The sequence below is a fragment of the Triturus cristatus genome, chromosome 9, assembly GCF_964204655.1.
Source record: "Triturus cristatus chromosome 9, aTriCri1.1, whole genome shotgun sequence".
In the NCBI taxonomy this organism is placed as follows: domain Eukaryota; kingdom Metazoa; phylum Chordata; class Amphibia; order Caudata; family Salamandridae; genus Triturus; species Triturus cristatus.
This window is the reverse complement of record NC_140592.1, coordinates 377869168-378013346: the sequence shown is the minus strand read 5'-3', so window position 1 is coordinate 378013346 and position 144179 is coordinate 377869168. Positions and strand designations below refer to the sequence as shown.

At 46.8% G+C, this 144179-nt stretch overlaps 1 protein-coding gene across 1 annotated transcript; it reads left to right on the top strand.

Annotated features, from left to right (window-relative positions):
• The first annotated feature begins 42432 nt into the window (after positions 1 to 42432).
• Positions 42433 to 142530, top strand: EIF3K (eukaryotic translation initiation factor 3 subunit K). Its single transcript, XM_085625218.1, has 8 exons — positions 42433 to 42588; positions 76476 to 76574; positions 80296 to 80416; positions 81055 to 81129; positions 98032 to 98098; positions 124230 to 124307; positions 132634 to 132759; positions 142408 to 142530. The coding sequence occupies exons 1-8, from the start codon at positions 42530 to 42532 to the stop codon at positions 142437 to 142439; spliced, it is 657 nt and encodes a 218-aa protein (XP_085481344.1). The 5' UTR covers positions 42433 to 42529; the 3' UTR covers positions 142440 to 142530.
• Positions 142531 to 144179: the final 1649 nt, after the last annotated feature.

The following is a 144179-nucleotide window of genomic DNA, read 5'->3' as shown; positions in this document are numbered from 1 at the left end:
TGAACTTGCCATCAGAACCCGGCTGACCTCGTCGCGGCTCGACCGAAGCGGACCTACCCCCGGAGCCCTGCTGACTGTGTCGCGGCTCGACCCAAGCGGAACTACCACCCGAGCCCTGCAGACACCGTCGCGGCTCTCCACGTCCGAGCTGCTTTGAGACCAGCACCTGCCGCTCCGATCCCCGGAGCCAACTTCGGCCTAACGCAAGGTCTGGCGCAGAGCTTCCCTGTACCAGGCTGGTACTAAGACTGTCCCGCTACCCTGTCCCTACAAAGACTTTGAGACTCTTTCTGGATCTCTCGATCCCCCTGTAAATATTTCGAATGTGCTACTATTGATAAAGTACCTAGATAAGCAACTGATACGGAGTCCTGTGTGGTGGTGTTACTGGGTCTAGTACGATCATAGGAGAAAGACCTCTCCTAGGAGGCTTCTCAGCGGCGCTCGGCTATAACTTTGCGGTAGGAAGGTGCCCCGGAGTGGGCCCCCTGACTCCCCGGTGGTCCTCCCTCCAACATTTGGTGGCCAGCGACGGGATCCGAGCCAGACGCAATCGTACAGGCAAGTAACGCACCCGCTGCCTAACCAGACGGAAAAAGAAAGAGAACCATGAGCAGCCAAGAAACAACCGTGGCCGCAACCTTCCAGCAAGAAAGGTTGGAAGAATACACCCACAAAGAATTGAAACAATTCTGCAAGGACAAAGGGATCCCAACCACAGGATTGGGCACCAAGGAAGAAATGCAGAAAGCCCTGAAAGCCTGGGCAGAATCCGAGGCCACTCCACCCCAAGGCGAAGGGACCTCGGCCCGGGACGAAAACCTGCCGCCGACCATGACCCCGGCAGATGGGGGACGAAGCATCCCGGAAGCCGGCCTATCCCACGAAGAAATGCGAGAACGGGAGAGGGTCCGGACACACGAATTGGAACTCGCACGACTCCGGCTGGACGGTGAACTCCTGCTGGCGGAGAAAAAGTTGGCCTTGGAGCAACTACGGCTGCAGGAGGAAATCGAAGAAAAGAAACGGCATCTAGAAGAGAAACGGCTAACCCTCGAGCACGAGAGGGGCCTCAAGGAACTCGAACTGAAATCCAAAACGGGGGAGACCAGCACCCCCGGATCCCGGGACGCTCTGCCACTGACCGAGCCAAAGGTTCATATCCCCAAGGATGTCGTCAAGGAGTACTATAAAAACGACGACATCCAGCAATGGTTCAGAGCATACGAGGTAGCCATGACCTCCCATCGGGTACCCCGGAAGGATTGGGGTGCCGGCCTATGGGGGAGGTTCCTCAGCGAGGGCCGGGATACCCTGCTGCAACTCCCTGATGCGGTGATGACCTCGTACGACCACATGAAAGAGGCCCTACTCACCCGCTACGGACTATCAGCCGAGATGTACCGGCAGCGCTTCCGGGACTGCAAGAAGCTCCCCGGTACCACATGGGTCGAATACGTGGACTTTTTCAGCAGAGCCTTTGAAGGGTGGATAAGAGGGAGCAAGGTCACCTCGTACAACGAACTGTTCGACCTCATTGTCTGGGAGCACCTCGCCAACAACTGCTTTGTCGAACTAAGGCAACACCTCCTTGACAGCAAACTGACCGAGCCCCGGAAGCTCGCCGACCGATGGGTCAACACCCGGGTCCCCCGGAACGCCGTGGGGGACTACCAACGGAGTACCACGGGACCTCCTCGCCAGCGGGGCGGAGGAGGAGGGTCCCACCGCAGTCGAGAATTCCCGGCCGGGCCGCCCCGAAGCCCGCCACGAGGCCAAGCCGCCAACCACACGTCCCCGACCCTGGTCCGTAGGGGGACCCCCATCGCCAGGCCTGGACCCCGACCAACAGTGACCTGCTTCGGCTGCCAACAGACAGGCCACTATGCGAGCGACCCGGCCTGCCCCGTGAACCGACGAAACGGGACCGCTGGGCCCCCTCCCCGACAAATAGCCGCCGCAGCCCTGGGGGAAGGAGAAGAAGAGGAGGAAAACCGCGACGTCGGGTCCCCCGAGTGGGAATCGGCTGCCATGTCACTCGTATGCCTGGGCACCCGAGAAATGGTGCCCCGAGCCCCCATCCCGAGCAACACCCAGAAGTACCAGCAGTGGGTCACCATCAATGGGCAACGGGCCGAAGCCCTCCGTGACACTGGGGCCAGTGTGACCGCTGTCCGCTGCCACCTGGTGACCCCCGAACAGATCCTGCCGCATGTCCTATGCCCTGTCCGGACCGCGGACAACACCGAAAGCATGTGCCGGATGGCCCGGATCCCCTTCGAGTGGGGAGGAGTGTCAGGCACCCTGAAAGTAACTGTCTGCGACGACGCTCCAGTGGACTGCCTCCTGGGGAACGACCTGGAGAGCTCCCCCTGGGCCCAGGTGGAGCGCCGAGAGCATCTGGGGATGCTAGGGCTGCCCAAATGGGCCTGCGCCACCACCCGGTCCATGACCGCCCAACCAGCCGCTGCAGCGGCCCCCGTCGAGCCTGCGGGTCCAGAACTGCCACCCACCTCCGGCACGGAGGAGCCTGACGATGAGGCCGGGCCATCCGAAATTTCCCCCGACGAGGCCGCCTCCCTCAGCGAGATCCCCGAGCTGGCCCAGTGGCGCCACGACGGGGGCCCCACCAACAGTTCCAACAAGAACAGAAGGCCTGCCCGTCCCTCGAGGGGGCCCGACAGCAAGCGGCCGCCCAGGCCACGGGGGACCCCACGGGAACCCACTGGATCTATTGGGACAATGACTTGTTATATAGCGATTAGAAAGTCGCCGAACTAGGAGCCGGCCGTGTGTTGGTGGTTCCCCTCCGATTCCGAGAGTTCCTCCTGAACCTGGCGCATGACGTGCCCCTCGCCGGACACCTCGGGTGAGACAAGACCTACAGCCGCTTGGTGACCCATTTTTATTGGCCCCGAATGCGGAGAGACGTGGACCACCACTGCCGGTCCTGCCAGACCTGCCAAGCCAGCGGGAAGACTGGAGGTCGAGTCAAGGCCCCCCTCCAACCATTTCCAGCCGTCCACACCCCGTTCGAACGGGTAGGGATCGACATCGTGGGGCCCCTCGACCCCCGAACCGCCCTGGGCCACCGCTTCATCCTGGTACTGGTCGACCACGCCACCCGATACCCAGAGGCCATCCCCCTCCGAACTGTGACAGCTCCAGTGGTGGGCCGGGCCCTGATGGGCATCTTCTCCAGGGTGGGGTTCCCCCGAGAAGTGGTGAGCGACAGGGGTACGAACTTCATCTCGAAATACATGAGATCCCTCTGGCAACAATGTGGGGTCACCTACAAGTTCACCACCCCTTACCACCCCCAGGGGAACGGACTGGTCGAGCGGTTCAACAGAACCTTGAAAGGAATGATCAAGGGCCTGGAAGAACCCCTGAGGAGGAGATGGGACGTCCTGCTGCCATGCCTCCTGTTCGCCTATCGAGAGGTTCCACAGAAATCCCTGGGCTTCAGCCCCTTCGAACTGTTGTATGGGTACCCCGTCCGAGGGCCCCTCAGCCTGGTCAAAGAGGGCTGGGAGGCGAGCGTCCAAGATGCCCCCCCCCGACGTCTACAGGTACCTCTTGACCCTGCGGAACCAGACTCAGAAGTTCCGGGCCCTGGCAAAAGCCAACCTCGAAGCCAGCCAAGAAGACATGAAACGCTGGTATGACGAAAATGCCTCGACCATCGAGTTCGAGCCGGGCCAGCAAGTCTGGGTCATGTCGCCCGTGGACCCCTGCGCCCTTCAGGACAAATGGACCGGGCCCTTCAAGGTGGTTGAGAAGAAGAGCCCCATCACCTACTTGGTCGACATGGAGTCCCCAAGGAACCCCCTCCGGGTCCTACACGCCAACCGGCTCAAGCCCCACTTTGCCCGAACCGAACTAAGCCTGCTGCTGGCTACCGACGATGGGGGCGAAAGCGACTCCGAGCCCCTACCCGACCCCCTGGGGTCCTCGGACCAAGGCGGCTCCATGGAGGGCGTCAAACTCTCCACCACCCTGACCCCAGAACAGCGCCATGACTGCCGGCAGCTGCTGCAACCCTTCGCTGCCCTCTTCTCTCTCACGCCCGGGTTGACCCCCTGGTGCGTCCACGACGTGGATACCAGGGACAGCCCCCCTGTGCGACACCACACCTACAGAGTGCCCGACCGGGTCCAAGCCTGCATACAAACGGAGGTCTCCAAGATGCTCGCCCTCGGAGTCATCGAGCCATCCGACAGCCCGTGGGCCAGCCCTGTGGTCTTGGTGCCGAAGGCCACCGCCCCCGGCACCCCCCCGGAACTCAGATTTTGTGTGGACTACAGGGGCCTAAACACAGTCACCAAGACCGATGCCCACCCCCTGCCACGGGCAGACGAGCTGATCGACCGCTTAGGGGCCGCCCGCTACCTAAGCACTTTTGATCTCACCGCTGGGTACTGGCAGATCGGGCTCACCCCCGGCGCCCAGGAACAATCCGCATTCTCTACCCCCCAATGGGCACTACCACTTTCGGGGGATGCCCTTCCGTATGAAGAATGCCCCAGCGACCTTCCAGAGACTGGTGAACAAGGTCCTGGCCGGACTAGAAGCCTTCAGCGCGGCCTACTTAGACGACATTGCAGTCTTCAGCAACCACTGGGCCGCGCACCTAGGACACCTCAGAGAAGTCCTGGCCGCTCTCAAAAGGGCCGGGCTCACGATTAAGGCCAGCAAGTGCCAGATCGGTCAAGGATCAGTGACCTATCTGGGCCATCAGGTGGGGAGTGGCCAGGTGGCGCCCCTCCAGTTGAAGGTCGATGCCATCCAGGCGTGGGAGCCCCCCGCCACCCAAACAGCTGTCCGGACCTTCTTAGGCCTCACAGGCTACTACCGGCGATTTATCAAAGACTATGGCAGTATTGTGGGCCCCCTCACGGAGCTCACTTCCAAAAAGCAGCCCAAGACGGTGCACTGGACACCCCGCTGTCAGACCGCTTTTGAAACCCTCAAGGCGGCAATGTGCGCTGCCCCTGTACTACAGGCCCCTGACTACGGCAAGGAATTCGTGGTTCAGACAGATGCCTCGGAGTACGGGGTTGGGGCGGTCCTCTCCCAGATGGACACCGAGGGCCTCGACAAACCTGTGGCCTTCATCAGCCGCCGACTGCTGCCCCGAGAACAGAGGTGGAGCACCATCGAGCGGGAGACCTTCGCCGTGGTATGGGCTCTCAAAAAGCTCCGGCCCTACCTTTTCGGCACCCACTTCCGAGTCTAGACTGACCACCGGCCCCTGCGGTGGCTAATGCAGATGCGGGGCGAGAACCCCAAATTGTTGCGATGGTCCATCTCGCTGCAAGGGATGGACTTCACCGTAGAGCACCGGCCCGGCAACGACCATGCCAATGCCGACGGCCTATCCAGATTCTTCTGCCTCGGCGAGGAGAACCCCCAAGGAGATGGGTGACTCTCCCTGCCTTCAGCTGGGGGGGGACGCTTGTTGGAGCCGGCCTCGTGGCGTGGTCCTGTTCCCCCTCGCCAAGCCGCACGAGGTCCCCTGCACCTCGGTGCTCCTCCATTTTGGATTGTACGTGACTCTGCGCACCAGCCTACGTGACCCCGCTCAACCCGGCCTCGGCCCCAGCAAACCCCGACATCAAGGCACCAACAACTGGCCAGGGGGTATCACGTGAACACTTCCCCACTCCCGGCGGAGGGCAGTATCGATGGGACCCCCAACCGTCCTCCCACACCTAGGTGCGATCGCCCCACAGCTCTCCTGGGCCTGGCGCCTCTCCTGCTGAGCATCTGGCCGCTCCCGACCCGGCCTCTCCACCCCCCCGGGCGCAAGGGTCCGGACATCAAAGGGCTCCAGACCTATATCTGGGGCGACCCTGCAACAGGACAGCAGTTGTATCCCGGAGTCAAGAGCCCTGCTGATCTGATCGCGGCTGACCCTACGGAGAAAGGCTCATCCTGGAACCACGCTCTGAGCCCTGCTGACTACGTCGCGGCTCCACCGTGCTTAAAGACCTTCACGAACCTTTGGGGCCCTGCTGATGCTGTCGCGGCCCGACCTTGCTGAACTTGCCATCAGAGCCCGGCTGACCTCGTCGCGGCTCGACCGAAGCGGACCTACCACCGGAGCCCTGCTGACTGTGTCGCGGCTCGACCCAAGCGGAACTACCACCCGAGCCCTGCAGACACCGTCGCGGCTCTCCACGTCCGAGCTGCTTTGAGACCAGCACCTGCCGCTCCGATCCCCGGAGCCACCTTCGGCCTAACGCAAGGTCTGGCGCAGAGCTTCCCCGTACCAGGCTGGTACTAAGACTGCTCCGCTACCCTGTCCCTACAAATACATTGAGACTCTTTCTGGATCTCTCGATCCCCCTGTAAATATTTCGAATGTGCTACTATTGATAAAGTACCTAGATAAGCAACTGATACGGAGTCCTGTGTGGTGGTGTTACTGGGCCTAGCACGATCATAGGAGAAAGACCTCTCCTAGGAGGCTTCTCAGCGGCGCTCGGCTATAACTTTGCGGTAGGAAGGTGCCCCGGAGTGGGCCCCCTGACTCCCCGGTGGTCCTCCCTCCAACAGTGCAGTGTTAGCATTGACATCACCAACTTTCTTTAGGATCCATCAATCCAGGGCATTTTTTTCCCCCTTTAATCAACGGAATGGTGAGTGGGGAGCAGCAGAAGGGGGTGGGGAGAACAACAAAGGACTGTGAAGGCAGAGGGTTTATACAAGTGGGTGTGTGCAGTAAATAAGAAAAGCACACTGCCTCATGTGCTCATGGAAATTTGGAAGAACAGCATAGTAAAGATTTTTTTTTTTAAACTAACCGCAACGTGGGTGGTTAAATAAAGAAATCTATTGATCACAAGAGTATGGAATCCGAAGCTTCTGAGCAGAATTTACGGGCTTCTGCCTTGTTGGTGATCAACCGTTTCTACATAGAGTGCCACGGGGCCAGCACATATTGCTTTGTGACCATAGACATTTGGGGTGCCTGCCATGCGTGTGGCGATTCTTTAATGCCCGCTTAGTGCTGGTGATTGAAGGATGCAAGTGTACCTGGCCGAGGAACGGCTTAGGAACTGGAACATTTAGACTCTGCACACACAAACAAGAATTAAGATACTTGCAGTGGGATCACAGTTTTTGTACAGCCCCATGCTGATGTAAAGCAAGAAACCCCCCCCCAATAGGGAACCAACCAGATTTTCCGTGATAGGACTGGTAACCTAACAAAGGTTTGGGTAAAAAAGGTAGTTTGCGTTGATCTATAAATCGCCATAGCAGAAGGGGTGGTAAGTTTTGAGTACTTGTTTGCTAGTAGTGCCTGTTAGTCTACTTTCGAATATAGGCAAAAAACATGACGTACAGATAGTCAAACCAGGTGAGAGTTACACAGTTTCCCAAACATGTGAAGACTTTCAACCCTGCAGTGTCAGTGCATCATGCCTTTAGAGACTCCTTGGCAGAATCTGGTACGAGCACATACTAATTCAGTGACTGTATAACAGGATCTCACATTAATGGTGACAAACCCATGAGTATGCCCTTGGACTGGCATGTGCGTGCCTGGGAACTGAGCGCTGTGAAAGCTTGTGTAGAAATGGACATACAACTTCTGCATATTTTTATATTGATTAATGTCCAGCGAGGCCGCATGGTGAGTACTTGTACTGACACACACAGCTTAATACGAAGTACGACTAAATCTTGTTTTGAGAAGATTACCGTGGTCACATTCATATGAGGCACATGGGATCATGACTCTGACAGGCATACACTTTTTACTGACGTTCAGGCTTCGTGGTGGCACTTCAGCATCTTGAGTTGCCTTCAGCCCAGCGACATGGGGTGATAGGACCTTGTATAGCACACACAGGCCAAATAACCGTATGCCCTGAGATCAGCACTATCCTTTTTGGCTGCATATAAACTGTCTTTGATCTGCACGCAAGCCTTGTGGTTTTCTTTTGTGAAATTTGTGTGGAACTTTTTATCACATTTCAGCTGCATGTCCCTGTTTGATCATGCATGTGATTGAGAGCCCATGACTATGTGCGTTAAACAAGGAAGTCGCACAAAAACAACTCTTTGTTCCACAGGCCATACGATCTTCTGTGTTCTTAGATAATGTTGCTACCGAAATGCGGAAGTTTTTTTATCTGACTTGTATTTCATCATTGAAACAGAAGGGGGATGGGAGCACACTGCTACCTCCCAGCACAGTTCGCCCCTTTGCATCCTGGTACATGCAGTTCAATTTAAATGCTTACTTTAAATTTTGCAGTGTCTCACCAAAGTTGGTGCAGGTTAGTGCTGTTAATCTCTAGACACATGTGTTTCTGGATTTCATCCTTCTTCAGTAGAGATAAAACGAAATTCTTCTGGGGTTTGCTGAGAAAGCTGCCACAATCCTCTCAGGTCTCTGTACCTCTCCCTGGCGCACAGGTGCCTCCCATGAGCTCGTCAGCCCAGTGGCTCAAGGGAGCCTTTTTGAAACAGAAGGGGGATGGGAGCACACTGCTACCTCCCAGCACAGTTCTGTTTCAAAAAGGCTCCCTTGAGCCACTGGGCTGACGAGCTCATGGGAGGCACCTGTGCGCCAGGGAGAGGTACAGAGACCTGAGAGGATTGTGGCAGCTTTCTCAGCAAACCCCAGAAGAATTTCGTTTTATCTCTACTGAAGAAGGATGACATCCAGAAACACATGTGTCTAGAGATTAACAGCACTAACCTGCACCAACTTTGGTGAGACACTCTGCAAAATTTCAAGTAAGCATTTAAATTGAACTGCATGTACCAGGATGCAAAGGGGCGAACTGTGCTGGGAGGTAGCAGTGTGCTCCCATCCCCCTTCTGTTTCAAAAAGGCTCCCTTGAGCCACTGGGCTGACGAGCTCATGGGAGGCACCTGTGCGCCAGGGAGAGGTACAGAGACCTGAGAGGATTGTGGCAGCTTTCTCAGCAAACCCCAGAAGAATTTCGTTTTATCTCTACTGAAGAAGGATGACATCCAGAAACACATGTGTCTAGAGATTAACAGCACTAACCTGCACCAACTTTGGTGAGACACTCTGCAAAATTTCAAGTAAGCATTTAAATTGAACTGCATGTACCAGGATGCAAAGGGGCGAACTGTGCTGGGAGGTAGCAGTGTGCTCCCATCCCCCTTCTGTTTCAAAAAGGCTCCCTTGAGCCACTGGGCTGACGACCTCATGGGAGGCACCTGTGCGCCAGGGAGAGGTACAGAGACCTGAGAGGATTGTGGCAGCTTTCTCCGCAAACCCCAGAAGAATTTCGTTTTATCTCTACCGAAGAAGGATGACATCCAGAAACACATGTGTCTAGAGATTAGCAGCACTAACCTGCACCAACTTTGGTGAGAAACTCTGCAAAATTTCAAGTAAGCATTTAAATTGAACTGCATGTACCAGGATGCAAAGGGGCGAACTGTGCTGGGAGGTAGCAGTGTGCTCCCATCCCCCTTTTGTATTTCATCATTATTAAGTACTCATTGAGGCAGACATTAATTTAAAGCTGCATCATTACTGAACAGAGCCCCAGAGTGAGACGCTCTTAACGTATCAGCTGGCACATAGTCTTTTCACTGTATGCTCTTTCAGCAGCATAAACCGAAAGTCCGTGGGGCACTGACAGAGCTGAAGTGGGTGACTAGTGGCCTGCTGGTTCTGTTGAAGCAGTAAAAAAAAAAAGCCATTAATCAAGCAGGATGGCTCTGTCTCCCTTCACGCCCAGGGAGGAGGGAGATGCGAGCAGAGCATCAAAGGGCTGGGTGAGAAGGGAGGGGGGAATGCAAGGGTCAAAGCGGCGAAAGTGAAAGTAATCGAGCAGAGCATCAAAGGGCTGGGTGAGAAGGGAGGGGGGAATGCAATGAGCAGAGGAGCAGCTGTGCACGTGCATGTGATGATCGTGCACTCAAGGTTTAGGCCAGCCAAAAAACTGTGGGTAGCACTTTGAAAATCCCACATATAAAATGTCTCTTCGAGCCTTTGGCTCGCGAGACCTAAAAACAGAGTACGAGTACCAAAAACACCCTACACATAAACAATCAAGGTTGTTACAATGTAATAAAGCCATGGAATATAGAAACAGTAAGGCACTTAACTGGCTGCGAGCAGCAAAGAAGGAGGATGTTGTATTCTCATCTGCAGCTTTTAGACTGGTTACTCTCTATGGTGGTCTACCATGTGATACCCTGTGTGTTCATGAGTATTGTAGTATTTGTTTTTTCTATAATGTTATTGGCTGCTGAAAAGTGTACCAGTAAAGAAATGAGAAGCATAATCTGAGCCTCCGGTCCTGACATAGAATTCATCCATTCTTCAGTAATCTATAATTCCACAGCACCACTCATCCAATCTTCTACAGCCCAGCCCATCACTCTACAGCACCACCACTCAATAATTTTACAGCACCACAGCTTTAACATTATACAGCACCAGCCATACACTCTTCCACAGCACCACCCATCCATTCCTCTACAGCTCAGCGCATCCTTCTACAACAAAAAGTCCTCCATCCTTCTACAGCATCACTACTCAATCCCATTGCAGCAGCAACTATCCGTCCTTCTTCAGCACAATCCATCCATCCATCGCACCCTCAATCCGTCCTTCTACAGCACCTCTCATCCATCCTTCCACATCACAACCATCCATTCTTTCACAGCACAGCCCATCTCTCCACAGCACCATCCACACTTTCTTTTACAGCACAACACATCCACAGCACAAAACACCCCTTCTTCCGCAACTAGTCTTATACATCCCACCTGGGCTGATTGTGGGCCTTTAGAAAGTATTTATGTTGAACTACAACCTTCGGGGAAGTAACAGGGAGACAAGATGGCGGCCGGTCAACCGGTCGAGTGAGCTGACCACCTACTCTCTCCTGCTAGGACCCGCTCTGATAGCGATTCTGGACACCGCATTTGATGAAGTAACTGGATTAATGGAATAGACAGTTCTTAAATATTACTTACCCCATTTATCTCGTGCTGGCCCTATAAATGTATCGTGTGGATGCTCTGGCGGTAGTGGCTTTGGCTGTGGGGGGTCCCGCTCCCCTGTCGATTGGCGTCTCGAGTTCCCTTTCATCCATCGGCTGCTCTGCCTTCCTCGTTTGAACTCACAGAGGTAGTTTCAGCAATGCCGTCGAAAACAGGCAGCAAGGGAGTCAGGGGGCGTGGCATGCAGACAGGATCGGACAGCGCTGGGAAGTCGGCTCCTGTTTGCCCCCCCGGATGGAGGAGGCTCTGCGGCCGCAAGCCGCCGGTCTGGAATGGATGCCTTGGGCTTGGGTGAACAGCAGAAACCGACCAAGAATGGAGCCAAGAACGGAGCTTCCACACGCGGTAAGCTGTCTGTACCCGCGATGTTTAAGGCTCAGTCTGGGGGAGGTAAAGCGTCTGGCAATCCCTCTGGCAGCATCGAGTCATCTCCCATAGGGAAAGCAAAAACTCTTGTTCTTTCTGTGCAGGGGGAAACGGCTGTTCAGGCGATCTTAACTCAGGATGCCAGGGTGGACGGAGCGGGGCTAACAACTGGAGGGGTCCCGATTCAGGAGAGGGCAGAGTCAGAGGCTGAAGGTCTCCCCAAAGTTACCTCTGTGATCACTGCCACTCTAGATACTGTTACAGATAATCTTGCTGAGACTGGTGTTATTGAGATGCCTCACCCATTGCCAATAACAGACTGCCCAATCCAAACACAGCAATCCCAATGCATTGTGGGAAATTGAGTCCACCCATCTGAGGACCCGGAAACTACGGCTGTGAATACAGCTTAACACATTAAAATGGCTATCCAGAGAGAAGGCAACAAATCTATCTGTAGGGAGGAGGATGTCACCGATAAGTTTTTTTTCTCTATCAGATCATTCTAATTCCTCTGAAGATGATTGCCAGGATAACGACTGGGCAGGTGAAGGGATTGATACGAGCAGCCTACATTGGGAGGAAGAGAGTGACAGATCTTTGTTTAATCCCGGAACGGCTAAGAAACTTTCCGTCCTCCCTACTCCAGCTAATAGGGCCGAGGGGATCACCGGCAGCATGATTTGGGATTACTCTTACTCGCCAAACCTGGGTGAGATAGCTAATGAGGGAAAGGGAGAGTCATCGGCAGAGCCTGGTACCATGCCAGTTTGCACTGAAGAAATTACGCTCTCTATGATTTATCAAGGGATTACGGCTCATCGAGAGGAAACGAGGGCAGAGAGTTCCCGGACACAAGGCGCCTGTAGAAAATTGCAAAACTCCATTCGTAGAGTTGCTAAGACTTGTGCTGATTTTGCTACGAGAATCGGGGAGGCAGAAAACCTGGATCTCCCAACTGGAAGATGAGCTAAGATCGCAGAAGAAGATGACCGAATCAATGCAAGCCTTGAAAGATGATACTTTGCTAAAATTGACCGATCTTGAAAATCGCGCTAGGCACACCAATTTGCGAATTTTGGGTATTCCGGAGGGAAAGGAAGGGTCTGATATTCGTCAGTTTGTGATCGACATTTTTGGAGAGGCTTTCCCAGACTTGCCTCAATGGGACTGGAAGACTCAGATTCAGCGGGCCCACCGCTTCCCTTTTAATCAGCGGAGAGCAGGGGGATAATCTGGTAACCGTCCACGTGCTATTCTAATTTCTCTAAACAACTTTTTGGCCAGGCAATCTCTATATTATCTTGCCAAACCAGACCGGAAAAGGGCAGGGAAGGGTTGCGATTTTTTTTGTCCGGCCTGATTTTTGTCAAAAGACAGTGGAAAAGCGCTGGCTTCTTCGTCAACTAATTCCGGAATTCCAAGCAAAAGGGGCACAAGTCTTTCTCTTAAATCCTGCGAAACTGAAGGTGGTCTTTCAAGGGCGTACCAAATACTTTCAATCGGAAATCCAGGCCAAAGAACTTCTATTGTCACTGAACTCGTCTTGATACCTCTTTGGCTAGAGCATTTTTGTTTTGTGCCTAGATGGCATTGTTTTTCCTGAGCCTCGATTTTTAAGGACTCTACTTGTTAGGGTTCTTCCTCTTTCCTCTATATGGTCTATTCTAAAAAAAAAAAAAATGTTTTTTTTCTTTTGGTTGTTCACAATCGCTTTGATGATACAGATTATGGTTAAGGGTCTAGCATCACGGAGGGGTGAGTGTGCTAGCTCAACATCACCAGGGACAGTTGGTCCCCAAGCCTTTTGCGGTGGGGGTTGGGTGGGGCTGGAGGGGAGGGCTCCTTCAGAGGGGGGATCCAGGGTGGGAGGGACGGGGGGGGTGAGGGTGGGGGGCACACAAGTATTCATTAATTTCTATATTTGACAAACATAGCACTTCTGACAATAATCAACTGTTAGTTAAGATTTTTCTTCCTGCAATTCTTTCAGTAAAGCTGATGGTAAAACCCTTATGTTATTTCGGGATGTCAGTAGGAGCCTGTAGGTATGGTGGATAGGAACAAATCTATTAGAGTTTGTTCACTAAATTGTTGTGGCCTGAATGACAGGAAAAAGAGGGGGATACTTGCGAAACTTATTAGATATATGTGGATCGATGTATTATGCCTTCAGGAAACTCACATCTGCTGGAATAATCAAAGGTGGTTAAAAGATCTGGGTCTCGATCTCTTGGCATGTACCCGGCAAGCTACTACTACCCGAGGCGTAGCTATAATGGCAAGGCATGATATTTTAACATGTAATCGGGTTAAGGAAGACAAATTAGGCAGATGGGTAATTTTAGAAGCAGTGATAAGGGGGACATCATACACTGTATGTTCTCTCTATGGGTCTAATTTAGATGATCCTACGAGTTTTGACCTTTTAAATATCGAACTTGCTCTGTGGCCTCCCATGATAGTTTTCTGCGGGGATTTTAATATTCACTTAGACTCCAACTTCAATCTCCCCAGTAATACTCCTTACTCTGGTAGGAAGGTTAAGTCCTTCAAGGCCTTACAGGGGTTGTGTCAGGAACATGGGCTGGTTGACATCTGGCAAAATCAGAGTCAAGCTGGGTTAGGATATACGTACTTTTCTGCCCCCCCACAAAACATTTGTTGGCTTAGATTCTTTTTTTTTGTCCAATTTAATAACAGGAACGATCAAGCGCGAGCTCTTCCCTAGACTGATATCGGATCACAATCCGCTAGTAATCCACCTCCCAACTGGAAACTCGCCTCAAACAGTGGCAACTTGGTCATTTTATGGGAAGTTATTACTCGACCCAGAATACTGTACATATATGGTGAATTGGATTGTGGAGTTTTTTGGGAGGAATAAGGGCACTGCATCCGAGTTAATAGTTTGGGACACCTTTAAGGCTGCAGTGAGGGGGGAGACCCTCAGTTTTTCCCTATATCAACAGAGGAAGATAAAAGAGAAGATTAATGACTGGGTAGACCAGCTTCGGGAGGCGGAGGAAGAATTTATTTGGGTAATTGGGGATCAGCAGAAAAGTGAGGATTGTCAAAGAAAGATTGCCGTGGCAAGAACTAAGATACATCAATATTATGGGGAGGACTTAGCTATTAAATACCAGCAACATCGGGCTGATATTTACAAATTTACCGGCAGATTGCTAGCCAAGCATATACAGCTAAGAGCGGTTTCGAACAGAATCAGTCGAATAAAAGATCAAAGGGGACAGATTCAGGATCTCCCAGTTAAGGCCTTGGAAGTTTTTCAGGAATTCTATCAGGGGCTTTATTCCACTGAAAAAGATGGCCCAGCAACATCAGGAGAGGACTTCCTCTGTGACTATGTAACTTCGCAGAATACTTTAGAACAGAGGGATATGCTGTCTGCCCCGATCTCACAAGAGGAAATTGAATTGGCCATCACTTCCCTGGTGGCAGGCAAGGCTGCAGGCCCTGATGCAATACCCCTGGAATTTTTTCGCACATTCAGACAGACTCTGTACTGCGAACTTGAATCTTTATTTTTAAGAGCGCAGAAGGGCCAGACTCCCGAATCATGGCATAAAACAATTATTGTAGTCTTTAAAAAAAAGAACAAGCCAGAACTCAGTCCTTCATCTTATCGTCCTATCTCTTTAATCTGCGCAGACAGCAAGATTTATTCAAAAATAGTTACAATGAGGCTTGGAAAGGTTATTGCTCCCCTAGTGTCTATCCGTCATCACGGTTTCATCCCGGGTCGGGATACATCTGACCATGTCAGACGGGCAATAGCCTTGTTTGACTGGGCTCAGGCCTCCAAGTCACCCCTGGGGATGATCCTGTTGGATGCAGAGAAAGCATTTGACAGGGTCTCCTGGGGGTTTCCCTGGCTGATGCTGAAGACTAAAGGGTTTCAGCATGATTTCATTACAGCTATACAGGCTCTGTACATCTCACCAGAGGCTAGTGTTCGGATTTCTGGGCAAGAATCCAGTTCATTGTCTATTAGTAGAGGAACCCGACAAGGGTGCCCTTGCTTGCCGTTATTATTTTCAATTTATATTGATCCTTTACTTTGTAAGTTAGATGCCAATCCACGGATCGTGGTGGTGACGGTTAATGGGGTTTCGTACAAAACACTAGCCTATGCTGATGACGTCGCCATCTTTACAACTAACATAAGCTGGGCGCTTCCGGCAGTGTATGACCTTGCGAAACAATTTGGCTCTGTTTCCGGTTACAAATTAAATCCCGATAAAACCCAGGTCATACACTCAGACACTTTAAGACCGCAGGAGATCGCGACTGTATCAGCAGCAACTTATTTGGGTATAAAAATTTCAGCGGCGGTTGAGCAGATACCCAAGATGAATATACAGCCGATTTTAAAAAGTTTGATCAGACACTTGTAAGATTAGATCATTTTCATTTCTCATGCATGGACGTTGTAACGTTATTAAAATGTTTATTTTCCCAAAATTTGTATATTTGTTCAGGACAATTCCCCTAGAATTTCCAGCTTCTTGTATTTCAAGAGCAGAAGGAGTTTGTACTAGATTTTTATGGGGCTACCATAAAGCCAGAAGGGCAGCAAATTGGTTAATCCTTCCGAGATCAAGGAGGGGCAGGGGACTACCTTCCTTAAGGTTGTACCACTGGGTAACATTATTACAGCAAATGGGGACATTGCTGGTCGGGAGCAAGGCGCTAGTCCCTGAACTGGTTAGACCTACTATTTATGAAACGCTATTAGTGGAGGATGCGCAACATTGTTTAACTAGAGTAATCAAACCTAGTTATTATAAGAAAACAAAGTTTAAAGTTATTCAATCTGCGTTCTCTATTTGGAAAAATATGCGGCGTCGGCTTGGGATTTCGAATATAAATGCTTATACCCCTCTGTTTTCATTTGGGCTACTACCGCCAATCTTTCAGGATCAGTTAACCACGAATTGGGGGGCTCTTGGAATCAATGTTTTGGGAGATTTTTTTGTGAGGGTCAAATTATGTCGTTTTCTGGACTACAAGTAAAATACGGTCTCCCTACAAGACATTTTTTAAAGTTCTTACAGATTAGGAGCTTTTTGGTTAAAAACAACTGCACAGTGGAGGGTCAACTTTGGCAAGATACCATTGGTGGGCATCATAGCAGCTAGGTCCAGCATAGGGATGATTTATCAAACCCTGCTGCCTATTCTTCCTGAAGATCTAGCCTCTCAGAATGATAGTTGGGACAGGAAACTCGCACAGGAGGGCACGGACCTGGAGGCTTCCCTGGAATTGGCAAATCAGATCTTAATAACTTGCAGTATGAGAGCGCAAAATTACATGTCTGTCTTCGATTTATATTATACTCCGGGTAAAATTGCTAAGTGGTCTGGGTCACGGGGGAACTCATGCAGCAGGTGCGGGACACTGGCCGCGGACACGATTCCTATATTTTTTGGGTGCCCTAAGCTTGCTAAATATTTGAAAGACATCGAGTCTTTCTTGGGCCAGACCCTAGGTAAGACTATCTCAATAACTCCCGGCTTAGTGATCCTGGGGATCGATCAGTCTCAAGACATGGTGGGATGGACCAGATCAGAAATAGGATTAGTCTTCCTTGAAATGGCCATTTTAGGAGCCAACATTACATCGCAGTGGATTAGTCCGGATCCCCCCACGTTTATAAATTGGAGGGCTAGGTTACTCGCCATATATAGTATGGAGTTAGCAGTGTATAGGTTTAATGGCCATAGGAGACAGGATATGGGCAAAAAGCTGTGGGCAGGATTATTTTTGTGGAAGAAGGCACACCTTCCTGCAGAAAACCAGTCCTTAAAGGCATTTTCCTTTTCCTATGTGAGATGCGGAGTGCATCCCACATAGAAAAAGGAAGTAACAAGGAGAATTAAAGATATTTCTCCTTGTTACTCCTGGTTCTGGGAGGCGTACCATTTTGACACATTTCTAGGTTTACAGCCCTTTGTAAATCTGGGAGTGTGTCAAAATCCATGGGTGGATGCATGAGAATGTCCATACTCCACACATGGAACGCTGCCCGGCCTTGCTTAACTTTGAATCTATGAAAACATTCAGAGTCATGCGAAGTGGCTTTGTGCAGCTTAGTAAATCCAACTAAAGACTTGCGTTAACGTGCGATGACTTGCGTCATACAAGGGCAACGCAAGTCCTTAATAACTCTGTCCCTGGTATTCTACCCACCTATACAGGTAGTCACTACTCCCTTTACAAGACCGCCACCTTTGTAACACCTTCACTTATCCTTCACAGCACCTTTAATCCACTCTTGCCTGTCATCAGTATTCTCTATCTCCAAGGCACCCCTATTCCACCCGCAGTTTTATTCTATTCTCAAGAACGTGTTTATTCAAGAACTAGTTAACAGTTTTATTCAATCCCTCCAGGGCAAACGCTTAACTCCATGGCAACCCTGTGGGAAACATCCGGAACAACGAGGCCAGAGCCACGAGTTTCAGAAAGCCCACAAGCGTAACCATGCTTGCCTGAACAACAACTTTGCCTTGTCAAATGCGTTCTAGTGTTTGGAATGAGTGGGGAAAGAGGAGAGTTGGTAAGAGGATACGGATAGGTAAGTGGGGCTAGGGCCGGGTCTGGGGGGGTTGTGGTAGTTTGCATGGGTGATTCAAGATAGTTTCATGGGGTGGTGTGGGTTTGGGGTATTTTTAAGGGGTGGTGGGGGTTCGGGTAGTTTTCAGGGGTGGTGAGGTCTCGAGGTAGTGTTCAGGGGTGTTGGGGGTTTGGGATAGTGTTCAGGGGTGGTGGGGGGTCGGGTAGTTTTATGGGGTGGTGGGGGTTTGGGGTAGTTTTTAGGGGTGGGGGTTTCAGGGTAGTTTTTAGGGGTCGTTTTCAGGGGTTGTGTGGGCTCAGGTAGTTTTAAGGGGTGGTGGGGGTTCGGAGTAGGTTTTAGGGGTGGGGTTTTCAGGGCAGTTTTTAGGGGTGGGGGGTCAGGGTAGTTTTTTGGGGTGGGGACGTCGGGGTAGTTTTTAGGTGGGGGTTCGGGGTAGTATTCGGGGATGGAGGGTGGTTCGGGGTAGTTTCAGGTGATGGGGGTTCAGGATTGTTTTCAGGGGTGGAGGGGGGTCCGGGGTAGTTTTTAGGGTGGTTTGGGGTAATTTTTAGGGGTTGTTTTTAGGGCTCAGGGAGGAGGATGGGGTAGTCTTTAGGGAATAGGGGTGGGCAGGTCGTTTTTATGGCTCAGGGGGAGGGGGTGGTAACCTTAGCCACACCTGACACTTTACCATGAAAAATCGTGGTAAAGGCATGCGTAGTAAAGCAATGCGTGGTCAAGACGCGGTCGTTATACAGACTGCGTTGTTTAGGTATGCGGGATTGAGGAACTCGTGATTCCGTCGTACAACCCACCCCTATTTTATTTCTCCTGATCACTTTAATTCTTTTTACCGACAGCACCCTTGTCCTCTATAGCACCCATGTTCCATACTTCAGTAGCATTCCTTATCTATCACGCCTCACCCACGTCTCCAGTGTAGCACTGTTCCACCCCTGCACTCCACGCCCACTACTCTGCGTCCTCCCGGACCCAGCATTGATGTTATCTCTCCTCTCACCCAACACACAAGACCACCAATTCATCTGTCTTTCTGTGGCACCCCTTCACCCTGCAGCACTCCTTTATCTGCATCTACAACACCATCAGTCCATGTGCACTTTTGCTTATCTTTCCCTCTACGGTGCATATCAGTATGTCACAGCACCAACTTCCATGCAACGAGGCCCGTGCAATTTAATTACACTGGGACTGGGGTCCACCTGGCTCAGTGGGAATGCTGTCTTTAACTGGTCTTTGAAATAGCAACTGCATTGGGGGGGACTGGGTAGTGCAATGAGGCGCATTGGAATACATTTGCAGAAAATGATGTAGACTTCATTCCAGATCCTCTTGTTGATCCACTGCAATCCTGAGCACTTTATTCAGAGTTCTCATGAACCTTTCCACAGTGCCATTAGCCTGGGGTCAATACAGAGTCCATTTTTTATGCTGGATCCCCAGCCCCTCTAAGTACTTGTGGACTTCTGCCTCCTGAAATGGAGGTGCATTGTCAGTTTTAATGACTTCCGTCAGTCTACACGCTGTCATTGTTTTCTTCTGCACAGGGCACACATGAGAAAATGCGGTAGGCGCCACTAGCTCCACCACTGGGTATTTCAACAGTTCACCCACAATTACCAGGGTGAGCCACCTATTTGGGAAGCTTTCAGAATCCAGATTTACTTTTGTCCAGGGAGTAGTAGGGGAGTCTTCTGTAGCTAGTGGAACTGGGGTCATTGTGCTCTCCAAACCCCAGGGGTGACTCCTCCACCAAGACAGAGGAGTGTCACCCCACAGAGCAGGTCAAAAGGGTAAAAATAAAATGATAATAACTCATTCTGATTATCATTTAATTTTGCCGTCCTTGCTCAGCAGGGTAGAAGCGGGGCAGGGCTGCTCTGCACACAGAACAAGTGCTCCTGATGCTTTGGCCGGCTTTCTCGGGCCGGGCCAAACCGTCATGTGCACTTTGCATGTTCTCCAACCAGGCTGCATTATAGCCTGTGCGGAGAACACGCCCAGGCTCCCATTCCCTGGCTGATCCGAACCACGGTGCTCAGACCAATCACAATGCTGCATTGCAGCGCTGCGATTGGCTATGGAGAGCCTAGGAGCCAGGTGCTTCGTGCTCTGGAGACCTGGAAGCAGGCAAAGAGGACTGAGCAGCGGCACACAGGTAAGTGTTTACATTTTTCTTTCATTACCTCCCCTGCAGCCCTCCTCCCCTCCGTGGCCCTCCTCCCCTCCGTGGCTCTCCACCCCACTGCTGTTAAATACCAGCCGCTACTGCCATGAGCTGGCAGGTCATGAAGTACAATGGCGTGCACTCTGTATCCCTACCAATTACGATTGTTACTTATTGTAATTGATGGATGTTATGTGAGACATACCTTTTGATTATTCTGCTGTTATTTCAAAAATAATAAAAACATTTATTAAAAAAAGAATAAGCAGCAATCAAATGTGACAGAAGAAAAACAATGTTTAAAGGCATCTTTGATGCGGATTCACCTTCTGAACTCCAGCATGATTATTTGGGGGGTAGTGTAGCACCTCCTGCACCTCTACTTCGAGTCCTGAGTAGAGTTTATACAGAACACACCCTGAACTGCCAAATGCCAAGGTGCTCTCATGTGCAATGGTGCAAAAAAAGGAGGCAATGTGAAATATAATATTTACCTAGGATCACACAGTTTAATTAAGAAGTAAAGCCCAGGCATCAGATTTCAGATTGGGCAATTCAGCTACTGGATGGGTTTCTCTTTCCTGCTTTCCATCAACGATTCATGATTTGTCTTTAATGCTCGGCACATGAAGTTTAAGCGAGGGTGGCAGGCAGCAGCTACATGAACGCTCGAGGGTCCAAGAGGACCTCAAGCTGAGCCAGAGTCAGTTATCAGGCTTGAGCCATTAGAGGCTCTACCGTTTGCCAGTACCACCTATCATCCCACATACAGGTCACTAGCAAAGCAAGCATTACCACAGGCTCGCTCACAAAATCTCACGGCAAGTGCATGAAGGAAATTCATGGCCTCATTTATCTGTTTTTGCTGAGAGCAGCGCCACAGGCCCTCCTGCTACGCTGCCCTACGGCAAAAGAAAAGGGCAGGAATGTGCGGTATCTATCAGATACGGCGCATAACTGTCCTTTTCCTCTGCGCCGGCGAACAATGGGCTGCCGTGTGCCAACGCAGGGACTTTTGCACCATGGTGCAAGGGTGCCTGAGTTGAGGGGATGATTGTTTTTGTGCAGGAAGGGAAACCTTCCTGCACAAAAACAATCACAAGAGGCTTTCTCCTCTTTCTATGTGTGCTGCAGTAAAACAAGGAGACATAAAGATATTTCTCCTCGTTGTGCCTCCCCTGGGGAGGTGTACGTTTTTGGCACTGCCTCAGATTTACGATTACTCATAAATCTGGGGCAGTGTCAAATAGCCATGGATGTTGCTGGGAACGCCCCCAGCAACATCCATTGCACACCCATTTAACATAGAAAACTGTGTTAAAGGGAACAATATTTATCAGGCAGCATTAAGCCCAAAAAAGTGGCTTAGTGCTGCCTGGTAAATATCGTGCATGGCTCCTGCGTCACAGAACGTCACAAAAAGTGACATTCCGGCGGTGCAAGGAGCCTCATAAATGAGGCCCTCAGTATGCACTGCTTTCCTTTTGCTCCACAATTTCCCTTTTGTTCATTTCTTATTCGTCACCCAGGTGCGTATCTTCAGGAGGGGTGTTTGGGGTGGAACACCTCTCTATTGTTTATGGTTGGTCGGACAACATGATACAGCTGAGTCGACATGTGTTTCGCCCTCTGGTCAGTACGACCTGGGCTTTCTCAAGGCTTTCATAGTTGTACTTAGATTCAAAACAGGTCTTGTATCATGCAGCATATCATTCTGCATCCAGCACATTTGAAAACTTTTTCGTAAGGGATTGACCCGGGACTTTTTCGCTGCCTGAAAAATGACATTTACCTGCATTAATGCTCTGAAGAATTATATGCTGCATGATACAAGACCTTTTTTGAATCTAAGTACAACTATGAAAGCCTTGAGAAAGCCCAGGTCATACTGACCAGAGGGCGAAACACGTGTCAGCTGTTGGACTGTCTCACCTTCAGAGCACCAATAGAAAAATTACATATGAAGATCATACTATGTAATCAATAAAGACTTTATGAAAGACAAACACCGGACAATTGCCTTCTTCGGATAATACTAACTCAAAGAAACATTAGTTTCATTGTTGCTCAAAACTTCTATACTATGCAAAGAGGAGCAAACGCTCATTACCCCCCAAAAAAATTATGAATACGAGGCTGGAAAGGTCCAGTGCCTCGAGCAAAAGCTCCTCCAAAGAAGCACTTATTGAATAAAGGCAAACATATCCAGTCCTAGAATCCCAGGACCTTTGCTCAATCCTCTTAACATGGTACATCTGAGTGGCTGGTCGACGGCTCATCTGCTGACAGTTCCCCTGGTAGGTGTACTCAGCCTTTCATCCTTCTGAGGTTGATTAAATGAGTACCATTAAGCTGGGTAACGGTAAATATGTTACCCAGCTCTACGATACAAACAGGGGTTATTAGGCATGTTCACAAACGCATATATATTATGTTATGTGCACATGCGGGTGTGTGTGAACAAGAGTTTGTGCCTGTATGTGAGCACACAAGTGTGTGTGTCTATGTGTGTCGTTATGGCTGAAGCAGCGGTGCTAAAATTATAATTTTATCAGTCTCACGTAGCTAAATTAACGTATTCTGTAGTTTGTCAATGAGGAATAGAATAGTAGAGGGAGATGCATATGAGGAGGCAGTTGGCAAAGCTCCTTGGGAATCATGGACATGTGGATAGCAGTGGTAACAATTGTGTGTGTGCGTGTGTAGACCAATTACATTAGAAGCAACACTGGAACACTCCAGATTACTACCTGCAGTGCACGTCATTACTGAAAAGCACTAGAGGAGCAGTCCTTCCATCAGGTGTGCTATAGCAGGGTCTGCTGGTTGTCAAGGATGAGTGCATCAGCTGGTGGGGGGGTTATATGTGTGTGTGCGTGCGTGTGTGCGTGCGTGTGTGCGTGCGTGCATTTGCGTGTGTGTGTGTGTGCGTGCGTGTGTGTGTATATATATAGAGAAACCGAGTTGAGCATGCCGTGGATAGGGAGTGAATGTGAGTGTAACATCAGAGCAGTGTACTTTACACTCAGACCTGAAGTGATATGGAATGCTGCAGTCCAGGACTTGGTTGCACTAATAGAAATGTGTACTACTTGACTGAGTAGTGCGAGGTGCTGAAAGTGAGGGGGTTTCCGCAGCTGTTTGTATCATTTAGGAGAGTAAGTACATGTTTGTGTGTGTGTGAAGTGTGTGACAGAGAGAGATCTGTGGCTGATGGAGATCAGCGGTAGTACAGAGGTGGATTGTCAGAGATGTGTGGTTGACTCAGGAAAAGAATAATTGTGAACAGTGAAGCGTGCTGCTGGTCAGGGCTAAAGTGTGTTGGCAGAGTTGTGTGTGATGGTGTGGGGTAGAGGGTCACAGCTCTGAGAAATGAGGGGGATCTCGATGTTGGAATGATGCAATGGAATCCTATCAGCCCCCACCGGCCAGCAGGAGTTGCTTTGCTGCCCCCATCGTAAGAGTAATAGCTTTGCCCCTGGGGGATTTCAGTGGGTAAGTGAGTGGATTAGGAAGGCCTAACAATATAAAAGTGGGGAGTCTGGATAGGTCCGTACTAAACATAGTGTCAACGGCATCTAATACTTCCGACCAGTATGGGCCAATCTTGGGGCACTGCCACAGGAGATGGGTAAGCGTATCCTGTTGTCTGCACTTTCGCCAGCACATCCCATCCCCCCTAGGGTCGCAAGTGGTTACTCTTGCTGGTGTGAGGTACTAATAATGTGCTATTTTGAGGAGCATTTCTTACTGGTAGTGTTGAGGGCGGATGTACATGCTCGGTGGAGGATGTCACTCCATTCCTTGTCAGAGAAGGAGTATTTGCATTCTTTTTCACATCTGGCCCTGGCAGGGGAATGTTAGGGGTGCGCAGGTTGTGTCAAGAATGCATAGACGTCAGACAGCAGTTTCTTTTCGGAACTCCGCGTGACAAGCCACTTCTCAAAAGGTAGCAGTAGTCTGCCTGTGTGTGATTGAATCCACTGTCTAGTGACCCAGTGCGTTACAGCCAGGTATTGCCATTTTGCCGAGTTCGGAAGCGGATAGTAGATCTGTAGTGTAGCAAAATCCATAAGACCCTCAGAATCGAATATGTCCCCCACCCGTTTACAGTTAGCTTCCTCCTACGCTTTGTAACCCGCACCATCCATCGCCGGAGGAAAGTCTGGGTTACCTATTAAGGGGGTCTGCAGGGATATCTGAGTGGAGAGATTATGTTTCCGCTGCACCTTGTCCCAAACCCCCACTGTCGATCTTGTGACTGGTGAGGCGTATATGCTCAGAGGCCTATGTGGTTTAGGCAACCACAGCACCTTTCAAGTGTGTATCCTGGCTATAGAAATATCACCGAGCTCCTTCCTTTTAGGAAACAACTAAAAACCTGGCTTTTTATATAATCTTCTTTTTTAGCATAATGGCTGGCTGATCTCAGGAGGGTAATTGCATAGCGCCAGGACACCTCCGGGTAACAGAGCGCTTTAGAAATATTTTTAACATAACATAACATAGACTTGTCTATAAAGCACAAGTGCTTTTCGGTAAGTGTGCAGGACCATTCCACCATGTAGCGCAGTTGGGCTGCCTGGTAATACTTGCATATGTTCGGCACCCCCAAACCGCCCTCTACTATCGCAAGGTAAGCCCGTGATCTGGACATTCTCGCTTTTTTACCCTCCCATATGAAATCCCAAATTAGAGCCTGTAACTTATTCAGAACCCGTGGCAAGGGTTGTAGTGGTTGGGTTTGCAGCACATAAAGCAATTTAGGAAGTAGCGTCATTTTGACCGCAGCCAGGCGCCCCAGCCAGGAGAGGTTCTGCAGTTTCCATGTAGATTGCCATAGTTGTAGTCCGCAGTGGCATTAATTGTGGGGAAGATCTGGAGGCCCAGGCACGGAACCCCGTTTTCTGCCCACTGAAATGGGAACTGTTCGCGTGAGTGTGTGCTCTCGGGCTTCTGCAGCATCAGATCCAGGACCATGGATTTTTGCGGATTAATTTTAAAACCTGACGCAGGCCCGAAGTCTGAGATTTCTGCCATGGCCGCCGTCAGAAAGGCGGATGGATTTGTGAGGGTCAAGAGGAAGTCGTCAGCATATAGCATGATCTTATGCTCCCTCTGTCCCATCTGGATTCTGGCCACCCCCACGTTGCCCCTTATGCATTCGGCCAGCGGATCTATGTATAGCGCAAAGAGGAGGGGGGACAGGGGGCAACCCTGCCTGGTTCCACACTCAATAGGGAAGGTGGGGGACTGAATGCCATTGACACAAATATTAGCCTGGGGGGCTGCATAGCAGGCTCGTACCCACCCGCAAAGTCGGGTACCAAAACCCACTCGCTCAAGCACCCGGTATAGGTATGGCCAATGTACTCGGTCGAACGCTTTCTCAGCGTCTATCAAGAGCCGGTATCTGGGAGCGCTGAGTTTTATCTAGGAGGTGACATAGATCTTTTCGTATTATCGCTGCACCCGCACTCCGGGATAAACCCCGCTTGGTCTCGATCAACAATTCCCTGAACATATGGCGCCAATCTCTGGCCAACACACAAGTGAAAATGTTTGCGTCCTCATTCAATAGGGATATTGGAAGGTAAGAGGCACAACTTTTGGGGTCTTTACCAGGTTTGGGAATTACTGTGATAGTGGCATTGCGCATGGAGTCCAGGAGTGTTCCCTGTGTGTTTATGGAGTTATATAGGCAAGTAAGTATCGGGGCCAGATGGGATGCAAATGCTTTATAAAACTCCCTGCCAGAGCCATCAGGGCCGGCTACCTTGTGCGGCTGCAACCTATGAATAGCAGTAAGGACCTCCTGTACCGTAATGTCTTTCTCTAGAGTGCTGTATACAGGTACCTCCACCTCGGGCAGATACACCTGTTACAGGTAAGCCTCAACATCCATTTCTTGTAACGGCCCAGCTGAGTAGAGCGCTCTATAAAATGCCCCAATACCATCATCCGTGTCCGAAACAGAGCCATCAGCTCCTCGGATCTCGGGTACCCGCCGGTCAACTACCTGTGCTCTAAGGCAATGCCCAGCATGCGTCCCGCCTTGTTACCTCCAGCATTGTATTTCTGGCGCAGTCAGAGTAAGGCATACTCCGCTCTCCTCGTATCTGTTTACGTGCCGTCTTCAGTTGTCGTCTAACCATAACGGCGCCCGAACGAGCATGTGCTGCTCCTAATTCTTTGATCTGGCCCTCCAGTTGGGTTCGCTTGTCCCGCAGCTCCCTATCGTATTTCGCCGCGACACCTATAAGGTGACCCCGTAAGACCACCTTTAGGGTCTCCCAAAGTGTAGCTATAGGCGTCTCAGCAGTGCCGTTGTGTTCCAGGAAGGTGGACAGTGCCATTAGAGTGGACAGGGGAACCTTCTCTTATGTGATGAGTTTTGCGTTGAGGCTCCAGCGCTGGGAAACTGGTGTTTGCGGTGTAGGGCGGAATTGAAGGATAATGGGGGAATGATCTGAGAGGGCGGTGGCTCCAATATCTGCGGTTGTTGTGGCCCTAGTTATCCCTGGTGTGGTGAGAAAATGGTCGATTTGTGTGTATGTCTGATGCGACGCGGACAAAAATGTGTACTCAACCTCTGTAGCATGCATTTGACGCCAAATGTCGGTGAGCCCTGCTCTGGTCAGCCAACCTTTGGTGCCTGGGGTGAGTCCCCCAGCTTGGCCCTCCTAGGGATGAGATCTGTCGCGTTGCACGTCCATTGTGTCGTTAAAATCGCTCCCCACCACCAGCTCCCTGTCCGGCGTAGAGATCAGACGACCCAGGGTGTCCTTGATAAACAATTCCTGCTTGTCATTGGGGCATAGATAGTGGCTACTGTGTACCTGGTACCCTGGATCTGTACATGCAGTGCTGACAGAAGGCTCAGGATATCCGCAAAGACACCCTCCACCCTCCCTGCAAAATGGGTGGCGAGCAGAAAGGTCACCCCTGCCTTCTTGCCAGGTCCAGAAGAAAAATATTGCTGATCAAACCAGCGGGAGCGCATCCTCGCCAGTCCTGCTGGACCAAATGGGTCTCCTGCAACATACATATGTCACACTTAGCATCTTTAAGGAATGACAGTACCACCAACCACTTTGCTGGGGAATTGAGACCCTGAACATTAAAGCTAATTATAGACACCATTTCTCACGTCATCACCTCCTGTTTCCTGCCACTCCGGGTACCCCACCGCCAGCACCCCCCACGGGGGAAACCAGGGGTAAACATCATAGAGAGAGAGAGGGGAAGGAAAAACTAAAATTAAAATACAGAACAGGATACAACATAAACTGTGGGTCCAACAATAGCTCCCACCCAGGAGCCAAACTGGACACAAATTTGGGGTCCATGTTGCTGCTGGGTAAGCACAATGGATTGGGAAAGGTCATCTCAGAAGACTCCGCCAGCAAGCTATATTGTTGGGACGTTGGGCACCAGCCCCAGCCAGGCCTAACGCCTCGCAGGCCGAGGAGCAACAGCCATCTAATGGAGAGTGAAAACTGGTTGACTTGGTCTGTCAATGGTCACTGGTTGTAGAGCTGGCTGCGCCTTCATGCTGTAACTGCTGGAGAAGTTGTGTGCGTTCCTCTCGGCTATCGGCTTCAGTCGGCTTATTCAGCTTCTTCTTCCCCCGTCTGGATGAGTGCCGCACTCAACGCCCCTCATCGGATGGCACGCAGGTCAGCGACCCGGAGGGGGAGGTCTGCCGCAGGTCCGGCATATCCAGTGTAGCGCGTACAGCTGTTAGAGTGCGGACCAACCAGACTTCTTCTTTCCATGTGAACTGCAGGTGAAAAGGGTGGCCCCACTTATAGCGGATCTCCTGGGCTCGAAGGAAGTCGTTTAGTGGCTTGAGAGCCTTGCGGCATTGCAACATTGTTGGAGATAGGTCCTGATAGAGCCCGATCTTATATCCTTCAAAGTTGATGGTTCTCAGGTCTCTGGTCGCGGATGTTATTGTTTCCTTCTGGTTATAGTAGTGTAGACAGGTGAGTATTTCCTGAGGTTGGCCCGGGACGGTCGTCGGCCTCCCTGTGCGATGAGTCTGGTCCAGCAATATTACTTGATCCTGCAGTGAGGGTTCTACGTGTTTATATAGCCGGATCACAAAGTCCTCCAGGTCTCCCGATATGGCCCGGGCCGGCACACCCTTAATTCAGTCATTAGAGCATTGACAACAGTTCTCTAAGTCCTCGATTAGGTACCACAGTTCTGTGTTCTGGTCATGTAGCTTCAGGAGTTCCCAACAGTGACCCTCCAACTCCTCCTCACAGGCGTTGTGGTTCTGCTCCACCGAGTCCAGCCCCTGGTCGAGGGCAGCAACTTCTTATCTATGTTCCTTGATGTCTGTGGCGATGTTGCACTTAAGTTCTGCGAAGTCCTCACGAAGGATGCTGAACAAGCGCTCCATGAAAGCCTGCATCAGTGAGGACCCCTCCCCACCCCCATCCCCGCCACTGGGCCTGCCAGGGTGGTTCCCTTGATCCTCTGTGTCCCGTGAGGCATCGGTCTTTTTCGTGCTGGAACGGCTAACATGTCCTCCACTGAGTGGTCTTTTTTTCTGTTGACGGTGTGTGGACATCTCTACGCTGATACGGTACCCCCTCTGTGAGTCAACTGGCCCACTCTATGTGTAGTCGCCTCCCACAGGCTCCTCCAAGCGGTCTGTCACGGGACGGGTCAGCCACCGAGGCCGCAGGGCTACTCAGCCCAGGGACACCGCCTCCCTCCCCAGGGCACCAGCAGGAGAGGTAGGCCTGCCCAACTTATGTGAGCCGTAAAAGGCCGCAACCCAGGGCCTTCGCCTCCAGCCCCAACAGTATAGCCCCTGGAGAAGTGGTGGGTCTATCTAACAGTCGCCTGCAGGGCAATGGCTGAAGCCTGGTGACTCGCAAATGTGATCCTCCGCACGTTGTAACGTGGTGGCACCACTCACCCCGCGTAGTCCTCTCTTGGCTCTGCCCAGTGTCCCTTCAAGGTCCAGGGCCCCCTGCCCCCACGCGGTGACAATACTTCTCCCCCTACGGGAAACAACAAAGGGGGGGAACCGGTCAGGGAAACTGCACCGGATGCTGCAACAAGTCTTAGCAAGGGAAGGGGGCCGGGCGCCACGCGTGTTGAGATCTGCACACTTGTGTCCTCTCTCAGACACCATACCGCTGCATACTTGTTGCCAGCTGTCAGTTTGGAATGATGACAGTTGACGGCTGGTGACTGACGGAGCGGCTGTCTACGTTGCCCTCCGCACTTCGCGGAGCCCGTGTTGGTGAAGTAAATAAACAAGTTACTTACAACTCTACTACTTGTCCAAGAAGAGTTCTTTACAGAATTTGGCAACGAGCACCAACATGTGAACCCACGTGGAAATCAAGATACTGCGCAGAAGACATGAAAATACCTTAAACAACTTTAAGTAAGGAGCATCACGAAATAGATCTTGCTATTGAAGATTTTGCCATCATCAGAAAAACATTACGCAGAAGATTAAAAAGAAAAATGGAACTTGTTTCAAGGTCAGTCTGCGGTAATTACTATGAACTGAATAATTAAAGAAACATGAAGTGCACGGCAGAATGAACAAAAAAACAGAACTAGATTAATGAAAACATTTGGTTTTGGCTACGAACCAGCTTATAAGAAAGAAAGTGCGTGGTGTCTTCAAGAAAAAAATGTCGACTGTTAACTCTGCCTAAATCGACAATTTGGATTTTGTCATGAACGTCTACTGAAACTTTAGAGGACAACAATCTATGAACAATCTTGAAGGATTTACAGAGTAGCCTGAGGTAAATCCTGCCACACTTCAATTTTAACGGACTTTCCTCACCGTTTAAGGCAAGTGGCACTTCAATGGATCTTCAACGATTACAGCCAACGGACAGCTGAAACTTCAGAGCTTATGTCACTACCCAGTTGAAGCGCACGTCAGAAGCTGAATCAGACGCACGCACGGTCACGTAATAACTTCCGAATGAATGTGAAGCAACGCTGATGCTTCGGAACAGCTGAAAGAATTGACAAGCAAGGGTACAAAGCTATTAGAAGAACAGTCCAAATGAAAAATACAGGTACGGTTTCAAGACTTATCGTGCCCATTAACAAACGGTGCACTCTTCATCAACCGAAAAACTAAGGCATTTGGAACAGTGTTAATTTCTGTCATATCTACCCTGATGGGCACAATACAACAGTTTCTACAACAGTGCATATTTCCATCAAAGAAGAACATTTGCATATACTAAGAATAATGTTTAGCTCAGTGCACTAGGACACTTAGGGGCTCAGCTTAAGTGTTACCAATAGGTCGCATTACCATTATTATTCGGACTAATGAACTCACACACGACGAGTACCTTATAAAAGCTTAATTTATTTACTCACTGCTTCATCACATTAAAACTAATCTTTACCCGCATCCCTAAATAATTCATTGGACCATCTCAATGCCCAGCCATGGCATCTGGGTACTTGTGGAACCTTGCTCCACCGCAGGCATTTATACCAGCGAGGGGTTCGATAATTACATATCGACATTTGTCAAGGAGTTTACAGCTAAGAAGTACAAATTGTTGCTACATTGTCTGGGTGCGGGAGGTATTAAGGTATATAATAGCATAAATAAGAAAGTAAGAGTAGAGGGTGAAGGCGATGTATTTCAAAATGCTATTGAGGACCTTAATGCCTACTACAAACCCACCGTCTGTGTGGGAGTGGATAGATACACGTTCTTCCACAGGAAACAGGGCAAGGACGAATCTATTGACGATTAAGTGTCAGCACTAAAAGATTTAGCAATTAGTTGTCGCTTTGGAAATTTACACGACGAGTTTACCAGAGACCAGATCGTCATGCAAGGGTCCCACTCTAATATCCAAGATAGTCTATGGGCCAAAGGCGAATAGCCGCTCCAAAATATAATAGACATTGCCAGGAAAGCAGAACTCACGGGTCGCTGCGCAAAAGCTGTTCTATCTGAGAACAAAGTAAAGAAAGAGGAAGACTCTGTGAGTAAATTAACAGATTCTAAAAGCACTACAAAACAGAGCAAGAATAACGGGAATTTCAAACCAGCCTTTAAAAAAATGGAATACAACAAGAGACGTTGCTACAGAAACTCATCTCATATGGCTGATGACAAGAAGTGCCCTGCTCGAAATGTAAAGTGCTCATTTTGTGGTGTTGTCAGACACTTTCAGAAAGTGTGTCACAGGAAAACTACACGCTCAGTCAAACTGGTTGAAGTGGATGACGCATCTAAGTGTGACACGTCAGATGATGATGATGTCAACATGTTTGTTCTAAACATTGAGGACGAATGTGTATCTAAAGTCAGTGAGGGCGACAACACTAAAACTAAGAAACCAGTCTGTGAAATGAGCATTGGAGGGGTTGAGATCAGTATTGTTGCAGACTCTGGGTCACTGTACACCATAGTCAACAGCAAGGTCTGGGAAGAAAAATGCGTGCCGTAAATAGGAAGACAGCTGGATAAAGTAGATATCACCATCAAATCATTTACAGGTGAGCCTATAGAAGTATGCGCATTCAGGAAACTAAATTTTGCATTCAAGGGGAGGGAATCCTTTGGCAAACTTTATGTGTCCTCTTTAGGCCCCTCAGTTTTGGGATGGATGGATCAAGGTAATTTAGGGATAATACTGGACCCCAGCAAGTCCGACCCTGTCTTAGTCATTCAACAAAATGAGGATTATAGCGAATCCTTGTTGAACAAGTTCCCCAGGGTATTCAGTGGTGAAATCGGTGCATTGAACGGGTACCAGCACAGAATACAAGTCAAGTCTAAAGCCATCCCAGTGGTACACAAAGCAAGAAATGTACCCTTTTCCGTTAAGGATGAGGTAAAAGCTCAGCTAGGCAAGCTTCTCCAAGATGGCATTATTGAACAGGTTGAAGCTTCTGAATCGGTTGCACCATTGGTCGTGGCCAAACGACCTAATAGTAACCTAAGACTGTGTATAGACTTGTGCAACCTCAACAAGCAGATGGCCGCCTTCCTCGAGACGAACGGATCCCTCGACCCCTCACAGTCCGGCTTCCGAGCCAAACACAGCACCGAGACCGCCCTCATCGCCGCCACCGATGACATCCGAGCCCTGATGGACAATGGAGAAACAGCGGCCCTCATCCTCCTAGACCTCTCCGCGGCATTCGACACGGTCTGCCACCGCACCCTAGTACGGCGCCTCAGCAACATCGGAATCCAGGACAAGGCGCTGGAATGGATCATCTCCTTCCTCGACGGAAGAACACAGAGAGTCCGCCTACCACCGTACAAGTCAGAGGCCTCCGAAGTCATCTGCGGCGTCCCCCAAGGATCGTCCCTGAGCCCCACCCTCTTCAACGTCTACATGAGCCCCCTCACGGCCATCGTACGCAAACACCACCTCAGCATAATCTCCTACGCCGACGACACCCAGCTGATCCTCTCCCTGACCAACGACCCCGCCGCCGCCAGAGCCAACCTGCACGAAGGGATGAAAGAGGTAGCCGAGTGGATGACGACCAGCCGCCTGAAACTGAACTCGGACAAGACGGAGGTCCTCATCCTGGGCTCCTCACCCTCCGCCTGGGACGACTCCTGGTGGCCTCCCGTCCTGGGCACCGCACCCAAACCGACAGACCATGCACGAAACCTGGGCTTCATCCTGGACTCCTCCCTCTCCATGACCAGACAAGTCAACAGCGTCTCCTCGACGTGCTTCAACATCCTACGCATGCTACGGAAGATCTTCTGGTGGATCCCCACAGAGACCAGGAAGACCGTCACCCAGGCCCTCGTCACCAGCCGACTGGACTACGGCAACGCCCTCTACGCCGGGACCACCGTCAAGCTCCAGAAGAGACTCCAGCGGATCCAAAACGCCTCAGCCAGACTCATCCTCGACATCCCACGATCCAGCCACATCTCCGGACATCTGAGAGACCTTCACTGGCTCCCCGTCAACAAGAGAATCACCTTCCGCCTCCTCACCCACGCACACAAAGCCCTACACGACCAAGGCCCGAGCTACCTCAACAGCCGAGTCAACTTCTACGCTCCCAAACGCCACCTCCGATCAGCCAACCACGCCCTCGCCGCCGTCCCCCGCATCCGAAGAACGACTACAGGGGGAAGGTCCTTCTCCTACCTGGCCGCCAAGACCTGGAACTCCCTCCCGTCCGACCTGCGCCTGACCCAAGACCACCTCTCCTTCAGGAAGAAGCTGAAGACCTGGCTGTTCGAGCAGTAGCGGCACCCCCCCCCCCCAGCGCCTTGAGACCCTACGGGTATGTAGCGCGCTTTATAAGTGTCACTGATTGATTGATTGAACAGTATCATTGTTATTGAGCAATTTCCTCTTCCAAAAATCAACGAGATGTTGGCAAGCACCAAAGGAGTGAAGTGGTTTTCAACTATCGACTTGAAATCCGCCTACCACCAGGTCCCTCTACATCGTGACAGCAAAAAGCTAACCACGTTCATCAACCCCTTCTGGTGTTACCGGTTCACTATAGTGCCTTTTGGGTTGGCTTCCACTGCCGCAATGTTTCAGAGGTTGATGCAGAACATCTTCAAGGGGGTCACAGGCTTATTAATGTTCCAGGATGACATCCTTGTCATGGGAAGAACAAAGGAGGAACACAACTTGAAAGTCAACCAAGTGCTGGGAATCCTGGATGCCAAGGGTTTAACAGCCGACCACAAGAAATGCACATTTGCGTGCAATAAAGTGAACTACCTGGGTCATGGGATCACTGGTGACGGAATTAGCCCAAAGAAAGAACTATTAGATGCCATTAGAGAAGCTTCCGTGCCTAACAATAAGGACGAGTTACGATCATTTTTAGGTTTGGTCGAATTTTATGCAAAATTCATCAAGAACTTTTTGTGCAAAACATATGTTCTAAGGCAATTACTTAAGTTGAAAAACAAATTTGAGTGAAATGATATGTGTCAACTCACTGTCAGCTCATTGAAAAAAGAAATGTGCTCTGCAGTGCCCTTACAAGGTTTCAACCCCCTACTAGAGAATATTATTACCACAGATGCCAGTAGCAAGGGTTTGGGTGCTGTGCTCACGCAAAAGGACACTAAAGGGGTGGAACATACCATAGCTTTTGCTTCCTGATCCTTGACCCTGACCGAAGAAAACTTCTTGGTCCTTAAGAGAGAAGCTTTAGCATGTGTGTGGGCCCTTGAACATTTCTGACAATTTGTTTGGGGTAACAAGGTCATCTTATGCACTGACCACAAGCCACTCACCAAGGTATTCACCACAAAGGGCCTGTATGCAGCTTCCCCAAGGTTAGCACGGCTATCTGTACGCCTATTTGATTACAATTACATTATACAGTATGTTCCTGGGGTGAAAAATGTAGTGGCGGACTTCTTGAGCAGAATGCCTGTTGAAGTTTTGGACCCGAGGGAACTAGTAGATGATGAAGAGTCCTGCGTTGCAAGTATTCATGAGGAATTACATGTCATATTTTTTTAGGAATGGGTTACAGAACAAGCAAATTACTCAGTTTTAAGCCAAGTGATAAGAATGATCAACGAAGGATGTACATGTACGAGTAAATTGGTTGACTCATTACGTCATTTTTGGGAGGTCAAGGATGAGTTGTCACACAAAAATGGTTTACTGTTGACGGGAGGCAGAGTAGTTCCACCGAGCATTCTAAGGAAGAAGATACTAGATTTATGCCATAAAGCACATCTAGGAATTAGCAAGACAAAAAACAGTAAAAAATTGTTACGGGTGGCCCGGCATCAGCACAGCTGTGGAAAGGGTGGCCAGGGACTGCACATTATGCCTCAATTCAGACAAAACTCAAGTCACCTTCAGACCACCACTGCATCCCATTACCAGCCCCTCCATGCCATGGGAGAGAATAGGGGTGGACATCATGGGTCCCGTTTATGAACACAAAGAGCAGGTGTATGTAATCGTCATTGTTGACCACTTCTCAAAATGGCCCGAGCTGAAGTTTGTCACTAGACCTGATTCAATGGGTGTTGTCAGATTCTTAAATGAAGTGCTCACACGTGAGGGTCTCCCCAAACAGATAATTAGTGATAACGGACCACGTTCAAAACATACATACAGAGAAACCAGATAACTCACAAAACTTCTTCAGTCTACCATCCCCCTGGTAATGGTGCCATTGAGCGCTTTAATAGGGTCATCAAGGGCATTATCCAACTAGCCAACATCAACAAACTGAGTTGGAGACAGGAAATTTTTCAAAGCCTAAGGGTCTATCGCATCACACCATGCGACACCACTGGCCACAACCCATTTGAACTCATGCGTGGCAGAACTCCCTTGTCCAAAGGCAATGTGGGGTGGGTCAAAGCTCCCAATGTGTACACTGGTCAGCAGACCGTGTAAGAAGTAAATTGGTGCAGGCTCGAACCAGCTGTAAGGCCAGGTATGACAGAAGCATGGGTGCAAACCTGTAAAGCTTAGCGTGGGGGACACTGTCAAGGTCAAGAGAAGTGGATACATAAGCAAAGGTAAAGACAGGTTCTGCCAACCCCTATCCGTATGCAAGGTATTTTGCAACTCAGCTCTCCTGACCGATGGCAAGGTGTGGCACTTCTCTGCTCTCTCCTTATGCAAACAAACACTTGGGGAGCAAACCAACACCATTCCCAGCACTCCGTCCCATGGAGACGATATTGCCAACAATCCAAGCACTTCTGCACATAGCAGAAGCATGACAGAGTGGTCTGATGATTAGACTGACTTCGAGCCTCACACTTCAAATGCTGCTGCACACACATCACCGTTGCGGCCCACTACCACTCCCGTGCACGAAAGACCTTTTCTGACTGACACGTGTAGAGTAGGTAGAAGGTTGCCCACCACCCCTATGCAGGATACTTCCACAGCCTTTAGCACAAGCAGAGCAGGTAGGAAGTTGTTACCGACAGTCAACCTCTCAGATAACGTTTGTAAGTAGTTAATTTTGCATATCGCTGCCTTGTTGCCGGAGGCACGAAGATGTTTGCTGAATGTCTGGGAGCCGACTGATTACAATGTGACGCAGACGCAATGGGTGACTCTAGGCTATATGGTAGCGAAGCGTGACATTGCACAATTGTGGGGCTCCCAGAGGCCGCCAACGGTCTCCGAGTGGAAGGAACACATGGACTGGTGTATGTTCAGAGAGAAAACGGTGTATGTGGCGAGAGGCAAGCCTGGGAAGTGGATTAAGGTGTGGGGTCCCTGGAACTCCTATCGTGGAGGTATTTGCGCCCCGCCCCAGACGCGTGAGATGGATGCCGCTCTGTCTCCCTAGCCCGCGCATTCCTGTATGCTCCTGCGACATGCGAATTTGTTTATTCTGCCTTGCCCCCCTCCCCCCCTCTGTCTACCCGGGTTGGTTTACTCCTTCGATACGAGGAGCACATGTTACTGCCATTAACTTCCTCTGCCTTGTGTGTTTGATGTTTTTTGTTTCTCAAAAATATGAAACCTTTCTTGTTTGTTTATGGACTGCGGCTGCGGCCGACTGCGATGATTAGCACTCCAGTAACTTTTTTGTTGCTTCATTGATGTGAATGTTAAGTTGTGCCTAGGTTTACACTGCGTTTAGTGGCGGGCCTGTTGGTTGTAGGCCCATACTTGTATCTCTCCGAAATTGTAATAAAGGTTTTAAAAAAAAAAAAAAAAAAATTTGCATATCGCAGGGTTCTTTACTCATGTAATTTATTGCATCTCTTTCTCTTTCTCTCTCTCTCTCTCTCTCTTACTTTCGCTTTCCCTTCCCTCAGGAGGGAGATGTGTTGTGATCTGCACACTTGTGTCCTCTCTCAGACACCGTACCGTTAGATACTTGTCGCCAGCTGTCCGTTTGGAATGTTGACAGTTGACAGCTGGTGACCTACGGAGCGGCTGTGTACCTTGTGGTCTGCACTTCGCTGAGCCCGTGTTGGTGAAGTAAATAAACAAGTTACTTACAACTCTACTACGTGTCCAAGAAGAGTTCTTAACAATGCGGCCGCGCAATAAATCAAGGAGAGCCAGCCGGCAGTGACAGGTTGCAGTAGGCCCAATGTCTATGCCCTCGGCTCGGGGCCTGGCTCCAGCAGTCAGCGGTCGCTCCCAAGGCCCCTGCAGCCTCAAGCCGTCCTGCTGTGGAGCGGGGTGCCCAATCCAGCAGCACAGCGTCACCCCAGGCCCTCCTCACGCCCCCGGGGACGACACAGCTGCAGTTATCAGGCAAGAGAAAGAGGGGGCCCGGCTCCTCGCATGTCGCTCAGCCCGGCAAGTGGCTTCCCCGCTCCCACACTCCGGCGTCGCACTCACTGCCTGAGATATCCTCAGAGGAGGGGCCGACGCTGTCCCGCCAGGCCACCCAGCCGCGATTACAGTCCCGTGGGTTGAGCCACAGTGCACACCTTCGCGAGTGGCGTCAGCACCGGGCCCACCTCACTCATCAGGCTGCTATGGCTCCGATCACCGGGGCCGCTTTCTTCCCCGCTCTGCCGGTGCCGTGGCCCACTGGTGTCTCCCTGTTCGCCAACCTCCTTCAGGGAGCCTCCTTCGCCGTAGCCGGGCTTACACCTCGGCCATCTTGGACACGCCCCCCTATGTTGGTCTTTTTGAGGTTGAATATATAACCTTTATATTGCAATCTTGCACCAACAATCCACATAAAGGGAGCCAACAGAATCAGTACTCATTGGAGCATCCGTACCAGGCTGAATTCCCTGTGTCACACCAATTGAAGAGAGAACACAGTGGTACGGTCCAAGTTCTTCCTACTTCGACCACCAACAACAGTGTGGACTTGGCTACAGAACTGGGTTCAATGTGTGCTGATCAATTAGCACTGAGGTATGTAAAGAGAATAAGTCATACACTCAAGTGGAGAGATAGTATTAAAAGTGACCCCTCCTTCCCTCACTAGGTAGGATTATTTTGTAATTGTGCCGATTTATCGTATCTCCCTTGTATCTGCCTACAGAAAATGTATTCTGTAGCTGTTTGGCTTGAAAGTTGTCGTCTATATTGGAATCTAGCAAAGACTATTGTCAGTGTGCCAAATTAAGAAATTACAACTGAACAGTTTTCCTCCTGCATAGGCTACTCACGAAGGGAGCAGATTTAAGAAAAAGTGACACAACGGAGGAAGACAACTTGCTGCGTTGTGCTATATGACAGGGAGATAGTAGGAACGCGCCATTTCTTCTAAGATATGACACATTTCTGTGCTCTCCCTGCGTTGGCTTACTCAGTACTGCCTAGCGTTAATGCAGGCACCCAGGCGCTATGGTGCAAGTGTGCCTGAGTTACAGCCGGATTGTTTTTTGCACAGGAAGGAGCACCTTCCTTTAACAAAAACATCTGAGGCCTTTTCCTCTTTCTAGTCATGCATTTATGTGCATCGACAAAAGAAACCTTGTCCTTCCATTCCCTATCAAGATTCCTGTCCTGCGTCACAGCCTTCTCACCTGCCTCCATCATGCTGAGGGGTTGAGAGCTTCCCCTTGGTGGACTCTGATAATGCCTGAAAGTACCTGGGATTTTGTAAAGACATTTGAAGTGTATAAAGTCCAGCACTAGTTGCCCCTTGTGAGCCCTGAACAAGAGATGTCAGATTCTCTTCTGGTTAGTCCAAGTTGTCCTGCCTTGGAAGCTACTGATCCTATTCAGAAGGGTATCCTGAAATCCCCCGGTCTGAGTCAACTGTTACCAACCACTGGCCTCGAGTTCCAAACATTGTATTATAAAGGATGACATTCAGTCTTTTATGTTTCATGCATACAGCCTTCCAAAGAAAACGGCCAGGCTCCCTGCAGAGACTGATCTTCTTTTATGTACTGACCATCAACCTCAGATGAAATAGGACTCTAATAAACTACCAGCCAATGTTCAAATCACAAAAATGTGTCTTCGATGCTGAGGGAGGTCCAGCTGTCTAGTGTCGGCTGCGTGGTGCTGGGACCGGTGGGAGAGGGTTCCTCGTGGAGGTTGTTGTTGTCGAAGTTGTCATATATGGTCTTGATTTTGTGGTGGAAGAAGGCGCAGAGTCTGTTGCAGAGGTCCTGGGAGGGGGGGTTTCTGTAGTCTCGCTGTTGGGTTGGGCGAACTCTTTGATGCCGAAGAGTTCCTTGCTATTGTGTGCATGGGTGGGGATTCTGTCCTACAGTGCTTTCTTCCTTGAGCATCTGATGAGTTTGCGGTGGGCCGTGGTGGCTGTTTTGAAGTTGTTGAGGTCTGCTGGGGTTTTGGAGTTCCTCCATAGCATTTTGAGGCATCTGCAGGTGTGGAGTCCCGGAGTTCGGTGGAGAACCAGCTGGCTTTCTTTGCGTGAGGGTTGTAGGCTTTCTAGAGAGGGGTGACGGTGTTGGCGCAGTCGATGATCCAGTTGTGTAGAGTGTGGGCGGCAGTGGTAGGGTCGTCTGTGGCGGTGGGAGAGGAGCTGCTGAGGGTGACGGCGAACTGGTCATCGGAGATCTTGTTCCAATTCCTGCGCTGGAGCTGGTGTGGACATCTGCATGAGATGTTAGCTTTGACCACGTGAATTTGGCACTGCAATGTGCCACTTTGTAACGCGGCACCATGTCAGGTGCTTGGTTTATTGCATTGTGTGCCATTTGAATATTATTCAACTGGGATTTGTACTATGGTTGTATGTTATTACTTAGGGGTTTGTGAAGTTGTTTTGCCAGAGAAAAGTTCTATCTATTAATGCTACTAAGAATATTCCTTAATTTTCTATGGTCCAAACTAATTTCCCGTACACCACCAATCCCAAACTATGCCCCAGCCCACGTGTCCTTTTTAGCTGGGTACACTGTGTTGCTTGATGGGAAATCTCGGACTCACACCCCACTAATATTATTGACTAAGCTACACTCCTGCCCACCATGAGGCACACTACCTACCATGAAACATCCCACCTGATTTTGAACTATTTAAAGTTGGCCAATTAAAGAATATTTAATACCCAAATAAAGACCGTTGCGGTAATCAAGTCTAGCTCCAATTAAAGCCAAGAAGAGACCTGCATACTTTCAAAGGATAAAAGGGTAGTTCTGGGCGAAGCACCTTATATGAAAAACAGACAAAGTGGTGATTGAGGCAACGTGAAATTCGATCTGAATCATTGTATCAACATTACCAGTCAGGTTTTTCATCACATTAGCTGGTTAGGGGCCGGGGCCAAAGAGTCTGGTTCCCACCAGCCAAATAAGTCTCAAACACACAAAGCATCATAGCGACATAATAATATAAATAGACTGGGTTTGTTTCAATGTTTGTGCACGAGATCTTTACACTGTCACAATATGACTGCTTCTGTGGAGGTTTTACAGGTAAATTAACATTTAATAGCACGGTATAGGCACTGTACATGCACATTTCCTCAACTTACACCACGCTTAGAAGGAAACACATTTTCTTTTTGTTTCATTTTACTACATTCAGGGCTGTAGAATTGATATGAAGCTTCAGCAGCAAAGGTATTCCTTGCACCTTGCTCTTAGTACACTGATTGCTGGATCAGCAGAGCGGCTTATATGACTGCACTCAAATATAGTCGGGGGAGAAAGAGTGTGATCTTCCCTCAACCGACCCTTTAACATCTGCCATGCTCAGTCCCATGAGTAATGATTTGAGGCCCAGTACTACAATAATCATGGGTCCCACTGTGCAACTCTGGGCAATAGCTTGCTTAATCTCCACAACGGCCCCCACAGCGCTAGGATGCCTGGCTTCACCTTGGAGGGTGCCCAGGAGTGGACATCTCACAGGAAAACCAGGAAGGGTTCCACAGCGGTATGAATACAGCGCTACGAGACCCCTGGGTAGAAGTGCGCTATATAAGTACAAATACATTTACATTTGATATAGCTGTCCTGACCCATTTCCACTGAAGCTTGACTTCAACTCAACCGTCCTGTGTCAAGGGACCCTCAAGAATACTCCCAACAGAGCCCTACTTCTTTTGTCTGGGGAGAGGCACTACCCTTTTTATTGTTGCGTCTTCGTGAGAAGAGGCCATACACAGATCTTGAAGTATTGGATTATTTCATGAACTCCTTTTTAGACCTATTTTTGAAAGCAATGGAAAGCTAGGAAATTGTTTGTTTTATGTCATGTAGTTGGCTTGCAATTAAAAAAAACTGTGCACACCAAACCTGATGATGGCGCACAGACAGAAACATAATAAGCGGGAACACTGGTGCACATTTCTTTAAAAGAATTGTGCTTCGGTTCTTGGGCTGGTAGGACCACCATACCTTGTCAACTCTTTTTCTTTCCATTATTTAGTCTTTTTTATTTTATTGAGTGGTCATTGTGTATTTAAGCTATGTCTTCAGGTTAATGCTATTCAAAGCCAACAGTACCCTTTCTTTGTGCCAAAGGGAATTTATTTTCATGTGATGTGCATTAAAGCTAAAATGGGTTTCAATATCTATTCAAACTACACCGGCCTTCTAGTAAGCGCTCATATTGTTCTATTATAATTGTGTTCAAAGTTATTTTTTTTTATTTAAAATTGTTAGTGCAAGCGGTAGTTAGGCAGTGGTTGCATTAATTTTGGTGCAATATGCTTCCAATAAACTAACAAATTATCAAGTTCATCAGGTTGCCATTGCCAACCTATTGGCTTTGCCGGTGCTTATTTTTTAATCCAGCCTGTAAAATGTGTTAAAAATTAAAACAAAAAATGCACCAGATGTCAGCATTAGAGCACTTATTTCAACTGCTCGCGAAAGGATGCCACTCAAATAATCACGCAAGAGACAAAGAATGCATTTGAGGCAAAGAGCAAACCTAGAATTGTTGTCGCATGTATGCACAATGTACACTTGACAGCCAAGCCTTGTCAATATCCATTGCATGCGTGAAATGCTTTCGCAGGTGTACATCGTGTCCCAGAATGCTAAAAGCCAAAGCTGCCGACTTTGGAGCTGCGGATAAAGGTTCGAATCTCCGTATCGGTTCAACATTCAGTGATTCTGGGCAATTCACTTAAATTCCCCGTGCCAAAAAATGAACGTGTAATATGGGACTGGTGCTCCTGTAAGGCGCTCCAGTGCCGATCTTCGGGTCGAGAGTTCGCGTTATATAAAACTGCAACAAAAAAGAGCCTCTTTCTACAACCATCCGAATACTAGTCCGTACACCCTAACGAAGCTGGCGTGCGTAAGCGTAGCTGCCATTTTAGCTCAGGAAACAACGGTTTACTCCTTGCACGCCGGGGACATCTTGGAACTGGAAGTGCATTGCGCACGTTTCTCGTAGTTTCAGCGCCAGAGTATGCCGGAAGTAAGCCGGACATGTAACGATAGGAGGCAGGAAGTGTTTTCTTTTGCTGCGTTCGTCGGCTTCTTTCTTCCGGTGCTGGTCTCCCACGCTGCAATCATGTCTGCGTTCGAACAGCTTCGAGCCAATGTGGGCAAACTTCTAAAAGGCATCGACAGGTAACGCATACATCTACTATGCGAGCTCCTGGTAAAAGAACGAAAGGGAAGCCAATCGGGGAGTAGTGCTGCTATTCTATGAGCTCCTTCAAGGGATGTGATCAGAGCTCTCCCCTTCTTAAGACTGCTATTACCGGCTGTTGATCCCACTCCCTCATTAGCTCCTAGATCATGGTGGGATGAGACCCTCGTTTCAATCTCTATTTTTTTATTCTGGTCTGCCTGTAGTATAATCCGAGAAACTTGTTGTCCCTGTGCAACCACTACATACCGTAACGTCCTGCCTAGTCGCTCTGTAGTTGTTTCGATTTACCTTTATTTTCTCTTTGTTTTGCAATTATCTAGAGCATTATTTTTTATCCTGGTCATTATTTCGCGAGACTTATGCCGGACATAATTCATTGCCTTAACAGTCATTTAACATCTTCTAATTATACACTTAAATGTAAAATGCATATACATTTCAAAAGAAACTTTAGAAAGAAAATGGTCTGGACGAATCCTTGGTTCACTTTATGGCATATCTGCATAGAGATTTGAAGGCCTGCGTCCGGATCGGTCTTGGGGGCGAGGTTTCAGAGTTGGTTAGAGTTAATAGAGGGGTTAGACAGGGGTGTGTCTTAGCCCCTCTTTTATTTATAATCTATATTAACGGCCTACATAAATATCTGACTTCCCTAACTGGTGATGTCCCGACAATAAAAGGTAATTATCTCCCCGCTCTGCTATACGCAGATGATGCGGTCCTCATGGGCCGCACCCCAAATGCACTACGCACTTTAGTGAATGGTTTTGTTGCACATATGGATTCCCTAGACCTGAAGACTAATTTTAAAAAATCTTTCGTAATGTCTTGTGGCCCGAAGAGGCGCCGTATTGGCAGTATTGGTGTGGGGACAGAGAGGCTGGGGTCAACTACCAGTTTCCCGTATTTGGGTGTGGTCTTTGCAGAGAATAACTCCTGGAGTGGGCATATTGCCCACGCCAGGAGTAAGTTCTCAAAGTCCATTAATTCCATTTTGAGCCTTCCCCGCCCAAAATTGACCGGGGCATTGCCTGCTATTCTAAAAATATACAAAACTCAATGCGTCCCGTTTGCCACATATGGTGCCGAGGTCTGGGGTATTGCCAGATGTTCTGATATAATTGCTGAGGAATACAGATTTTGTAGGAAGCTTCTCTGTGTTCCTATTACTTCACCACATTTTATATGTCATAGGGAATTGGGGCTGCATTTTATAGGGGATTTTATTCGTGCTCGTCCAGCCCTCTTTTGGCTGGCGATTTGGAAAAATCCTGCTGCCAAATTGACTAGGGACATCATTGAGGACTGTTTACGCTGCGACAGGGGCACGGCTATCCCCTGGTTATCAGGGGTGCTGAGCGTATTTCGCGGCGTGAACCTTGAAAACATTTTCCTAAAACCTACCAGTAGCGCGCTTTTTTATATGTCATTTAATGCTGAAAGGGAAGCGAGGGAGTCTTCGAAATCTAGCGTTTCCAGATACTTAGCCCGTAATCTTTCAATTTTTCCCACACCCAGTTATCTAACTCTCCCATTGAGTCACTGGGAGCGTGGCCTTTTATTCCGTCTTAGGGCAGGCACTATTAAATATGCACTTAGTTTCCCTTTATGGAACTTTAATGACCAATGTGCTGAGCCATGCCCTTGTGACTTTCAGAGTAGGCAAACAATTTTACATTTTTTATTTTTTTGTAAATTTTATATGAAGTATATTAAATGGTTTTTAATTCCGTATTTTAAAAAATTAAAACCTATTAGCCTGGATGCTGCATTTTTATTGATTTTGTCCCTGGAAGACCATGAACTCGTGTTCCGTGTGAGCTCTTTCTTAAAAACTGTGGTTCATGCCCGGTTAACAATGTGTTAAAATTTACATGGACTACTCATGTATAAAACAGCATTTTATTGTATAATTGTATGTCTTTTTGTGCTTTTATGGATTGTTAAGAATCCGAATAAAGTTTCTTTGGCATATACATTTATATATAACCTCGTAGTACGTACGTATGTAATCGTACCTCTCCAAATTAAAGAAGTCCAAATAAAAGAAGTGCACCATTGAGAGCGAACATACTCTTTGTATGTTTCTTTATTTTATTGGCGGTATTTATAGAGCACATACATAGCCTTGAATAGCAGCGAAGTACTGTGTGTAAGTACCCCCATGAAAAAGACTTGCTGTTGAGCTTTCCTATAGGAAATTGTGTAAAACAAATGGGCAGTAAAAAAAAAAACACGAGGAGGAGAAATCCATGCGGTCTAGGAAGGTAAGAAAAATGTAAATGTGTATGTTTGTATTTGTAGATCGTGAATATGTTTGGCAGGTAAGCTGCTATCATGTTATTAAGGGCTTTATAAATGATACAGTCCACAAAAGAAGGAAGGTGCACTCTATCACGAGTAATGCAAAGACCAACACCTGTAGTAGCAAAAAATATCTTCTTTATTCGTAGTCTTGTTTAGAAGACAGGCACACAGCCAACGCGTTTCGTTCCCCTGTGCCTTGGGAACTTCGTCAGGGCTCACTACAAATTACTAGAGTATCCACTAGCGTGTCAAATGGTAATCACCAATCAAAACATAAACGTATAGGCACGACATCAGTGCGTACAGTTCTTGAAATATATCCAACCGAACTCCCGTGAACCAAACAGCCATCGAACTGTGATGCAGACAGACTGCCGAACTTAGATACACCATGAGGACTTTCTCGTCACCTGATTCCTGCTATATTTAAACAATAAATTACGGGAGTTCGGTTGGATATATTTCAAGAACTGTACGCACTGATGTCGTGCCTATACGTTTATGTTTTGATTGGTGATTACCATTTGACACGCTAGTGGATACTCTAGTAATTTGTAGTGAGCCCTGACGAAGTTCCCAAGGCACAGGGGAACGAAACGCGTTGGCTGTGTGCCTGTCTTCTAAACAAGACTACGAATAAAGAAGATATTTTTTGCTACTACAGGTGTTGGTCTTTGCATTACTCGTGATAGAGTGCACCTTCCTTCTTTTGTGGACTGTTTGATTTACAAGTATCTTTAGACAGCGGATACTGGAAGTTGTGGCACTCATATACCCATACGGACGATACATGGAAATTAAGTGCTTGACCTAAGTCAGCTGTTGGTTCTTTTGTTACGGCTTTATAAATGATGCCGTTGGTTTCAAGATGATCGGGCTGGAAGGGGAGCTAGTGTAGTTCGTTTAACTTGTGGGTGATGTGGTTGAATTCCGTCATCTCTTGATGAGCCACGCTGCTGCGTCTAGGATACCTTTCAGGGGTTCTGGGGTGCTATATAGGTGGGTTCACTGAGCAGGGGGTTTGTTGCCTCTGTCTAGGTGGGAAAGGGCTAAGACTTGTACTGTTGTTCTGAAGTCATCATCCAGGAGAAACTGCTTCACTTTCTTCTAGAAGGAAAGTTGGAACCAGACAGTCTTGGTCTTCTTCTTGATCTGTTGCTTAGATAAGTGATCTGTGTTAAGGGTGAATCCCAGAGATTATGCATAGTTAGTCAGCTCGGGTTGAAGCCTGATATGTTTAAGTTAGAGTGTCAGACTTGAATTTGGGGTTGCTTGGTGCTGTCGATAAACAATATGAATTCAAAGTTTGTGGAGTTTAGTATCAGGAATTTCGTAAACGTTCCAGTTTGGATGAGTTTGAGGTAGGATGTGTGAAGTTGGTTCAGGACATTTTTCGGTAGAGCTGGCTAACATCTATGTATTGCTCGATCTTGATGCTACTATCTTTAAGAATGGATCCAAGGGGGTTCCTTATAGAGTTTGAAGATGATGAGGGAGAAGATGCCGCCTTTGTCTTGTGGAACCTATGTATACAAGTTGGCTCCAGTTGGTGAGGAAGGATGGGAACTAGTTTAAGACAAAACCTGAAAATTCCATGCATGCTTTCAGGATATTGATCAGAGGCGAATGGGCAGCTGTGCCGAAGGCTTCATAGAGGTCAAGTAGGAGGCAATGGTTGTTCCTGATTTTGAGAAGGAAGGAATTGTAAACTATTTGGAGTGTGGCTGTCTCAGTGGCTGCAGCGTGATCAGAGGTCTGATAGGTAGTCCTGTCGAAGATTCTGGTTGATGATGTACTTCTATAGCTCGGTTGGGGCTGCTCTCTCGTCCATTTTCCCTATGGACGGAAGTTTGTGAAACTGGGTCCATGAGCGGTTTCTTTAGCAGGTCAAGGATCTAATTGTCTTGAGGATGTCTGGAAATGCTCTTTGGCTTAGGGAGGCATTGACTATGTGGAGAAGGGGTCTGAAGGCCTCTCCATGGAGCGATTAGATGGTGGAAGAAAGGCTGCAGACTTGAAAGAGTTCAAGATATTGGAAAGATCCATGTGCAGGACTGAATTGAAGGAGGTTAATTTTGTGGTGAGGCGATTGGGCGGATCTGGAAAGACGTGGAAGTAGTAGAGTGTTACACCCAATTGTATTCTTTTTTTGTTGAATAAGAGGTTGATGGAGTTACTTTTGTCATCTGAAGCAGGAGCTGTAGGTTCTAGGAGAGGATTTGTGCAGTTGTAACTGGACATTCTGCTGGTTGTCTTACTGATGTTGCTCTTGTAGTAAGAGACTTATATGTGATGTTGAAGAATAGTATTCTTCTTCGTTTCTTCTGATTTTCTATGGTAAAAACATCTATTTTTGCTAATCTCTTGTGTGTCCGGTTTCAGTGAAGCATAGCACTGGACAGGAGTTCTCATAATGGGGTTGTATTTGTCAAGGTGGATATTGACGGGGTGAGTTCAGAGTTTTGTGGCAGGCTGTTTATTTCTTCTCACATTTTTTGCAGATGAATATCTTTGGAGTGGAAGGTCATTTTCCCTTTTTAGATCTCGCCTAGGCAGCGCGCATGCGGTGCTCTAGGAGATGACCTTTAGAAATAGGTCAGATCTTTTCCTCACACTCGTGCTTGGCGGCATCCACCTTGTGGGAGCGAGCAGCGGCGTGCAGGGGCAATTTGTTTTCAATTAGCGTGAGCGTGACCGCGCGCGCTTGTTTCCATTTGCCTGCTCGCGGTTGCTTTCACTTTTGTTGCCGGCTCGACATCCTGGCGCTTTCACTTTCGCGGCCGCGCTTGGTGTGTTTTCTGCCATCAGTTCCTCCATATCCCACTGCTTGGCCTTCTCTCACACATCATTGTTTCCACTTCCCTGTCCATTCTCTCCCCCACCACACCCTGCCTGAACTTCCATTCCCACAGCAACGTGCACGGAGCTGCCGCGAGTCTCTTATTCAGCCAATGCAAGTTAGGCAATGTAAGCGTCTGTTGGTTTTGTCTGTGCCATAAATAAATTACAGCCTTCAAATGGCTAATGCTTAGTGCATGCTTCACCTTTTCTCAAGCAGCGGCTGCTGTGGCGGACACAGCAGGGTGCACACTTTGCTCACACTGCCATTGTCCCCTGCTCAGGAACTCACTGGAGCCCACACTTGTATTTAAATGGTAAAAGCATTTCCCTGGCTCGGCACGTCGCCTGTGAGATTGCGTTACTCCAGACATGCACAGCGCGGGTTAGCGGCAACACAATAAACTTTAAAGTGGTGGGGGTGAGTCGAATGTATTTGAGAGGGGTGCACTGTGCGACTATGGAGCGTTTCAAGGCTTGCTCTCGTTAAAGCAGTAACAATGCTATAAGTCTCGGCGTCAGCTTAAGATCCTGTGATTCTGGACACTTCACGTAATCATCCCATGCCTTCAAAAGAAAATTAATGTGGGCGTGTGTAATCTAACTGGTGCTCATGTATATCGCTCAAATTCCTTCAGGTCGAGCTTGCGCTGTACAAAACTGCGAAAGGCTCCAAAGGTTTTGTTTGATCTTCTTAATGGTGTAATCTGCGCGCTGGGACTTTTTCTCCCCACTGATATCTCTAATCTGGACATCTGTGTTTTGGTCGTCAACACAAAGGAGCAGAAGCGGGACACTCCGAAGATTACATAATTCTCACTCACACACGCTGCACAAAGCCTGCAATTACATCAAGCGCTGTTGTGTTGTTCCACCTCTGGTTTCTACTGATAAGACCCCTCAGGACAACAGGGCTTTGCTTATAAACAAACACAGCTTTTCAATGATTGCTTTCTTTAAAACGCTATTGGTGCTATTAGTCTCGGCGTCAGTTTGAGATCCTGTGATTCTGGACACATCACTTAATCTTCCTGTGCCTTTAAAAAAAAAAAAAAATGTGACCATGTGTAATGTAACTGGCGCTCGTGTATAGTGCTCCAATACATTCAGGTCAAATTTGCGCTATACAAATCTGTGACAGGCACCAAAGGTTTTGTTTGTTCTTGTTAATGGTGGGACCTGCGTGCGAGGGCTTTTTCTCCCCACTGCCATTTCTACTCTGGACATCTGTGTTAGGGTCGTCGACAAAAAGGAGCAGAAGTGGGACACTCCGAAGATTACATAATTCTCACCCACAGTACACTGCACAAAGCCGCCATTACATCAAGTGCTGTTGTGTTGTTACATGCTTGTTTTATACTGATAAAACTCCTCAGGATAACAGGCTTAGCTTATAAACAAACGCAGCTTTTCAATGCTTGCTCTCTTTAAAACACTATCGGTGCTATTAGTCTCTGCATCAGCTTACTATCTGGTGTTTCTGGGCATATCACGTAATCTTCCCGTGCCTTAAATAGAAAATGAATGTAACTGGTGATCATGTAGAGAGCCTCCAGTTTCTTCAGGTCGAGTTCGTGCTGTACAAAACTGCATCAAAGAATAAAAAGCATTGGCATAGCCAATAGTTCTCGCCTTTGGGACCTTATAAGTATTTAGCTATGCAGCACAATTGGTGCAACAACATCAACTGTTGCATGGCTAAACACATATAAGGTCCCAAAGGCGAGACCTATTGGCTATGCCAATGCTTGTTGTGGTTGATGCGTAGGTCTATTATATGCAATGGTAAGTAAAGGGAATGGCAATGCGGTGTCCCCAATCCAGGGCTACATGTGGGTGGCAGTGGATATTAGGGGAGGCTAATAGGATGGGTCCAGTGCGTTGCCTTTGGAGTGGTTTTGGTAGTTGATGAGTTGTTTGATTTCCTGTTAAGAAGTGTTTCAAAGGCTTCCTTTATGCATTTTGTTTCATAGTTGCCATGGAGGTTTGTGCCCCAGGGATGTGGGTTGGACGGAGCCAGAGTTAATTCGGTCTGAGATTTCTTCTAGAAACTGCTTGTTTGATCAGATGAAACTGAGGCTGTTTTGGAGGATGAGAGAGGGATGTTGCAGTGGAGGAGCTCAAAAGAATTGTGTGTGGTAGTGATGCTGAATGTGCCAATAATCAGGAGTTCCCTCTCCTGTTTTGAGTTTGCGGCCTATGTTTAATGCTGTAACCCCCGGATATGAGGATGCGCAGAATGTATGTGGACGATGGTGTGCATCAGGTTTTAGCGATGAAGAGTGCATAAAGGTTGTGTTTGGTGCTGATTGTGCAATGTATGACTGCAGAGTATGAGTTAATGCGCAACAGTTGAGTGTGTTGTGAGAAGGGAGTGTTTTCTAATGAGTGGCATGTGGATGAGATTAGAGAGGTCAAATGTATGGCTGGGGTGAATGTGTTGGCATGATCTGGGTGTGAATGTGGAAATGATGTGAAGTGTGTTTGCGAGACACATGAAGTTAATTTACCTGGAGCCGGGATTCTTCCCTTTGGCTGTCTCTTTATCTTCCAGGTCACAACAGGTGATACCCATGGCTGTATCCACCCTTAGCTGGGGGCACACAGGCAGTGGGATGCTCTTGATAGTTGACTAAAGAGGTGAGGAGGCAGGAAATGACCTATGGAAACTAGTGATGTTACTTACTACAGAGATGGATGCAGGGGAATCCAGTGATGTCATCCGGTTGAGGTGGCTGCTGGTAAATATTGTCCTCTTGCACAGCTTCTTTTAAATATGGTTTTGGTAGGAACCCAGTGATGTCACTTCATGCAGAGATGAATGTTGAGAAATCCAAAGATGGAGGTTTTCAGTTCTTACCTGAGTCGTACTAGAAAGGTAGAAAATCTGAGGTATTGTATTCTATTGTAGCCTTTCTATACTGCTTACTACCCTATGTGTGGGCCTGAATCCCTTGCCTACATGAGTAGTATGCTACACCATGTAGGGAGTGTGGTTGGAAGGATGTTGTTTTTGAATTGGGAAGTGATTCCTTCTCATGCATGATGACCACCGAGGAGCAAGTACTGTGTTATGGGTCGTAGCATGTAGCAATGTGTTGGATGATGAAGTGTAAGAGACAGACACGCAGTTTTATGGTTTTCAACATGCTGATAGCTATGAACAGCTCTGTAGGTCCCTTTATAATATTTCATATGGTAGTCTTCTTAGCTGATGACTGCATTGAGTTGTCCAATCTAAGATTTTATATATAGTTGTGGTCATGAGCTGACATGGTTGGAGGGAGAAGAAAGTGGCGGGATCTGTTGAGATTGATGTTTTTATTACTATCCAATACCTGAGTGCTTTTTGAGATGTAAGAAAGCAGTCTGATTGATTGGAAATATGTTTAGGAGCTGCAGTTAAAAAACTATATTAAAGTCCTCCAAATTGTCCCTTAATGTGTGACAGATCTCTTCAGTAATTCCATGCCTGTTCATTTATTAATGGTTTTATTTTTGGCCGTACAGTGCTGGTGATGGACAACCCTCATTGCAGATATGTTTTATGTTAATTTAAGAGGTATAAGGTATAATTTTTTTGCTCATCCTACGTATTTTGGTTTTAGTATTATTGTGGGCCGTAACTTTTGTATATGGCAGTACATAACTTTAAAATGAATCGGAGAGAGAGCAGGAATCACGTATCAAGGTGTTTGATCGATATTTCGCTGTTCAAAAATTGAGCGTCTACTTTTGCAAATTAAGACTTTCCGCCTTACACAACCATTTGAAGCTAGCGTACAGATTTTTATTAAGAAATCTGATAGCCATCATTATATTGGACCTCTTCATCTTTAATTTGAATCACTGGTTCTCTAGACACATTTATACCTTCTGCGACCGACTAAGATTAATTTAGATATTTTGGATGTCCTAATGTGGGATTTGCTGTCTATTTCTTATTTACCAATCATCAAATAAAAAGCCTATACTTGACTTGCTGTCATTTTGAGCCCTGAAGAAGTTCCGTTAAAATTTGTCTTTAAAGGAACGAAACGCGTTGGCTGTTGTTGTGTTTTTATCAGCTATGAAATAAAAGTCAAACAAAGAAACAGAAAAACACTTCGGACTCTCTATTTCATGTTCAGTGCACCTCCATTTGTTGTACATAACTTTAAAATGCCACCGCGAACCATAAGCCAGTCCTTTTTTGCTTGCTCGAATAACAAACGCAGTTTTCTGGTTGAGTTGTTTGCAACTTGTGAGTCTTAAACTGAGAATTGCGCTTGAGGTTGCTACTGTTTTGTGGGCTCTGTTGCCGGGATGGGAGTGGTGCAGTTCTCTAGAAAATAGCCGTGGTTTCAACTGTCTTTGGAAGGGTATATGCTCATGGGTGCTTCTAATGCTGGCTTGTAGTTCCAGAGCTTGGCGACTTGTACTGAGAAAGAGGTGCATCTGGTATGATAAGTGGAGCAAGCTTGAAGCGCAGTGTTCTGTTTGGTTTGTGTTGCTTAAATTTAACTTGTAGGTATAGCAGTCCTTGGGTAAGTCTATGGACAACCGGAGAGGCTTGAACATTGCCCTTCTTGCTTTAGGTAGCCAGTGGATCGACTGAAAGACTGAGTCATGCGTTCTCTTGGGAGAAGGTGGAGAAGAAGCCTTGCTGGAACATTTTGGAAAAGGTTTATTTTGTCTTTGTCAATAGTGAATGCAGGTGCATCAAGGTATAGGCTGTTGTCTTATTCAAGCATGGCTGGCAGTTTATTTTGGTATGATGCGACGTAGTGTTTTCACTGTGTAGAAGGTACTTCTTGTGACATTGTTAGCATGCACTATCAAGCATAGGCCAGAATCCATGGTTACTCTTTGGTTTCGAACTTCTCTTGATGTTGTTGGATGGGCTTCAAAATCCTTAGGCCATATGACGGTAGGCTGGTAGTTTTGCCATAATCTGCTTGTCATAATCTGTTTTTGCATTATTGAGCTTTAGATGGTTATTCATCATCCATGTGTTTATGGCATGAAGGCAGTCATTGAGTTTTAAAATATAGAGGTGTCTTGGATTATCCATTTAAAAAAAGATTTGGGTGTCCTCTGCATAGTTATAATTGGGGACATTGTATGATTTTAATCAGATTTGGTAAGGGGGATGGGGAGATGTTGAATAATAGAGGAGAAATTGTGGATCCTTGAGGAATACCACAGTGTTGTGCGTGTGAGGTGGTGATGTGAAAGAGAGTAGGTAGACTACACTTTGTCTGTGAGATAAGAAGCAATGCATGTTCCATAGTCCTATTATATACACCATTTGTGTGTGCATTCTTTGTATGCCTTTTGAGTTTTCATTCTGAGAAACAAGGTAATTTGTGTAGTGCGCGGTTCACCAGGAGCTTTGAGTTCTTTAGGCCAGCTAGTGATGTTTTTCTAAGGTTACGTTCTTTTTATATCATGAAACAAATTCTAAAGTGGGTTATGGAATTGAGCCAGAGCAGTTGATAACCTTTCAAGGTAGAGAAAATCTGCACAAAGGTTCTTTAATTGCACCACAGCTTGGAGAGCTCTGAACTGGTGTTTAATAGGAATCAGGAAGGTCAATAAGTAGACAATTTTCTTTGTCGATGTGCAAAAGGATGTGGGGCCAGACTGTGGATTTGAAATTCACAGCGAGGATAAAGGCCTGTATTTGTACCGTAAAGTAGGCTGTAACCAATTTGTTAGTGCTTTTTTTCTTGTTATGAACCTTGAAGGATAAAGATATCCTAAGGATTTGGTGGAGGATGACGTGGAAGAAGAAACCATCTGAGTTCATGATGAACCCCTCCTATATGAGGAGATTGGTCATTTCTGTGTTTGATGAAAGATGTGATATGAGTTACTGCACCTACCAGAAGGGAGGCTACCTGGGAAGGGTCCATGGGAACCCCTTTTAGCCCTTGAGAGGTGCTGCTGTCGGGCATCAGGGGCAAACTGACAGCACCACCTCTATGCGGTGCACAATCAGTGCAACTCCTGCGGCCTCTTTGCCTCTGCGCCCACTCCTATAATATGACACAGAGGCAATGTGTTTCCCTCATTTGCATGGTGCCACTTTAGGACAGCGCGACACTGTGTGTGCCGTTGCTAACTGTAGTACAGAAGGGGTTGGGTAAGCATCCAAATCCTCTTCTGTTATACCGGAGTGCCTCTGGGGCACTGAAAGTGGGTGCAGCTGCCCTTTGCAAACCTGTGAAACTTTACGTCGTATGGCCCCAGATTGCTAGTATTATTTCTGGGTATGTAAACTGCTTTTTAAGAAAATAAAAAAAATGAATGCATATGATTTTTAAAACAGGTGTCAGACTTGCCAGATTTATTTGGTTCACATATCCCAATATGGTATCAGATTTGGCGCTTTAATTTTTCATGTTAATGGCTTTATCTTTTTAATGGGGATACCACTCAGCCGCCTCTGTATCTTCAGTTATTTAATCAAGAGTAGGTTGTATTCTTCATAACTGGCAAATTCTTTCACAAGGTGGGTCTAGGCATCTGGTGTTGAAACTCCCCAAATGAGGTAAAGCCTAGCCCAATTTAAACCACACTTCCTCCTCCTCCAAATCACATTTCAAAATAGAATACAAACCTTTCTCATCCAGTGTCCATCACCGATATTCTCCCATTACCCCTAAAGCAAAGCTGCCCAGTGATTATTCCCTTTCTTATACATCGCATACTACTTGCAGCAAATTACCACCTCAGCTCAGATTATCATCTTTTCACTATATCCTCAATGAAGAAGTGTTCTCAGACCCTTGTGTAGGTATATTCGAGGAAGATGACAGTTGCCTATGCTTAAGTCAACCAGGGGGTTCTGAGGAATCAGTTTTAAAATGTAGTATCTTGGAAATGGTAATAATGGTGATTACAACATTGACATTGTTAGCTAACAAAAAAAAATGTGATTATATCCATAAAACATTTGAGAACAGATGATGTGGAAGAAGTCTGGTACCCTAAATCCCAATAAAATGCACAGATCTCTCCTGATGGCATAACTGCACAAATAATCTGAAGGACCTATAATTAATTCCGTGTATGCTTCCCATGGAGCTATATTAGGGCAGGTGGGTGTGTAGTACCACAAAAAAACAAAAAAATGTAATACAGAGGTCCAACAGAAACTTTTTAAACACTAGCTCACTGAATAGGTAGGTGGAATAATTGTGCACATTCTTGTCAGGGGGTACTAGTCTATCACAATCCTTGAAGAAAATGCACTCCAGCTCACATAAATTAGTGGTGTCGTTTTTGTTAATTACTGCTGCACCTTTCTTGGTGCAAGTTTAGTTCTTTAAACCAATTGCAATAAAATCAACTATCTCAATACTCACTTAACCTTTGTTCTCGGCTGGCAGCAGAGGATCCCTCTAGTGTTGGTGCATTTGCATGAGCCTGCAGCCCTTTTCTCTGCAAAGCAATCCCAATGTTCAGCTTCATGCAACTCATGCACATACTAAATGCCAATGTATCTGACACTGTCCTGGTGCCCCCTCATAGTACTGCTGCTGGAACGTCTTCTCAACAGATCTCTTCAAGGCCGTAGCTTAGTCTGATTTAGTAGCTCGTCCTATTGGAGAGGGGTGCAGGCCGCCTACTTAGAGTTCATACAATTTACACTTCTCTTTCAATATGTAGCCCTCACTCCTGTTTTCAGGTCAGCATACATTTCAAGGATGAGTACTGAATTCAATAAACAATCCCAACTCTGATACATTTCCACTGCCTGACAGTCTATTATAAACCACACACAGTTAAGATTAAATTAATACATTTTGGGCAAGCTATCAGTGGAGTTTGAAAAAATGCAGCGGAGAAACTGTGTGAACTAAGATCAAAGATACAAATGAGTTTGTATAGGTTGCACAGTGAAACAGATATGAAATATACTAGAAGGAAATAATAAACAAGTCAACCTTAAACTGCTTTGTCCTATTTCAATGTTTGAGGATTGTGATATTCTCTGCAATACTTTATTAAAACATAAATATATTCCACAGTCATTAATCACATTCTTAGAAAACCCTGAATCTTTCTCTTTGGTAGAGTCAGGGCAGCGCATGCACTGCTCTGAGAACCATGCTGTATTGGAGTATGAAATAGAAGCCCTGCCCACTCTCCGCCCATATTTGTCACTGGCTGGTTTCATTGCCCTTTGTAAATGCTGGCTTCTGCTACATTAATAGGCTTGTTAGTCCCTCCTTACTACCGCCTTGTCTTCATTTGTATCCTTCCATGAGGACTGGCCATTTTACTTCGGTTGTTACTCGGTGAGTCAGTTTTAGTTTGTAAGCACTATTTTCTTTAAATAGTTTCTCCTACTGCAGGCCCGACGTGCTTTCCTGTGGCATTCAGCGCATTGTGCGCATTCACTTTCTAAGCAGCCAGGGACAATGGCGGCCAATTATTTGAATAGGTCTCGCATTTACAAGAGTTTGACCTATTGGCATTGTACATGACAATTTCTTTTATATGTTAATTATCAAAACCAATAAATGAAAGGCATTTTCATTTACAATGCCAATAGCTTAAACTCTCGCAAATGCGAGACCTATTGCATTGCAAAAACTTGTAATTTTTACTGACCTTTCGTTGCAAAATGCATAAAATGTAAGCTCTGTAACCTAGGTGTGTGCTCATACTGGCATCTAGTGGCTATAGTTAGAACTGCAGTTTGGTTAAACGATCTGCTAAACCTTCACTTCTGAACAATAAGTTGTGCAGCATTGATAGTTTAGTGACCACGGCACCCTCTGGCTACGCCCCAAGAGGCCGCGGCGGACAGTTTGGGAACTACTGCTCTAGGGCTGTAATAGCAAGATATGGGTGAAAAGCACTGTGAATAAATCAGGAGTGGATCTGAGTAAATTCAAAGTGCTTTCAATTTGTGGAGCGATGGCATCGAAAGTGTTTCATGGAGGTGGAAGTTTAAGTGCAATATTTAAAGCAGCAAATTGGTCTTACGATAGAGTTTTTAAGAATTTCTATTTTAGACCAGTAGAGCATTTTGCAGATCGAGTATTAAAGGACTTTAAACATGCATAATGCTAGCCTCCTGTCTTGACAAACAAGCATTTACAATGCAATAGGTCTCACATTTTCAAAACTTTGATCTATTGGTATTGTAAATGACAATATCTTTTATTATTACAGGTTTTTTAAAAATGCGAGACCTATTACATTGCAAATGTTTGTTTATGTATACATACACCATATGAATCGGATAATTGTATTTACATTTCTACAGAGTTTGTCTACCTGTGTGGATGCTGCGGAGCCGGGTTAAGAACAGCTGCTCTAAGGTGTGTTCAGTCAGAGAATAGATGACATTAGAACTGCTGTTGCTGTACCATGCGCAAGGGTGATCCTGGCCAATCAGAAGAGCTGCTGAGAGCAGCACGCGCTCCGCAGTACACCACGCAGGTCTCTGCACAGCATTCGGGCAGCTCCTGGTTAGGACTGGCGCATGGGAGGCAACAGGGCACGTGGGGCTGGCTGACTGACTTACTTCTACTGATATTACTACTGATTGCACTCTGGGGCGATAAAACGTAAGCAGTAGGCAGGTGCAGGCCATGTGCAGAGTTCCTAAACTCACAGGTAAATAAACCAGCAGAAAAACCACGGACTGAGGTCAGAGAGGAGACAAGAGACTGTCCGTTTGGTGCCATGCTTCCCTGTAGCCAGAATTGTTCTAAACACATTGGGAAGCGGTAGAGGCGGGCACCACCATGGTGAACAGAAAGGGAGAACGAAAGCAAGAGAGAGAGGTTGACAGGCCAAGTGAGAGAGGAAAGGGAAAGAAGCCGTGTGAATGGGATGGGGAGTAAGAGAGCGAGAGATCGGAGCAAGCGGTGAGCAATGCATAAAAAGGATTGGTAGTTAGTAAAAGGCACCACGTGACAAAGTGAGTGGGAGCCAACAAGAAAAGTCGGGGGAACGAGCACAAGGGATGGGCACAGGCAGAAAGGCAGGTGTGCGGGATACGAATAACCCAGAGCAATAGAAATAAACAGATAGCGGTGGGGGAGAAAAGAGGTGTGAGGACAGGGAGAGGCGAGGATAAACGGGAGCGTGGGGAGTAAAGAGAACGTGTGAGAAATAATGTGGGTGGATGAAGGGAGAGCTAAAGAGAGAAAGAGGAGAAAATTAGAAAAATATTGGGCAAATGGGATAAATAAACAGGATGGGTGAGAAACTGAGGGGGGAGAATGAAAAGGATTAATAGAAGGGGAAGGAAGGTGAATAAATGAAGGGGTGGGGAATTGAAGAAGGAGGAGAGAGATAAAACCAGCATGATGGTAAATGAGAACAAGTGAAACAGAAGAGAAAGGAATATGGAGAGAAATAAGGAGGACGGCTGAGAAAGAGTGGAGGGTGGAAGATGAGTTAAGTGCGAGAAAATACATAGGAGGCGTAATGCACAGGAGATAAACGAAGAGAGAGGGTGAAAAAAGGTAAGTAAAGGAAGCCGAGCAGGAAAGATGGAATGCAGTGCTGCAAAATTATAATAAAGACTGTTAATGACAGGGAGGCAGGAGATGGTGAGAGGTATTCAGCGGTCGCAGATCGCGCGGGCTCCGCGCCTTCTGAAGGCTCTATTAATAGTCGCGAGCTCTTCACACCTCTCAGCCCATCATCCTGCTCTGAACCTGTCCCTGTCTCTTACCCGTCCGGGAGGTCGCCGTCTTCTTCCTGCGGGAAAGGACTTCACGGCGGGGTCAAGGGGTCGCCGTGGTCAGTGGGCAGAGGCGGGCTGCCTGGAGGGGGAAGTGCTGCCAGGAGCGGTCCCTGGGTTTTCGGCCAGGAGGGATGGGCTGCCCGGAGAAGGGCTGTCCGGAGGAGAATGGCTCCGGGGGGAGGGAGGGGTGTCCCCCTGATGGGCCCCAGGCTCGGGCAGCAGCTCCAGGAGGGCTCCACAAAACTCACCCTCGGTGGGAGGAGGCGCAGGCACTGCACTCCCGGGGGTTGCCACGGTAACGGAGTTAGGGATGCTGTCCCTGCGACAGAGATTCCTTCATGTGCCGGAGGGGAGTACCTCTCAACTAGAGGGAGAGAGTGTGGGAGGGGAGCACAACTATGGCAAGTATACAGGGGCAACGAACCTGCGACCAGCGCAGAGGAGGGGAGGGGGTGAGAGTGCACAGGGAGAGAAAGAAGAGGTGGAGGAAAAGAATATACTAGGAAGGAGATGGAGACACAGGCGAGAGACGGAAAGGAGATACGCCGATACTTGGCAGATTTAAAAGGGAGGGGTTTCAAGAAATAAATAAAAAGGAGGTAAATAAATTAAATATATTACAGGCGAGAGGTAACATGGAAGGGGTACAAGGGAAAGACAAGAGGGGTGCACAGTGGTGGGGGGGTAAAGAAAAACAGGTACAGAAAAAGTGGTAGGGAGCATGAACAGGGAATGGAAAGAAGTGCAATTGGTAGACAGAAGCAATCAAAACAAAGCCATGAGTGGTGCGCGTGTCCGTGTCTGGGCACGATAATTGAAACCATATGGCAGGAATGCGCGTAATAGACACCAATAGGCCATGGACGGAGCAATGCGCCCGCCTTTGGCCTATTGTGTGCCATTTTAAAAACGAACACGCAGGCAAAGGCCAATAGCAGGCCACAAAACTAAAAACACACGCACAAGCGTGTACAATTCCAGGGTCCATTTCAGAACCCCGAACAAAAGGGCTCTCGCCTGCGCGAGCACTGCTGCGCTGTGCGACGCAGGGCGCGAGCCCTAAAAACTTTGATTCTCAGAAGTTATCTGGATAGAGAATCATGATTTTTGTATTTCAAGGAGGATAGCATTATCCCTCCCTCCTCAACCAAGTAGGGGGTTGGAGGGGAGTAAACAGATAAAGATTGTACGTTTTTTGTTTTTATTAATACAAGGTTGTTTATTTGTTTGTATTTAAAATGTATTCAAAGAACTGTGTTTTGAAATTTTCAGAGTCTCAGTGAGTTACGGTTGGAAAAGGAGTTAGAAGGAGATGGATAAAAGAGTTTTTCGGATGAGGAAACAAAACAAAAGAGGATAACATTGGAATGCTTGGGTCTTATGTACCGTGTGAAGGTTCTACTGTTTTATAACTTCACGTTGTTCTATTTGTAGTTTTTAAGTGCTGCTCAGAAGTGGCGAATAAAAGGTTGTGCATAATGCCAGCCTCCTTGTCTTTCATAAAATCACGATTCTTTATACAGTTAACCTCTGAGAATCGACATTCTCTTTCAACTCTCTTGTCGAGATGTGGAAACCAGACTCTGTCTCGAAGAGTTCGTTTGGTGGCAACAATTCCACAATGTCCTTCATTAGCCACTTCAATTATCTGTTTTCGCAAACTATTACTGGAATGACAATTCTTGAACCTCTTAGAAGAATACCTTCCTGATTGATGGACAGTTCATCTTTGACATTCTTAAATTTTTTATATTCACGGTCACTGGTAAGAGGTCGAGGGTGCTGGTACCAATACTGATGTCTAATCATGTCTTTCAGTCACTATCTTGACTTGTAGCAGTGACAATTTACTCCATCAAACGGGCACCTGGGGTGCTTGATTTCACTATGAAATGAGCACTCTTAGAATGGGTGCGGGGAGGAGCCTAGCGCTTGACCAAGATGGCCGCGTGAGCTCAGAGCTCCCGAGACCCTCGCGCCCTCCGTCGACTATCCTGTCTCTAATCCTGTCGGTATGCATGGCATCGTGTAGATGATTGGTCAGGGAGGCGATTGATGCTACCCGCGGTCGGATCGCCCACCGGGAACCGGACTTACGCCTGGCGGAAGACTGCGGCCTATCTCCCGGGGAAGCCAGGGGCTAGAGTTGGCTGGATGCCCGTCTCCTAGTTGAACAACAACGGCCAGGCGAGGTGTGAACTGTCGGACGGAGGTCCCCGCTCTTTCACTTTCGATTTCGCTCCCTTTGTCAGCCCTGCCACTGGAGAGCTCTGGGTGACTTTATTACCCCAAGGACGCTCTGCAGGCTATTCTGGCGGCCCACGGCAGAATTGATCACTCCTTATTCCTTTCCTTGAGAGGGACCTGCCTTAACTGAACCGACCTGCTTGGAGTCAACCATGACGGGCAAAGCAGAAGGGGATCGGCTGAAGGCTAAGTCTACCAGGCGGGGAACTTATACCCAAGTCAACAGCATGGACCGATATGCTCTGCAGAAGGGATCACCGAGTGGATCGAGCCAGGCGCCGGATGCCCAGAAGGAGGACTCGCCTGTGGCCCCGGAGCTCTCCCTACAGGATGTCATGGGTGCGCTCGAAGGGATGCAGACTTCGATTGGGAGACAGTTTGAGGCCCTGGCGCATAAGGTGGATGCCATCTTGGTGGATGTCAACCTGATCCGTGCGGACTTGGGCAAAACGAATGAACGTGTTAAGAGCTTGGACCTCAAGACCACGGGCCTCACTGATGATGTTACGGAACTGCAGACCGAGGTTCGTAAGCTGAGGACCGAGAGTGATCTCGTCGCCCGCCGGCTGGAGGACTTTGAGATCCGGGCCAGGCGCAACAATGTGCGCGTCATCGGGGTCCCGGAGTCCTCGGATGAGGCTTCGGTTGACCTGCTTGTTGAGGACTTGGTCCTTAATCATCTGAAGCCTAAGGGCCTTGGGAAGTTCTTTGCGGTAGAAAGGGCCCATAGAGTGCCGGGCGGGAGGCCCAATGCGGGTGCCCCGCCGAGGCCGATCGTCGCCCGGCTCTTTCATTTTCGAGATCGGGACGCTATCCTGCAAGCATCGAGGGTGACGGGCCCGGTCCCCTTCCAGAACGCGTCGGTGAATTTCTATCCGGACTTCACCCAGCAGGTGCAGAGGCAGAGACAGGGCTTCCTGGGGGTGAAGCGGCGGCTCCGGGAAAGAGACCTGAAGTATGCCATGCTCTTCCCTGCCAGACTGCGGGTGGTGCACGACGCTCGGACATTCTTTTTTGACTCTCCTGTTATGGCCGACGAATGGCTGGACGCTTTGCCCCGGCGACGGACGGGGGACGACATAGCCGAGGATGGAGACAGTGGCCGGGATGGACAGGGCTGATATCTCGGAGCCGGTCTGACTTGATTTGACTATACTTGAAGCCTTGCATAGAGTGCAGTAACTGTGGAGGGTTGCGGGAGGACGAGGGGTGCTCTTTTCCTCCCTTAGGGTACTTTTTGTAGACTTTTGGTTTTGTAGGGCGACAGGCACACTGCAAGTTGGGGGGGCTTTGTAAGCTGCAGCAGGGGTGCAGGGTGGGGGGAGTTTCAGGGATTTTGGGTTTGTTGTTGGGGGGTTTATTTCTGCAAGGCATGATGATTATTTCCAGGGCTGTTCCATGGTGGCTCCTCGGGTGTGGGGTGGGCCTTTTTCCGTTTGAGGATGGGGGGTAGGGGCTTAAGTGTTATAAGCTGGAATGTTAATGGTTTGGGGGATCGCATTAAGCGGGGGATTGTTTTGCAACTCTTGAAACGATCAATGCCGGATGTTGCCCTGCTGCAGGAGACGCATCTTATAGGTAATACGTGCTATGCCCTGAATAGGAAGGGGTATAAATTCATTGCACATTCGGGATTCTCATCTGGGTCCAGGGGTGTGGGCATCCTAGTTAGAGCTTCGTTGCCATTTGAGGTGGACTCCACCATTGTTGATGATAGGGGGAGGTTTGTGGCGGTGGCGGGGCGGTGGGAAGGACGGACTTTGGTTTTAGTTTCGGTTTATGTCCCGCCGGCCCTGCAGGCCTCCACGTTTGCAGATCTGAGTAGGGCCCTGCTGGATCTCCCGGGGGGAATGCTTGTGGTGGGAGGGGATTTCAACGCTGTTGGCTCCGGCCTGCTGGATAGATACCCGCCCAGAGACACAGGGGGGGCTCAGAAATGGCTTCCAGACTTCCTAGACACGCTTGGCCTGATAGACTGCTGGAGGCTCCGGCACCCCACGCAGAGCCAATACACGTTCCACTCCGGGGCACATGGTAGCCTTTCCAGGATTGATTACCTGCTCACTCTGGCCGCGCATGCCTCGTTGGTAGGCGAGGCACATGGCGCGCGGTATATCTGACCACTCGCCAGTGTGGATCCGGCTGGATCTAGGTCGGGAGGGAGGAGGAAGGGTGGCCCCTATCAACCCGTGGTATTTCCGAGACCCTAAGATGCGCAGCGCCCTGGTAAAGAAGGTAGATAATTTTTTCAAGGACAACCAGGGAACCGTGGACTCGGCAGTGTCGCTGTGGGAAGCTTTTAAGACCGTGCTTCGGGGGGAAGCCCTCTCCCTAGTAGTGGCTGCCAAGAGGCGGAGAGATGGCGAGGTTCTGCAGGTGGAGGAGGAGATCGCGGCTCTGGAGGGAGCGATGGAGGAGGAGGTTACAGAGTCCTCACTGCATGAGCTTTGTTTGAAGCAAACTGAGTATAAAGACCTGGTGACAAACGCCGCTAAGACCCTCAGTAGGGAACAGCAGGGCCGATTGTATGATGTTGGTGATAAGGCAGGGAAACTCCTGGCGTGGCTGGACAAAAAAGAACGGGTCAATAGAGTGGTGCCAGAGTTGACGGGAGAGGCGATTGTGGAACCTGAGGGGATTGTAAAGTGTTTCTCGGATTATTTCTGTAGGGTTTATGCCTCTGCGTCGGATAGGCCGCCCGAGGACTCGTGTAACCTCCTCCGTGATATCGAGTTGCCCTGCCTCTCTGCTATAGATCGGGACGATTTAGATGGTGACATAACGGTCGACGAGGTGGCGGGGGCTATCCGCGCGTTAAACTCGGGTAAGGCCTCGGGACCGAACGGCTTGCCGATCGACCTGTACAAGCTGTTCCCGGATGGGGTCGCCCCTCACCTGCGCGCCATGTTTTTGGAGGCGCGGGGGGGTGGGACCCTCCCGTTGGATCAGCGACTGGCGTCGATTGTGGTCATACACAAAGAGGGTAAACCCCGCGATAAGTGCGCCTCATATCGGCCTATTTCACTTCTTAACGCGGAGCCGAAAATTCTGGCTAAACTCCTGGCGACCCGTTTGCTTAGGGTACTTGGCGAATTGGTCCACCCGGATCAATCCGGCTTCATCCCGCACCGAAACACAGCGTTGAATCTTAGGCGTCTTCATGGCGTAATCGCCAGGGCGGGCACGCTGCGTGAACCGGCTATTGTGGCGTCTCTTGATGCCACGATGGCCTTTGACACGGTGGAGTGGGCATACTTGTGGGCCGTGCTGGCCAAGTTCGGCTTTGGACGCGGTTTTGTGAGCTGGGTGAGGTTGCTGTACGAGGGGCCGCTAGCTAGTGTTGTGGTGAATGGTCGGGCGTCGACTCCGTTTCAGCTTGGGAGGGGTACTCGGCAGGGTTGCCCCCTGTCGCCTCTGTTGTTTGCCCTCGCCCTTGAGCCTCTGGCTGCGTGGATACGTTGGCACCCGGATATACGGGGCCTTCGGTGGTCGCCTGAACATGAGGACCGTATTTCGCTCTATGCCGATGATATCCTGTTGTATCTTGCCTCGCCTAAGAAGTCACTTATAGTGGTCTGTGACGTACTCACATCTTTTGGTAGGAACTCGGGTCTCGTCATCAATTGGAGCAAATCGTATTTGTATGTTCTAGGGATCGGTGGAACCTCGCCACTAAGAACATGTTCGATACAGGTCGCCCAGCAGGGTTTTGTGTATTTGGGGATCTTTATCTCCATGGACTCTGCTGTGCGCTATGAGAAGAATCTGCTCCCCCCCCCCCCCTGGCACGCCTGAGGCGCGATGTTGAAGGGTGGCGGAGGCTGCCGCTCTCCCTCGTTGGGCGTGCGGCCCTGTTCAAAATGATGTCTCTTCCCCGCTTCCTCTACGCCTTACAGAATACTTTGGATTGGGTGCCGGCCAAATACTTTCGGGAGGTCGAAGGCCTCCAAAGGACGTTGCTGTGGGATGGGCGGCCGCGAATTGCTATTGCAAAGTTGACGCTTCCATGGTACGATGGGGGCATTGCGCTCCCAGACATCCGACGGTACTATTGGGCCACACAGCTGAGCGCGATCAATCATGGGTTTTATGGCCCTGCCCTCAGCCCTGGGTATGCCATGGACAGGTGGTTGCTGCGTGGTGGTAACTACTACAGGGCGTTGTACTCGCGGTCCCTAGACTCGTCCCTCACGGGGCCCACCGGTGTGGCAGTACGGGTGTGGAAGATGGCAACTGACTCGCTGGGCTGGAAGGATAGGCTCACCCTCGCTACCCCGTTGTTTGAATCGGAGAGATTGGGAAGGCTTTGGCATTCAAAAGGCTTTGATAAGTGGGACCTGATTGGCATCTCCAGGGTGGGTGATGTGCTGCATAAGGGGAAGGTGAAGTCCTTTGAGGAGTTGCAGACTGAGTATGAGCTGGGGCCCTCCGAGTATTTCAGGTATATTCAGATGCGCCACGCCCTCCGATCAGTCCTCGTGGAGGGTGAGAAGGTGCCTGAGTCCTCTCCTTTGGAGGACCGGGTCCTTGATGGCCATATGCCCGAGAGCACGATCTCGCTCATATATAAGAAACTGATAAACGTCCGGGCGGACATGCTTCTGGGGCTGAGGGACCAGTGGACTAGGGATGGCCTCGAGTTGGATGATGAGGACTGGCAGTCAGCTGTTTCTTCTCCTAAGGAGGTTGCGATCCCGTCGCGTCTGAGGCTGGTGCAGCTTAAAATACTGCACCGAGTGTATGTGACGGGGCCAAGGCTGGTCCACATGGGGTTCTCGGAGGACGGCCTGTGCAGGAGGGGGTGTGGTATGGTGGGTACTTTCCTGCACATCATTTGGGAGTGTGGTGTCATTGTGGAATTCTGGAGGAGAGTCCATGCAGTTATGGGGGAGGTGACGGGTATTGCTGTGCAGCCGGAGGCGCGGTGTTGTCTCCTGAATGTCTGGGGGCCCACTGACCTTGATGAGGCGCGGACCCAATGGGTGACTCTGGGTAACATGGTCGCTAAGAGGGATATCGCGCGATTGTGGGGCTCCTCGGGGCCCCCCACACTGACTGCGTGGAAAGAAAACATGGACTGGAGCATGTTTAGGGAGAAGACGGTCTATTGCTCTAGAGGCCGCCCCCGGAAATGGCACGCCATCTGGGGGCGATGGAATCAATACAGGGGGGGAATATGTCTTGCCCCTGATCTGGAACCTCCCGAGGAACAGCTTTCCCCCTGACCTTCTTTCCAGCACAGTCTGGTTTATGAACTATTTGGGCCTCTGCTGTCCCCCTTCTTCCTCCTTACACTATCTTGTAACTGGTAGATGAGTGGGGTCCGGCCTCCCCTGGGGGCTCTCACCATGGGCTTTTAGTGTTCTTGCCTTGCTGGGGTTTGTTGTGAGTTTTTGTGTTTACTTAAAATTGAACCTTTGCACTTCTCTTTGTACTGTACTGGGGACGCATCACTGTTTCTAATTATCGATGCTGCCGAACCTCCGGGTTGTCGGCTGAATAGCCGTGTCCTGATTTTTAAATAAAGGTTTTTCAAAAAAAAAAAAAAAAAAAAAGAATGGGTGCAAGGGGATTGTAGAGGCACTTTTGAGAAGTAATTGGTAGCCTTCTGATTTTTCCCTGGATGATGCATGATTGTGTATTTTGTATTCTTGCAATCGCAGACCCCAGCCAGCGTTTAGTGGGATGAGGCATTTTTTCTTTTGGATTTCTAAAGATAGTCAATCATGCCTGACGGTCGGTCACAGTTGTAAAGGGCTTCCCATACAAGAATGTGTGAAAATGTTCACAAGCCCACAGCATTGCTAAGCTTTCTTTTTCTGCTTGTGAAGAAGCACATTCAGTTTGCATACGCCACAATACGTCTTCAAGCATTTGGGCGTCCGCTGTGCTGCGCTAGGATGGTGCCCAACCCAACAGGGCTAGTGTCGACAACAACCTCAGACTTCTGTCCCGGGCCTTTGATGGCTTTGGATTACTGTTCAGAGGCTCGGAATATGCTTCATGCTAAGACTCTTATTTCTATAGAGAATGCCACGGTATCAACATTAAGCGATGCTGTTTTAAGATAGGCTTGTCACTTTAATTGATCTTGAGTCACTACTTCCACTGTCAGAGCTGTCTGTCTACTTACCCATAATCATCATCACTTTGACTCTGAATTGGGGCTTGCCTGGCTTCGCCTTCCCGAAGGCGCACTGGGAAATTGGAAGGGACACGTTCAGTGGCGCTAATCTTCATGGGAGATCGAAGCCTCGGGCCAAGGGGCTTGGTTTCTTGAGAGCTAAACTGTGACCGTCCACCAGGATGCTGGTCCTGCTCAATACTTTCTATAGTGAAAAATATGTTGTATTGATTTATCCAATTATTCGCCTCACACCCGACTGTTGGTGGTGCACAGTGCCCTTAGACAATTTCAAACTACCTGTCCCTTAAGGTTACCTTGTATCCTCTGGGTACGCTTTTGACTAATGGTGCCTTATGCAAGTGTTGCTATACTCTCGTCATACACATCTTGTGTGCTTGTACGCTGGTTATTTGTAAACGCCCATTGGGCTCAAAGGGCTTCAGCCCCCCAACCCCCTTCCGTCGTGTGGCAGCCCGGGCTGAGTCAGCTTCCCGGGCACACACACAGCCGCACCCGAGTACTTCACAGGTCTTTCAGACCATTTGCCTATTAATGAGGCTTTGTTGTGATTTTCACGCCTTCCTAGAGCCCCTCCATCCCCATTCGGCCTATTGCTGGGAGAATTAGCCCCCCCCAAAATTTTTTCTTAGCTGCATTCTTCCCTTGGATCATGATACTAATGACTGCGCAGTTGCTTGGCTTTCACTTTTGCAGTTGCGTTTTTTTGTTTGTTTTTGTTTCTAAGTTTTAAGTTGCATTCCTAGTGGGCTATTTCAAGTTGTATATAACAGCGCCACCTACCGGCCGCATGTCTCTGGTCGCTCCTAGCTGATTCACTCACTCAAGGGCAACCTTCAGGAAACAACAGTGAATATAGTTGGAAAAAAGTGTCAGTTTTCAAGACTGTAAAACACCTTTCGAGCCAACATTCCTTTAGAATATACCTGCCAAGGACTCCTTTCACAAGCTGGAAAGAGAAACTGACGGACAAAATCTACAACGAGGTGGAAGCTCAAATTCCTTCTCCAGCTGGTAACAAGCACTTTAAGTTCTCTATTTTTATTTATTTGCGATGCAGCCTCTTGGTTTTTGTCGGCATTTTCAGATGGATTTACACAGCGCAATTAAAATACTAGAAAATCTAGTTGTTTCGTATCTGTAACCACCTCTTTGTGCTCACGCTTTGTATGTGCTCGTATATGGCAATTGTTAACACGTAGTTGAAAATACCACCATTAGGACACACTCATTGTTTGCTGGCTAAGCCTTCTTTCCTCATCACACTCTTTACAAAACAAGCATTTGCAATGCAATAGGTCTCACATTTACGCAAGTTTGACCTATTGACATTGCAAATAACAATGCCTTTTTTGTTTGTTTTTAAAACCTAAATAAACCAGCATTGGCATAACCAATAGGTCTCGCCTTTGGGACCTTATAAGTGTTTAGTTAACCAGCACAATATCCTTGGTGCAACAACATCAACTGTTGCATAGCTAAACACTTATAAGGTCCCAAAGGCGAGACCTATTGGCTATGCCAATGCTTGTTTTAAAATGAGAGAAATTTAAAATGCAGAAAAATGTTCCATATTAACATTTTTGCAGAAAAACTTTCTGCACTTTAAATTTCTCCCATTCAAAAAAAATAATTGTATGTTTGTTTTATACATGTAACGGTGGCACATATGGGGAAAGGTGGCACATATGGGGAAAGGTATGTCCTGTGCTGCAAGTTTATACGACACAGGCATCAGTCACTCATACAGATATATCCCATTCATAAGCACACATGTTCATACACCCCCAAAAGACCACGCTCTCACTGACGCACATCGCAACCCTGTCATGGTGCCCCATGTCAAAGTATTTTGTTCAAAGCATAGTATCTGGCTCTATGGACATTAAGCTTAACCCTTTCGCTGCGGCGGGAATTCCGCCGCAGCGCTGGGGGGTGCGGGGGGGGGGCAGCGCGGTGGCGCTGTGCTCATGACGGAGCCACTCCGTCATGAGCCACGGTTGAGCTGTGCTCATGACGGAGCGGTTCCGTCATGACTCCGCCCAGTTGCGTTGTCCCCCCCCCAAAGGCGGGGAAACGGCGCCGCGTGGGCGGAGCGGCCGCCAACGGTCGTGGCATGACGGAACCGCTCCGTCATGAGCACACGGCAACCGTGGCTCATGACGGAGCGGTTCCGTCATGAGCGGGGAAGGGGTTAAAGTCAATGAAGCTGGGTGTGGGGTTGTCTGGTAACAATGTGCTAGTTCTTTATCCTTCAGTAGCTAATAATGATATTCACTTATCAGAAGTAGATCTCACTACAGAAAAATGTGGAGAACCCTATTTTAAACCCTATTTTACACATTGACCGGCAAGATTCTTAAGACACTTGATAATCTTCTTATCTGTTTCTTCAATCGCATCAATGAAATCATCAAAGGTCTATCCAAGCAGTCCGTCTGTAGCCAATATTCAGCTTTTTGATGGTTTTGAATGGTGGTGGTGGTTTTAAGAAGGTGACTGCACTGTAACCATTGGTGGACTTTACTTACTTGGAGTGTGTAGTTCTCTCCAATGCTGCTTGGTGATCTTTTTTATGCAAACCATCACTGAGGCCTTGCGGTGTAGTGGCCTCTGGATCATCTTTGATAATGACAGGAAACAGGACCCCTTTCTTGGTCTCCATTGGAGAAGCAAATTGTCACTATTCCGATCACCATTCTGTGATTTCTGCACTTTGGAAACCTTTGGAGGAGTTGTGAGCCCCACTCTGCAGTTTGGATGGGGTGGCGCTTCGGATATGGACGGCTCTGCAAGCACAACCTCATGCGCTTTCACTGGGGTCACTCCCTCTAGTGCTGTGGCATGATTGAGACTCTTTACTGAGCCCTGGTAAGTAGGTGGTCGTTTATTGTTCTCACTTTGCCTTCAAGCGACTCTATGTGCTGTCTGACACCTAGTTGATCTCTGCCTTGCAGCGTCTTCATTCCTGATGAATGTATGGCTTTGAGTTGTGTAGTAGCGCAGTACCTCTGTAGCCTTAAGCAGGTTCTCGGCTACCGATGTATAGACTTTTCAGTGAAGCTTTCACTGCTTTTCATTAACCTCAAATGCTTTACACGGAACTGAGGCAACACTTTGACTCCACAAACGTCGATCCCGCACTTTGATGGAGGGGCACATGGCATGCATGAGCAGTTTGCTGGACCACGGCAAACTCTCTGGGAGAGCACTGTCGATCTTTGGGTTACTTGTCCCATATCTCGTCGCCAGTTGTAGCGTCTTCCCCAGCCTGTGTACTCGCTCATGACTACGCCACACATGGAGCTTAGTATAACGTGTCTTTATTCTTCTGCGTGTAACCATGAACTCCACATTCTAAACCTGCATTCAGTTTACTATGCTTCAGTGCTTGCGTCACAGTTCTACAGATTCCATCAGGAGCCACAAAGGTTAAGTCGTTGCAAACTGAGATGATACTACACTTGATTGGATCAAACTGGTAAGACTGAATCATGCACTTTCAACACCAGCAGCAGACTGCCAATTAACTCCCTGGTGATCAGCATCGTTACCATCATTAGCTTTACCACAGTGTTCTAATGAGCAACTACAGTGCTAACATTTGGAATTTGTCAAAAGTGTGGCACATCTGAATGCCATCTTAATGGAATTGAAGTGGAAATCTGAAAGGATTTTCTACTGAGGATACTGCAGTAAATGAGGAAATTGGGGAGCTTCATAATAGAAACGTTTTCCAAGATGGCCACCAGAGAAAAAAGAGCCCAAATGTATCACAACTATCACCCAAATGTAGCCCAAGTATAGCCCAATGACCGAAGTGTGCAAAACGCTTATTTAAAAAAACATTTGTTTTGCAGTTTTATATAGCCTTGACTTGACCCGCAGGTATTGGAAAGCTTTACGTGAGCATCAGTTACATTACACAAGGACGCATTCATTTTGATTTTAGGCATGGGGAGAGTAAGTGATTTGCAAGAATCACAGGACGTTGAGCAGACGCCAAAACTTAAACCTGGTTCCCCAGTTGAGTCAGCAACATTCGCCGTAACACCACATTCTCTTCCCAAGTGCAACAAATAATCAAGTGATCAACTGGACAACAAAACCTAAATATAGCAAATAATTTAAAAGCACTTTGTCACTATTTGAGCTATAACTCGGATAATATGTCCTAATGTTTGTATTTTTGAGCACGAACCATAATTTCTATGGGTAAAAAGTCCCCCTCATTTTTTATGTTTTCTAACGGAAATACTAAAGGTATTACAGTTTTCATTACATCAAGATGACCAGGCTTGCCACACTTTTGTAATAGATATAGAATGTTAGCATTCTAGTTGTTCATTAGTACACTGTGGGTAGGCAGAAGCCTGGACCTGGACAATTGCGGGCAGAGAGGAGTGGGCAGAGGCAGCAAGTTGACCACACTGGGCAGGTGGGAGGGGCAGTTGGCAGCACAACAGACCATGAAGGAAAGGGGGGCAGGGGCAGAAAACCAACCATGCAGGATAGGCATGAGAGGCTGTGGTAATACAACAGACCATTGAGGGCAGAAGGGAGAGGTATTGGCAGTACAACCATACATGCCAACTGACACGATTCAGGCAGGAGACTCCCAATGTTTTTAAGCCGAAAGGCTGTTTTCAATGCAAGTCAATTGGGAAAATCTAAATTGTCCAGATTCTTTATTCACAATCTCCCTCTAACCTCGTTGACATGGACTTGGACAAGAGAGGGCAGGGGGAAGATGGGCAGGGGCACCAAACTGACCTTACAGGGCAGACGCCAAGGGATATAGCAGCACAATACACTACACAGGGCAAGCACGAGGGCAGTGCAGCACAAAAGACCATGGAAAGCAGTAGGGAGGGGCCAGGGCTGTGCTCATGGACAATAGAGAGCAGAAGGGAAAGGGGAAGGATAGCAAGCTGACCATACAAGATGGACAGGAGGGGCAGTTGCAGCACAGCGAACCCTGAAGGGCAGATGGGAGGGTGCAGGGGCATGCTAACGGACCAAAGAAGGTGGGAGAGAGGGGCCCACACATGGAAAACGGAGGACAGGGCAGTAGCAGCAAGCTGACCATGAAGGGCAGACAAGATGGGCACTGGAAGCAAAACACACCATGGAGGGCAACAGGGAGACTATAATGGCATGCATATAGAAAACTGAGGAAAGGTGGCTTGGGGTCAAATGCAGCAAGCTGACCACACAGGGCAGGTGGGAGGGGCAGTGGCAGCACAAAATATGTGTGGCAAGCAGGAGGGTTAGTGGCAGCACAACATCCATGGTAGGCAAGAGGGGGGTGCCTGGGCATGCACAAAGGACCATCGAGGGCAGATGGTAGGGGTAGGGGCTGGACACAGACAAGAGAAGACAGGGGAAAGAGGCAGGAGTTTTACAACAGACCACGCAGGGCGGGCTGGAGGAGCAGTTGCAACACAACGGAGCTTCGAGGGCATAAGGGAGTGACAGCAAAATGGACCATGGCGTGGAAGAGGAAGGGGAGAGGGGTGTGGAACTCGGACAATGGAAGGCAGGGTGGAGAGGGCAGGGACATGCGGCAGCCGTTTGACCATGATAGGGAGGCGGGAGGGGCAGTGACAGCTCAACAGAACACTTAGAGTAGAGATGAGGGGCATTGGCAGGTCCATGGAACATGGTGGGCAAAACGGAGTGGGAAGGGGCATGCACACAGACATCCGAGAGCAGGGGGAAGGAGGATGGGGCCGCAAGCTAAGCATGGAGGCTAAGTAGGGAGGGCATGATGGGGGCATAGCCTCACGAAATTGAGGCCAGGAGGAATGGGCAGGGACTTCAAGCTAACTGGCGGATAGTGGCAGCACATCGGACCAAACGGGGCAGGAGAGATGGGACAGGCACATGGACTTGGGACAAGAGAGGGCTGGGAGGAGGTAGGGAGGGGCAGCAAGCTAACTGGGCAGGCGGGAAGGACATTGGCAGAACAACCGCCACACAGGGTTTGACATGGGGAAATGGGTATGTACTTGGAGGAGGGGGGCAGGAGCAGTAAGCTTGGCCGGGGGCAGCACAGTGGATAATGCCAGAGTAGACTATGTGTCCAGCCTCTACCGTGCATTATGATGAACATCTTATTTTACGTTTAAAAAAAATCCTAGAAATTCACTGAAACAAGCAAAGGTTTAAAAAAAAAACTTTAAAATTCACTAAAAAAAAGCAAAGGTTAAAGGAATGTAATGGGTGAAAATGTCGCGTAAAACCAACTATTTGAAACTAAGAAAACCACTGAAATTCGCCAGTTTTAGTTATCTGAAGTAACTATAAGTTGTACTCTAAAGTAACTGTAACTTGCCCCCTTGTCATGCACTGCTTTACCATTGCATATTAAATCATTCATGACCTATTCATTGACTATATTTATAACATCCCTAATCACATCTGAAATGCTGTCATTGTTGACAATACTCTGCATTGCGGGGGGGGGGGGTGAGAAAATAACCCTGCTCACCACAATACTGTACAGTATCTTTTGGCTGCACCAAGTCTAGATAAGCTCTTCACACCACATCACCAGAAAGGGTGTTTTCTTTCAGGCCACCCTTTCACATAGTAAATGCAAATACCAACCTATCCTATTAAGTTGGGGAGACATTGTAGAACATCAATCTAAAAAAAATAAATTCAAATGTATTGATGGGATTCTTTTTTAGCCCCTACTGTTTTTTTGTCCTTTTTTTTGCTTTGTTGACCAGTTCTGATAGTGTGTGACCACACATTAGCACTGTTATATAAATAAACCTGGGGGATCTGTTCTGGAGGATTAGCAAACATAGTTTCATAAAAGGTATTGTTGAAGTTAGACGATTCTTTCGAGCCACCATGTAGTATCCTGTGTGTTCCCATTCCCTGTATGTCTGATTGGGTGTTTGGAATGCTGAGAGTGAGTGATGTAGGAGAATATATTGTGTGGTCTGAAGTGGTAGTCGTCCTTGGTGACAAAGTGTTGAGGATACAACAGCTTCATACAAGAGTCTGTAGCCACTCGGGTAGAGAGTAAGTTCTTGATTTCATCTTAGGCCCTTAGGCAGCAACAGTGGGTACGTCCGTCAGGGATCCATCCACCTTCCAACTGTTGCCATTTCCTAGCTTCCGCTCCACACCACACACCAATGTTCTATTACATCATTTACTATCAGCATTCCAGTTCAGACACATAGGGAATGGGAACACACAGCATACTATGCAGCAGCTCTTATACACAGTGTTAAAATGCCAGAATTGTGTACAGATGATTTTCATTACACAAAGTCTTCCTCTTGTCTTACAGTTGTTACCCGTTCCCTTTGTCTACCCTTCCTGTTCTTTTTGTAGTCCACATTAATCCCTCCTGCACAATGCACATTACCAGAAGCATGAAGCAGTGTACTGATGTTGCGATTACGGCTCTCCTTATTATGCCATTTATGCGTTAAACTTTTCTGTTTGTTTGTATCCTTACTTATTTTGTGTTTTGTAAATAAGTAAAGCTGGAACTAATATTTTCCCGCCTTTATTTAACAGATAAGGGCACACTCCACTTGCATGGCTGATGGGTTTTACTGCTTTGAAAAAGGCGCACACCATGCACCACTTGTATGCAATACACTCCTATGAAAACATAAGCATTCTGATGTATACATGTGCACATCTGCAGAATTGAAGGTCCAAGCTAAATATACTGGATGGAGACCAGGGGCTTATTATCTCTAAATATTAACACAAAATACATTTGTGTCATCTGGATTCTGTATATGTTTTTCCTAATCGTTTATTTTTCTCCGAAAGTAGTAATTTGTATCTAGTTTTTTATTTTTTGTATTTTAATTGACCTGTTTGGGTTTTCAAGAATTTCTGTATCAAAAATTGCCAAAACATCCTTATTTCATTTACAGATTATTAGTTATTTTAACTAAACACAAGTGTTATCCAACATCAACTCCAGCACTAAACATTGTTGGCCATTTCAATAGTGTAATAACCACAGTTGCTGTAAAGCATTGTGATGAAAAATCTAAATTGTTAATTAAAAGACGTTTTAAATAGTAATCCTTATTTCTTTAAAAAAACATTTTTTTTAAACTTTATTTAGCATTTTCACAGTTTATCAAACATTTCCATGAAACATGCGCATATATCTAGTTACATAGAAATATGTAATGCACATTTTAGATGGACGGTCAATACATCATAGTCATTCTGGGTAGGACATAAAGGTTTAGTTAAATACTATTGTGCAAGTATCTGCCTCATGCTCGGACCCTGAGTAGCGACGATGTATGCTGTGACATTTCCTGTTACATTAAACCATGCTCGCCGAGACTTAACACGCACCCCAATATGTATACTAGTGTACTGCAACAAGGGAGGTCAGCATGCATGCCGGCACATTCTACCCAATTCCTATTGGCTCAATGCCTCGTTCTTGCTGTGCGGCGGGGTCAACTTGCTGTGCATTCAAGTAAAAAAATAAGTAAGAAAAATCTTAATTTTTAATCAATTTTTCGATGCTTGTGTGCACTCATTGGTTGATCTCTGTAATCCTTACTGTATGGAAAATGTGTGTACAGAACCAGACTGGTTGGTATCCCATGCTGAGCTACTGCAGTTTCTTATGAGTTAGTATACCACATATGCAATTTTTGAAATTGCTGCTCAAGAAATATTATTGGAGAAAATAGCATCTTTTTTACTAAGAGGTCCGATTAATTTGATTGGACAATTGTGATATACCCATAGGGAACTATGGTAGTTGCAATGTGGGATGACGACCAGTCAGGTGGATTTGGCGCACAAAGAATGTAAGTCTATCCACTTCTATCACCCAGGGATTTTAATCTGCTAGTTGCGGAAAGTCTCTGCACCAAATGCGTCTGGCCCCTAACCTAGATCTCTTGCACCTTACAGTTTCAACAACGGGGGCATATTTCATCACTTTTCATCTTGCTTTTAGGTTAAAGTGAGACTTCTTCATCGGTTTTTCAGTTTCTTTTTACCATGGTTCTATACAAGGTGATTACTTTTTGTTCTCATCGCATAATATTAAGGCCAGGCACTAAGACATTTTGAACGGTGTATTAATTTTCGGTGAAATAGTAGGTAGCTGGACACGTCATGAGCTTTCTCTAGTGGCTACTGCCTCTCTGCGAAGGATAGCTGCAGAATGGCCTGGGTGTTTGCAGAGATGTATTGGTGTATACATACATAATCTAAATAAATGCACACAGAGATATGTGGTGTCAGCGAGGGAAGAGAAAAAATGTATATGCATTGTCTGTTTCTGTAGGAATAGGTAATACTATCTAGTGAGTCCTGTGTTTAGTGTTAGACAAGATGGATTGTAACTGCTGTTTGCGTGGGGTGGGTGGCGGGTGAAGGGTTGCATGGTGTCGTTGAATTTTAGCCTTTCTCTTTTCTTTATTCCTCTTTATACAGTTTGGGATTAATGTGAATGAATCAAAATGATGTTGCTCTCTGCAACTTTTTTTGACATTCAGATTCCCTTTATACAGTCAAGTATTACATTAGAGATGCGAAATCTTACCTTTACTAAGCATGGTCATCACATGGACAAATGTTTGTTTGTGGTTCTTTTTGTTTGCTAGGTATAATCCTGAAAACCTGGCAACTCTGGAGCGTTATGTGGATACCCAGGCCAAAGAAAATGCCTATGATCTAGAAGCCAATCTAGCAGTACTCAAGCTGTAAGTCTTATCTACTCAAACCGATAATGTTTGTTCAGTTGAATATTTTTATAGCGTCGTAACTGTCTTGGAAACTCTGACCTGATCCACAAAAAGATTTGCAAATCTTCATGCAGTTACTCCTCTAGATTCGTGCTGACATTCAACTTTTTTCCTATTTAAAATGCTTTCCAGAGGTTTTATTTTTTATTTTAAGCAGTGTGGTTTACAGGCGTAATTCTGGGAAAGTAATGTAAACATTTCTTCCTGTTGATATTTCCCAGTGTGAAATGGTGCACCATATTACAAGTCCGCATTGTGGAATGCCAAAGTTTCTGAGCCATGGCACATTTTTTTCTGCTCCGGGGAAAAAATACCCTTCGCTGACAACCTGTATGAGGGTGTACCGTTCCCCTACCCATCCTAGAAAGGTGCTTACTCGTGCCCTTGACATGCCCACGTCTCTGGATGGAAAAGGGATGTATGAATGGCCACAACCTCACATATTTGTGGCATTAAAAAATGTTCAAGGATAACAACATCTTGAAACGTTCTCTCCTTACCCTTATTGTGGGATTTACTCCCCTGTATCCTGACAAGCTTATTGAATAATATTGCAGAAAACTAAATGTGTACAACTGGAAGATGCATTCTAGCAGATCTAAATTGAAGCCATGTGCCCGTATAAATTGGGTATCTGAATGGAAATGGTTTGTGGCTGGGGATCTTCATTTGCTTTTCAGTAGACTGATTTTGCATCGTGTTCTGCAATTGAATAGAAGAGTCCTAAGACCCAGTATTTGTACCAGCCTTCTGTGATACGATATGCAAGAAGCAGTCAGAAGAATGAAAGGTTTAGTTGGTCTCCCAGAATTCAAACTTCTTAACTTCAGGTTACACAATGATGCATGCAACAGGCACATTATCCGACTGAGCTGTTACGCTTGTTTATTCTAAGAACGACATCTTTATAGTGGAATGAGAGATTGTTTTTTCAAAAGGTTCCTTCAAATGGTTGGGGGGCAGGGGGTTGAAGGAAGGGCCTGATATGATAGCCAGCAATAAGTCTATTGTCTACAAGGAGGATCACAGGCAGTCCTGCTCTAGCCACTTATACAGTAAAAAAAGAATGTTACCTAATGTATGTACATGAAACCACCTTTTGACAAATATGCTAAATAATAAGTCTTCATAAGACATTCAGTTATGGATTTCTTGTAATAACCCAATCTTCCATACTTTGCTGCATTACCCAGAAGCATTTTAATCTGCAGTCTAAAAGAAACGTATGTCCCCATTAGAAGCATTGTATTCTCTGCTTTGAGTAACCAATGCCTGAACTGCAGCATGTTTTTGTGGCCTATGAGATGGGAGGATCTGAAAAATGGTAACGTGCAACAAACATTGGCGTTTTTAGTTCATTATACTGCCAGTCCTTAACCTTTCTGTCTTCCTGTCAACACTTCACATTCGCGATCTACAAATTAATCCGTCCACAACAATCTGCCCTCAATAAGAAGATTATATCTTTCTGGGAAGCTCACTCCTCCTTCCCGATCTCGGAGGCTGACCAGTCCAAAACTTGGAGCTCGGTCTCAAGGAATAAAATCTTTCCAACCCTTTTCCAGACAAAGTTTTGGCTTCTAAATAAGGCCTACTGGACACCATCCTGCTTACACTCACGCAAGATTCGAGAAGACCCTACTTGCTGGAACTGCAGTGAAGAGATAGGAGACCTAGCCCATCTATTACTATTCTGCAAATGTGTGGAACCCTTTTGGGATAGAGTATTTGGCTTCATCTCCAATCTTTTCTCATGCACCCTCAAAAGGGAACTATCCACGTTGACATTTAGCTTCCTCAGGGCAGATTCACTGAATGACAAAGGCAGCTCGCTTGTAGACCCACTCCTGACAGCAGCGACTAAGATCATACTAAATAACTGGAAAGACACGTGAAAAGCGTCTTTCAAATGCTGGTTGAACTGGGTCTCCAACTTAAGGGGTGCTGACAACATTGCTCTCCAGAACTCGCCATGGAAACCCCCCTCAGACACATGTGGGATAGCCTCGATCGATACTTCAAATCACACAAACCGCCATGAACCACATTTCCCAGTCTGCCCAACTAACCACTTAACTGTGATGCCCTCACGCTAGCTCATTGTACCCTAATAGTCTATAAAAACTGTCAATGCATACCATAGATCATTTGATACTTATCATCGGATGTATACTCTGTTATAATGTATTCTTTTTTTATTTTTTTATAACGTGTTTGTGCATATTATCGTTTGCCATGGGTTATATAAGGTGACTTACACAATCATACGTCTATTCGAACCAATGACTGTCATGTTATCCCGACCGTAATTCCTGCCTTGCCATATTGTCACCCCTGTTTATTCATCATTGTACTATGTCTTTATTGTTTTCTTCATTTGTCCCTGCATATGTACTTATTGTGTGTTTTGATTTGTCTAAAAACAACCAATAAAAAATATTGAAATGAACACTTCACATTCGCACTAGACACTTTGTAATTACAATTGATAATGCTTAAAAGCTGCGATTTATTCAATACCTTGAAATTGTTTTTTGAGTAAGTTGTTATAGCAGCATGTTTTATGTCTGAAAAGGTGCATTGTGTAGTACTCTGTGCATGCAAGTGTGTACACCACACTTAAAATTGTTTGTTTTATTTTGATCTCTGTAGTGACAGTCTGCTGCTTGATATAGTAAGAGGGGCTTGGCAAGGAATGGAAAATAGTGATTGAGTTTGTAAGCTTTGTAATCTAGTTGTCCTAATCATCCCACATGTTTTATTGGTATGTCCAGCTGTACGACTAGTCTTTATAAAATAATTGGAAACAGTGTTCTCTAATGCTGGAGTAAGATCTGCCCCGGTAGCACTGAAATTAGTACTGGAATTGGCAGCTGGCAGTGACTTTTCATTACTTTTTTTTAAGTGTATTTCATAAATTCTAAATTTTTGTATTCTTATTGATAAGAAATCTAATGTTATGAATATTATCGGTAGGTTCTTGTTTGTTTTTATAAGGATTGTGTTGATAAATAAAATACTAATTTGAGGCCAAGTTAAGGCCAATATAATTTTTCTAATAAACTGATCTGAACACCGATACTAGTTTGCTTCAGAGGTGTGGCTTTTCAGCTGTATACATTTGACACGTGGATCCTCTGTCAGAAATTGTTTGGATTTCTGTTGAGAGGTTGGTCTAATGAAAAAACATACTTGAGTGCTGATCACTTTAATGCAGATTCACTTTTCTTTATTGGATTGTAAACATATACAGCAATGCCCTCCTGAAGAAAAGTCTGCTTGACTGTTGGGCAAGTATTCTTAGGTGACAATATGCTGAGTTGTTATACTATTCTGTACTCAATTGTAGCAGTGAGGAGCATAGATGAGTAAGATAGATGTATGATTTTTCGCTAGATCATATCTATCACTGCATGTCGCGATATGAAATGTAGAAATCAGCTTGGCTGCCTTTTTTCTCTGCTTCATGCAGTTAAATGAGGGATCTTTGAGCAGGTGTTGGGCACCAAATGTATTTTGTCTCCTAATGACCTGGTCACTATTTTGTGCATTGCCTTGTAATAAGTGTGTTATAGACTAGATGTCCTGGTATTCTCAAACTCTAGGTTATCCAATCCAAAATCTGAGCAATGCCCCATATTTGTTCAGTTGCCTTACTTTTACTCTTTATCACTTCCAGGTATCAGTTCAACCCTGCTTACTTCCAGACGGCTGTAACGGCTCAGATCCTGTTGAAAGCCTTGACAAACCTCCCTCACACTGACTTTACGCTCTGCAAGTGTATGATCGATCAGGCACATGTATCCTTCCATTATCTTTTGTTAGTCATGGTGGAACACTAATGAATAATATGCTTTCCCACAAAAGAACATTGGCGCATGATCTGCTGTCTGTCGTTATTGCTGAATTCGCCACTGAACAGATCACTGTATGTGGCTTAATGATCTTGGGAGACTGGTGGGATGCTAGGAGTATTAAGCTGCGTAAAATCTAGGCTAGCCGAAGATAGCTCAGTGAGCTGGCACACAGACTTTTTTCACCCTATGCAAAGTTGGGCAGTTTAACTTCCAGCTGTTTTTCCATTTTATTTGTTTTTCAACTTCACCAAGTTGGTGAAATTAATAACGGGGCCAAGATTAAGATATCCCACAAAAAGAAACAAGTCAATTCTGCTAAAGGAGGAGGAAAGTTGCAAAAACCCTTCATTGACAGACTGATAATTCACCTTCAAAAAACTTTGAAAAATAATATTTAGCAAATAAAAAAATATTTTTTAAAAGGCAGGTGATGGTGGGTAGGAGGCTGGAGATTACTAAAAAAGAAAAAACAAGTATGGCAGGGAGTGGAGGTGGCAGGGGGTTGCAGCCTCTTTCAGTGAGATTGGTTTGTCTGCGATACATATTATTTTATTTTTCCCTTGACTTAATCTTTATTTTAGCAAGAAGAAAGGCCAATCAGACAGATCTTGTACCTTGGGGACCTTCTGGAGACCTGTCATTTCCAATCGTTTTGGGTGTGTATTCATTGCAAACTGAACTTAACCTTTTCATCAGTAACTTTATATGGGATTCTGCATTCCACCTGAATGTGGCTCCTTTTTGTTCTATGGCTAGCAGGCACCCTTTGTTTGCCAGGTCTGCTACCTATAATGTTTGATTTGCTCATTAGTTTGAGGCCGAGTAAGAGCTACTTTTTCTTGAAGCCTTCCCTTCCTTGAAGGTCTACATCTTCACCCTAGTCTCCATTTCATACCCCAAGCTTTCAAGACCCCAATCAATGATTAATGTAATAGTGTAAATGAAAGTCCATGTAACATTGATACCCATGAGGCATGCCAACCTGGCACAAGGGTGAGCCTCACATCTTACAATATTTCGTCCTAATCCTGCCACAACCCCTATATATCCTACACTTCCAGGTGTACTCTACAGAGGACAATTACAGATATCCTCTTTCCATAGAAGCTGGTGTCTTGCAGTATCACATGTTGAAATCAGGGAAGTGCTACTGTGCTCCAATAAACCGGTCTTCAGTTGTGCCTCATTAAATAAATTGGCACCGAGTCCCTGAACACTTGTAGCCCTCGAGTGATTGTCTGCATCATTATATCGTTTACACTGTAACATCCAGTGACACTCATGTTTGCTGTGGCATTTTTCACCTGTTTGTTTTGAGTTAACGTTTATTTATCTAAGTCCTCTCCTGCCACCTCTCCATGGCTTTAGAACACTTTTACTGACTGACTGTTCAGAGGAATGCCATGATGGGCTACACCGTGAATTGTTACTTTGTGAGCAATGCAAAGGATTTTGGTGTCCTTAATGCTTGCTCATGTGTGGGTGAAAATATTTTATGGTGGGTTGTGAAATTGGAATGTTTCAAGGAGAATGAGACACTGTAAGATTTAAGGATTTGTATACTTTGCTCATTGTCTCAGCAGAGTCTCCAACCTGATTGCAATGGCAATATTACGAGCTGGTAACACCACTTCTAGGCCTAGGAGATCCTCAGGTATAGCTGGAACAGCAGAACATAGAAACCTTGCAGCAGGTGCAGATGCTAGAAGATGCTTTTGTCATTGTATTCACTTAGGGTTTAAAAGATAGTTCAGCATCAAACAGAACTCAAAGTTTAAGTAACTTCTGCAAATGTGTAGCTGGGTTGCCATATTTGGTAGCCCCTAATTGATATTGATGTGGGGACTTTAGGGGCCAAGAGCTGGACCTTCGAGAGTGACTGAAGGCAATTATAAACAAATCCAGCTATAACTGTGTCCAGTATCCGAGACTTTTTGGTTGAATCCACTTCTGGACATGTCTGACAGGGAACAGCTTGCTGGTTGAAGGTGGTGTCCTCCGTTATTCTGGATTGTAGACCGCAATAAGACCTGAAATGACAAGCATTTTAATGTTAAGAAGGATATGCGATCAGGAGTATTCTGGTGAAGTGCTACGCTTTTCATTTTTCAGGAAACCAACTATATTCTTGGTCCATCTGAATTATTTATTCACTGTTCTAAATAAGGAATATTAAGTGGGTAGGAGGAGAGAGTTTTCCCTTTCTTGAAACCATAATATTTGTTTTAGAGCAGAGGTCTTCAAGCTTTTTTAGACTGAGCCCCTCCTGCTAAACTTCCAACCACCCACCCACACCTCTTTACCACCACCTGACAAACATTTCTGGAAGCTGGTACTCTGCATCTTCGACAGCCATCCCCACCTGCAGAGTCCAGATTGTATGTGGCAAATAATATACAAATTAAGAGTGTTTAGTAAACTGAAGGTTTGGGAGCACCTGTCAGGTGACAGATGCCTATTACAAAGGTAAAATGAAAACTCGCCAAGAAAAGGTCTGCACAAATCAATTTACAATGGTGATTTAATTTTCACATAGATTGATAAAAACACTTTCAAAACAAATGTGACGGGTTTTTCCTATTTTTCACCACAGAGATGGTGAATTTGTGGATGGATTTTTGATACTGCCATCCTGAGTTTTGATCCACTTCCAGTCTTGAGCAGTATTTAGCTTTCAATACCGCAAGTGCCTAGAACTCCATCTCACGTAAATATGACATGCTAAAATAAATATTTCCCAATAATATATAAATATGACTTGCATTTAAATGATCCCAGTGATTACCGTTCAATCTCTCGACTCCACTTTCCGGTAAAAATAATGGAGAAATTTGTTAGCAAGAAACTAGCAAGCTATATGGAAAGTCACAATATCCTGGAGAACGAACAGATGGGTTTAAGACTAGCGCATGGCACAGAATCAGTGTTAATTCTGGCCATGGAAGAACAGAGGGTGGCTGTTGACAGGGTCAAGCAGCAGTTCTGATACTATTAGATTTGTCAGCTGCGTTTGACACTGCCAACCACCAAATTCTGATGCTCAGACTGAAAGAGAAAGGGCTGGATGGAATATTATTGGCGTGGATTGAATCTTGTTTGTCAAACGGGTCCCAAGCAATCTCACTCCCTAGAACACAGGGTACCTTAGAGGTCAGCACTGAGCCCTATTCTCTTCAAAATAGATATACAAACATTGTTGAGCCTCAGCAGATTTTATGGGATCTCATTTGAAAACTGTGCAGATGATAAACAGTTAATCCTGTCTCTGGACAAGAATAGTCATACCCCTGTAGAGGAGCTTCACTTGTGCTTAAGAGATGGCAGGCTATCTGAGAAAGAATTCATTAAAGTTTAATAGACGAAAAACTGAATTATTATGTTGCTTTCCCTCCAAAGAGCCTTATTCACTCCCGGTTGATTTCTGGCCATGGACCAGCACAGATAATTTTAAGATATCGGAGGTAATGTGAAACCTGGGCATATACGTAGATGAGAAACTATCCATGGAAACATGCATTAACAAAACTGAAGTCAGCTGAGGAATCTTTCAAAAATGGTTCCACTATTGCCCCAGCGAGCTAGAAAGTTAGTAGTTCAATGTACTGTCTTGAGTAGAATCTACTATTGTAATGCACTTTTACTGGGAGCACCACACTCCTTAATTAGACTATATAGGGTACAAACAACAACAGCAAAACTTGCACGGAATAAATCGAGGTATGACTCCTTCTCGAGATCCTTTAGAGAGCTACACTGTCTTCCAGTAAAAGAGAGCGTGTGGTCTACAGGACCTTAAATGGAGCAGGACCTGTGCTGCTGCAAAGAAAATTCAGTCACTATAAGTCACTGAGGACCCTGCGTTCCACATCTGCTAATCTGGCCTGTATCCCGAAATTCAGAAAAGTGAGGTCGGGTTTAAGGACTTTCCAGATAAAGGCAGCCTGATGGTGGAACAAGCTTCCAGCTTCCTTTAAAGTCAGTGAAAATGTCAACTGCTTTACGAAAAATCTAAAAACCTGTCTCTTTCCAATAAAGGACTATGGGCCACAGTCAAGATGGAATAGGAAAAATGGTGCAGGAATAAGTTTGTATTCTGTTAAAGGATCCAACAAGGTTGCTATAGCGCCAAGATACCTTCAAGGTGAACGGTTGAGCTATACAAATGTCTGTTACTTATTGAAAGGCAAAAGAGTTTTGACAACAATTTCCCTCGAAGCTGAATGTTCTGCAGACATATCTTAGCTAAAACTCTCCCAATTAAAGTATGCTAAATTGCATGTGCAGTCAATCTGGTGATCAATTAGTTCTTCCTGCATACAAATCAGGAGATGGATACACGCATCTGCCAGAAATGGTTGAAAGACCCTGTCATTTATTTCTTTAAAAAAAAAAAAAATGTTTTATTGGGTTATATCAATTTTTGACATCACTTGGCATGGCCAGATTAGGTCAAAAAACAGGTAGCATTAATCAGACACATTACAAAATACAGTACATGGAGCTTAAGGAATCAAGGTAGAATATCTGCACAATCAGTGTACTAGGGAGCTGTTAATATTAGTAGAACTTCGGTTCCAATGTGTGCATCAGTTGTGAAGAAGACCTCTTTATTGTATATGGGTAATTAAAACCTTTACAATACTGACAAAAACTATTTTTTTTTAAAAAGCACAATACAAGGACATTATGAAGGAGCCAGATAAAATATAATAAGTACCTAAATAGAGTGATCAAACAAGTACCTTCAAGTGCTGGCAGCAAATTGATTACGTTTGGCGCCTTTAAGAAAGTGCAGGTGCTTAAGAGAAGCAGCTAATTGTTCTTTAAAAAATAAGTAACGTTAACCTTATTAAGCTGCAGGTTGCAAAAAAGCAGCAAACTGGTTATGTCGGGCACCTTCGCACAGGCACGCTTCATAGTAATGAGTAAGCACACGCATGACTGTTTTCGACATTGTTTCCATGGGGAGGGGCTTATAAGGGGATGGTACAGGGCATGAAAAATGGGCAGGGCAGAGGCTCATTATCCAGGAGGCATAATAGGTGGTACTGTAGAGCCACGTAGTGGACTACCTAAGCCCCTAAACCTTGTGTATGCAAGGAGGACAAATTTAGTCAGGCTGATGTTTAAGGCGGTGTTATCTGGATTATGCGCTGTTATAATCTCCTGCTGACAAGTTCGAACTCCCAAACTTTTCCACTCCCAACGGAGTTTTGTTTTACACTTATCCAAAAAGGCTGAGCAAAGGCACAGGACCTGCTTAAAGGATTCATCACACTGGCCACAGCCCCTGCATTTGATCCCGTCCATTGGACAGTGACAGCGGGCTAGATGCTTCAAAAATAGCCACTCTCCCAGCCTGAAAGCCATAAATCTTAGCTCCAGGTGATTGGAATACGTACAGGCTAGGCATGGGGAGGGGGAGGCAGGCTGATATGAGTTGATAACTACCCATGTATGCTTGCGTTTGGCTAGAATTGCTCTGTCTGCATGGTAGGACCAGAGACTAACATATCTTTTAATGCTCAGTTTAAATGCCGATTGACTTGAATTTAAGTCCCAAAGTTCATTCGCAGACAGAACCTGCTCACAGTCCTTTAAGAATTGGCGATGTGATCCACCAGGCCTGCTGGTGCTGATGTCTAAAGAGAACCAGCTCTGGCCCCTCGAAGCTTGTTGCACAAGTTAAGAAATGTTCCAAAACCCACAGCTCGTTGATCAAGAAGGCCAAGTTCCAGCCTGATCTAAGCAGCGTATGAAGACTTGGCCAGCCGCAGAACGAATTTGTGAATCCTTGTTATGACTTTGTTCAGTAAACTGCTGTCTTTACCCAAAATAATTTCTGTATCATAAGATAATGTGGAATTGACATTTGCATGCATGACTTCCAGCATTGGAGAAAGGCTTGGCCCTTGTAATGATTTTGAGAGTTTCGATGGTCGCTTAATGGGCCACTGCCTTTACTGCAATTTCCTTCCAATGCCTTGTGAAGGAACCCTTGGCCTCGATGTGTACCCCCAGATACTTGTATGATTGATCCGCCACTATCTTGCGGCTATTGTATGTTCAGCCACCCCCCTGGTACCTTTTTCTGCCAAATGTGACTACCTTGGTCTTCTTCAGATTATCCTCCAAATTATTGGTGATTGTGTAGCTGTGCAGCTGATTAAGCAGGCGTTGCAAATCTGCTCTTGTGAGGCTGAATAGAGCAAGGTAGTCTGCATACAGGAGGTTGCTGATCTGAGCTCCGCCAATCCTTGGAGGATGGCAATTAACTGAGTCAAGAAATTGCAAAAGATCCGCAATAAACAGATTAAAATGTAAGGGGGCTGGCACACATCTCTGTTTAACGCCCTGTGATGTTGGAATTTTCATGGACATATAAGAGCCATCCCCTAGCTTGACTCGGATCCAGGTGTTAGCATGTCACTTGATTATGGGGTCCTAGAGATTGCCCAATTTTTTTTGTTTGGCCCAGTGTACTTCTCTCGGTAGACGATCAAATGCCACCTTGAAGTCAAGAAAGCAGCAATGTAGCAGTGAGTATGAGAAATTTGCCTTGTCCATCAGAATTTATAAAGCTAGGAGATTAGTCAGTGTACCAGACTTCACTTTAAATTTTGTTTTTTGGGCAAGCCCGTTCAGCTCCACCCTCTGTTTCAAGTCCTCCAAGAGAAGGCTGGCATAGTACTTGGCATCCTTATCGAGTAGCGCGATCAGCCTGTAGTTACTGAGGTCTGACCGAATACTCCCTTTGTGGATGGGATAGATTATTGCCCCACACTATGAATCGGGTATGGTTGAGCTATGCAAGCAATAATCAAAGAGTTTGGTTAACCACCTGGCCCAGAATAGAGTGTTCAATTTTAAAAGGGCCTGTGGCAAGCAATTAGGTCCTGGGGGCCCCCTCTGTTCTTGCCTTTGATTTTACCAAATAATACCTGCTTGACAAAAGATGTATATCTGATGCGGAAGAGGGCTGATGGTTCTGAACGTGGGACAGATGCTCCATGGGTTTTGCAGATGGATTTGCTATACTGCAGTTGAGAGAGCTGTCTTTTCCTTCACTTGCTAGGAAATGTCTCATAAGAAGTGTGTCCCATTCTGACTGTAACTTGTGTGAATCAGTTAAGAAGCTAGGGAAGAAAGGTACTGGCTCACATTAAGGGTAAATATCATAATCCATGGGTTACTTGTTGTCGCAGAAGGTGTCATTCTGGTTCCGTGTCTTTGTGTTTACGAAGGGTGAGTGAAACCTAAGAAATAGTAACGTGTAAGACCTCCGCCATCTAGCGCGGAAGTCGGAGTATAGGGATGGGATGTCGAACTAGGACAAAGAAACCAGGAGGGGCATGAGCGAAAATCCCTTTTGATAATATAGGACAGAATTAGAGGGTAATTAGCGGGCCGAAGAGCAGCAGTGCTGAAGTGTGGGTTATTGTTGCTATAGGCTACCGACAGAAGCCAGGGCCAAGGGCTTCTAGATTGGGGACGATCTGGAGGGGGGGAATGGTCCCCGTTGGCTAAGCATGGTGTCCCAATGGTGTCCCAGGCATCAGCTATCGGGCATCGGCATATGCGACAGGCTTCCTCCCAGTGCAGTGCCGAGCTTTCTGCCTCCCCCCCCCATCAGAGTACTGCTTTGTGCCATTGGGAGAGAGCTGGAGGTTGTGGGCCTCTCCAGTGCATGGTTAGGAGATGCTTGGCCAACAGGATGGCAAGGCTGGTGAAGCGTGCCTGTACTTTATGGTTTTTCTGCCTGGGGAAAATGCCTAGAGAGGTAGCTTCCCATGAATTTAGTGTGTTAAGGTCTGTGATTGTGGCTAATGAAGGATGCACTGCGTGCCAGAAGCTTGCTATGCTGGTACCAAACCATAGCCGATGTTGAAGGTCAGCAGCTGAGAGGAGACCTCTGGGGCAGGTGAGATTGGCCATAGGGAACTTAACATTTAGTCAGGAAGGTGCCCTATTGAGGATCATGTATTGGATGTTTTGAAATGAGCGTTCCTCGAAACAGTGTTAGGAGACTCGAAGGCTCTGAACCACTCGGTGTCGTGAAGGGGTCTTTCGAAGTACCTTTACCAGAGGTGTCACAGGTGAACCAGGGGAATTTCTATGTGCTCCCTGATAGGTTTGAATAGCCTTGAAATGAGGTATCGACCACCCCCATGAGGTGCAATGTATGTATCACTGTGTGGGTATTAGGTTCCTTGTCTAGTGCCCCCCTAGTGAGCGGAGTCCCACCTGCAGCTGTCCTTGTGTCAGAAACTGGCCAGGGGGGCATTGTAGTCCTGGTGTATTTGTTCGATTGTATAGAGCTGGGCATCTTGGAAAAAGGTCTTGTACCATGTCTTAGGAATGTACATGCCACTGCGACAACTGAGGTCCCGGTAGCCCTTGGAGGAAATATTTTGGGGAGTGTGGTGTGATCTTTCTTGTCATTTGAAAAACTCTAGCTAGGCATTTGCGGGCGCTCCACCTATGTAGGTACCGAGCACGACGCGTCTTGATAGTGGGGTGTAGGAGTTGACGTATGACCTGAGTCAAGAGGGCTGTCTATACTTGTCTCATAGGTTTGTTCCAACCCGCCATCAGGATACGCATTGTAGCTGCGATGCCATGTAGTACGATTCACAGGATGGCACCCTGAGCCCTCCCTGGCCCACTGGCAGCTGGAGCTTTTGAAGTGCCACGCGTCATCGCCTGTCATTCCACAGTAGGTCCCCTAGCAAGTGGCCTAGATCATGGAAGCAGTGACGGTGGGGAAACACTGGTACATTGAAAAAGTAGTAGAGGAGGCGGGGGAGGACAATCATTTTAGAGTGCTATCTTACCTGTGCGGGCAAGGGGGACCACTGCCAAAAGCAGATTTTGGATCAAAGGGCTGTAAAAGCACGTTTCAGGTTGCCTTCAAACAGGTCTCGTTGGGAGTAACGCAGTCCAACCCCTAGATAACAGACTGCAGCTGTCCTCCAGGTTATGGAAGCATCAACCTTTTGGATTACCTTTGGGGGATTGGGGGGTATCGTTATGAAACGGAAAGATGCCAGATTTTGTCCAATTCACCTAGAGGCCTGCCGCTTGTTCAAAGTCCCTGAATGTGGCCAAAATAGAGGTCTTTTCTGCCGCGGCGTCTCAGATGTATAGTAGTAGATCATCTGCAGCGAAAGATAAGGCGTGTGTGGTTCCATCTAAGGGGAATTGCCCATTGTCTGCCCTCTAAACGAAGGCGATGGGCCAACAGCTCCATAGCAATTGCTAATGGGATAGGGGAGAGAGGGCAACTTTGATGGTTGCTGCAGCTGATTGGGAAAGGAAGCCAGATCAAGCAACTGATGCGGACCTGGGTTAATGCACAGTAGCTTTGTGTAGGTGTTGGCCCAGACCTGCGACTCGCAGAACCTTAAGGAGATATTCCCACAAAAAGGAATCAAAAGCCTTCTGGAGGTCTAAGATGAGGTATGGGCCTACGGGTATCTTTCTGAGGACTGATTCATCACATGGAAGAGACGTTTGATGTTAGATTTTGGTCGTGGTGAATGAGGGCAGGAAGTATCCCTAGACTTCGGTCGGCTAGGATCTTGCCAAGTCGTCTGAATGGAGAAGTCGTGGATGAGGTCTTGGGTGCACATGAAATGGACGTATAGGTTGGGTGGGATTGAGTAGTGAGAGTATAGGCGTAGATGTTGGTTATGGGTCCTCTGCTGGGAATGTTGGTTAGCAGGTGCATGAGGGAGTGGGGGTGAGAACAGTTAAAAGAGATGTCTAGTACATTGTTCTAATCACCCCTTAGTACCCAAGGGATACTGAGCCATTGAGCCAGGACTGCTGATAAGGTATCCCAAAAAGTCATCTGTTCGTTGTTCGGGGCATAAATACAACCAAGGAAGAAGGGTTCACCATCTAACCGACCTTCAACAAATACGGATCTGCCATCCGTGTTTGGAAGGGAGTACCTGGGCGTATCCAGAGCAGCACGCCCCAGGCATATGCAGAGTGTCATGCAGTGGGTCATACCTTTCTGCTTTTAGCTGTCTGTAGGCAAAAGCCTCTTGTGAACCTTACCAAAAACTTAGTAGGCTTAGAGTCCGCCTGTTGCTTACAATTGGTTAGCTTTATTTTTACTTTCATTTGCTTGTTTTGTAAGTAATGGTTTGCCTTCCTCTTCTTCTGATTGTCCCTGCTCATCTTATCTATATATTTTGTTATGAAGGATTTGTTTTTTTATTTCCCTCTCTCTTAAATTGATGAGAATGCTATAGGAATAGACCTCTTGCGATAAGTTTTCTAAAGGATGTTTGTGATTTTTAAAACATTTTTTTTATAAAGAGCAGCTCCATTTGGTGATTATTGACCAGAGAAAAGGTCAGTTATATTTTGCAGGCAGAAGTTGCATCCCACTTGTTGTTTACTGGTAGAACCGTCTCGGGTAACCCTTCCTCTGTCAGAAGGTTAAATTTACTTTTGTTGCAGTAAGTGGTATTTGGCATATTACCAATGGAACTTAAGGAGCGTATGAATTTTAAATCCATGTATTTTGGGACAGCAATGTGAAAAACATCACACGGTGTCTACTGTTTTACAGCTGCCTGTAGATTTGCCTTGTGGGTGTAGTGGGTAACCCTTTAGTAAGCAGTTAGCAAAACAATAATCTGTCTTGTACATGGTGTATGTTTCTGCAGGCATTAGCAATTGACCAATTGTTAAAACCAGCATATTTTAAGAAATTAAGGCACCTAATGTAAAGATTGGAATGTATGCTCAAATATTAAGTTTAGTTATGTTAGCAATCTCTCGAAGGTGTGGAGGTGTCAGTTACTTGGCTGGAGTACTTTAAATGTTGCTTGTCTGCACTAAGGTGCACTTAATCAGGGGCCACAAAGGTAAGGTAATTTGAACTTTCCCTCTTTGCATGCGGTCCTCATACTCTTGGATAGTCTTCTGTGTCATTCGCAACTTTGTTTTGTACAACACCTTGTAAGTCGTTTCCGCCACCATTTGTTCTAGCCAAAAACAGCTATCCCTTCTGCTGATAAATGGTATACAAATAATTGTGTTGCGTGAATCTTTTCTTGAATCACAAGGTGTTAAATATTCCGCCAACTAGTATTTGGGTCCAGAACTATCTTTTCTGTGTTTCTTCTTCTTCCTTCTTCTCTTTGTGGGCGTCATCGAGCCCTACCCCCTTCTTGATTTAAGACCCCCTCCTCTTGTAATTTCAAATATACGTCACAGAAGCCTCCATGAGTGGTTACCATTTTCACTTTCTTTTTTTCTGTCGTTGGGCCTGGAAGAAAAGGGGAGGAGCTCCAGGAGGATTGGATAGTGAGTTTTATTGATGGATTGTCGAGGGAAAGTTTGGAAAAGCCAGCTAAAATTAAGAGAATTTAGAGGGCATACTGAAGACTTGGGCATCCCCAGCATGATTGTTTTTCTCTTTTAAAAAAACATCACCAGAGAGACCACCACATGGTTGGAGAATGTGCATTCAGGTTCTTGGGGCCGCTCGGGGTGGAACTGGGAAACACTTCCTCTAGGTTTTATCCAGTGTGCGTTCACAAGTTTGTACAAAAGGATTCCTGCAACGTCTACAGTCTATGCTGATACAAGGACTATAGTGCAGAGGGTTATGAAGCCTGTTCCTAGTTCCAGGCAAAAAACATGAAGGTCAGAGCGAAACAAAAATGATTGCGCTGTTTGATGATTGCAGCAGGTGCAGACCTCTCCCAAGGACATCGGCCTGTCCAGCAACAAGGAGGAAACCATTGAGGAAACAACGTTGGTGCAGCTGAGGGGTCTGATGCCGAAGAGAGATTCCTCAACTGCAGCCAAGTGACTCCCTTGAAGTACGTCCCCATCACACAAAACCAGTAGAGGGAAGACTAGGACTCCTCAATGAATGGGAGGCAATCACCTCAAACATCTAGATACTGAACAGTATAGAACATGGATATTACATCAAATTGCTCAAGAAACAACCAACATTGCCACCAAAAGCAGAGTCCCACCTAAAAGGATTATCTCTCGTGCAGCAAGAAGTAAGAGGACTTCTGTTAAAGCAGACCATAGAAAAGGTCCACAGATGAGAGCTAAACCAGGGGGTGTTCTCAGCGCACTTCCTTGTAATAAAACCAGATCCATCTTTGTGACCAACATTACACCTCAGACTAATAAACAAATGCCTCAAAACTCAGCAGTTCATAATGACCACGCTGTACTCCGTTATAGCTCTGGTAGCGAAAGGGGACTACATGGCCACCATAGACTCAAGGATGCATACTTGCACAGACCAATGAACACAGACACAATACGTTCCTCAGATTCATCAAAGTCCAGGTACATGATTAGTCCAAGGTATTATCCTTTGGGACAAAATCTGCGCCCAGGGTCTTCACAAAGTGTCTGATAGTAGTAGCTACATACTTCAGATGCTGGTAGATACACATATACCTATATCTGGACAACTGGATGGTAAAGACGAGTTCGCAAGCCTGAAGCCAGAAGAAAATCCATAATGATGGTAACACCCCACAAACTGATGTTCACCATAAATTAAGACAAGCATTGGCATAGCCAGTAGGTCTCGCCTTTGGGACCTTCTAAGCCTTTAGCCATGCAGCACATTATCTTGGGTGCTGTGCTGCCAGGGATTGAAGAGCTATACAATTACTTCACACTGGGTCATGCAGTGTGATTCGGGAATACATGCTTGCTTCAGGAAACATTTATGGACACATGAAGCAGCCAGGGCTAATGCACTTTTTTAAAAAGTGCATTAGCACTGTATGCTATGTACGCAGAGACGCTGACTGAATACAGTATGGGCAGCAGCAGTGCAAGCTTCACACACCCAGCAGTGCAAGCTTCACACACACACACACACAGCAGTGCAAGCTTTCCTCACACACACACACAACAGGCAGCGCAATGCAGGTGCCCTCGCAGAGACACTGGCTGAATGCAGTATGGGCAGCAGCAGTGCAAGCTTTACACACACACACACACAGCACTGCAAGCTGCACCCCCAGTAGTGCAAGCTTCACACACACATACACACACACACACAATGTTGTGTAACTAGTCCATCTCATGGAAGCATCATGCTAAACAGGAAACAATGCAGGGTACCAGAACTCTTTCACTTGCACTGAGGCCTAGGTTAGAATTATTAGTGTAGGACAGGGTTCTCCAAAGCCGGTCCTGGAGGGCCAGATCCATGCCAGATTTTTAGCATATCCTCATTTAGATAAATTAAGTTATCTTCAAAATCTGGCATGGATCCGGCCCTCCAGGACCGACTTTGGAGAACCCTGTGCTAGAAGAAGGTCCTGCCTTTTTTTTAAATGTATTTATTTTTTAACTACGTACCGCTCCAAAAAGGTTTCTTTGTGCTGGGTGCGTATGTAATGTTTGAAGTTCGTTTTCGCCAACTTTGTGGTGTTTTTTTAAAACCTCTCCAGGTTTGTAAAAAGTGCATGTCCGTGCTTGTGTGTGTTGAGCTAAAAAAAATCGGTTTCCAATCTCAATGTGTGATTTACAACAGTGACACCAGTTGCATGATGTCACAGGGACCTTTCAGGATGTGTTGTATATAGAAATGCACTTACTAGTAACAAGAGGATGGTTCGGAAACATGAAACCCAGGGATAAGTTGTTCCTAGAGTCGGGGTGAGGCAGCTGGGCGTGTTTGTGTGTGTGTGTACTTGTGCGCCTTACAATGTGAATCTGTGTGTTGTGTCCCTGTGCGTGCCTGTCTGTTTTCATGTGCATTTCTTCTGGGAAGGTCTGTGTGTCTGTCAGTCTTTGTTAGAAAATGGTTGAAGGGACATCTGTTTGTTGAAGTGTTTGTGGGAATCTGTGGGTGCGTGTGTGTGTTGGCGACTGTTTCCGTGTGAATGGGTGCCTGCGGGTGGTTATCATCTTCTGTGGGAGTGTCTTTGCAAAACAAAATATGTGTGTGTGTGTGTGCTCGCACGTGCCCGCGTTTGTGAGTGCGTGTGCTATTGTGTGCATGTTTGCACCATTGTGTGCGTGTCCATGTGTGTGTGTTGAGCTACAAAAACGATTTCCAATCTCAAGGTGTGATTTATTTAAAAATGGTCGAGATTCGACTGGCTGCAGTGAACCCCCGAGGATTTCACATTTAGAGCAGAAAGGCTGACTCACTGGGCGAATATTTTAACAAAGTATTCGAAGGTCAGTTCAGTTTGCAAAAAGGCAGCGTGTTATGTAATTTTACCACCCTCTATTTATAAATCCCCAATATCTGCCAGAGCAAACACACAACCCAGACTTCGCATGACAAAATAGCGTATAATAATAACGAAAACATCAACCGCCTCAAGCGGTTAGTAGCAAAGTAGCGGCAAATAAAGAAAAGAAAAAAGCATCCCACACGGAAGATATAATAAAAAGCTAACCTTTGAGTTCTCATGCATAAAAACGTACGTTTTATGCCGATTCCGCCGTCAGAGAGCTGATAAGCAGTCACCTGCTGAATAAGAGAAAGTCAATAAAATTAGAATGTCACGTTCGTCCTCAAAATTCCGTTGCCGCATGCCGAGTCAAAAAGAAAGTGTCCCCTGTGTATCAAGCCGCCAGTGATGCATCCAGTCCTCACGTGCACATCTTCTGTCAGTCCACGTGCACGCTTTGGAATCCGTATTGATTCCAAAAGGCCCTCGCATGGCGAATGCGGCGCTTGCGCGCTGCTAACGCCAGGCGAGACCTAACCAGTTATCCTCAGTCCCGGAGTAAGAACGTGTTCCTAGGCACAACACTAAACTCAAAAGACTTTTGCATTGCCCAAGAGAGCTCCAGCACTGAGAGAGCAAACTCTAATCTACCAAAAGAGACTGTAATTAAATTGATGGGCTAGATGGTGTACTGTATACCGTTCATTTCACATGCAAGATTACACATGCACCCTATTCAGGAATGGTTAAAGAACAAATGGTCACAGGCCGTTGGTAGGATCTAGTGTTACACAGGGATTACATTAGGGGATACAGTGGTGGAACATGAAAAATATTACTGTATGCCTATCCTTCAAATTATCATCTCCCTCAGTGACCATTACCACAAATCTGTGGAACCCAATAGACGCTGTAAAGCACATAAGTGTGTTGGAACTCAAGACCGTCTTCCTGGCATTAAAAGGTTTTCTAACTCTGGTAAAAGGAAAAACAGTACAGATCTGGTAGGACAACACAAGTACAGTGTTCTACCTCAACAAGCATGGAGGGGCATGGACGTAGGCACTTCCCAGGCTAGGCTTGGACATCTGGAAATGGCCACACACTGCCCCAACCTTGATAGCAGTACATTTGCCAGACGTACAAAACGTAGAGGTGTACAGACTAAGCTGGCAAACAAGTGCCACGAATGAACGGGAGCTGAAATAAGAAGTACTGCCAAGGGTATTTCACAAATGGGACACACCAGACAGACCTGTTTGCATTCCCAGAAAACAGTATGGGTACCTGAATGTGAAGTATTGGCATTTCCTACTTGTCCCTGGCGAATGCCTTATCGATAGACTGATCAGGAAAATGTGTATTCACTTTTACCCAACACGACTGGTGCTAAACCATGGCAAGCAATTGTCTATGACACTAATCTTAATAGCACAACGATGCGCAAGACGGACATGGTTCTCAGATCTAGTGAAATTTCACAGGGGGCAATAATGAAGCTATCACTTTTACTAGACCTCCTGACCGTACAGGAGAAACGGATCTGCCACCTGGGACCAACCAGCCTCAGCCTGGCAGCTTGGCTCATGAGGACTTAGACTCAGATGCCCGGGTATCCCAGAGAGAAGCATGGAGGTCCGAAGGGAAGGCAGAAGACCAAGCAGTCAAAACTTCTGTACTGCAAAGTGGAACCGATATAGTCACTGGTAGGACAGGTAACCAGTCAAGGAGAATAGAATACTGGACATGGTCATTAGGTAGCTGAATTACCTGCTAAATGATGACCCCACTTCACATCACTCAAGATCCACTAGTCATACTTGCATAAGCTAGGGAGACTTCTAGATAGATGCTTCTTCACTAAACCAGTCATCAAAAGACTTCTAGAGGGAGCAAAGAGAATAGTACCACCAAGGTCCACGCCGATACCCGTGTGGCACCTAAACATGGTGCTTGCACAGCTAATGATGCCTTTTGAACCAATGCATAAGGCAGAACTCAAGTATTTAACGCTCAAAACAGGCTTCTTGATAGTCATCACCTAACTCCACATGGTCAGCAAGCTACAACTGCTCACATTAAAGGACCCCTATGTACAGATACACAAGGACATAATGATCCAAACACACAGTTCCTTCCCATGGTCATCTCGCACATCCACATTAGTTAAGCTATCAAACTGCCAGGTTTCTTCCAGCAGCCAAAGACCCATGCACAAGGAGCATTGAACACGTTAGATGTACAGAGACCAGTTATGTCCTTCCTCCAAAGCACAAGACAGATCAGAAAGGGGAGGAAGTTCTTTATTTCCTTTGCACCAGCAAGCAGAGGCTCAGCTATGTCTAGGAGTACCACTGCACGATTTGATTGATAGTAAAGACATTCCATACATGCTACAAAAAAGCAGAAGTGACATTAGAAGAGAAACTGAGTTCGCTCCACGAGGACAAATGGAGTAACTCTTGCCTTTTTTATCAAATGTCTCATTTAACGACATATGTTTGGCTCCTACATGATCATCCATACATTGCTTCAACAAACTCTATTGTATGGATATTAAAGTAAATAGAGAAGCACAGGTGGGAGAAGCTATTAAAACACCTGTTTACTAGCACAAACTCATTTCAACCCGACCTCCTAGGGAAAAAGAATGGTGCTTCAAAATCAGTGGACGATATTTGACTTCAGAAAAGATCCATGCTACAAAACTTAATTATTATTTACATATGAGTGGTTTTGCAGCTTGAAGATTTTTCTGGATTCACATTCGACCCTCCCACCTCCCCAGAAATGAGGTGCTTAAAGTACGGAGGAACTTAATACAGGGAAAGCAGAATCAAAAAGGGCTTCATAGGTTTGCAAGGGGGAAAAAAAAGAATCTGAAGATGGTGGCTATGCGCAGTGACTTCGGAACGGATGACATCACATTTGGCGGGACATACCTCTAAATGTTGCTCGATAACACCCAGGCAGAGGGGTAAAAAAAAAAAGCCACTACAGAAACAATGATTCTGGACTCAACCACTGGATAGAGAATTAATGCACATCATGGGAATCTAGAAAATTATTAAAGCTGCAATACTACCCCTACAGGTACGGAAGTATTTCATTCCGTCAGGTATCAAATCTGAAAACTCTGCTACTGCCATGTTATAAAGCTCTGACATTCCTGCTCTCTGGCTACAGTTGACCATATGAGATATTATTAGCAGTATGCTTTAATGGTTGAGCTTGACTGGATCTTTATTTTTAGGTATCTTAATACTGATAGTAATGTTTGCCAGGATCAGCTTTTAACCTTTTACCCAGCTAATGTGATGCAGCCTTCGTAGTGTCTTTGACAAATGTTTCGTATTTTCACAGCAAGCCCTAGATGAGAACCTGGACCTGCTGGATGGGATAACAGGCTTTGAAGATTCAGTTAGAAAATGTAAGTGTGATAGTGAAGGTGGATGATGTTACATTCCCTGTTACTACTTTGGCTTCTGTGATTCTCATTTCTTCCTAACTGTCTTACCATCTTTGTGCAGACTACTACTCCAAGCCTTTCACGTTTCTTTTCGCTCCTACCCTTCACAAGTCCATCTTTCCCTGTTTATCTGTAACTAACTGCAGGATGTCTTCTCATGCACTTACCATTGGCCCACCTTAAACTGATTTTTTTTTCTTTCTTGTAACTTCCCTTCATTTGTCTGATTTCCTTTCTTAGCCTTTTCCAGCACTTCACATATTTCTCTTTTTCCCTCTGCCTGACTTATTTCTGATGTTACCCGCTCTGTTACATGGTTCCTACGAATGTAGTAGGACTGTGGCTTGAGTCAACAAAATCGTATAGGGCTGATTCTTCTTATATCATCAGTAAATGTGGGACCGGCTAGCTCACAATACTACATATAAACTCCTAAACCTCCAGAGTTATAGATGCTATCGACAACCTCGAACATGACCAACCTTATTCCCAAGGAATTCTTAGAAACAGATCTAACCTTTTCGTTTTATCACTTTTGTATGCCCATGGTATCACATAGAGACGAGTAATTCAAAAAAGGAGCTCAAGAGGGAAAGAATGCCAGAACACCCTCCACTCAATAATTATTTTAACAACAAAGAACTGGCACACATAGGCACCCTTCACTTTGGTCAGGATTGGGGAGAGGAAAGATAATTTTATCAAAAAACCTCCATCACCTATATAATATCTTGGTGTAACCCACTCCAGCGTGCCTCATACTCTAAAAAAAATCAAGAAAACAGATAGAATCAAAGAGTGAACAGTAAATGTAAATTTGATACTTGTATAGCGCACTACTCACCCGCAAGGGTCTCAAGGCGCTTGTACGAATACCGCTGTGGAACCCATCCTGGCTTTCCCTGTGAGGCGTCCACTCCTGGGCACCCCCAGGGTGGAGGCCAGGCATCCTTAGCGTTGTGGGGGCCGTTTGGAGATTAAGCAAGCTATTGCCCAGAGTTGTAGAGTGGGACTCCATGATTGGAATAGGCACCGAGGCGAGAATTATCAGGTCCGTGGAATTTTGGAGCCCAAGACCCGCCGAGGCGGGGAATTGAACCCTGGTCCCGGGCTAGACCTCTGCATCAGGGTCTGCCGCTCTAATCATTGAGCCAAACAGTCAGTACTTAAAGAAAGTTTGCTTAATTTACTTTACACATACCACCAACTTTCAATGTATACGTGTAAAAAATGTGTAGAAAAAGAGAAAGTATCTCACGTGCGCACCACCAGAGGAGCTACTGGCAGGTTCTCACCAGCTTGCCCACGTTTGTTTCATCGTTGATAACTTTCTCACAACAGAGTGATGTGTCCAGTGAAGAAGAAAGTAAAGTTAAAAAAGAAAACTTGTGTCCCCCGTGAAAAACAAAGACCCAAGAGGTCTCAAAATCAAAAAATAAAAAGTAAAAAGGAATAGACTCGCAGGTACTATCCTCTTTTATTCCAGATTGGGAGTCTATCCAACGTTTAAAAACACAGCATGTTGTATACCATTTTAATGACGGCCAACATGTTTCATTGCCAATTTATTTTTGGCAAATTCATCAGGGCTAACGAGGTCAACAATCACCTCCCTGGACAAACAACATCAAGAAGAGACTGACAGACACAAAGAAAACCAGGAAGTTTAGTTCAGAAAGAAAATGTCCACACACAGGCTCTCTTCAGTATAATTAGAATTCAATTCCTTAGAAAAGAACTCATCATTAATCCTATGATTTCATCATACAATATTTACCTAATGGGAGCTATGGGCTCACATACCAGCTCCCACCAAGTCGGAGGGACGTGTATCATATACAATTTTCGTCCCTTACAAAAGCACTGTCGTTGCTAATGCTTGCGTCTGTGGAAAAACCATAAAATATAATCAGCAGCCCGCCCCGTATTTAGCAGACTTCCTGGTATATTCATTCTCACATCACAAGGGGGACCTACAAACGGACCCCTCTTTAGTGTCCTAACTACTGCCCAAGTAATACAGTGTCACAGGAGATCTCCACCTTCCCCAAACACATAAATGCATCAGAATAAAAACGCTACAGATCGGTTCCGTCCAAGCGCTAATGTAACTTAATCGCCACTCATTCCTATAGTGCTCATATCGTGCATCCGAGCACCCAACTGGTCTTCAACACAACCTAATGTACTGACCAAAAGTGTCTGCAGGGACAGTTCATCCCACATAAAAGCACACGCAACTCTTTTGCTGGCACCGCATCTCTAATATCAACAATTTGCTGATGTCAACTCGACACTCAATTATACATACAGAAAATCACGTTATGCATAGTTTCTCTGATTATTCTCCTTACGGTTAAGACGCTCTCACCACACATACTCTTACCGCACTCTTTCAAAACCGGGCGGTAACTCAACCCAGCAGCAATTCGAACCCTCGCCGCGCACCTACTTCAAGCATCAGAACTCTCGTCTCGCGAGGTTACGTGAACAAAGAGAATACTATCATCTTGGGCAACCAAAGTGGGGGCCATCTTTGAATGGTACGCGAGTGCAACAAAAGCTGACTGCACAAGAAGTTTTTATTAACTGCAGTGCAGTTTTGTCAAAACCAATTTTTCATCGAGGCTCACAATACCACGCCAGGCAATCGCTCCTAATTAGGTCATAGTCCTACAGACACAATTTTTTTATACTAAAAAAACAATTCCAGTTTTTGATGTGATCAGTACGTTTTCTATTTTCTTTTTCTCAAGCGAGCAACAAGGTACATATAGGCGCAAAAAATAGGGAAAGGCGAATCTATGCCTCCTGTTCTCACTAGTGGATAATATTGGAACCCTCCATCAGTTATATCCGCATTTGGTCAGACTCTCAACATAATCGCAACTGAAACAGGTCACACACCCACCACATTTATTGTTCTCATTTCTCAAACGAGACAATAGATCTATTTAGACACAGAAATAGAAAAACGCATATCTGTGCCACATCCTGTCAATAATGAATAATGAAAAGGGCCCTCAGTCTTTCTAGTCCAGGTTCAGGATGCCATATACAGAGCTCATCAGTACAAAGTTTGGGGCCATGGGCACACAGCTACAGGCACCCCCCAATACTACTGGTCATACAAGGAAAAGGAAATCCCAGCTAACAATCTATGTCCGGGGGAACACAGCCAACATAACACTGTGCAGGCCCCGCCGGGCGCAATTAAACCCTGTCAATAACCAATCACCTACTGACCCTGTTCCACTCAATCTGGTCATTAAGGCCAAGTGTATCCGCCTTTTCTAAATAAATCCAGCGTGCTTCCTTCACAGCAAGTCTCTTCTCCATACTGCCTGCATCACCCACTACCTTTTCCACAACCCACCCATTTTAATGATTTATAATTATGTGGATGATCTCTGTAGTGTTGTACCAAGCGTGTTGTAAGCTTGCCTGCCCTAATTGTGCTAAGATGTTCTTGTATTCGCACTTTCACCTTCCTGGATGTCAAACCTATATAATGTAATCCACAGGGGCAGGTCAGTCTATAAATCACGCTTGATGTATTACAGTTACTGAACTGATGAAGAAACCATGTTCTCCCATTCAACAGCTGGATTTCAGTTGTCTTTTCTGTTAATTCACAGACCGAGCACCCACCACACGGGTAATGACCCGGGGGGATAGTTGTATTCATATTGCTATGTACTGGTCTAGTATGGACCAATCTGTCCTTCAAATTCTGCGTTCGTTTGAACGCGAATCTCGGTTGCGGCATTTGAAAGTCACTAGTAGACAACAGTGACCAATGCTTCCTTATTACTTGCCGGATCTTAATAGATAAAGGATCAAACGTGAGTACCACTGGCAAACAATCCCTGGATTCCTTATAATTTCTTTCAAGGAGTGCATCTCTGGGAGTATTATGGGCCCTCTTGCGTGCTCTGGTGACCATTTTCTTGGGATAAGCTCGCTGAGCCAGTCTCTCACTAAGGACCTCAGATTGTTACAAGTACTCCGATGTTGAAGAGCAATTCCTGCGGTACCTCAAGAATTGGCCCACCGGAAGATTATCCCTCAACGCCCTGGGGTGGAATGATTGATAATGTAGCAAGGAATTCTTGTCAGTTGGTTTTTGATGCCATTCTTGAGCCCCAAGAGCACGAGCTGCTGCCACCAGCGTCGCGTCCTGGGGTATACTAGTATACAATGACTCAATGTCAATTGACACCAGATACTGCTGGGAGGAGTCAAAATCCATATCATTAATGATATTCAAAATATCTGTAGTATCTTGGACATACGACAATTGACTGATTACTGATTCTCTCAAGAAAAAATCCGCAAACTGCAAAAGAGGTTCAAGTACAGATGAAATACCCGAGACTATCGGGCGCCCTGGCGGAGGCCGCTGGGCCTTATGAATTTTAGGTAGAATGTAAAACGCCGGTGTTCTGGGTTTTACATTAATGAGAAAATCAGCCTCTTTGGCAGTAATCCACTTATTCTCTCGTGCCTGTGCAACAATAGTTGTGATTGTACTAAGCAATTCCGCAGTAGGGTCCCTCGCGAGTGGTTGATAATTTTTCTTTTCTCGTAGCAACCTAAAGACCTCAGCCTCATAATCACAGGTATTCATAAGCACCACAGCCCCACCTTTATCGGCAGACTTAATAGTTATAGCTGCATTATCTTGTAGAGACTTGACTGCGTGTCAATCAGTTTTACTCATGTTATTGAAGGTGTTTTGCTGATAGGATTGAAATCCAGCTGTTGAATGGGAGAACATGGTTTCTTCATCAGTTCAGTAACTGTAATACATCAAGCGTGATTTATAGACTGACCTGCCCCTGTGGATAACATTATATAGGTTTGACATCCAGGAAGGTGAAAGTGCGAATACAAGAACATCTTAGCACAATTAGGGCAGGCAAGCTTACAACACGCTTGGTACAACACTACAGAGATCATCCACATAATTATAAATCATTAAAATGGGTGGGTTGTGGAAAAGGTAGTGGGTGATGCAGGCAGCATGGAGAAGAGACTTGCTGTGAAGGAAGCACGCTGGATTTATTTAGAAAAGGCGGATACACTTGGCCTTAATGACCAGATTGAGTGGAACAGGGTCAGTAGGTGATTGGTTATTGACAGGGTTTAACCCCTTCAGTGCCCATGACGAGCTGGACTCGTCATGGGCTGCGGTGGCGCTGTGCCCATGACGAGTCCAGCTCGTCATGAACTCCGCCCGCTAATGCAAGGCGCGGCACTGGGCGGGGAAAGGGGCGGGCATGCAAGGGGTTAATTGCGCCCGGCGGGGCCTGCACAGTGTTATGTTGGCTGTGTTCCCCCGGACATAGATTGTTAGCTGGGATTTCCTTTTCCTTGTATGACCAGTAGTATTGGGGGGTGCCTGTAGCTGTGTGCCCATGGCCCCAAACTTTGTACTGATGAGCTCTGTATATGGCATCCTGAACCTGGACTAGAAAGACTGAGGGCCCTTTTCATTATTCATTATTGACAGGATGTGGCACAGATATGCGTTTTTCTATTTCTGTGTCTAAATAGATCTATTGTCTCGTTTGAGAAATGAGAACAATAAATGTGGTGGCTGCGTGACCTGTTTCAGTTGCGATTATGTTGAGAGTCTGACCAAATGCGGATATAACTGATGGAGGTTTCCAATATTATCCACTAGTGAGAACAGGAGGCATAGATTCGCCTTTCCCTAATTTTTTGCGCCTATATGTACCTTGTTGCTCGCTTGAGAAAAAGAAAATAGAAAACGTACTCATCACATCAAAAACTGGAATTGTTTTTTAGTATAAAAAAATTGTCTGTATGATTGACCTAATTAGGAGCGATTGCCTGGCGTGGTATTGTGAGCCTCGATGAAAAATTGGTTTTGACAAAACTGCACTGCAGTTAATAAAAACTTCTTGTGCAGTCAGCTTTTGTTGCACTCGCGTACCATTCAAAGATAGCCCCCACTTTGGTTGCCCAAGATGATAGTATTCTCTTTGGCCACGTAACCTCGCGAGACGAGAGTTCTGATGCTTGAAGTAGGTGCGCGGCGAGGGTTCGAATTGCTGCTGGGTTGAGTTACCGCCCGGTTTTGAAAGAGTGCGGTAAGAGTATGTGTGGTGAGAGCGTCTTAACCGTACGGAGAATAATCAGAGAAACTATGCATAACATGATTTTCCGTATGTATAATTGAGTGTAGAGTTGACATCAGCAAATTGTTGATATTAGAGATGCGGTGCCAGCAAAAGAGTTGCGTGTGCTTTTATGTGGGATGAACTGTCCCTGCAGACACTTTTGGTCAGTACATTAGGTTGTGTTGAAGACCAGTTGGGTGCTCGGATGCACGATATGAGCACTATAGGAATGAGTGGCGATTAAGTTACATTAGCGCTTGGACGGAACCGATCTGTAGCGTTTTTATTCTGATGCATTTATGTGTTTGGGGAAGGTGGAGATCTCCTGTGACACTGCATTACTTGGGCAGTAGTTAGGACACTAAAGAGGGGTCCGTTTGTAGGTCCACCTTGTGATGTGAGAATTAATATACCAGGAAGTCTGCTAAATACGGGGCGGGCTGCTGATTATATTTTATGGTTTTTCCACAGACGCAAGCATTAGCAACAACAGTGCTTTTGTAAGGGACGAAAATTGTATATGATACACGTCCCTCCGACTTGGTGGGAGCTGGTATGTGAGCCCATAGCTCCCATTAGGTAAATATTGTATGATGAAATCATAGGATTAATGATGAGTTCTTTTCTAAGGAATTGAATTCTAATTATACTGAAGAGAGCCTGTGTGTGGACATTTCCTTTCTGAACTAAACTTCCTTGTTTTCTTTGTGTCTGTCAGTCTCTTCTTAATGTTGTTTGTCCAGGGAGGTGATTGTTGACCTCGTTAGCCCTGATGAATTTGCCACAAATAAATTGGCAATGAAACATGTTGGCCGTCATTAAAATGGTATACAACATGCTGTGTTTTTAAACGTGGGATAGACTCCCAATCTGGAATAAAGGAGGATAGTACCTGCGAGTCTATTCCTTTTTACTTTTTATTTTTTGATTTTGAGTCCTCTTGGGTCTTTGTTTTTCACGGGGGACACAAGTTTTCTTTTTTAACTTTACTTTCTTCTTCACTGGACACATCACTCTGTTGTGAGAAAGTTATCAATGATGAAACAAACGTGGGCAAGCTGGTGAGAACCTGCCAGTAGCTCCTCTGGTGGTGTGCATGTGAGATACTTTCTCTTTTTCTACACATTTTTTACACATATACATTGAAAGTTGGTGGTATGTGTAAAGTAAATTAAGCAAACTTTCTTGAAGTACTGACTGTTCACTCTTTGATTCTATCCGTTTTCTTTATTTTTTTAGAGTATTAGGCACGCTGGAGTGGGTTACACCAAGATATTACATAGGTGATGAAGGTTTTTTTATAAAATTATCTTTCCTCTTCCCAATCCTGACCAAAGTGAAGGGTGCCTATGTGTGCCAGTTCTTTGTTGTTAAAATAATCACATAGAGACGAGACAATAATACATTTTCAAGTGTTTTTTGAAAAGATACAGTCCTTGTAATTAAAACATGAACCGTGATTATTAGGCAGATGAGATGCATCATTGTTATAAGCATTATTAGTATGGTGAAAAATATGAATAATTCAACCACGTTGATTATTCCTATTATTACTCCTATCTATCAATAACAACCCTACATTAGAGAGATCATGTGCCAGACCCAGTTGTAGTGATCTAACCCCAGACGTTGGTGTGCTGTCTCAGGAAGCTGGCCATAGCACATTGTCAAATGCACTCCGTGTTTGTGTGCCGGCCTACACACCTCTAAAGTCCTACTTGGAATCTATGTCGGGTCCTGCAGAGCGGCATTTCATATGCAGCTCTCCGTAGCCTACATAATAACTCCGGTGTGATGTGCCTCTCTCCTGAATTCAAAATGGGTGCTGTTTAAATAATAAAACACTGGCCATATCTCATTCTGCACGAGAGGCATTAAAATAGCTTTACTTAGTCTGGCAAAAAGAGTCCTCTCCTGAGAGCACAAAATAAAGCAAGAACATCTCATTTTAGTATGTGTCCCTGATACTAACAGTGCAGACTACAGAAAAACAATGTCTAACTATGATAAAACGCATACTGTCCATTTTGTTGTGTTCGCTAAATTATAAAGGAAAACTAAAATGAAACCAAAATATAAACCCTAGGGAGGAGCCTAGCGCGCATCCAAGATGGTCGCGTGAGCACAGGGCTCCCCGGACCCTTTCTGCTCCTCGGAATTTATCCTGAGAATATCCTGATGTGGTTTATGGAATCTGGGAGATGAAGACCAGCTGAACACAGATCTCTTTTCAAAAATCAATTCGGACCTGGGAATCCTGAGTTGTCGTCGTCGGAACTTTTGGGACCCACCCGACGGAGGTGACCGGGGTGAAGGTGACCCATGGGGCCGGGCTGCAATTGAACAACAGCGGCTTCAGCGCGGTACCAGTTTCCGATCCACCACTTTCGGTTTCGGTTTTGGACTTCAGGAGACCAGCTGGCGGGTGCGCTCGGGGTGGAGAGGTGCTTCCTGGGCCTCTGCACGAGGTTTTCCTCCACCTGCCACTAGAGTGCCTATAGCCTCGGACCCCCTATACAGACATTTTGAGGTCTTCTTGCTGGCGCCCTTACACCTCTTGGTTGGAGGTCCCCTTGAGTGGCCGTGTTCACATGGGGGGCAAAGGGGGTCCCGAGGGGCGCAAGACCAAGGCCTCCCTCCGCGGGGGAGCGGTCCAGAGCAACAACATGGACCGCTACACCCAGGGCAGAGGGTCCCCTGGCGCTGCTGGCCTCCCCCCGGACGCTGCAGGGGGAGGCACGAACGTCTCTACGGAACTTTCCCTGCAGGACATTATGGGCGCCATTGCTGGCATCAGGGAAACCATCGCCACGCAATACGAGGCCCTGGCCCGTAAGATCGACACCGTCGCGGTTGATGTCACCCTGATCCGGGCTGACCTCTCCAAAACAAACGAGAGGGTCCAGGCCCTCGATACACGGACCTCCACCCTCGGTGCGGAGGTGTCGGATCTGCGGGCCGCGCTTGGAGACATCGGGGTGGTCAACGATCATATGGCCCGGCGGCTTGAGGACTTCGAGGGACGGGCCCGACGCAACAACATCCGCGTCATAGGTGTACCGGAGTCCTCCGACGGCCGCCCGGTTGACCTCGTGGTCGAGGAACTTATCCTGCAACAGTTGTCCCCGGCTGGCCTAAGTAAGTTCTTTGCCGTGGAGCGGGCCCATCGAGTTCCGGGCGGTCGGCCACGGCCGGGGGCCCCCCCGAGGCCTATCGTGGCCAAACTATTCTACTACAGGGACCGCGACGCTATTCTGCAGGCCTCACGGACCCACGGCCCGGTTCGTCATGAGAACTCGACCATCAATTTTTACCCGGACTTCACGCAACTGGTCCAGAAACAGCGGATGGGATTCCAAGGGGTGAAGCGTCGTCTCCGCGAGCTGGGCCTAAAGTATTCGATGCTCTACCCTGCAAAACTCCGAGTGGAACATGGGGATCGGACAGCCTTTTTTGACTCTCCTGTGGCCGCAAGTGACTGGCTAGACTCGCTGCCGGACGGAGGTGGCCGTCCCGGACCCTCTGCGGGCACCGCAGGTGACGGGTCCCCTTTAGAATGACTTTTGGTCCTTGATTTTGCCGTTTTGTACTGTTCAGTTGGGTCTTACTTCTTTTGTACACTGTGTTTCATTAGGACCTGTGAGGGGGGCGGGCGGGGACGGGTCCCTTTCCTCCTCCGGGGTCTTTTCGTAGAATGGGGTTAGTGGGGCGACAGGCACACTGCAAGTTGGGGGGGTTTTTTGGCCCGCAGGGGTGCAGGGTGGGGGGAGTTGGACTTGGGGTGGGGTTGGGGGGGAGGAGGGGTTGTTTTGTTGTGTGTTTTTTGTTTACAGGGCGAGGTATTGATTTTTGTCCACATCTGGGAACTGTGCTGCAGGCTGGGGGACCCTTGATTTATTGGGGGGGATGGGGGGGGACGGGTTGAGGCTTATGTCATGGAACGTCAATGGGTTGGGGGACCGTATCAAGCGGGGTGTAGTGCTGCAATATTTGCGTCGTTTGACTCCTGATGTGGTGTTTCTCCAGGAGACGCATCTGGTTGGCAATGTTTGTCATGCAATGAACAGGGGGGGATATCGCCTCGTAGCCCATTCTGGTTTCACAACTGGTTCCAGGGGGGTGGGCATTCTCCTGCGAACCTCCCTTCCGGTGGAGATCACTAAGATAGTCTCGGATGACAGAGGGCGCTATGTGTGTTTGATTGGGAGGTGGGAGGGGCAGCCCCTTACCCTGGTTTCAGTTTACGTCCCCCCGGGCCTCCAGAACTCCACCTTCACTGACTTGGGTCGAATGCTGCTTGACCTTCCGGACGGCCTCCTGCTCATGGGCGGGGACTTTAACTCTGTGGTTTCGGGTGAATTAGATCGTCACCCACCAAGGACCCTCCCCGCTGCCCAGGCATGGCTGGGTGGGATGTTGGAGACCTTCGGCCTGGTGGATAGCTGGAGATTAATGCATCCGACCCAATGTCAGTTCACCTTTCACTCGGGGGCGCATGGGAGTCTCTCCAGGCTAGACTACTTCCTTATGCCCGCGGCGCAGACTGGTCGGATTAGAGAGGTCAGGCACCTGGCGAGGGGTATCTCCGACCATTCTCCGCTGTGGCTTCTTTTTGACACCGGGTCGCGGTCTGCAGGGCGGATCGCTCCCATTAACCCATGGTACCTGCGAGACCCTACGACTCGCGACAGCCTGGTTAAGGCTATGGACCAATACTTCCTTGATAACGAGGGGTCGGTGTCGTCTGCAATGTCCCTGTGGGAAGCCTTTAAAACCGTGATCCGCGGACACGCCCTCTCCCAGATAGTGGTGGCTAAGAAGGTCAAGAGTGAGGCAGTGGTGAGGCTGGAGACTGACATCTCGGGGCTGGAGTCGGCCTTGGAGGCGAATGTCACTCCGGACGGGCTCCATGCCCTTAGCCTGAAACAGTTTGAATATAGGTCCCTGGTCACTGACGCGGCCAAAACTATGTATAGGGAGCAGCAGGGTCGACTGTACGACGCCGGGGACAAGGCGGGAAAGTTGATTGCGTGGCTGGACAAAAAGGAGAGAGTGAATCGTGTGGTCCCGGAGTTGCGTGCTGCGGATGGTGTGTGTGTGACTGAGCCGGATGAGATTGTGGACTGTTTCGCCGACCACCTCCGGGCTGTGTACTCCCCAGTGACTGACAGAGATGAGGACGACTCTCGCCTTCTCCTGAGGGATATTGCCTTGCCCGGCCTGTCCGTTGAGGACCGTGAGCGGCTGGACGCCCCCTTGTCGGCGGATGAAATAGCGACCGCGATCCGCTCCCTTCGCTCGGGCAAGGCTATGGGTCCCAACGGTCTGCCCATTGAGCTATATAAATTGCGCCCTGATAAGCTTGCGCCCTTCCTCAGTCGCATGTTCCGTGAGTCTCTTGCGGCGGGTTCCCTTCCGGCTGACCAGCGTTTGGCTACGATAGTCGTGATCCCCAAGGAGGGCAAGCCGCGAGACCGTTGTACTTCTTACCGGCCTATTTCACTGCTAAATGCAGAGCCTAAAATTCTGGCGAAAGTCCTTGCCAATCGTTTGTTGAGCGTCGTGTGCGATCTTATTCATCCGGACCAATGCGGCTTCATCCCGCATCGCAACACCGCTCTTAACTTGCGGCGTCTTCACGGCGCCCTGGCCAGGGCGGAGCTCCTCTCCGAACCGGCCGTGCTGGTTTCTTTGGATGCCACGATGGCTTTTGACACCATCGAGTGGCCATTCCTCTGGGCTGTCTTGGCTAAATTTGGCTTTGGGGAAGGATTTATTGGCTGGGTGAAGCTTCTTTACACGGGACCCATGGCTCAGGTGGTGGTGAATGGGCGGGTCTCTCGGCCCTTTGCCCTCGGCAGGGGCACGAGGCAGGGGTGCCCGTTGTCCCCTTTGCTCTTTGCTCTCGCCCTGGAGCCACTCGCTGCTTGGCTCCGCTGGGAGCCCTCGCTTAGAGGGATCCGGTGGGCCCCGGGCTTCGAGGATCGGGTCTCGCTGTATGCGGACGATATTCTCCTGTATCTCACCTCACCGCGGCAGTCGCTCAACGTCCTCTTTGACGTTCTGACTTCCTTTGGGTACAATTCGGGTCTCACGATCAATTGGTCTAAATCCTGCGTCTATCCTATCTCTGGTGGTCCTCCTCTCCTGCCGCCTCGGCTTACGATCCAAATATCTCTGAGCGGCTTTAAGTACCTGGGGATATACGTTTCGCTGGACCCGGTGGCTCGCTATGAGCAGAATCTCCTGCGTCCACTCCGGCGATTGCGGGAGGACACGGCCCGGTGGTGCAGGCTGCCCCTGTCCCCGCTGGGTCGGGCCGCGCTGTTCAAAATGATGTCCCTTCCCAGGTTCCTCTATGCACTCCAGAACTCCTTCGACGTTATCCCAGTGGCCTACTTTCGGGAGGTGGAGAGCCTGCAGAGGAGACTGGTGTGGGACGGGCGGGCGCGTATTGCTCTTGCTAAGCTTACTCTCCCCTGGTACGACGGGGGCATCGCGCTTCCTGACATTCGCAGGTACTATTGGGCCTCGCAGCTAGCGGCCATTAACCATGCCACGTATGCGCCTGGCTTGAATCCGGCGTATGAGATGGACAAGTTCCTGCTTCCCGGCGGGAACTATAACGGGGCACTTTACTCCCGCTCGGCTGGCCGGACCCTTACGGGTCCTACTAAGATTGCGGTGCGGACCTGGAGGGCTGCCACTGCGGCCACGGGCTGGAGTGAGCGACTAACATGTGCTACTCCTTTGTTTGCCTCCGACCGCCTGGGCAGCCTCTGGACTACGAAGGGGTTTGACCAGTGGGATACGATTGGTATCAGCAAAGTGGGAGACCTGTGGCATAAGGGCACGGTTAAGACTTTCGCGGTGCTCCAGGCCGAATACGAGCTTACGGACAGGGAGTTCTTCCGCTATGCCCAGGTTCGACACGCCCTGCTCTCGGTCTTTGGGGAGGGGACCAAGATCCCGGTTTCCTCGCCCCTCGAGGACCGCATACTTGACGGACATGTCCCTGACAGTACTATTTCTTTAACTTATAAAAAACTGATTAATCATCGGGCTGACCTCTTTGTGCGCCTCCGGGAGGCTTGGACGGGGGACGGGGTGGAATTGGATGACGAGGACTGGCAGTCTGCACTGTCGTCCCCCAAGGAGGTCGCCATTCCGGCCCGTCTCCGGTTGGTACAGCTCAAGATTCTTCACCGGGTGTATGTGACGGGTCCTCGCTTGGTCTCGATGGGATTTTCCGACGACGGGCTCTGTAAGCGGGGTTGTGGGCTCAGCGCCACCTTTCTCCATATCCTGTGGGAGTGCCGCGAGGTGGCGGACTACTGGCGCCGGGTCCATATGGTTATGGGACAGGTCACTGGGGTTGTGCTGCTGCCGGAGGTGCGTCGCTGTGTCCTGAATGTGTGGGAGCCCAATGATTACAGCGCGGCTCAGACTCGGTGGGCGGCCCTAGGGAACATGATTGCCAAGAGAGATATAGCGCAGCTTTGGGGCGCCCAACGGCCGCCCACCGTGTCAGTATGGAAGGAGAATATGGACTGGTGTATGTTCAGGGAGAAGACTGTGTATGTGGCCCGTGGTAAGCCGGGGGCATGGGGTAGAATCTGGGGGCAATGGAATGCGTATCGCGGGGGTATCTGTACGCCCCCCCTGGTGGACACCGATATCGCCATGTCCCCCTGACCCCTGATGGTTCCTGGCACCTTTTGGAATAACTACATATGGACGTTCATCTCCCTTGACCCCCCCCCCCCCCCCCGTCCCCAGCCTCCCGGTACTCCTTCCTTTTGCCGGCTGCTTAATGGTCTGCACTGGAGTTCCCCGGAGGAAGCCTGATCCGCACTGTTTGCCCTTATGCCTCGCCTTTTGTTTTTCTTTTAGTTTTTGTGTCTGTTGGACTTAAGTCTCCTGTTCCTTTAGAACTATCCGGAGCCACTACGGGGCTGCGCCCCGGGACTTGACTGCAGCCATGATAAATGTATATTTCATTCTGTACCTAGCGGCCGGCCCTGGTGGTTGTAGGCCCGTGCGTGTAACCGAATTATTGTTCAATAAAAATTAAAAAAAAAAAAAAAATATATAAACCCTATAACAGTTCTTTCTGGTTTCTTAATTGCCTTCGCAAGATTGGACCTTTCATCGCATTCCACACCACCAAATTAAGTCTTACCCTTTGTAGGAGATGAGGATCCGCTTCTTATGGTTACCCCCACTTTTTGCTGATGTTTCACTGTTTTTCGAATTTAGTCTGGCTGGGACCCTGCTATTCAGGGCCGCAGCCTAGCTGCTTCCTCTCTAAATTGATTGCATGTACTTTAGGTACACCACAGATTGGATTCTGGGGTACCCTTATAAGTCCCTAGTATATGGTATACTATGTACCCAGGGCATAGATACCCCAGAGGCCTACCAGGGGCTGCAGCATGTATTGTGCCACCCCTGGGAAGCCATTTAAAATGACACAACAGGTCTGCTACAGCAGCCTGTGTAAGGTGGTGTATGCACCCCTTACTCCGATATAGGTTCCCTATATCTATCCATATCACTGCAAATATAAACCTATCAGTCACCCCTATGGCAGGCCTTATCAATCCTGAAGGCAGGGTGCTGGGTTGTATGTGGGAGGGTGCCCATGCATGAGCAGAGCCCCTCTGCAGCCTTCGGAATCTTTATTCTGGGATTGTTTATGATGCAGCCAAACCATATACTCTTAAGTGCATTATCACCTTGTGGTAAATGCTAACTTTGGAATGGCTGCATGTAAACATGTCGTGTTTGGTGTCAAACACCTTGGAATCATACCTCCCACACCAGTAACTGGTGTGTGAGGTATGATTCCACCCTACTAGAGGGGGAACCATGACTTCACCGGTACACACGGTACCAGCTTCACAGACCCTGGCATCACAAAATGGATGCTGCCAGCCACAGACACGAGTCTGCCCTCCTGCTGCTGGATGAAACTCCGGCAGGGGAGGCCTGGACAGTAGGTTTCCTGTCACAGGGAGGTGTGACCATATCCCAGACAGGCTTTAGTGTATTGGGGCTGTGTGGGTGCACTCCAAGAGTGCTTTGATGTCTGCACTGGGGGCACATTTGGTGTCCCTGTGCATAGTCCAGCTCAAACCGGTTGCAGGGACTACCAGCCTCTGCTCTGGCGCTAAACTGGACAAAGGATATGGGTGTAGCCACCCCTCTGTCCTAACCCTCCCAAAGGTGGGTCCCCAGAGTTTGTCCCACCCCTTCCTTGGGTATAAAGTAGGAACCCCTGACTGCAGGACTTTAGATTTACCTGGATGAAACTCTCCTACAGAATCCCAAAACTTCTACCATCTACACGACGTTGGATGACCGAAGCATCTCCCTTGGAATAAAAGAGGCAGGCACCAAAGACGCATCTGTCCGGTTTGCATCTACGCAGCTCCTGAAGGACTCTGAAGACTTTGCAACACAGGAGGTGGGTTTCCAAGCTTCCGCGAGGCCAATCTGTGCTCTCAGCAACTCTGATTTCCAAAGCCCTCGTGGGTACCGTGCAACCCGAACCCCTGGACACCGTGCACATTCGCAGCAGCATATTCTTCTTGGCGATCCCTGAGGCTGTGCTTTGGGCTACTTGTAGTCCAGACCCCGAGCAGTGATTCCACCGAAGATTGCTGGCCTACACTCTGCGAGTGACCCGTGGGCTGGTATCTATCTAGTGATTCCTCTCGAGTTCCCTTCGCCACCCTTGTCTGCCGATTTGTGGGTCCCTGAGAAGGGTACTTTGACTTTCAACTGGCTTACCTGGTTGCTCCAGACGTGCCCTGTCTCTCCATCGCTTGGGGAGTCCACAGGACCTTGCTGGTCCACACCGAAGCAGTTTTACTCTCAACGCGTGGGTTGCCATTGCCAAGGCTTGTTGGTCTCCAATCCGGACACCGACCCCCCCAGCACTCGACATCCTTCATGGGACAGCTCGCCTGCAGACTGTGGTCGTCCTCGACGCTTCCTGGTCTCCGTGGCAATGGAGTCAAGCTTCACCTCCACGCACCTGAAACACCCAACATCGGTGGGCATTCGTCTATCGTGCCCCTGGTCACTGGCAAGTGACCCAGACTCTGTCCCCTCTGCTTTCAGGTTCTTCACATCTTTGATCCAGGCTTGGATCACACCGGACACTTTCCCTTTCCACGGCAGAAGCACTTTGCAGCAACTCTCCATTGACGACATCGAAGATTCCAGACACCATTTGACACCTATGCACCCGGCTTACCTGGGTTAGGTAACCCGAGGACTCCGGTGCTCACATGGGTGCTGGCCTTGGAACCTTCTAAGTCTGAAAGCGTTTGCTCCAAGTCCTCTCCTAAGTGTCCTTAAACTCTAAAATTCCAACCGCGACGTTCTCATAGGATTGTACAGATCTCGCGGCTGTGTTCACACTACATGCGTCCCCCGTGGGTCCCCTGTGTCACTACCTTGGGTGGTTCCTTGGGGTCCCAGCGATTCTACGTGCTCTAGGCACTGTGTCTAGTCAAGTCGTGGTTCTTATCTCAGTTTCTTAATATATGGTTTGGTCTCCCCCTGGGGCCCATTGTATATTGTGCTATTTGCTGTCGTTTTAGAACTGTATTATTGTGTGCCTTGCTCTCTAATCTCAGAAAGAGGTTAATAGAGAGTGTTTAGAAATAAATACATATATTTTTTATATATATACTTTGTGTGGTTCTCCTTTCATTTAGTTATTCAAGAGGTTATAATCTGGTAAACCAAGCTGCTTTACACACCTTCGAGACTTAGCCTGAAGGCTGCTCTCCATAGCTACCACTAGGATAGCTTTCAATAAAGGTTGTCTTAAACCTAATCGTCAATAAGGGTTGTTTGGACTGGTGCAAGGTGCCCACTATAACTAGTGGACAGCATTATACCAGGCCAACTTCTCACACCCTTACTCTGTCTTACTTGTCTACTCTTCTTCTCAAGTCATTTACTCTTCCTACTTGCTGTTTTTTTGTTTTTTGTTTTTTAAACAACATAAAACTCTCTGTAGGCAGTCTTTTCTTATAACTTGTTCTCACCCCTCTGGTGGGCTGTCTCCTCAGCTAATTTCCCATTGATTATTGACTTTTTCTTTCGGTCTCAATTTTGTATTTTGCATAGTCTTTCAATGTGTCCATGATCTTCAGCAATCTTACTTCTTATAGGTCGATTTTTCTTGTTTTTTGCCTCCAATTCCATCTCGTCCCCCTCTGTTTGATGCCCCTTCTTGATTTAAATCTTATTCCCGCCTTGCTTCTCCATCCTGACAGTCCTTCCACCTTTCTGCACATTCTCCTCCTTCTTTGGAACTTTTCCTGGTCCTCCCTGAAATCTCGTTTTTTCTAGAGAGAAAGTTTTTTTCATTTCAAAAGAATTTATTGTTTTAAACGCGCAAATATGACACATAGGATATAAACCAAAGTGATACAATTGATATCGGGCAATAAGATAATAAATACATTAATATAAAATTAATTGGTAGGAGAGCAATTCATTGTCATTCATTAATCTGCAGACATCAGATAAATAAATACTTAAGGAGGGAAGACCCAAAATGATGTCTGGCAAAGATATATATCAAAAGTATCACCCACAGATGGCAAATTAGGGAGAAGAGGAAAGAGAAGAAAGGAAGAAAGAAAAGACGGAAAGAATAGGAAAGAGAAGAGGAAAGAAAAAGAGAGACAGAGAGAAGGAAAGGAAGAGGAGAGGATTTCCAGAGGAATCACCCAACATACAAGACAACACTAACCAGGCAAATCAAAGGGATATTGCTCCACCAACCCTTCAGCGGCCAACTTCATGTATGAATCTAGGGCTTCCCATACACCAGAGGAAATAGAAGGAGAAAGATGAGCATGGTCCACTGACGTATGAGCACTTCGTAGAAAGGAAACCCAGGCCCACCAAGTATGGTAAGAGACAGACGAAAAGGATTTCCACTCCATGAGAATTACTTTGACTGCAATAGTTAACAAGAGGTCCAACAACTGGAGCTCCATGGGATGTAAAGGCAGAGGGACTGGGGCCGCCAACGGACCCAAAAGAATTAATGGAAAAGACAGTTGAAATTTGATGTTAAAGATGAGCATAAGGTGTTTGTGAACTGAATCCCAAAAGGGTTGGAGAAGGGAACAATCAAGGAACATATGTTGAAAATCTCCTGGTAGAAGCCCACAGCTCCAACATAAATTGTCTTCTTTGAGATTAAGTGAGTACAGACGAATGGGAGTCCAATGAAGAAGATTAATAGAGAAAAACTTAGACTGCGTTAGAGAGGGGGCAATTTTGTTACGAAGAGAAAATTTACCAATATCTTGCCAGGTATCAGAAGAGATATGAGCAGTAACACTATGATCAAAATGATGTAACCATTTTTGCTGTGTGACAGTATGGGAAGGGAGTGTAGAGGACGATAAAAATTTATAAATCCGAGACGCAACATGGCCAGTCCTGATCCAAAGCTGAAAAAGCGTAATCAACGGGGAAGAAGGATGAAGGTGTACTTTAGCAAGTGCAACCTTAATCTTAAGAAAAGTATAAAAATCTAAATTAGATAAAGAAAAATGTTGAGCAAGGGATGAAAAAGGGGAAGGATCATTGTTGGAATCATAGAGATGTTTAACAAGTGAAACACCTTTCCCAGCCCAGTAAGACATCAACTCAGGGTCAATATTAATTTTGATTTTAGAATTGCGCCAAATAGACGACCATCTAGTTTTATGTAATGGAACTGCTACCCTCTTATCGACCTTACGAACCGCTGCAATAGTGTCTAAAATAATAGAGCGAGAGAATGGAATAGAAAGGGTGTTTGTGGTTAAAAAAGATGCAGTCGGTAGAGGGGAGGCCAGTTCCTGTTCTATTGTCAACCAAGCTGGAGCATGAATAGATGGGGAAGAAAACCAAAGGGCACCCTGGGACGCCAGAAAAGCAGTTTGATATTTCCCCCAATCAGGAAAATTACAGCCCCCCATATCATAAGATTTCCGTAAAAATTTATAAGCAATCCTAGCCCTTCTATCATTCCATAAAAATTTAGAAGTGAGCAGATCAAGTTCATGGAAGAAGGAATCAGAAAGCCTTACTGGAAGCATAGAGGAAACAAAATTAATAATAGGAGTGATCATCATTTTTAGAGTCTGCATACGGCCCCACCAAGAAATATGCTTCGGAGACCAATTTTCTAAAAGACGTCTCACCTTAAGAATAGTTTGGGATTCATTATAAGAAGCCGTAGCATATAGGGTGGTACAAAAATAGATACCCAGATACTTTAGGTGTTTGGATTGCCATTTAAAGCCCGCCGAACCCATATGAGAGGAGAAGCAGTAAGCATTTAAAGGAAACATCTCTGTCTTATCTTTGTTCAGAGTGTATCCTGAAACTTTTGAAAAAAGAGCAATCGTATCCGAGATAGCAGGGATGGCCAATGCAATATCATCAGAGAAAATGAGAACATCATCTGCATATGCCGCTGTTTTTATCTGATGAGACCCAAAAGAGAACCCTTTAATATCTGGATGCGAGTCAATCATTCTGAGGAGAGGATCAATGGACAACAAAAATAGGAGAGGGGACAAAGGACAACCTTGTCTAGTGCCCTGACACAGGTTAAAAAAGGAAGACGTAGCACCGTTCACCCGTATATTAGCTCTAGGTCGGGAGTAAAGAGACATAACCATACGAATAAAGGAATCTCCAAGATTATGTGCACATAGAACCGCTCGTAGAAAAGGCCAAGAGACCTTATCAAAGGCCTTTTCAGCGTCAAGGGCCAAGGCTGCCGCCGGAAGATTAGATCGTTTAGCGGCACCGAGAATATGACAAAAAGTACGAATATTATCCCGTGCAAGACGCCCCTTTACAAAACCTGTTTGGGAGGGATGAACCAAATGAGGAATAAAGGACTCTAATCGTTTAGCTAAAATTTTAGCAAAGATCTTGGCTTCCATGTTAAGGAGGGATATGGGACGAAAATTTTTGGGATCTGCGTGATCCTTCCCTTCTTTGGGGATAACTACAATAGTAGCATCCGCCGCAGAACCAGACACCGAACCATCCTTAATAAAAGCATCAAAAACGGATTGGAGTTTCGGGACAATCACGGGAATAAAGGTCTTATAAAACGCAATAGGATATCCATCAGGACCAGGAGCTTTACCAGACCGAGTAGCTTTAATCGCGGAAATGATTTCATCAGCAGTAATCGGGCAATTTAATGATTGATTATCTTCCTCCGAAACAACTTTCAAAGGAACCGACTTCAAGAACTCCTGACATTGTTCAAAAGAAGCTTGAGCCGACGGGGTATATAAATTGTTATAAAAATCGCGGAACACCTCAAGGATTTCTGCAGTTTGAAATTTTTTCCTACCAAGCTGGTCAGTAATAGAAGGAATTTGAAAAGTGTTACAAGAAGATTCCTGGAACTTTAAAGTGGCAGCAAGAATCTTGCCTGCACGATTTTTTAACAGCAGTCTCTTAGATTTCTGAGCCTGCAGGCCAATATGAGCTCTCTTAGTGACTATAGTATTGTATGAATACTTTAGATTTTTAATAGACTGGAGGCAGGTCTTATCCTGAGAATGTCGAAAAAGGGATTCCTGACGTTTGATCTCGTCTGCTAAGTCCGTGAGTTCCTTTTTAATGGCTGCGTTTCTCCTTGACATACATTTAATGATCTGACCACGGAAAGTACATTTAAAAGAGTCCCAGAGAAGAACCGGGGAACTGACTGACCCAACATTTTCAATAAAAAAAGTCTCAATGTCATTGGAAAACTCTCGCACCAAGGACTCATCATGTAAAATTTCTGTGTTTAGTCTCCACGAACGAGCTCGTGCCCTAGGGACAAAGGAAGTAAGAGTAAATGTGACTGCGGCATGGTCAGAAACTAAAATAGGGTGAATAAGCGGAGAAGAAGAAAATTGAACCAGAGAAGAGTGAACCAAAAGATAATCAATGCGCGAAAAGGACGAATGAGGGGAAGAAAAAAAGGAGAAGTCACTACCAGTGGGATTGTGAAGACGCCACACATCCTGAAGATGGGTAAGAGAGCACATATTAATCATTTGTTTGTGTGCTTTAGGGGGACGAAAGTTAAAGGCAGAATTCCTATCCAAGATCGGGTCCATTGGCAAGTTAAAGTCACCACCTACAATAAGATTACCAGAGTGAGGAGTATCCTCGAGCTTTTTGGTAATCGCATTCCAAAAGGCCGGGTCATCCTTGTTGGGGGCATAAATATTCATGACAAATAAGTCAGCATTACCATTGGACAACTTAGATAGTAACCAACGCCCCTCCGTATCCTGATCAGAGGAAACGATAGATAGCCCAGAGTGTTTAGAAACTAAGGTAATTACTCCATTCCTTTTACCACAAGCATCTGAACAAGCAACATCAAAGACCCACTCTTTCTTCAGAAACAACGCCTCCTTGGCAGAGAGCTTTGTCTCCTGAAAAAGGACGAGATCCGAAGAAAGAGATTTACAGTAGTCCAAAATCTTCGACCTTTTGACTGGATGATTTAACCCTTTAACATTAAGGGAAAGTATATTTAGTCCAGACATAGAACCAATATCAGGAGAAAAAGATATTCCATATGTGACAAATTAAGCGCAACAACCAAGAGAGCTAACCAGCAGACATCAACAGCCAACACAAAACAGGGTGAGACCAAAGAGGAAATCCGAAAAGAAGAAAGGAAAGAAGGGAAAGAAGAAAGGAAAGAAGAGGAAAAAGAAAGCAGGAGAATACAAAGAAAGAGAGAGAGAAGGGCCCATCCGGCAGGTCTGAAAAAGACCAAATTCATACAAGGGGGGACATGGAAAAAAGAGCGAGGGGCCAACAGGAGAAATAACAACAACAGCATAAAAAGCCCCAAAGCAGTGCATAGCCGATTATACATTTTAAAAGAGAACACTATCTAAAAGCCAAGAACCGGAAATAATTATCACTTATTAGAAGACAAAGCGAAATGAGAAACTGTAAAGGCAACACGTTTGACCAAATTAATGTATAGATAACAACTAAAATAAATCATAGAGAACGGTAAGAGCAGAAAAGAGAGAAAAAGAAAGCACGATCAGTCATTAAGAGCTGGTGGAAAGTGAACTAAGAGAAACCATTACTAATAGGTAGAACCAGACCAAAGCGGACTCCATCAAGAGAAAAAGGACCATAATGAAGAGAAAAAAAAAAGAAATACAATCTAAAGCATACTATATGATACAATATGGGAAAGATACGTGAAATATAATGAAAAACGGTATATAACATCTTATTGATATAACAGTCAGTGAATCCCTATGGCAGCTAAATAAGAGACCTAATACTATATATAAATATGTAAAATCTATATACAAACTTATAGATAACTTGGCATGAATAAATAAAGCCATATACACGCAAACTGGCAGAATAAATATGCTTGCCTAAAAAGTGAACATGTAGATAAGAGGGGCATAAATGTATCAAGAGCAAAGCATCTCTAAAAAAACTAACCTACTCGAAAAAGATAAATAATGACACAATGTAATCAAATCACGCAATGAAAAAATCAATAAAGTAGGTATCTAAATGATACAATATGGGAAAAATAGGTGAAACATAATAAAAAACGGTACGTAGCATCTTGTCAATATAACAGTCAGAGAATCCCTTATAGCAGCTAGATAAGAGACCCAATACTATATATAAATATGTAAAAACTATATACAAACTTAAAGATAGCTGGCCATGAATAAATAAAGCCATATACACACAAACTGGCAAGATAAATATGCATGCCTAACAAAGTGAACATGTACGTAAGAGAGGCATAAGTCTGCCAAGTACAAAGCATCTATAACAAACTAGCCTACTTGAAAAAAACAAATAACACAATGTAAACAAATCACTCAATGGAAAAAAAAACAGTGAACTAGGTATAACTAGCAAAGGGACAAACAATGACCTACTCCAAAAAATATGAAATAACAAAAAACAAACATGAAGCAAAAGAACCGACCACAAAAGAATAAGATAAACCAGATTCACCACAAAAATCGACGCACATACCGAAGACATACCACTGAAAAGGAAAAGGACCATGACCTAATACGTCGAAAGACAAACTGGGGAGGCAATGAATGACAGGACGCTACGCGGACAAAAGTGAAGTCACGCCAACAAAAGAAGTTACCACAAGAAATTAAAAGGTTTATACAATAAGACTAACAACACTAAAGACCAATACACCATAACGATACTAAAGGAGCACCAAGAGACGACAAAAATACGTCAAGACCAATGGACATAAAGACCACTGCGCAGATCTAAAAGCAGCTAAGGACGACAAGTGAACATAAGTGAAAATAGAACCATCAAGAAACACTACCACGAAAAATTGGACAGATCATACAGTAGGACTGACGACAATAAAAGGCCACTACACTATAACGATAGGAATGAAAAACATAAGACAACAACAGCACGTCCAGAAGATTGGACATTAGGACCACCACGCAGATCTAAAAGAGGGTAAACCTAATAGACCTGGCAAAGACAAAAAAAACTCATTGCATTATGTATAGTCATATCAGGTGCCAGAGGAGCCAGGAACCAGCGAGGCCCCCATTTGAAGTTCCATCTGCGATTCCAACTGATTATCCAGAAACGAGGCCAGATCAGCAGGTTCATCAAAGATTCTGGAGCGCCCTTTGAAAGTAATACGGAATTTTGAGGGGCCAGCAAAAGAGAAGGGAACATTCATCTCGGCTAAACGCTTCCGGAGATTAAGAACCCCTTTCTCCTAATGACCGTGTCTCTGGCAAAGTCTTGAGAAATTGAAATGCGATGGCCATTCCAAGAGACAACTCTAACCTTCCGCATATGAGCCAGAATTTGCTCAGTGTGTTGATGGCGCAGTGGCTTGAAAATTATTGCTCTAGGTTGCGTAGCAGACTTAGGACGAAATGTAGGAACACGGTGTGCACGTTCCAGTTCAAACTCCCTTTGGAAAGAAATTTGCAGTGTGGAAGGAATCCATTGATAAAGGAAATCAATCATAGAAGATGCATCTTTCTCAACATCCTCCGGAAGACCAAAAATGCGCAGATTAGACCTGCGGTTACGATCTTCTTGCTCAGTAAGGTCTTTCCGCAATGCTGCCATTGAACGCTCTAACTGTGAGAGAGATCTAGATTGCTTTTGCATGGAGTCCTCTGCGCCACTAATACGTGCTTCTGTGTCCGAAACACGAAGAGAGAGGGCCCTGAAGTCATTCCTGATGGCTAGCACCTCTACTTGCAGTAAATCTGTGTTAGTCTTGGTAGATTGCGCAATTTCATAGACCTCATTGAGGCGCGTCAGGATAGACTCAAGAGTGGCGCTAGGGTCCTTTTGCGCAGATTCAGGTGTAGGGGATAACTGTTTGGACCTTTTAAGAGACGCTTTAGAGTCTTTTGCGTCCTTAGCATTTGGTGACGGGCCCATATTCGCAGCCATAGAGCACACCAGCTCAGCAGGAGCAAAAAAGGTACCAAGCAAAAATAGAGAGCGCGCTCACATCAAGAGAGCGATAATAATGGCGTCTATCAGGGCAGAGAAAGGAGCTACCTCACAAAAATATCATGCCCTACAGATATCAAAAACGGCACCTTCCAACAACCAGAAACAGCCACGAAGTATAGAAATATCAGTCAACGAGACCTCCTAAGAGGGCGATGGCGGTGCGCTGACTAGAAATATGACAGTAGGAAACCAAACAGTATGGTCATAACAGGCAGCAAAGCAGCAGGAGGAAATAATAAAAAAATAATATAAATGTATGAAAAGTGAGCAACTTCACCAGTTCTTGTCAGTCCTTATTCCTGGCAAATCCGTGACAGTGACGTCGTCGTGCTGAGGAGAGAAAACATCCCACTCTTGAGAGAGACAAAATGGCGGCCGCTCGCGAAAATACCGAGCGCCACCTAAAAACGCCCGAAATATGGTCACCGGCAGCCTCAAATATCAGGAAACGTCTCTCATTACATGCTTGGCAGCTTCATATCCAGGAGAGCATCTTCAGAAATGACCGGGGCAATCCGAGGCGACAGCAAACCTCCGTCGGCTCTCGCTCCAGCGCAGAGCTCAAGCACAAACCGCCATCTCGCAGCGGCGTGCAAGCCACGCCCCCTAGAGAGAAAGTTTTTAATCTCTGCCCTGCATAATTGAATTGCCCTTTTTCCTGAGCCTTATTATCGAGGCCACTGGAATTATGTGACTCTGTGGCAGCTGTTTTTTCGACATAAGTATGGATTTACCACATTTGCCACACAATCCATGATCTGCTGCATAATCCACAAGTTTTAACAAAAATATTTGTATTTAGCTCAAATGGATCAAAAGTTACTAAAACCACAACGTGTTCCGGCACAGTGGAAGGCCCTTCGCAAACGTTGACTGGTCATCTTTCAAGTGGTTATTTCTGAATTTAGTTGTTAAACTGGTACTAATTGGGAAAATTGTGGCTAGACAGTGTTACTATGTGTTAAAATGACAAAATAATTCAGCAATACTATCACAAAATGTGGCGCATTACACCGCATAATTTACCTTTCCTTGCCGCATAATTTGGTCTTCCCCTGCTGCATAATTCCAGTGGCCCAGCCGTTTTATTACATGTTAAGTACCATACAGGCTGTTTGCTTTATCACAGCACTTTGGTGTGCTTCCTATAGAAATATAATAAGCGGTATGTGCCAGCGAGAATAGTGATCATATAAGGTAACTAATGGCCTTTCCTATTTCGTAGCCTGGTTGTGAGGTAAGGTGCTGTGTTCACTGGCCAGTAATGCTGCTTTATTTAAATGTAATAATTATTATATTTTTTAAGTGAAACAGTTGCAGTTTCATCTGTCACCTTCTCTCAATCCCTTGTCTCGTAGTTATTTGCCACGTTGTGGGAATCACATACCAGCACATTGACCGATGGCTGCTCGTTGAAATGCTTGGTGATCTAACAGGTAAGGCAGGAATATTAGCTGTCCTTGCGGGACTGCTACCACGGTCCCACAGCTTGATAGTGATGCAAGTATTTCAGAATGTTTAATTTGGATGTATAAATTGCAGAGTTGATTATCGTGGGTGTAGTTGCACCTGTCCTGATTGCACACAGGTCATTGCCGCTGGGCAGGCACAATAATGGGCAGAGCCAATTTACCAAAATGCCTGTGCCGCTCGTTCATTTGGTGAAAGTAGTGTAGCGCAAAAGCAGATTGGTTTTTCGGATCTGACACTAGAAGATGCACTCCCACGTCAAATTTCCAATTTGCGCCTTGTGATCCTGTGCCTCAGTAAGGCAACATGTACAAGGCAGGTGTACGGTTCTTAATCAGCCCTTAGTAAGTAGGAGGGTTGGTCTATTGTCAATTACTGAGTGAGTCGATTTAGGGCTTCTCTTTTCTTTGACAGCAAGCCTAGTGCCAGGTTAATCTCTGACTATGTCATTAAAAATTGAACATAGTGAGACACGAGAAGGAAACCACCAAGAATGAAATATTTAAATTAAAGAATTCCTAGCTGCGAAGAATACGGCTCTCCGTTCGTAAGGCAAGGGTCATCCACATGACCTGGCGCTGCCAAAAGGTTGTCCCTTGCACACCACTACAGCGTAGTTTGGGAGACCCTCCTAGCAGTAACCTCACTCCAGCGTCCGACAGTGCGTAAACAGGCAAATTCTTTCTTTATTTTTGTCCATTGCAAGTGTCGATTGTTTCATTTAAGATGCAGAGATGAATACAGAGTTTACCTCTTCTTTCATGGTTCTGGCTTAAACATTCTATGATCACTCGCCTGGGGTAACACAGGGTGCAAGACTGGAAGCTCAGTAGCAGACACTGAACCATTTCTCTCACTGACTGATAGTGTAAATTATGTTAATATGTAACTTGTTGATGGCCTATACCCCGGGAAGGGTAGTAGGTGTAAGTAAGTAGTATTTAAATTACTGCTACCAACACTACCTTCAGAGAATATGGTTCCTCCTGTAGAGCTGCCAAGTCAAACAGAAGCTCCTGGTACTTTAATGGTCCTGTAAAATAGAACTTTATACAGCACCTGAGAAAAGTAGGAAAGCAGGAGTAATGTTTGATGGATACTCTATATATCCACACCCAGAGTAACATGCCTATCAGTGTGTCGAGTACTAAGAAGTGGCTGCAAAGCTGCATCCAAACAGGATGCTTGAACAAACTGCAGGTAAAGGCCTTTAAAGTGTCTCTTGGAAGAATAAAAGTGTTGATTGCTGCCCTTTGAACTTTGGCACTATTCTAACAATCTTTCCCTGCCTTAGGTCTGAAAGGATCAAGCAGATTTGACTAATGATCAGTGGGTGGACTGTGTGGTCTGATAGTGAAAGTTCTCGGAAGCTGAGAGCCCTGAAGTGAAAATGTGTGTGTGTATGTATGTATATGTACCCTTCTTATTCTCCTGCAAACTATTCGCTGTATTAGGACCATCACAGACTCTTTCTGTTTAAATTAGGCGGACACTCTGCCTAGGTATCCTTTTTCCTCCCCGGCAGCTCCTGTCTCTGTTACGCATGTTCACTAGAACTCTTCACTAATTGACGGACACCGGAGTGAGACACGTTAATCAGAAAGCGCCTTCCGTTAGGATTTTAATATGTATTAAGTAATTCCATTTGGATATTTGTCCTGACAGCTGCATTTTGCATACCTTGTGTGTATTTAGAATATTTTAGTTGATTTTTCCGCTGTGGGCTCATTTTCATGTCTTCTATGTCCATATATGTTCACAGGACAGAGAGACATATGAGGCATTGTTGTTTCTACTTTTGTTAAGCTCGATTAATTGTTATTTTCGTATATATATGCTTAATAATATATGTATGTGTTTTATTTTTACATGTATTCAATTTAAACACGTTTATCAGCCGGTTCGTGTTTTTGTCAAGTCATGCCGATCAGCATGGTCATGATTCTTTGTCTATGATGACAGAGGTGGTTGCCATGACAACTGCACATTACCCTATGTAAGTGTCACTGGTATGTGTAACAGACAAGTGAACAAGGCGGTTCGCCGTCGAAACGCGTCTTGCTGTTGTTGGATTAAACTTCTTTTTGCCATTATTTCACGGAGTCTGTGCCTGTCTGCTCTTCGTTTGCCAGGATTGGAATTATATATATATATATATATATATATATATATATATATATATATATATATATATATATATATAGAGAGAGAGAGAGAGAGATACTGACTGACTGTGAGACTGACTGACTGAGACTGACTGACTGACTGAGACTGACTGACTGAGAGAGAGAGACTGAGACTGACTGACTGAGAGAGAGAGAGAGACTGAGACTGACTGACTGAGACTGACTGACTGAGAGAGAGACTGAGACTGACTGACTGAGAGAGAGAGAGAGAGAGACTGAGACTGACTGACTGACTGAGAGAGAGAGAGACTGAGACTGACTGACTGAGACTGACTGACTGAGACTGACTGACTGAGACTGACTGACTGAGACTGACTGACTGAGACTGACTGACTGAGACTGACTGACTGAGACTGACTGACTGAGACTGACTGACTGAGACTGACTGACTGAGACTGACTGACTGAGACTGACTGACTGAGACTGACTGACTGAGACTGACTGACTGAGACTGACTGACTGAGACTGACTGACTGAGACTGACTGACAGAGACTGACTGACAGAGACTGACTGACTGAGACTGACTGACTGAGACTGACTGACTGAGACTGACTGAGAGAGAGAGACTGAGACTGACTGACTGAGACTGACTGACTGAGACTGACTGACTGAGACTGACTGACTGAGACTGACTGACTGAGAGAGAGAGAGAGACTGAGACTGACTGACTGAGACTGACTGACTGAGAGAGAGAGACTGAGACTGACTGACTGAGACTGACTGACTGACTGACTGAGACTGACTGACTGAGACTGACTGACTGAGACTGACTGACTGAGAGAGAGAGAGACTGAGACTGACTGACTGAGAGAGAGAGAGACTGAGACTGACTGAGACTGAGACTGACTGACTGAGAGAGAGAGAGACTGAGACTGACTGAGACTGAGACTGAGACTGACTGAGACTGAGACTGACTGAGACTGAGACTGACTGACAGAGAGAGAGAGAGACTGAGACTGACTGAGACTGACTGACTGAGAGAGAGAGAGAGACTGAGACTGACTGAGACTGACTGACTGAGAGAGAGAGAGAGACTGAGACTGACTGACTGAGAGAGACTGACAGAGACTGAGAGAGACTGAGAGAGAGAGAGACTGAGACTGAGAGAGACTGAGAGAGACAGAGAGAGAGAGACTGAGACTGAGAGAGACTGAGAGAGACTGAGAGAGAGAGAGACTGAGACTGAGAGAGACTGAGACTGACTGACTGAGAGAGAGAGAGAGACTGAGACTGACTGAGACTGAGACTGACTGACTGAGAGAGAGAGACTGACTGAGACTGAGACTGACTGAGACTGAGACTGACTGAGACTGACTGAGACTGACTGACTGAGAGAGAGAGAGAGACTGAGACTGACTGAGACTGACTGAGAGAGAGAGACTGAGACTGACTGACTGAGAGAGAGAGAGAGACTGAGACTGACTGACTGAGACTGACTGACTGAGAGAGAGAGAGAGACTGAGACTGACTGACTGAGACTGACTGACTGAGAGAGAGAGAGAGACTGAGACTGACAGAGAGAGAGAGAGACTGAGACTGACTGACTGAGACTGACTGACTGAGAGAGAGAGACTGAGACTGACTGACTGAGACTGACTGACTGAGAGAGAGAGACTGAGACTGACTGAGACTGACTGACTGAGACTGACTGACTGAGACTGACTGACTGACTGAGAGAGAGACTGAGAGAGACTGAGACTGACTGAGAGAGACTGAGACTGACTGACTGAGAGAGAGAGAGAGACTGAGACTGAGAGAGACTGAGACTGACTGAGAGAGACTGAGACTGACTGACTGAGAGAGAGAGAGAGAGAGACTGAGACTGACTGAGAGAGAGAGAGACTGAGACTGACTGACTGAGACTGACTGACTGACTGAGAGAGAGAGAGAGACTGAGACTGACTGACTGAGAGAGACTGACAGAGACTGAGAGAGACTGAGAGAGAGAGAGACTGAGACTGAGAGAGACTGAGAGAGACAGAGAGAGACTGAGACTGAGAGAGACTGAGAGAGACTGAGAGAGAGAGAGACTGAGACTGACTGAGACTGACAGAGAGAGAGAGAGACTGAGACTGACTGAGACTGACTGACTGAGAGAGAGACTGAGACTGAGAGAGACTGAGACTGACTGACTGAGAGAGACTGAGACTGACTGACTGAGAGAGAGAGAGAGACTGAGACTGAGAGAGACTGAGACTGACTGACTGAGAGAGACTGAGACTGACTGACTGAGAGAGAGAGAGAGAGACTGAGACTGACTGAGAGAGAGAGAGAGAGACTGAGACTGACTGACTGAGACTGACTGACTGACTGAGAGAGAGAGACTGAGACTGACTGACTGAGAGAGACTGACTGACTGAGAGAGACTGACAGAGACTGAGAGAGACTGAGAGAGAGAGAGACTGAGACTGAGAGAGACTGAGAGAGACAGAGAGAGAGAGAGAGACTGAGACTGAGAGAGACTGAGAGAGACTGAGAGAGACTGAGAGAGACTGAGAGAGAGACTGAGACTGACTGAGACTGACTGAGACTGACAGAGAGAGAGAGAGACTGAGACTGACTGACTGAGACTGACTGACTGAGAGAGAGAGAGAGACTGAGACTGACTGACTGAGACTGACTGACTGAGAGAGAGAGAGACTGAGACTGACTGACTGAGACTGACTGACTGAGACTGACTGACTGAGACTGACTGACTGAGACTGACTGACTGAGACTGACTGACTGAGACTGACTGACTGAGACTGACTGACTGAGACTGACTGACTGAGACTGACTGACTGAGACTGACTGACAGAGACTGACTGACAGAGACTGACTGACTGAGACTGACTGACTGAGACTGACTGAGAGAGAGAGACTGAGACTGACTGACTGAGACTGACTGACTGAGACTGACTGACTGAGACTGACTGACTGAGACTGACTGACTGAGAGAGAGAGAGAGACTGAGACTGACTGACTGAGACTGACTGACTGAGAGAGAGAGACTGAGACTGACTGACTGAGACTGACTGACTGACTGACTGACTGAGACTGACTGACTGAGACTGACTGACTGAGACTGACTGACTGAGAGAGAGAGAGACTGAGACTGACTGAGACTGAGACTGACTGAGACTGAGACTGACTGAGACTGAGACTGACTGACTGAGAGAGAGAGAGACTGAGACTGACTGAGACTGAGACTGACTGAGACTGAGACTGACTGAGACTGAGACTGACTGAGACTGAGACTGACTGAGACTGAGACTGACTGACAGAGAGAGAGAGAGACTGAGACTGACTGAGACTGACTGACTGAGAGAGAGAGAGAGACTGAGACTGACTGAGACTGAGACTGACTGAGACTGACTGACTGAGAGAGAGAGACTGACTGAGACTGAGACTGACTGAGACTGAGACTGACTGAGACTGACTGAGACTGACTGACTGAGAGAGAGAGAGAGACTGAGACTGACTGAGACTGACTGAGAGAGAGAGACTGAGACTGACTGACTGAGAGAGAGAGAGAGACTGAGACTGACTGACTGAGACTGACTGACTGAGAGAGAGAGAGAGACTGAGACTGACTGACTGAGAGAGAGAGAGACAGAGAGAGAGACAGACTGAGAGAGAGAGACTGAGACTGACAGAGAGAGAGAGAGACTGAGACTGACTGACTGAGACTGACTGACTGAGAGAGAGAGACTGAGACTGACTGACTGAGACTGACTGACTGAGAGAGAGAGACTGAGACTGACTGAGACTGACTGACTGAGACTGACTGACTGACTGAGAGAGAGACTGAGAGAGACTGAGACTGACTGACTGAGAGAGACTGAGACTGACTGACTGAGAGAGAGAGAGAGACTGAGACTGAGAGAGACTGAGACTGACTGAGAGAGACTGAGACTGACTGACTGAGAGAGAGAGAGAGAGAGAGACTGAGACTGACTGAGAGAGAGAGAGACTGAGACTGACTGACTGAGACTGACTGACTGACTGAGAGAGAGAGAGAGACTGAGACTGACTGACTGAGAGAGACTGACAGAGACTGAGAGAGACTGAGAGAGAGAGAGACTGAGACTGAGAGAGACTGAGAGAGACAGAGAGAGACTGAGACTGAGAGAGACTGAGAGAGACTGAGAGAGAGAGAGACTGAGACTGACTGAGACTGACAGAGAGAGAGAGAGACTGAGACTGACTGACTGAGACTGACTGACTGAGAGAGAGACTGAGACTGAGAGAGACTGAGACTGACTGACTGAGAGAGACTGAGACTGACTGACTGAGAGAGAGAGAGAGACTGAGACTGAGAGAGACTGAGACTGACTGACTGAGAGAGACTGAGACTGACTGACTGAGAGAGAGAGAGAGAGACTGAGACTGACTGAGAGAGAGAGAGAGAGACTGAGACTGACTGACTGAGACTGACTGACTGACTGAGAGAGAGAGAGAGACTGAGACTGACTGACTGAGAGAGACTGACAGAGACTGAGAGAGACTGAGAGAGAGAGAGACTGAGACTGAGAGAGACTGAGAGAGACAGAGAGAGAGAGAGAGACTGAGACTGAGAGAGACTGAGAGAGACTGAGAGAGACTGAGAGAGACTGAGAGAGAGACTGAGACTGACTGAGACTGACAGAGAGAGAGAGAGACTGAGACTGACTGACTGAGACTGACTGACTGAGAGAGAGAGAGAGACTGAGACTGACTGACTGAGACTGACTGACTGAGAGAGAGAGAGACTGAGACTGACAGAGAGAGAGAGAGACTGAGACTGACTGACTGAGAGAGACTGACTGAGAGAGAGAGACTGACTGAGAGAGAGAGACTGACTGAGAGAGAGAGAGACTGACTGAGAGAGAGAGAGACTGAGAGAGTGAGAGAGACTGAGTGAGAGTGAGAGAGACTGAGAGTGAGAGAGACTGACAGAGAGTGAGAGTGAGAGAGACTGACAGAGTGAGAGAGACTGACTGAGAGTGAGAGTGAGAGAGACTGACTGAGAGTGAGAGAGAGAGAGACTGAGAGAGAGAGAGACTGAGAGTGAGAGAGCAGGTTTAGTGATTGCTTTTTTTGGTTATAAAAAAAATACTAGTGAAAATGAAATAGCTGCAGATTTGCAAATGTGTGCACCACATTGATATAAAACCAGGCTGCTTGAACCACTAGAAAAACCCGGGTATGCCTTTGTGAGTGTATGTTTATCGGTTTAATAAATGTGGACATTTATAAATCACTACTTAAGTTTTTTCCCTGAGAACACAATAAATATGCCCAGTTAATAATGGGATGACCAGAAAATTAAGTGTGGACAATTAGATGGAAATGACAAAGAAAAATACCATTAAACCTGGAGCCCTAATCATGAACTTTAATAATATCTCTTTAGAGTCCTCTGCTGAGGGCTGTATTGGTTGTTAAAGACCCAGAACCGGAGTTATAGGCCCACGGCTCAGGCCTTTAATGAGGGAGAGGGCCTTTAATAACTGGTATAGCCAGAGGAAGGAGGGCCATAAGGCTATTGGAGCATCCCACCCACTAAGGGTAGGAAGTTCTAAATTTCAAAGAGAGAAACATGAAGACAAACATTGGAATGTTGGAGCTCTATTCTTATACCAACAATTATAAGCCCGGAGATACTCCATTGTCTTCAATGTAGCTCTCAATGTTCTAATGGGTGTTCTGGATCTCAGTTGTACTAATGAGATTCACCTCGGAATGATGAAATGCTTAGAAAACTTGCTGTGATCGAGACTTGGACAAATACATGAGTAGGCACATTGAGCCACCTCATGTAAAATATTATGATCCTCCCCTTTGCTTCTTTTGTATTTCAGTAGGTCAGTGCTCTTTGTCGAGTATTCTAGAAGAGATCCTAGTTTAGGGGATTTAGTACTAAATGTTTATATATCTACTTTAATGACATTACTAAATAGTTAATCAGATTTTAGTTCTTTTATTACAGCGTTTATTTTTTAGGGCTTCTAATTGGGTGAGCGATTGCCCTCACCGCCCGAAGTTCTCCAGGATTTACGACCAGGGATGGTAGCGGAAAGAATGTTTCATATGTGCATTGTTTGTCTGCTAGTAACCTACTCACTTCATGATGTATGCCTGCAGAGCCCCAGCTACGAGGGTGGATGACCAAGTATGGCTGGACGGAAGGCGAGCCAGGCAAGATCTTTGTTTGCAACCAGGAGGAGAACATCAAGCCCAAGAACATTGTGGAGAAGATCGATTTTGACAGTGAGTGTCTTAGTACAAGCACACGCTCTTGAAACGGTGTGCTTGACGAAATATGTACTATAGTAGTGTCAGTCGTTTTACGTTTGGTGTACGTCGCATCCTAGTTGTAGTTTTATAGTTTATTTCCTGTAGGTGCCTCGATGTGTCATCGTATTGTCTTCAAGCCACATTCTAAAGCGTTTTTGCTGGTCCTGGAGAAACATGAACTCTCCTTACTTTCTCCTCTGATGACCCCACATGAAGTTCTTACCATCTGTGTACCTGTTTGCCTTCGAAACCCATTTCGTTTTTCATCAGCTTTTCATCAATTTGCTGCTTCTCTGCCTGTTGCGTGACACGTTTCCCCTTCCCCTGCCTGTTGCGTGACACGTTTCCCCTTCCCTACCTCCTCCCTGTCGGTCTGGTCTTTCTGTACTAACTCTCCTTTGGTCAGTGACCCCCGCCCCCCTCCTTCCCCGTGTGTTTCTGCGCCTGAAGTGCTTTGGCAACAGAGCGCCGCAGAGTGACAGACTGCCGAAATCTGACTGCCTCCACACGCTGCCTGTGAGTAGGGCGACTGCGAGGCAGCAGAACTCCGCCACTTCCCCATCAATTCTCACCTTAATCTTCGACGGCTACGAAAAACGGCATGAAACAAGTTCTATTTATAATCAACGAACAGGGGAAGCCTCATTCTGTTGGTGCCATGTTGTACTGGCTATAGCGCTATGTCAAGGTGTTCCGGCAATACCACGATAATGAGCTGTGAAGCATCCCCTCCTTCGCACAGAGGAACATGCCCGGAAAGGGAACATGTAAATTAGCCAGTAAGCGTCATTCCCCAAAGAATGAATCACTAGGGAGCTAAAATAACCCGTGCTGGATGTTGTGCGCCACCGTGTGGCTGATGTTTGCGTTGCCGAAGGCTATTGGTTATTTGTTATCCTGCTGCCGCTGACGTTACTGATCTGATGTATACTCAGGCTCCAGGTTCACGTAATTCTGTTTAAACCAGCTGTTCAATCATAGCTCCCCAAAATGCTTCTTTTTATAGCCCGATGCACCTTTCACTCGTACTCCAGGCCGTGCTATTTCATATATGCACAAATGTGCCTTTTATTTTTTCAGCTACATAATTATATCTCTATAAATCTACTTTTTGTTCCTGTGTCATGCTGTTTCCTGAACGGTGTCATGTGAATGGCACATCTTTCATGGCATATAATAATACTGTTCAATGTTGGCAGTGCCATGCTTTTCAGTCTCAAACATTAATTATTTTAGCGTTGGTTTAAAAATCCTGTGGAAAGAGCTCTGCCGTATCTTCAAGTTGACTAAACATTTCATTTTTTTTTTTTTTTAAAGTGAATTTTTATCGGAAACTAATTTATAGGCTCAATTTTTTATAACCCTGCTCCGATTGACATGGTGGTCAGAAGATTATCCTCAAATTTAAAGCCACAAGATTAATATAGAAGCCACCAGCAGGGGCTCCTCCGCTAAGGCGGAGGAGCGGCGTCCCACTGCTCTGTGAGCAGTTCAAAAACTAAAAATAAAATGATAATAATGCAATGTTATCATTTTTTTTCTGTCCTGGCTCAGCCGGTTTACATTTTAGGGGTGGGGCAAGGCTGGGCCGTCACAGGAGCAGGAGGAGGAGTGGTGAGCACTCGCTTAAGTCCGCATGGCGGTTTGGCCGGCCAAACAGTCATGCACAGTTAGCATGCTCTCCAACCAACTGTATTGCACAGCCTGGGTGGAGATCACGCACAGGCTCCCAGTCCCTGTCTGAGCGCCGAACCACAGTGCTCAGACAAAGGGGAGTCTGAGGGCCTGTGTGCCTCCTGCTTTTTGAGTCGACCGAGAGGCGGCGATCGGCCTGCAGGTGAGTTACTGTTGTATTTTATTTTTCACCCTCCTGCCCCACCACACCTGTTAAGTAGGAGCTGCCATGGGAGGCCAGTGGACACAGCTTATTGTTTGATCTCAGTAGGAGTTTGATTTCAGGATCTCATAGGCAGGAGGCAGGCCATGTGGGAGATCTGGTATTCAACCTTCACAACTGGGCCAGCGAGCTCTGTTCACTGCTGATTAGGAAGACCTTTGATCTGAAGATTTCTTCCATTGAATCAGGAATCCTCTCTGCACTCTCCCCTGTCGCCCAACCCCCCTCAACTCATCTCCGCATACATGGTGGCTGTACTGGCAGCGCTAAATTCCGGCCACTTCATGCAGTCCATAGCCAAAAGCGGTTGGTGTAATTCTGTTTTCTAATTTCTACATTGCTTCTTTCTCATAACCACCTATCAGTTGGTTGTATGTCGTTACAACGCATTCCGTTGCAACGCATGCCTTTACCACTCATGCATTACAACGGAATGCTATTTCCACGGACAACCTTTACCACGAATATTCCTTTACCACGCATACTTGCATGGTAATGGCATACTCTTGGTAAAGGTTATACCCCTCCCCTGTACCCTTACGTGACCCCCCAATCCTTATTATAATTACCCCTGCCCATTGCCCTCAATCTATATATATATATATATATATATATATATATATATATATATATAAATTTTTTTTTGAAACTTTTATTCCCCTTACCTCTTCACGTCCTTTCCTCGATCTTCCTTGTTGACGTCTTACATCGTAAAGAGGAAGCGTCATTGTTTCCTCTAAAACGATGCCGATTGTTACCACTTCCCGACGTTTCAACAGGTTCTTTTTTGGGTGGGGGGGGGACCCCCCAAGCCCCCTTTTTTTCACACACATATTTTTTTATTTTTGGGGGATGCCCCCCAAGCCCCCTTTTTCTAATGTTACCCTTTAACACACGTCTTCGCCGACATTAAAGGACTGAACCGGACGAAGATGAAGACGTTCCACTCCAGCTTGCGTGGTAAAGACGGTCGTGGAAGGCATACTCGTGGTAAAGACGTTTACGTGGTAAGTGTACCGTTGTAAACATTACGCGTAGAAAAGCCTTCGTGGTTAAGGATGTTTCCCCTATCAGTTAGGCCTGTAGAATGATAGTTATCATGGATGGCAAAAGTGTGATGGACTATAGGAATGCTTCAATCAATTATTCAGTCTTAATTACTCAAGGCATCCAAAAGCTTTTTTAGTTTGTCATTGCCATTCCAGACAGGGACCAACCATATGCAAATCAATCTTGGCCAGGTCCCTAAAGGGGCAATCCAGGTGGAATGGCTAAGCCTCGACACCTCTAATTGCTAACACCTATAAATCCCTCAATAGACCTAATCGGTTAGGAATTCGCACCAAGATAAAAGCGAAACTTGTAATTGATTAAATTAGTTTGAAGTGGTGTTAACCTTTGGGACGTTTCATGCCATGTTCTAGTTTCTACTTGTAAAAATATACTTATTATATCGGTGCCCTTTTTGCAATGCCTAAACTTTGTACACACTGTTACCATTTTTTGGGGGGCACAACAATAATATACACAAACATATTTGTTTCGGCAGAGTACATGAATAAAGAATTAGGTCGGTAACGATACACCTCGCAGAGCAGACATCAAAGCAGGGTATTACGTAGTGTTCGAGGCATATGAGCTGCAGATTGTTCACTTTGCATAGATCGCCATCTGGTGTTGGGCCCGGATGTTTGCAGTTTGTTTTTCCTCTTGGAAAGTCTCTGGAAATTACGGGATCGGTGACTCCTCCCTTGGATCATACTGCGTATGGGCTTCGGCTCCATCCTCAGATTGTTTTTTTCCGCCATCGGGCTCTGATGTAATACTTCGTGCTCCGGCTCCGAACATTCCAGTTCGACGATCGAAGCAAATCCTCGCTCTCCGCGGCATTGTTTAGATACTAATCTCCTCAATCACCTTCTTCTTCGACGCACTTTCGATTCCAATCATCGACGGTGGCCTTCGGGCCTCTCCAGGCTCCGGTCCCGGCTGATTGAAAGAACTCCATTCAAGAAGTGCCCTCGATGTGGGTCCAAATTCCCCCACACCGATCTTCATGACGTGTGCAACCTCTGCCTCTCCCCTGAACACGAGGCTCGAGACTGTCCCGCCTGCAAGTCTTATAGATCAAAAAAGACTATTCGAGATCGAAGGGCCAGACGGAAAATGGCGCACTCCTCGACCTCCGTTCCAGTTGACATCTTCGGGGACGACGTCGAACCTCTGGGACACCAGCACACCGAAGAGGACCTCGTCAGTGCTTCCGAAGCCGACGACTCGGATGTGGAGGACATCACCCCGGCGCAGAGGGTCGTGAGTAAAATACCCCCTCGCACACCCGCGCCGACACCCAAAAAGGCTTCGGTCACGCCTTCGGGCCTAGGCAAGACCAAAGACACTGCTTCGAACACCCCACCTTCGGGCCCGGTAACTAAGCCAAGTAAGCCTTCCGGCGGCTCGGGCTCGAGCCAGCCTGCCACCGGTGCCGAAAAACACCCTTCGGCACCGAAGAAAAGATCAGCCTCTACCTCGACACCGAGCTCCACAACAAAGCCCTCGGTGTCGAAACCCAGCCTCTCGGTGCCGACCAAACTTCATAATGCCCCCGGCACCGATACTCCCGCACCGAGGCCGGTATCGGCACCGACCAAAAAATCGGAGGTTCCCAAAAAGCACGGCCCATACTGGCCTAAGAAGCCGTCGGTCCCGAAAACGTCGGCGCCGACCAAAGAACCAGTGTCTCAAGAACTTTTTACACCGGATCCTTTACAAAAGACACTTACCAAGGATACAAAAACTGGACATTTGGTACTGTCTTCAAAAAAGAGACATTTGGACAGACCAGCTCCACCTCCAAAGAGGAAGGACTGTGCTACCTCCCCTTTCAGAGTGCCTTCTCCGCCTCCTCCACCTCCTCCACCTTCTTCACCTCCGCCCCCTCCACCTTCTCCACCCCTGCCTCATCGCTCTCCGACCCTGTCTCCAGACCATGATGATCAAGGGGACCCATACTACGACCCAGCAGATGTGCCACAAGACCCCACCCCTACAGGATCCCCAGACCCCTGGGATGATTATAATAATCCAGACATTCCAGATGTCCCGCAAGATGACCTATATCCATCCCGGCCAGCACCACCAGAAGACTCACTGGGTTTTCACCACCTACTTCAGAGGGCGGCACATTATCACGGGGTAGAGCTACACACTGACCCAGTAGAGGAAGATTTCCTCCTAGACACCTTTGATACAGCACATAGGTCTACTGCTATACTACCTATGCTCAAAGGGGTAATAAAGCATGCGCCAGAGGTTTTTAAAGACCCAGTCAGGGCTAGGGTCCTAAACCCACGCATAGAAAAAAAGTATAAGGCTGCCCCTACAGATCCTACCTACATCAAAGGGCCTGCGCCACTGGATTCCCTAGTGGTATCCACCGCAAGAAAGAGGTCAAATTCCCAGGCGTCAGGCGAAGCACCACCACCTGATAAGGAATCAAAGCTCCTGGACGCATCAGGAAAACGCACTGCGTCACAGGCAGCTAACATATGGCGTATCGCCAACACTCAAGCGCTATTGGCCAGATACGACAGGGCGCATTATGATGAGCTAGAAACCATCATGTACCATCTCCCATAAAAATATAAAAATAGGGCCAATGAACTAATCCAAGAGGGTAAAACCATAACCAATACCTCTATATGCTGTGCTTTAGACGCAGCAGACACAGCTTCCAGGGCCATTAACACCAGTGTCCTACTCCGTCGACACGCTTGGCTAAGAGTGTCCGGCTTCCGAGGTACAAGCCTCTATACTAAACCACCCGTTCGCTCAGGAACATTTATTCGGGCCAAAGATAGATGAGGCCCTCGAGAAGATGAAGAAAGATACAGATACGGCGAAATCTATGGGAGCCCTACAGTCACACCCTCCTAGACGCTCCTTTCGCTGCTCTTCCTTTCGTGGCACGGGCAGAGGCTACTCCTCAGCGCGTCCACGTCCTACAAATCCCCCCCCCTCAGTCCACCTTCACAAAAGGTTATCAAAGAGGCGGATATAGAGGAAATAACAATAAAGGCAGAGGCAAAACAAATACTGCCCGCTCTGCCACACCGCCTACCCAATGACTTTCCCCTGCTCCCCCCAGACCATCCCACTCCGGTCGGGGGCAGACTACAAAATTTCCTTCACGTCTGGGAGTCCATCACATCGGACAAGTGGGCGATCCAAATTATTCGTTCAGGGTACTGCCTAGAACTCACATCTTCCCCCCCAACATTCCACCCAGGCAACGACCAATGTCACAAGAACATTCCACGTTACTAAAGCAGGAGGTGATTTCCCTCCTACAAAAACACGCAATAGAACAGGTCCCCCACAATCCGCAAAATATAGGAGTCTACTCCCTATATTTTCTAATACTGAAAAGAGACGAGACTCTACGACCTATCTTAGATCTCCGACCTCTAAACACATACATATATTCGGACCATTTTCACATGGTAACACTCCAGCAGGTACTTCCACTCCTCTCCCAGGACGACTTTCTCACCACACTGGACTTGAAAGACGCGTACTTTCACATTCCTATACACCATGCACCACAGAAAGTACCTCAGATTCATAGTGGCCGGGCAACACTACCAGTTCAAGGTGCTCCCATTCGGGGTCACAACAGCACCAAGGGTATTTACCAAGTGCCTAGCGGTAGTGGCGGCACACCTCAGAAGACAGCACATTCACGTCTTCCCGTATCTGGACGACTGGCTGATAAAAGCCGCGTCCTACAACCAATGTGTACACCACACCGCCACTACAATCCAGCTACTGCACCAACTAGGCTTCACGGTCAACCACCAAAAGTCCCAGTTAATGCCATCCCACATAAAACAATACCTCGGTGCCACCATAGACACCTCAAAAGCCATTGCCTACCCCAATCCGGCAAGGATCGCAAACATTCAAGCTTTGCGTCAAAAATTCATACTTCAACACTCCCTCCCAGCAAGAGTGTTTATGCAACTGATAGGGATGATGGCCTCTTGCATTTTTATAGTACCTCATGCAAGACTCCAGATGCGTCCACTCCCAAGAGTGCTTAGCGCGCCAATGGAACCAGGCCCAGGGGCAACTGACAGATCTGGTGTTGGTAGACGGTCGCACCCATCGCTCTCTGCAGTGGTGGAACACCACAAATCTTTCCAGAGGTCGACTGTTCCTGGACCCGGTCCCACAAATAATCCTGACAACAGACGCATCGTTCTCCTGCTGGGGAGCTCATATTCTACACCTCACAGTGCAGGGTACATGGACGCCGCAACAAAAGTTACTCCACATCAATCATCTGGAGCTACTGGCGATCTTTCTAGCCCTAAAATCCTTTCACACACAGATTCTAGGCAAGGCAGTCCTTATCGCACGGACAACATGACCGCCATTTACTACATCCAAAAACAAGGCGGCACACACTCTCCACAGCTCTCCCAACTAGCACAGAGCATATGGAGATGGGCAATTCCACACAAAATCTTTCTCCTAGCCCAACATGTCCCAGGAGTCTAGAACACCATGGCAGATCTGCTCAGCAGACAGACGCAACAGATCCACGAGTGGGAACTTTACCCGCAAGTTCTTCACCTGTTCTTTCAAATGTGGGGGCATCCACAAATGGACCTATTCGCCACCCACGAAAACAAAAAATGCCCAAGCTTCGCCGCCAGATACCCACACCCATTGTCCAAAGGCAATGCGATATGAATGAACTGGTCTGGCAAATTTGCATATGCCTTTCCACCTCTCCCACTAATTCCATTAGTGGTGCGAAAGCTACAACAGCACTCCCTCACACTCATTCTAGTAGCTCCAACATGGGCCAGACAACCGTGGTACACCACGCTGCTGGAACTCTCAGTAGTGCCACACCAAAAATTACACCTCTCACCATGCCTCCTAACCCAGAACCATGGAGAGATCAGACACCCTGACCCAGCTCAACTCAACCTTGCGATCTGGCTCCTGAAATCATATAATTCGGGTACCTAAACCTTCCCCCTGACTGTATGAATGTCATCAGAGAGGCCAGACACCCTATCACTAGAGCCTGCTACGCTGCCAAGTGTAAAAGGTTCGTGGGTTACTACCATAACAACACTATCAATCCCCTAGACGCGTCTATACAGCATATTATATGCTACTTACTCCACCTACAAAGGTGTAACCTAGCCTATTCATCCATTCGGCTACACCTCGCAGCAATAGCTGCTTACTTACAAAATAGGCAGCACCTCTCACTTTTCAGGGTACCTGCCATTAAAGCCTTCATGGAAGGACTAAAGAGAATTATTCCCCCCAGGGTACCACCATCACCTATATGGAACCTAAATATTGTTCTCACAAGGCTCATGGGGCCTCCCTTCGAACCTTTGCATAAATGCGAACTGCAATTCCTCACATGGAAAACAGTGTTCCTTGTAGCTATCACTTCCCTTAGAAGGGTCAGTGAAATACAAGCATTTACCATACAAGAACCTTTTCTTCAAATGCACCACAACAAAGTTGTTCTCCGTACCAACCCAAAATTCCTTCCAAAAGTCACTTCCCCTTTTCACTTAAACCAAACTGTGGAGTTACCAGTTTTTTTCTCGCAACCTCAAACCGTTGCAGAAAGGGCTCTACACACGCTAGACGTCAAACGAGCTCTACTTTACTATATACAAAGGACACAACCTTTCAGGAAAACCAAACAACTGTTTGTCTCCTTCTCTCCACCACACAAAGGCAACCCCATCCCAAAATCAGGGATAGCTAGGTGGATTGTAAGATGCATCCAGATTTGCTACCACAAAGCCAAGAGAACGCTATCCGTTCCACCTAAAGCCCACTCTACACGAAAGATAGGGGCTTCCATGGCATTTCTGGGCAATATTCCACTACATGATATCTGCAAAGCAGCTACATGGTCAACACCGCACACTTTCACTAAACACTATTGTGTAGATGTGCAATCCAAGCAACAAGCTAGTGTGGGCCAAGCTGTACTAAAAACATTATTTCAAACCACTGCAACAGATACTGGTGGTCGCCGCTAAGGTTGGGAACTGCTATATAATCTATGCAAAGTGTACAATCTGCAGCTCATATGCCTCGAACGGAATATGCTACTTACCAGTATGCATCTGTTCTTGGCATGTAGAGCTGCAGAGTTGTACACGCCCACCCGCCTCCCCGGCTACCTGTATCTGTTCCGGTATATCTTATTTAGATACAACATACATGGGTTTCTTCACTATAGTCACTAAGCTCCATCTTTCCCTACTGGCGAAAAACAATCTGAGGATGGAGCCTAAGCCCATGCGCAGTATGATCCAAGGGACGAGTCACCGATCCCGTGACTTCCAGAGACTTTCCAAGAGGAAAAATAAACTGCAAACATCCGGGCCCAACACCAGATGGCGATCTATGCAAAGTGTACAACTCTGCAGCTCTACATGCCAAGAACAGATTCATACTGGTAAGTAGCATATTCCTTATATACAATGTCATTGCATCTCTCTGCCCTCCTGGCAACCCCGGAATGTAGTAATCAAGTTTCGATAAACCGTACGACACATTTGCAGGTCCCTGAGGAAAGAAGTGCACCCACAATATCAACAATTGGTCTTGTGAGGAGGTGGTCTGACCAAACCATGCACACTGGTTTACATTTTTTTTCTTGGTTCTTTCAGGTGTATCCAGTATCATGGCTTCCTCGCAGTGACGAATCATTCCAAAAGAAGGCATCTTGTTCCAACGAGCAACTTTTTTTATACCATCTCTCCAGCTAGTCAATAAAAGCTATTTAAACAAGGTTTCTTCCTGCTATTTGTTATCTGTTCCTTGGCACGAGTGTTGACTTGATTCTACAAGTGTCGGGGGATGAAAATGACCACAGGTTTTGTGAGAAACATTGAAATTCATGTAAAAACCCAAAGGGAACTCTGAATGGAAGTGCTAGAAGTTGCATGTTGATCTCTGGGAGAATGGAGGATATTGTTTTTAGGTCTGGCGTAAAGATGGCCGTAGAGGCTTCATTTAATTAAAAAAAATGTAAATAAAATATACATACATTGAATGGCTTGTAGTCCACTTCAGCCATTGGCTCTTTTGCTATTTGAGCGACGTATGTTACCTTTTTTTTTTCTTCTTTCTGTTCTTTATCCTTTTTAAAGGTATTTTTATGTTTTTAAACTGTCTTCAGTCTACAGTAATTCAAAGCCAATAGTATATTTTCTTTATGCCAGTAAGAATCATACTTCCAAGTGTGTGCATTAAACCTACAAAGGAGTTTCTATACATATTGTAAGTACACCTGCATGCTAGGAAGCACCTGTTACCCCAGTATTGGAACTTTCATAGATTCTCATGCTTTGTATCATTCCCCGTCGTCGGAATGGGAGCCTCGGTAAACAAAAAAAAAAAAATATTTCTGTAGTAGGGGATCTCTGTGTATAGTCATAATCTAGTGAATAGTCCCGCCCATGTGCGCGGACCCCGGAGCAATAAAAAATAATCTCTAAAAGGTGACAAATCATGCAGACCTGCATACACCTTTAAGAGAGAATTTAATTTAAAGACAGATAATGCAGCCTATACCCACAGGCTACACTGTCCAGTACTTCAACTAGAATTCCACCAAAATCCACAAACAGCACTGCCTGTCTAGTTTTTCTCCACATAGGAAAAAACCCTGCCTCTACCAGCAAAAGCCTCTGGAATGATAGAGAGGAAGGAGTGGACAGACAAGCCCCATAGGCTGCCATTATGTGGCTTGGAACAGGATACTGTGCCTTTAAGAAAACTTTCCAGTTTTCCAGAACTTTCCCCAGTATCCCAGAATGCCCAGCAGGTCCCATTTACTTTCAGTTCTTTTTTCCGGCTCCTGCTAGCAGGACCCTGGAGCATTGAGCTCTACCTGTTTCAAGGTTTTCATTGAGATTTTGGCAATTTTTGTCACTTTTTCTTGTGTTTAGTAGCTGGTACTGTCAACATGCCTGGCTTGTTCGACAAGTGCCCGGAATGTGGTCGAAAGAAGGCTAAAACTGACCCACACGAGGTGTGCATAGCTTGCCTTCCCCAGTCCCACGTGCCTGAAAGCTGTACCATCTGCGACTCGTTTTCAGCCAGAACCCTGAGGGACAGGATGAAGAGCAGGCTTCAAGCTCTGGAGGAGCGAAGACTGAAGGCACCAGGTGGGTCTGGAGGGGCTGATTTGGCCCATACTGAGGCCTCTGGGGGGCTCCCCAGGGGCAGGAAGACCAGTAAGCGCTCCCGCTCCCCGTCGACGTCGAGGGCGTCGACGGCGACGTCGAGGAGGATGACCACCGTCTGTTCGCCGTCTCCCCAGGGCTCTGGGGAGAAGCGGCGTCGACGATCGCCGTCGAGGGACCTGAATAGGCCGCCGTCGACTACATCGGCGTCGTCGGCGACGACGCCGTCTTCGGCTGCGTCCAGCGGTCGA

Coding starts and splice junctions, on each gene's coding strand:
- EIF3K (XM_085625218.1), top strand. CDS start 42,530: ATGTCTGCGTTCGAACAGCTTCGAGCCAATGTGGGCAAACTTCTAAAA. Junction 42,589..76,475: donor CTTCTAAAAGGCATCGACAG/GTAACGCATACA, acceptor TTTGTTTGCTAG/GTATAATCCTGAAAACCTGG. Junction 124,308..132,633: donor AATGCTTGGTGATCTAACAG/GTAAGGCAGGAA, acceptor GTATGCCTGCAG/AGCCCCAGCTACGAGGGTGG.